Below are 144,179 nucleotides of genomic sequence, written 5' to 3'. Positions count from 1 at the left end.
TTAATTTAAGAATAAGTCAAATACAAGAAAAAAAAGTGCAAAGAAATTCCTCCTAGCAGAAAAAAAATCTGAGTACTTTACAAAAGAGGAGGATTTTCCTTGAAGTATGGGAAGATGGAAAGGAATTTAGTAAGTGGAAATGTAGGGGCCCAAATATCCCAGATGAAAGATTGTGGGTTTAAAAGCATGGAAAAGTAGAAGACTTGTTTAGGGTATGGTAATTTTACCTGGAATAGTAGAAAGTAAAACTTTGATGGTAGATGGATGCAAACCACGCAGGACTTTGCCTGTTTGGCTAAAAAAAATAGGATTTGGGGTAACATTGAGCAAGATGCATTGAACTCTTTTTTAAAGATAATATTTTTTAAGTTAAAGAAAGTAGGATTTGCTTTGCAGGCAAAAATTAAATGGTGAAGCTTTCTAAGCAAGGTAACAACATCCACATTGCTGTGTATTAACAACATGGGGCAGGAAAGACTGGGGAAAACAGTAATTTAAGAAGAACTGAGTTGAGAAAGATGAGGGGAACAATAGAAGGGATGATGATCAAAATGCATTGTACTCATAATCTGACTTGCTGAATGAACATCTCTTTGTACAACTACTTACACATAATAATATCAAAAGAACTGAGATGCAATTGCAAAAGCTCTGAGTCAGATGGTCTTGGGCTTCATCCAGGGCAGAGCATGGAGATGAAAGGAAGGGGTGATGGGTACTGGTGGGCACATAATCCATGTGGGGAATGACAACTTCTTGTGAAGATCTGAATGAATCAAGACTGACTCCGCCTTTAACCAACAATGCCTATGAGACCTCTAGCCTTTTCTCCCTTGAGATTTTCCACTATGAGTTGCTGATAACATCAACAGAAACTGGAAAAAATAAGGTTCATCCAACCACATAAAATATTTGCTACTCACTGTTGTAAAGGTGTCCTAAATCCACAACAATTGTAGCAGTCCCAAAATAAAGCCAATTCTTTTGGATTAAAGGGATTAATGGATGGGTTTTTTTTGTTTTGTTTTGTTTGTTTGTTTGTTTGTTTTGGCCCTTGTAGAAGGCCCTAGCCTTCTTACTGTTGATTACTTCAACTTCCTTATTAAGGAAATTTCTCCTTTTCAAAGTTGAAAGTAAAAGGCTATCATAGACTAAAGTGAGAATCAAAGCAGGATCTTTCCATACCTAAGATATCAACAACACACTCTGGCAACCAGAATACACATGTGATACTCCACATCAATACAGCACACTGTCAGAATCAGCTGATTTCCTCTGTCTCAACAGATCCTGGATTCTTGGTGTTTAAAATCTACTAAGTCAGAATTCCCACTAAGGAAATGAACAGGTCTGTCCTGTCCACTTGCCAAATTCTCACCACCTACCACATGCAGGTGTACAATTATTGAATGGGTAAGTGAGCTACAGTCTCCAATGGAGTGGATGCCCACAGTTAGTTTGTAGTTCATTCCCCTGCCATGAAGATGTCATAGAGTTAATTCAGTCAGACCTCACCAACAATGAAAGAAAAATGTCCCATTAACCCTAGCAAAATTTTCTTGGGGTAGGGGGCTGAGAGGAAAGGGAGAGAAAGTATACATTGAAATGTGTATGTATATATATTTTTAAATTCCAGACTTATGTCCTACATATTGACTTCTTTCTAGCACATTCTTATTTTCCTTAAAGTGCTTTTCATATATGGCATGCTAAAGCAGAAAGGTGTCATATTAATGCATCACCATTGGTCTGGATTCTCGTCTATAGGTGACAAAAATTCTGTTCAAACTCTCATATGATAGAAAAGCACAGGTCTGGACTACAGTCAAGCAGGTTTACATTCTCACAAACAATGCCAGCAGAAGGAGAATGGTCTCTCTCAATCTCTTGGCAGTCATTTATTGCCTTAGCTATGTTTTCAGCTGGACTTTGCTTGAGAGACAAAAGAAACATGAAGTCAAAAGCTTGAATGCTCACCATTCTGAAAACTGACATGTAAAGACGAAAACTGATCTTTCCTAATAGAACTACTCGAGGTCCTAAAGTTGTCTTCTTATTAGTCAAGCCTGGATCACATGCCCATCCTAGAACCAATCATTTGACTAGTCTTAGCCTTGGAGCAAGAGAAATGAGACCAGCCTTACTTGACCCACAAAGAATATAGGAAGAGGACAGGGAGAGGATTTCAGTCCCAAAATAAAATCAGATGCAACTAGTAAAAATGGTAAGTAAATGCTGGTAATTCTGGCACAGCAGATGCCATTATCTCCAGCTGTCTAAAGTAAGAGTGAATAGGGACACATCTGATAGGCTGTCAGGAATTGATTAAGCCTTTTGCCACTATTGATGCTACATATGTCAACGATAACAGATGTGACCCAGTGCCAGTGAACAGCTGCAGGGAAAGCACCAGCAGAGCCTCAATCCATCTTAGAGCCTAAGGGTTCCCTCAAATCAGTTTTGCTACACAAGATGATGGAACTGACTCAGGCACTTTTCAAGTGACAAAAGTTGCTCTCAGATTCAGCAGATACATTTGAAACTGTTTTATGGCCAAAGAAATTAAGGGAGAAAATCAAGGATACTGCTTTGTGCATAAAACTCAGCCATACAATTAACAGAGCCAACATTATTCACACATGTTAGGCCTCACTGGTTTGATAGTTGTTCGTCGGCAAAAATAAACTGATCTTGATAGGCAAAGAGGGTTGATGCCCGGATAGCTGAAAGACTTAAATATAGGATTCCTATCATTAATTAATGAAGCAATCACTCTCTTTGTGATATTTGTGTAATATTTGGTAATTGTTTTTTTTTAACATTTCTCTCTTCTTACCTTTAATTCTTTATCATACCCCGTATTTCTTTATGTAGGTGTTTCAGTGGAAGATGCAATGTATTTTAATAATGACAATAAGCCCTTATACTGTAGATTATTTTGTACATTATAAAATGGCTCAGTAGTCTTCTAGCAGCCTTTGGAGATAAGTGGGACAACTATTCTCTCAAGTAACTGCTGAGGTGCTTGGTGCAAGTCAACCTCTAACAGAACATGATTGTCTTGCAAGGGAAGTAAAATTGCTTCACATTGTGATGGTAGAGCATGAAGAGTTCTTGCTCCAGAATATGGCACAGGTAAGTGGAAGGACCTAGTCAGAACAGAAGTACCCTTGGTTTTCTGAGTCCCTAAGATCATAAATCAGTCCTATTTGACTGCAAAGACATTAAATATACCTGAGCTTAAAAGGAAATCCTCCAGGCTTATGAACAATGATCTATGGAAAGAGAAGAAAAGCAATAACATAGAAAACCCAAACAGATGGATTTCATAAGATAATAGCATTTTAATAATGCCTCACATTTGTATTGTGATTTAGAATTCTTCATCTCTCCTTGAAATGTATTAACCCACCTAGTCCTGAGTTTCTATGAGACCACTACACCAGCAACTCTATGATTTTGAGAAATGTTATGGAAAACAAGTAAGATATTCGCAGCATTATTCACCATATCTAAGGTATGGAACCAACCCAGATGCCCCTCAATAGATGAATGGATCAAGAAAATGTGATACACACACACACACACACACACACACAAATTGAATTTTATGCCTCCATCAGAAAGAATGATACCACCCCATGTGTTAGAAAATGGACAGATTAGGGCTGGGAAGGTGGCTCAGTGGTAGAGTGCTTGCATTGCATGCATGAGGCCCTGGGTTCGATTCCTCAGCACCACATAAGCAAAAAGAAAAAAGCTGGAAGTGGCGCTGTGGATCAAGTGGTAGAGCACTAGCCTTGAGCTTAAGAGCTGAGGGACAGTGCCCAAGCCCAGAGTTCAGGCCCCACGACCGGATCCAAAAAAAGAAAAAAAAAAGAAAATGGACAGATTGGAAAAAAATCAAATTAAGTGAAGTAAACCAGGCCTAAAGAAACATAGGTCCCATGTTTCCCTTATTTGCAATAACTGATCTACATCTAGGATAATCTTACCAGACAAGCAGAAAAGGTCAAAAACTATGTACATATGACCATATAAGATGATGCTAAGCACAATGAACCCCAAGATAAGGACACAAGAGGTTTTATCTTTGTTGCTGCTGTTTTTAATGTACTTATCATGTACTATGTGATTTTTTTTGTTTCTTTTGTATGTCCTTCCCCCATGGTATAACCCCTGGTATCACTGTATTTTATTCTGGTGCCCTGCATCTTGTATATACATTTTTCTAATGTGGGGAGGAGAAGAAAAATAACAAAATGCTGAAATAAGGATACAGGATGACCCATTGTAACAATGAGATGTACAAACTTTACAACTTCAGGGAGGGGAGGAGAAGTTGGGGAGGTGAGGAGAGAAGGGATGGTAGGAGAAAAACAAAGGAGGGGGTAACAATGTTCAATAGGAAATGTACTCATTGCCTTACTCATGTAACTGTAACACCTTTGTACAGTATCTGTACAATAAACAATATATATTTGAAAAAGAGGGCAGAGAATGGAATAGATGTACAAAAAACAGAGGGAATTATAGAATTAATCAACTACAAGAATGTCAAAATGATCCAACACTATACTGCTTACAACAAACTTTCTGTAAATATAGGTTAAAAGTAAAAGAACTGAATAAAGATGTCCATGCAAGCACAAATCAATGAGAAATTAAAAATGATTTGCTTGTTAAAAAAAAGAAGTAAGATATCATATTGCTAGAAGACCTCCTGTACCTTTCCCATGATTTTAGCTCTTCCTCAAAGCTGAAAATATATTAAATAGATTTGGGAAGTGATTATATGTTATAGTTATAAGAATATTGGTTCATTGAATTAATGCTAATTGGGTTTCTGCATGACTCTGAGGTCTACTCTTAGAACTATAATCCTTAAAGATGACAGAAGTATACAGATGAAGGCACCTGAATTCACTCTGAATCACTCTCTTATTCATTTTACAAAAACCCTTTCAGGAACATATTGCCAAGTTCTACAGTGAGATGGAAGACAGAAAGTTACAGCCCTGAATCCTTCAATGTGATGGACAAGACATGCAAGACAGGCATTATAGCAATAGCAGCAATTCTAAAAATAATAGCAAATATATTTGAGCATGTGCCAATGTGCTCTCCTTGTATTATTCCTTATAATTCTTGCCATAATCCCAAGGTAAGTGATTGTGGCAACATAAGGACATTTATAAACAAATAAACTGAGGATAAAAGTGTGCAAGCCACTTGTTCAAATTCACATGGCCAGTTAGAGGTGCACTGGGAACCCAAGTTATACTCATTCATACCACGAACATAAAAAGTCATGGCAAGGGACAAGTCAGTGACAATGTCACCAATGGGCTGCCTAGTGTTCTTTACTCAGATAAAAATCATAAGCATCCAAGAAGTAGCTCTTCTATCATTTGCAGTTCTGATACCTTGAGTGTCAAAAGGCTTATGGACTAAACTGACACCCTCAGAGACTTATAGCTCCAAGCCCTGGCAACTCGCGCTGTCTGGCTCCTTACTTTAGGAGTTGGAGCTCTGGGTGCCCAAATCTGAGGTTTATTGCTCTGGGCTGTGATTCCAATGGCCCAGTATTCAGCAGCTGGTGAGATCCTCAACTTCAGCAGCAGCTCATGGCAGCAGCAGTATGCAGCAGTGGGCTCTTACTAGTGGTACAGAGCCTAAGCCATGGATGGGGAAACCCTGGGCCTTTAATGTTTGTCAGTTCCCTATAACTCTTCTAGCAACAGTATCACATCTTTGGTTCATTATAGACTTCCGCCATCTTTGCTGACTCTGTTTCTCTATTTCTGCCCTTGCCATTCTCTGGAATTCACCATTGATGCTGCTGCCATTTTGCTGCTTCTCTGTGTGTTACCAGCACATTCCATTTATAATAAAAAGTAAGTAAGACATTTCAAGAGAAACCTCCTATTTAGACTTAATGCCACAAAACCAAATGCAGCACAGGACAGTATCTCCCTGATGAATCACAAAGTGAGCTGCAGAGCCTTGTTATAGAGCCAGAAGAGTATGTGAGAGCATGGGGGTAGCAGGCAAATAAAGTATTATATTTGTACCCATCAGAGTACCACTTCCAGTTCTACTAATCACAGGCCTCAGATCGAACCAATTATAAGCTTCCTATTGAGTCGTGGGAGAGTAGGGTCATTCTCCTGGCCTGAATGAGAATAGCTGCAGGTTGAGCAGAATTACTCTGAATTCAGCCAGGCTTGTCTTAGAGTAAAGTTTCCCAAGGCTGCTGCTATAGGTTGTCTATATCACGTATGATTAGAGTGAGGCCTCCTGAAACTGGAGGGTTTATTATTTGAGTGATTTCCTTGCAGTTGCTAGAGTGTTCTCAGTGTGGTCAGCAAAGTGTACAAACAGTTGGGCTTACATGAGAACAATCTGGCCTATTGCCAGAGATGGATCTACTGACAGTTTTCTGCTCAAAGCTGCCAGACATAAGGGGAGTATATATCTGTTGCCATTCAAAGCCTGAAACACCCACTCAACTGGTTATGCTCATTCACAGAAAAAAAATCATAGGGTACTTAGGATAACGACTTAAAGAAAGCTCAATGCAAAACTAACAGTTTCAGCAGCATTTAATGCTGGATTAAATAATGCAGCATTTTAAATGCTTAGCAGCATTTAATAATGCTTCTAACAGTGGTTAACCTCTGTTTCTGTGCCCTCTGATCTGTCTCACCAGAACAAGAAAAGAAAAGGGAGGGAGAAAGGGAGGGACAGAGAGAGAGAGCACATGAGTTAAGACCCAATGGATTGGGAGCATGTTTCATGACTTAGCTGGAAAGGGTGTCCTGAGCAAAGGTATCAGAACAGGTTTAATCACAGCATAGGTTTAAGCTTCATGAGAAAGCTGTGGATCCTGTGATATTTATTAAGTCAGAATGGCCTTGGGCACTGAGTGAGGGTGGCTGAAGAATAGAAGATAAGACTAGCGAAAGAAGACAAATACCATGTCTTAATTATATAAGCTATCTAAGTAATTATCTTGAATTATGAAACAAATCTGTAATTTAATTTTATAATTTTGTCTTACAATTAATAGCTCTCTTTACCTGAATAATGTCAGCATAAACTTGAAAACTTGACTTTAGTTAGCCAGTACCTACTTTCCTTGTTGAACTGCCTAATTTGACTGCTACTGCTGTTATGTCAAAGGTTTCTTACACAAAGACTTCAATGCCATCTGTGTTTTGGTCCTGTTTTCAATGCTGGGGGAGATTTAAAATAAATTATCAGGCTGGGAAGGTGGCTCAGTGATAGAGTGCTTGCCTTGTATGCATGAGGCCCTGGGTTAATTTCTCAGCACTACATAAGCAGAAAAAAATGGAAGTGGAGCTGTGGCTCAAGTGGTAGAGCGCTAGCCTTGAGCTGAAGAGGTCAGGAACAGTACCCAGGCCCAGAGTTCAAGCTCCATGACTGACAAAAAAAATTATCTATGAAACCTAAGTTAATCAGTTTATTCATGAATTTGGATCTGCCAAAATGTATCTTTATTCTACATATTCTACATAATTATCATCAATTTTAAAAGACTAGATGAAAGTACACCAATTTTTTTCTTTTTTTGTGGATCATGGGACTTGAACTCTGGGCCTGGGCACTGTCCCTAAGTTCCTCAGCTCAAGGATAGCACTCTACCACTTAAGCCACAGTGCCATTTCCAGTTTTCTGGTGGTTAATTGAAGACAGAAGTTTCATGGACTTTCCTGCGCAGGCTGGCTTTGATGCACAATCCTCAGATCTCAGCCTCCTGAGTAGCTAGGATTACAAATGCTAGCCACTGGCACCCAGCAGTGTACTAATATTTTAATTTATTTTTATTTTTATTTGTTTCAGTGCCAGGCATCAAAACCAAGGCTTTGCACATGCTTAGCCTTGATGTTCTAGAAAATGTTCTGGGTTTCATTTATGTTTTCGCTTTTTTTTCAAAATTTCCATAATGAGACTGTATCAACTAATAATTCAGGAAAACAATTTAGATTGAAGACCAGACATTCAATTCAAAGTAATGAATGTAACTAGTTCAAAAGTCAAATTTTACCAAAACCTATGTTTCCCCTATTGTTTACCTTTGAAATTTTAAGTTAAAAGCATCCACTATGACTTCTTATTTTCATCTCTCTTATCCTAGTGGTTCTGAAGAGAACATTGGTGTTCTAGATTTGCTTTTAGCTCTCCAGCTCCTATCTTCAGCATTCTGATCTTACAGCATTCAAGTTGGTAACATTTACATTTGGTTCTGTCATTGTAATAAAATCTTCATGCTTTATTAATTCACTCTAGAATCTAAAAGCTAATGACAGCATTTATATAGTTGTGTCTTTATAAATATGATTCACGGCAAAGCCAAGAATTAGCCTGTCATTTCCTTCTAGCACATGCTCTTGTTTCTCCTGATTGTAACCGAATTTAGGAAATCCACTTTCCCCTCCACAGCTCTGTCCCCCTCCCCCTTCCACTTTCCATCTTCTTGCTTCCACCTCGATTGTTTGTTCTGTAGGGTAGTAGAGTGTCTCAAAATCCATTCTGCCATAGATGTACAGACTGAAAGGAGAGTTACATTCTCAGTGAAGCGTTTCTTGATTTCCTTCCCTAACATTCTGCCTCCATGATTCTGCCCATCCACAATATACTACCTGATTTCCCTATAATGCAAATAATATTTTCTTAGCCCCTGAATGCCTTAAATGTTTTGATTTCTTCTCTTAAACTTCTCTGACAAGTTGGGTAGATATGGGCTTCTAGGTTGAACACCAGTGTTGTAGAAATTTGAAGGCATCCAACTGCCTTTTACCATCTACTGTTCCTGATGAGATATTTGGGTTTTATTCTGGGAAATAATATAGCCATATTTTAGAAAATTAAATAAATAAATAATTATGTATAATATATATGTACACAGGATATCTGAGTATCTTTTCATTTCAGATAAACAATTAAATATTTGGGACATTCTAAAAATAATTACCCATGGTCTTGGTGTATCAAATTTAACATTTTATCCCCTAAGCCTATAGGTGAAGTTTTTAGTATATTCTTGATGTATATATCCTTGAGGTTTTAAAATTTGACAGTATTTCTAGTCCTAAGTTTTCTGTGTTAAAAAATGGTACTCCCAATATCAGTGCTGACTGAACTTTGAGAAATAGAGTCTGATTCTTGTTGGCAGGTTTAACTAGCAAATCACCATTTCCTGACAAAGGTCCCAGCCCTCTGTCAAGTTAGGTTTGAAGAAGTAGAGCCAGAGAAAAGAAGTATAACATTGCATCAGCCTTTAGAGTCTGAAGGTAATTATCAGAGCAGAGGCATGAGAAGACCAGTCTACTCCAAATAGGGCTTTTATACCCTAGTTGAATTAGCTGATTTTAAACCTGCTACCTAACTGGCATCTTACATCAATAAACAACCACAGAAAAGGGTCAAAAGTTCATACTGAAAGAGCGTTGCTTTGTAAGAGTGGATATGCTGTACACATCCTGAACTTGCCATGTGATGATTGACTCTTTTGTGACCAAGCAGAGATATGATTTTCTTGTGAAATATATATGTCTGGAGGTTATTTTCAAGTGAAGTAACCAAAAAGTCAGTGAAGAGGCAAAGAGATAAGAAGGAACAGTGGTAAAATCAGACAAGGTAGAAATAAGCCTAAGAAATTAGGAGAGATATAGTCAGGAAATTTTTTTAAAAGATGACTTTAGAATCATTAAGTTAAACATAGCCTTAGAAATATCCTATTTGAGGATTAGGGGTATAACTCAGTGCTAGAGCACTTACCAAGCATATGCAAGGCCCTAGATTCCATCCCCAGCACTGAAAATAAGAGAGAACAAAAGAAAGGGAGGAAAGAGTAAAGGGGGAAAGGCGGGAGAGAAGAAGAGAAGGAGGAAAGAAAGGAAAGAAGAAAATGAAGGAAAAATGAAGAAAGGAAGTCATCTAGTCTTCACATACACACACACACACACACACACACATACACACAGAGTTCTGATGGTGACAAGATGAAGAAAGAAACTTGCCCAGAGCCATGCAACCCAACCAAACTAGCTCTCCCGATTCCCAGATAAAGACCTTTTGCACAACTCTATTTATTTATATTGACCTGTGATCATGAAAAACCATGTCTTTGATTATCTGACCATCAGCTCATAGGAACAACTTTATCAAATGCCCCACTAAAAGGTAGTGTAACCCCAGGAGGAAGTTTCAGAAGACCTGGAAAAGGTTCCTCTAACCAAAATCATTGCCTGTATCTACCTGCCTATATGCCTGAAAGTATACTTGAAAATATCTGTTAAAATGTAAATGCTTGTCTTTAGCATTTTGCTTGGCTCTTTGTAGAAGCTCCTTAACAAAGAAAAGGTTGATGGTACATAACACAAGACAAATGCATTTTGATTGGCTAGGGGTTGGCTGATTAGACAATGACCTGAAATGTATTAGGACCCATCAGGTACAAATGGCAGCAGGTGCACACTCTCCCACCATCATTTCATATAAGAACAAAGCAACAGATTACTTTATGCCCTAATCATTCTCTTGTCATCAGATTTCACTTTTGGTGCCTGATGTCACAGTAAGATATTTTAGTAGACCCAGTTTCCCTGATTACTTGAATAATTCACATTTTGTGTCTGAATATGGGATGTTTTCAACCGAACAAAGTCCCTTTAAATGACAATTTTGATTCAGCATCAAGAATTGCTATGACTGGACTCAAACTTGAAAGTGAGACTTACCATCTGTGAAGGTCATTTGCCTTTGCTTCTTCTGTGGCCAAAAGTTAAGGAAATAAAGTCTAAAAAGTGTTCAAGGTATGTACATAGGACAATATAATATAATGCTAAGCAAAATGAACTCCAAGACATGAAGTTTTTCTTTGTTGTTGTTTTTAATGTACTATGTGATTGGGGGGGGGGAAGGGATATATGTTCTTCCTCCTATGGTATATCCTCTGTGGTTACTGTATTTGATTTTGGTCCCCTGGTATTGTATATACATTTATTTGAATTAGGGAAGGGAGGGGGAACAACAGAATGGTGAGACAAGGGACAAGGCGGGCAGGGAATCAATGCAACAGCGAAACACAAAACAATATGTTGGAAACCATCTGTTCAACTTGGGGGGGCGGTTGGGGGAAGGAGAAATTGAGGGAAGAGGTAACAAGGTTGACAAGAAATATACTCATTACCTTAGTTATATAACTGAAACCCCTCTGTACATCACCTTGACAAAAATAAATGAATAGAAAAAATAAATGCATTAAATAAATAAATAAAAGTGCTCAAGGGGTGTGTATGTGTGTGTCTGTGTGTGTGTGTATGTGTCTGTGTGTCTGTGTGTGTGTCTGTGTCTGTGTATTTCCAATGAAGAGCTCACTTTTAACCACAGCTGTCATGGAGTGCTAGAGATCAGGAATAGATTGCTCTGTCTTAGTAAGACATGAACACAGGTAAATGTGGTGGAAATTAATGCACATAGCTTTTAAAGCCCTTAACTGTGTCCTTATTAAATGTTTGGTTGGAAAATTAGTTGGTTGGTTAGTTGGCTTTAAAGGTGAAAGGAACTTGAGAATTTCCATATGTATGGCAGACTGAATTAAAAACCCAGGATGTTTAGCTACTTTAAGGTGTTTCTAATGTTACTGTCAACAAAGACTCTGCCCAAGGTTACCTAGGAAAATCAAAGCCTGACCCACCAGATTACACCATCTCATGGGAATGGATAGTATAGATTTAATATCAGTAATTTTTAAAATATCATAATCCAATTCTCAAGGACTGTCATATTAATAATATTAATAATTTCATTTTCAGAATAGTCATGTGAAAAAGTAAGACAGAGAACACCATCTAGGTGTTATGGGGGATATTGAACCATTTTTTTGTCTCTCTCTCTTCTTCTCTCCCTCTCTCTCTCTCCCCCTCTGCTGTTTTACACACACACACACACACACACACACACATACCATTAGAGGAACTACCAGAGCTGAGGCCAGCTTAGTGACCACATTCTCTGCATGAGGCTTAAGGAAAGAGATTCAATCCTCCATTATTTTTAGCAAGTAGCACCTGGTGTCCATGGAAAGAAAATAAACCCACTTCATCAAAACGCCAAAACACAGGCCTTCAAGCTGCTTTATCAGAGACTTAGGTGACAGGATTCATAAGTAATAACCAAGGAAACCATTTCCAACTGGAACAAATTCTTTAAAAAGTAGGTCTTGACCACTACTAAACATCTTCCCTCTTCAAAAAGCCCTATAGTGAGTCTCTTGAAATCTGTTAAATAAAAACTACAGGAGGTTATTATTTCAGATTAAGCTTCCACACTAGGCTTCAATAAACTACACTAAAAATATCAAAATGGAGTCACTCATGCTAAATTTCATGGGACCAAGACAAAATTATACTGACTAGCTGACCTTCCAAGAACTAAAGATTAGAGTGATAACAGTCTAATTTGCCAAGCTGGGTGGTTTTAATTGATATGGAAATGAAAATGCCTGTTTTGATCTTGATACACAAAGAAAAAAGGCAACCAGACTTTAAGTAATCATTATTTCCCTGTACTTTTGTCTCTCTGTTCTCAATTTAAATGGAAAGTGACTTTGAAATAATATCCAATTTTCTTTTGGTTTTGTGCATGTGTGCGCGCGCGTGCACGCGCACATACTTTCTTTAAGGCTTCTTTTTTTTTTTACTATAAACCCCAAATCTTCAACTTAGTTCATCAGAACATTCATTCTACTTTATGGAGTAAAAAGATTTCTTAATTTTAAAGTCAAAAACAAAGCCAATTAAGATCTTTAAGTTGTTATAACTTTATCCTTTGACAAATCTTAGGATTGTTTGGTTTGATGGGTGACTTGACTCAGGAATTAAAGAATAAACAAACGTAGATCCCACACCCTCTTAATGCATTAACAGACTAATTTTATAAGGAAATATTCATCAGTGAAGGAAAAGAACTAATAGTTTGAATAAGAAAGTCATCCCAACTAATAGTCCATGTCTGGGTCTTCATTAGATACTCTGACAACAGTGTGTTGTTGGTTTTTTGTCCTGTTGATCTTATCTGTACTCATCATCATTACCTAAAAATTAATTTTAAGATGTATTTCCATTCGTCACTTTTATAGACTATGCTTTTATGTGCTCAATTTTTCCTGGTGGATAGAGAAGGCTATCCTCTTAAAGTCTCATTTCGAAATATCAGGGAAAGGTTTATTTAAGTCTGAACATAACAAAAGAATATGCCTTTTTAAAAAAAAGTTGTCCTAGGTATGATTTTACTTACAATTTCATGGCAAGAACTGTGTCTTATTTATCATGGTACCCCTAATGGCTGACACATAGTAAGTGCCTAATAAATCCTGTTTGCAGATTGATTAACATTATCCAGATTCACTTTGTCTACCACCTGTGCTCCATGATATGCTTACAAAATCTATTTAATTAGAGGAATAATTGAAATCACACTATACAACCAGTCCTGAATTCCCCAGGGAATTACCTCAACTTTTACATTTTTAAGCCTTTAACACATTTTATAGGTTTTCTGAAACTATTCATTGTAACAATGAGATGTACAAGACACTATGTTGAAAATGAACTTTATAGCTTGGGGGGGGAGAAGTTGGGGAGTTGGGGAGGGAAGGGATGGTAGGGGAAAAACAAAGGAGAGGGTAACAATGCTCGATAGGAAGTATATTCATTACCTTACTCATGTAATTGTAACCCCTTTGTACAGTATCTTTACAATAAAAATATATATTAAATAAAAAAGAAACTATTCTGTTGTTGACATCTAATTCTCTAGGCCAATCTATGAAATCATGTATCCTAATGTAGAAGAACAGCATCCAGGATCGTTATAAGACCATCTTCTTGTTGTAGTCAGTCATATCTAATTGTCTTCTCTGCTACAGTTCCAGCCTCAGATTCAGGAACTCCTTCTTAAACTTCGTTCCACTCTATCTTCTATTTTGTATCTCCAACCCGCCCTGCTCTGCAAATAATACCTGCCTCTCTACTCATGTTTCCTAATGCTCAGTCAATGGTTAGTACATCTATCCTGTTGTGCAAGCTCACTCACCATGAATATGGCCCTTCTCTCCCATACCACATATGCTGCAAATAGGATATTCCAGACAAATGATTCTTCTTTGGTTAGTACTTTCACTGAAGACATTATTTTTCTGGATTATTGTGAAGAGTTTCAGAGCAGGGAGGAAAGCTATAAGTGCAGTCAGTTTTCCCCTTCCGTGCATGTAAAATCTCCTTGAAGTCATATGCTACTAAGTATACTCAGGTGAATACAACATTGAGATAACTGATGAAACCGGAAGGGGAGAACTTCTCCCAGGAGAGACAATTATGTTCAGGACCTTGGAGAGAGCCAGAAGCACGAAAACCAGCCAAGTACTGTGTCCTGATGAACCGCTGTAAACATTGCCTAAGGCTGGACAGAAGTCATGGTGAGTGTTCCAGTAATGTAAGTTTACTCCCTGACCCATGAACACACCCAGCCAATTACTACCTCAAGGCTGTTGACCTAGGCCTTTCTCCTGACTGGGGCCTTCTATTCTCAGATGTTGTAACTTTTGTCTGTTTCTCCCTGTTCAAATCTCCACTGCAATGCCTCTGCAGAAAAAAAAAAAATCCTCCACTTAATTATTATCCCATTTCTCTATTTCACCTTCCTCATCAGGTAATTTTCTTTACTGACTTTTGTCTTCCTCTCTTCCATAGGACGTAAGCTTTGTGAAAGAATAGACCCTGTCTCTGTGATTCACTGCAATGTGGTTAGTATTTAAAACCATATCTGACACCTAGAATGAACTCTATAAATATTTGACAATTAAGCAAATGAAATAAGACAAGCAATAAGAACAGGAAATTAGACAAAGTTTAGGAGACTATTAAAAACCTGGCACTGAATAGCTTCAGTTACTATTAGACTCTTTTTGTTAGCTATAAAGAAATACAATTTCTTCATGATTCAAGATGTCAAGATGTAATGTCACCATGTAGAATTAAGTAGCTAACATACTCATTATATTGCACAACAATACTATATTTTAATTTCTAGAATAATTTAAACATTTTATTTTTTGATTTATGTGTTTATGAAATGGTTTTCATCTTTGTTTTCTTGAGATGAAGTTTTATTATGTAAGCCTAGGCTAGCCTCAAACTCTTGACCCTCCTCCTTTCAGCTTCCTGAGTGCTGAGATTGCATGCATGCACAACTACACCCAACAACTGATATGTACTTTAACCAATGCCAACTGGGAAACTGCCATCAATACTCCATTCGGATCTCCGCAAAAGCAGCTGCTATTTCTTCTAACAAGGAACTTTGATTTTTCTCAACAGTATCAGAATCAGACTGACCAATCAAATAATTAGGTGGCCGTTTAAAAACTCTAAAGAAGTTAGTGGAAGAGAACTACTGCACCTGAGTCCCTCACCCGCATAATTATTAGAAAACACGATTGTTCCTTGGGAGGGGAATTTGGAAATATCCATCTTGAACATGGAGAAGGGACAAACTAAGTGATAAAGTAAATTATCTTCCCAGAGTCAAATTCATTTAGCATGTTTGGGCCTATGCAGTAGTTATAGGGTTTTTAATTAGTCACCAACACTTTAAAAATCAGGATATTTCACATAAAATTCTTGAAAATTCAGAAGGTCTAGAATTATTGACCTTAGAATTTCAACACAACCACAACCTGACACAGAGTAGAAATGCTCCTTTTAAATAAGATTTATGAGGCCAAGTGTGGTAGTTCATGCCTTTAGTTCCACTACTGAGGAGGCAGAGATAGAAGGATTGCCCTTTGAGCTGGTCTAGTTAAAAATCATGCTCCTATTTAAAAACAAAATGAAACAAAAAGGGCTTGGAGCATAGTCCAAGCAGTCAAGCACTTGCTAAACAAACATGAGGCCCCAAGTCCAAGTGATAAATACTTTCAAAAATTAAGTAAATGAATGAGTAGGATTTGTGCCATAGACCCTGGCATTCCACCTATATAATCCTCAGCAAGCTTCACTTAAATACAGTTGAGTTTGAGAACTTCTCTATGAAATATAATAATGAGATGCCTCTTAAGAATTGTAGATATGAAAATGATTGTAAAGAATTGTAAAGATTGTAAAGAATCTATTAAAAATATGTTCTATATAGTGCTTCTCTAACTCAAGGCCTGAGTTCAGTCATCAGTACCATAGACAGACAGATACACACACACACACACACACACACACACACAATTACAGTATCCATTTTCCCAATAAAGCAGTGAATGTGTGGCACATTGCAATGCTCATGAAACAAAATTGCATGTATTATAAAGATATTCATTAGGTTATAACATGTTTCTAGGGAAAATGTATGTTGTATTTGTGTGCATGCATGTATATGTGTATACATAGTAGGTGCTCAGTAAATATTTATTAAATAAAGTAACAGGAAATGTAAGTTTAAGAAACCAAAATCTTAAACCCTCAAAACATTATGACTTATAATAGCACAGCTTGCTGCTTTTGAATTGTACTTTTTATTGTCTTCCTATTTTTCTCTAGCTGTAGCCCAAGACTGAGAAGAGAACAGAAACCTAATTAAATCTCATTAACAGGTATAAATAAGAGTTGATTAAAATTAATCTTCAGTTGGTCAGTTTGTATTTAGTGGGCTGTGGTTGAAGAGGGCATACATTACATTAGTGAATTCAGGACTTATTGTTTTGGAGATTCGGGTCTGATCTTGTCTCTGCTACTGACTATCTGTGATCCTTTGAGCAAATCACCAAGTTCTCTGGTCCAAAGTGTGCTCATCTGTAAAACTATCTGATCTCCATGGCCCATTTCTGCTTTATGGTCTCTGTCTCTACAAAAAAAAAAAAAACAACAACAACAGATTTGTCCCCTTCCTTTTCAGCCATGCCTCTTCACTATGCATGGCGGGGGCAGCAGTTCAGTAAATAAACTTCTTTTCCTGCCCGAATGGTGTGTGGTGTTCTCTTTATCTGCTACCTAATGATACCTACCTATTTAATATACCTTACATATGGTGCCATGACATGGATGGGGTTTCTGAGTTGGAAATGTTAGAATTTCCCAATCATCCCTTTTCCGTGAACCAAACTGCCTTAAAACACCACATGAGACTTTTCACCAATACCACTGCTGGCCTTCATATCCATGTCCACACCACTTCTCTACGCTGCTCCTCTCTGCCTCATGAGACTTCCTCCAGACTTCATCCAAGAGACTTGCCTCTTCCAGACTTCATCTAAAGACTCACGCCTACCAAGTGACAGCTTCTACCTGCTCCCAGAGGGGACAACATCTCAGCCTTTTACCCCTACTGTGGATGCCCCTTGCCAGCAGGAAGTAGCCAGAGAGACTCTTCACCCTCTTTCATAATTATCAAAAAGCTGGAATGTAAGGTCTGCACAGGGACACCTCCCTACCTCTTGGCTAAGTTTCCACCCAGTATCTGTTACCTAGGTAACTGACAGACCTGGAAGCGGTCACCTTCCCCTCCTGCTAGGTCACATCCTGGGCCACCTCTGGTCACATGCCTCCCATCTGACCTTAGGAGGGTCCCAGACCCTGAGGTCACATCCTGATCCAGTGTGGCCAAACCTTTCCCCCACATGGCCATACCTCTTCCTGTCCCTGGCCTAGATAAGTCCTGGTCCAGGAGCGGGTCGCCCCCCCCCTTTCTTTTTCAGCCATGCCTCTCCACCACGCACAGTGGAGGCAGCAGATTGGTAAATAAACTTTTTTTCTTGCCTGAAAAAAAAAAACAGATTTGTATTTGAATTTCAACCCAATCTCACTTGACTACAGAGATAAAGAAACACATTGTAAATGCTTAGAAAATATTTATTGAATTGAATTGTTTTCTTGCGTGTTCCTTACTTTTTAAAACCTCTAACTTGAAGAAATCAAAAAGTATGACAAATCTCAGAGTAACTGGTTTTTTCTTAACAAAAGGACTTATTGAAAATATATTTTAAGCAGAAATCTTCTGCCTTTAAAATGTAGAATTAAAATAATTTGATTTGTAGAATGGAGATTTTTCACTAATGGGTATAAACAAGATAGAATTCACAGTCTATACTATATGTATTCACTTGGCCTAGCATAGAATTGGGTACAGATATGCAGTTAAGGACTTTTCCATAGTCAATCTACTGGCACATGGAAAACCAGCTCACTCTATGACTTAAAACAACAACCACTTTCTTCTACTTACAGCTCCATAGGCTGACTGATCCCTGTGAAGTTCTTCTGGTGATCTTACTTGGATTCTCTCATGTGCTAACCATCAGATAAAAACTTAGCATGGAATTATCTGGAAGCTAAATTATGATGACTTAGTCTCTCACACTCCCCATGTGTTTTCTATTCTTTCCCTCCAGGGAGGGTAGCCAGATTTCTTACACGGTAGCTTAGGTAACCCAAAAGTACAAAATCAGAAACCAATAGGTATTCTTAAAACTTTGGACCAGAGCTGGCACAGTATCATTTCTGCCATTTCCCATTGGTCACAGCAGGTCACAGGGCAACACAAAATTCAGTGACTAAGTCAGCTATAGAAGGATATGAACCCCAGGAGACATGGTTAATCAAGGCATTTTTGTAGACTTACCATCACAGCCTGCCTTGCCTGAGGAGCCTTAGCTTCCCAGAAGGCAGGAAGCCGGCTTAGAGTCATACCAAAAGACACGAGTCATTCTTACAACACAGGAAGAATGACTCAGAGACACAGCACAGGACCAAGAGGGTAAAATTGGGAGCTGAAGAGATCTATTCCAGATAATAAAAGAGATCTCTAATCTCCTTAATCATGGCCTATCCCTTGGCTCAAGTCAGAAAAATTGAGGCATGTATCAAGGTATACTTCAGGACTGCTGTGTATCAGTGACTAACTGACTTCTTCCTTTTTCTCTTTTAAACAGAAATCTCAACTGTACTTTTCCTGATTCTTTTTTAAACCACTATATATTAGTAAGTGAGACCCAGAAAACTTATCTTTTTGCTTCTTGGTCTTTGCACTTGAGGAAGTGTACATCAAGGACTTCATCAAAGGAATCCTGGCCACATTGAGATGTAACTTAGTAGACAACTTCCTGGACTTCCAGCTGATTATATCTAAAAATGAGATTTGTAGGGGTCAGTGTATTTTTCATATGGGAAGGACAGAATCATTGAATTAGTCTTTGGAGATGGTTCCCAGTGAGTCCCATCTCTCAAATTCACATCTTTATGTCAATCAATCCCTTCTTCACTTCCCTGAGACTAGATTTCATTAACAGAATATGGTAGAATCGACACTGCCAGTTGGTAGAAGTAAGCTCTGTAAGTCTGGAAGCTTCTACTTTTTTCATTTTTGGAGATACTGAGCCCCATGTAAAAGTTCTAGCTGCCTTTCTGGAAAAAAGACAATGAGAGAGGACATGTAAAGGCCACATGGAGAAAAAGGGGCCAGAGACAACATGAAGAGAAAAGAAGACCCAGCTGTTCCAACTTCCTAGCCAAGTCTCCGTCTGATGACCACTGCCGGAGAGAGCCCTGGAGAGACCAGCAAAAGAACTGCCCAGCAAAACCAGACAATTCACAGAAAGACAATAAAATGATTGCTTTCTACAAGTGCAGCTACCGATTAAAAAACCAGAAGCACTGAGTGAAGAATGATATTGGGGGGCTCAAAAGGTGGCTCAGTGGTAGAGTGCTTGTCTTGCATGCATGAGGCCCTGGGTTCGATTCCTCAGCACCACATAAGCAGAAAAAGCCAGAAGTGGCGCTGTGGCTCAAGTGGTAGAGCACTAGCCTTGAGCTGAAGAGCTGAAGGACAGTACCCAGGCCCAGAGTTCAGGCCGCATGATCAACAACAACAAAAGAATGATATTGGTAGAATTCTCTTTTCACATACTATCCAAAACTTTTTCTATTTGTGAAATATTTATCAAGCCCCTCAATTGGCCATTTTATTCCTCTCACATATGAAGGAAAAATGGTGGATTTTCTGCCCTACTTGCCCCATCTTCTACACTAGAGGATCAAGCTGAGACTTAGATTTAAAAAGAAAATCTTAGGCATTCTGGTGCAAACCTTGGATGCCAAATCTGTGAGAAGCAGTCAAGGGCCAGCCTGAACAATAACTGAAAAATAACTAAAGCACACAAGGGTTGGGGTATGACTCAAATTGTAGAGAACCAAGAAGATAATCCCAGTTCAAAATTGGGAGTTCTCATATCATTGGCTCCAGCTTAGATAAAGTGGTTCGTTTTTATTATTTTTAATATATATTTTTATTGTAAAGTTACTGTACAAAGGTGTTACAGTTGCATGAGTAAGGTAATGAGTACATTTCTTATTTAGCATTGTTACCCTCCCTCCTTTGTTTTTCCCCTACCATCCCTTCCCTTCTAACCCCCTCAACTTCTCCCTCCCCTGCCTCCCCCAAGACATAGTAAAGTTCATTTTCAACATAGTGTCCTGTACATCTCATCGTCTCCTAGTTCACAGGAGAAAAGTGACATGATAAAAATGAACTAGGAAATGCCTTTCATAAGAGTACATTTGGGTTGTAGAGAATAGATACTAGCTTATCTGAAGCCAAACTAGGGTACTGGGTACATGGATTAAGGTTCTACAGAGAAACAGAACAAATGGGAATTGCAGGTGGGAAGATACATCCAGAGTTAAACATATACATATGCATACACACATATATGTGCATACATATAAACATATTTATAAGCATACATAAAATATATGCCTTGGGGCTGGGAAGGTGGCTCAGCAGTAGAGCACTTGCCTTGCATCCATGAGGCCCTGGGTTTGATTCCTCAGCACCACATAAACAAAAAGAAAAAAAGCCAGAAGTGGCACTGTGGCTCAAGTGGTAGAGCGCTAGCCTTGAGCTGAAGAACTGAGGGACAGTGCCCAGGCCCAGAGTTCAGGCCCCACGACCAGACCCAAAAAAGAATAAATAAATAAATAAACCTAAATAACATATACATGGAGATAACAGATTTATTATATTACCTCACAATCATAGAAACTGAGGAATCTCAGAATCTGTTGTTGACAAGCTAGACACACAAGAAAGGTAGTGATGCAATTCAAGGCTGAAGAGCCAGAGTCAAAGGCATCAAATTGATGTTCCAGCTCAAGGCTTCCTGTGATAAGCCAGCAAATCCTCCCTTTCTCTACCGTTTTGTTCTATTTGAGTCATCAATGGATTGGATGAGATCCTCCCACACTGGGGAGGATGATCTTCTTATTCAGCCTATCAGTTCAAATACTGACCTCTTCAGGAAATGCTCTCACAGAAACACGTATAATCAGCTATCTGGGCACCCTATGGACCAGTCAAGTTTACAGATAAAATTAATCATCCCAATTCCTGAATCTCCTTATGCTCATAGTAAGTGTGATGAAACTCTAGCTAGTCATTTGGAGGCTGAGGAACTGTATGGGACAGACCCAGCCATTCCAAATGAGCTGCTTAGGCTAGTTGGCCCTCAGCATACTCTGCCACTGATCACAGATGTATGAGACACCAAAAATATTAAACAGATTGTGATACAGAAGGGCAATACACCTTCATTATGCTAAATCATTGAGAGTTTTATGTTGTTTATTGCAGCTCTTATCCCATCCTGACATGGTAGCATGATCTAGAGTCACTTTACTCCAGTCTGTGTTCCCAAAATGCAAAGAACAAGGCTGATGATAAAGCCCACTTTCTAGCCAAGATCACTAGCCTGGCTGTCTAGAAAACTGACTCAATGTGCATGATCTATCTCATCAGCAGCACTAGACTCTAGAAAAACCCTCAGAAAAGTGTGTTAGTAAGCTTTACTAACACCATCTCAAACTAAGTGATTTCTCTCTCTCTCTTTCCCTCTCTCTGTATATACATGTATGTATATGCACACACATACATATATGTAGATGTAGATTCAGATATAGTTATAGCTATAGATATAGATATACATCACCAATTATATTCTGCAGCTATTGCTGAGTTCAGCTGGACAATTCTGTCAGCCTGGGCTAGACTGCCCTAAGACCAGCTGGGTTCACTGAAACATCTATGATCAGTTGGAGAGTTGGCTGTGGACTGAATAATCCCAGATGTGTAGCTGAGATGGCTTGTCTCTGTGCATATGATATCTCTTCATCCAGCATACTAGCTGGTCTTCATCACTTAGTAACAGTGGCAGAAGCTGCAAGAGCCAATAGCAGTACAAACCCTAACCCACATATACATTTAATGCTACTCCCTTGAGCAAAGCAAGACAACACTAAGATGAAGTGTGGGAGGGTGTGATAAATGTACAGATACAAGAAGCATGAAACAAACGGGGTCTTCACGAGAATCAGCCTGTTCCAATATCCTAGAATCACTGGGTAGGGACCAGAGACACAAACAAATATGTCCCCAAAGTCATTTCCTCTAGTTTTGAACTCCAAATGCCTAGGAATCCAATGGCAACAGAATCAATTGCACATGCATTGGTTTTCAAATTTACTTATTTTTTTTAGCATATTAGGAACCATACTTGAGAAGAAATGACCGATTCATTGCTCTTGTGGCTGGTTTGGCAGGACCCTGGAGGCAGACAGCTGTCTCCATCTGACAGAAGCTAGCTTTCACAGGATGTGAGAAATCTTCCTGCAAAAAGTGAATCATAAGAACAGAGCGCCAGGCTTCCCTTGTACTCCTCAACGTGGCAAGGAGGATGTGACCAAAACCCACTGAATATATTCCCTTTCCTAAAAGAAGAGGGGAAAAAAAGAAGATGGCAGGAAAAGGAAATCTATTACTGGAGCTGTTGCCCAACTTGCAACCCAATCTGCTCTCTACGAAAGTTTCCCTTTTGCCTTATTTTCTATATCCAAGAGCTTTTCTTTGTGGCTTGCTGTCGTTTCTATAAAAATACCTTTCATGTGGCAACATCTTATCCAGGAAAAGCAAAATAGCTAGCAAGAAAGTCAACAACAAAAAAATAAGACTGTCATTTCAATGATAAGAGTAGAGTTATAATGTGTTTTTATGGCTTGAATTCTCCCAAACCAATGTGCCTTGGAATGTGACCTTACTGAGAAACAGGCCGGTCCATCATGGATATAGTTAGTTAAGATGGGGTTGTACCAGATATGTTTTCAGAGACTGCACATGACAATGAAGTCAGAGATGGGAATGACATAACAGAAACAAAGATTCACCAAAGATTGGCAAAGAGAAGCCCCCAGATGCTAGGAAACAGGCATGAAATAGTTGCTGTCATGTGGGCCTTAGACATGTGCCTCTTGAACTGTAAGACCATCCATTTCTGTTGCTTACATCATCCAGTCTGGTGTAGTAAACAATTACACAAGTAACAACCACCTATGTATTGGACATTTCACATCATTCTCTCTTTTTGCTTCTTACCTCAAGATTATTGGCTCCAGTTCCAGAAGAGAACTCACACTTTTTCATACTCAACCAGCATGGCCAAAAGTCAGGCTCAATGCCAGGTCTTCTGATCCTGCCTATGCATTTTCCTTTGTACAGTGTAGCTATGTGAAGATTGCTGACAAAAATTGATAGCAAAGCAAAGGCTAGAGGTGCAAATTCTAAAGGTAAAGAACTACATCCCTGTTGTGCAATAGACTTGTTTCTGAAAGAATTGGTTCTTAATCGATTTCTTATCAACTCAATGGTATTTTAAGTGTTCCCAAAGCATTTCCTATTTAAAAGAGCCCTGTGGGAGAACCTTTTGAATAGCAAAGGGTCTCTTTGGATTGTGAATGATCACCTGCTTCCTTCTACATTCCTTTGTTTTATGCATAATTTCTTTTCTTGTGAGAGGTTTTTGCAAAAGTAGGCCTGATTTCAGTTCTGCACCTCTGCCTCTGCTGGTGGCTGGCAGGGGGATTGGCAGATATTTCCTTCTGCCAACATGGTTAATGATCACAATGGAAGATGCCCACAAATAGCATTGTCTTGTAAATATACATGGGGTCTGGAATTATTTCCTCCCATTTCAAGCCATTTTGAACATCCTCAACTTAAGTCATTGCTTGGATAGAAAACAAGGAAGAAAACAAAAACAACATCATTTTGTTAGATGCCAACATTGAACTTTTAGTTACTCACTGTAGTGAGTTCTGTGTTAGTAACTATTCCAGATACTTAGGTGTTCCTAAGTGATCAAGTGCTTCATTTTCTAGGTTGTCTTCTGGCTGCCTATGTAGAAAGAGATACTTCTGGGTGTAGAGGGGGACACGTGACCCAATAGAAGGAGATAGCCACAGCTATATACTTAGGAATAAGGGTTATCGGTGTTTTTCATTCATTTCAAGATTCTCTTGTGCAATTAGTTTTATTAATTTATTCATTTCAAAAGCATCAATGGAGACCTTCAGTGTCAGTCACTGTCTTCAGCCCTGAAGGTACGGAGGTGAAGAGGACTCCAGCACTCTCTTCACATACTCACAGCCTGACAGGAAGATTCACGTGTAATCCACAGCCATATCAATATGCAAAGTGCTATATTAGAAAGGTAAAGAAAGAAGCACCACGCTTTGCTGGAAATGGCAGACGCAATTTCCCAAAGTTGGTGACATTCTCACAAAATGAGAGTAGGAGTATGCCAAATACATGACGTAATAAAGGACCTTTCATCTAGTGCACTGGAGATGCAGCAACATGATCAAGGTATTAAGAGGCTGGTGGGTAGCTGGACACAAAAAATAATGAGGAAAGAACAGGAAGTAAGTTTAACACAGTTGCCAAGGGCCAGATAACAAAGGATCTCAGGGACTTGTGTTCACTACTGGAGGATGTCAACCTGGGTGAAAAAGGGACCTGATGAAACTTGACAGTATGGAAGATGGCTTGATGGTGCTGGGGGGCAGGATGCAGAACTGGGAGATGATGGGAGAAGATCTAAGCTACAGAAGCACTCATGGAGATGGAGAAGAGGGCAATGATTTAAACACTAGTGACAACATCCAATTCTAGAAGTTTGTGTCTTCAGGGTGAGAGAGGGAAAGATCTTCAGACATCTTGGAGCCCATTTCTGGCTTGGGCCTATAGGCATGCTTACCAAGAATGGCTGATGCAGGCAGAGGAGCAAGGTAATGTGATTCATTTTCAACATAGAATACTGGCACCTGGCGGGGGCATGGTTTAGAGGGTCAGAGATCCACTTACTCCTGCAGGCAGGTTTGTAATTTCCTTGCTCATTCTGACACAGCAACTTTTAGGAAGTCTTCCCTTCTATCACAGAACAAATTAGCTCAATTTGCATTCATATAAACAGGAAGCACTGGCCCTTAATAACCAACAATTGACAGGTGCATATGTCAGGTTCTCAATTATACATCGCAGGAGAGTCTTCTGGATTCCTTAAGCTGAAAAAAAGAACTTATTAAAATATTATTATATAATAATATATTATTGAATATATTAACATTGATATTAGTTAATATTTGATCATTATTGATATGTTATTAATATATATATAAAGTAGCTTATAAAATCACCAGGAGGACCACAGGCCAGGGTTTGCAGTGATATGATCAAGGACAATACATACTTGGGCTACATAAAGGATGGCTCCAGAAGCCCACATTTCTGCCTCTGATGCCCCATAGTCACTCTCATCAGAAAAATGGTCCACACCTCTCATTTATTTCCTCTAATCCTTTTCTATCAAAGATCCCCATAAGTAAATCTGATTGGTAGAACCTGGGTCATTATATATATGTGTGTGTGTGTGTGTGTGTGTGTGTGTGTGTGTGTGTGTGTATATATATATATATAAATATATCCCTAGTTATGAGAAAGATGGGAAACTAAGTACCTAGCTTTCTTCATGGGAAGTGAGATTCACAACTGCGGAAAACACCCCTAAACAAAAGAAGGGTTTGGGATAGGCTGACTAGAAAATAACCACTGGTTAAGGATGAAGCTGGAATTCAGTGACCTCTACCTCCTTGGGCTTGTGAGCCAGAGCCATTGTAGACACTGCAACTTTTTGTTTTGTACTACAGTTCTTCCTCCACACTAGAAAACTCCTGGTGATTGATAACATGTTGCTGTTAAAGCTGTCCTGTTGGTGCCACGCAACCAGCATGAACTCAATAAGTGTGGTCCAGCAACACATCTAGCAAGGTGATTATGGAACTCTCGGTTCTTTCAGTAAGCATTTACTGTACACTTGTTATATATTCTTACCTATGGTTCTGGTGTTGTGGCCAATTAAGCATAAGTATTAGACACATCTGAATTCATGCCACTCAAATATCTGTCATCATCATCATAATCTATCATCATTATAGAAGCAATAACAGCTTTCCCTGACAGAGACCTTTGTGATCCTCAGGGAGGTGAGAACTTCTCCATGGCAGGTGCAGCAGGACCATCCTGGCTACACCTCCTTAGTTCCGACCAACTCTGCCTCAGTAAGAGGAACCATAAGAGAAATGACGTTGAGTCCTAGGGGGATACAAGAAAGGAATCTTCTAGGCCGATAGTCAAACTCTTGAAATGAGGGGTCTGGGCCTAGAAGACAGGTTTCATTTCCTGCTACCTATTTCAGCTTCTTTTCCCAGTGGGAAGACATCAGAGACAATCAGCAGGCTTCCGGTCCCCTTGCAGTACAAGGATCTGCCAGACTCTTATTTTTTCATCTCCAGAGTCCTTCCAGAAAAATCTGAATTCCTGTAAAGAAAGTCATTTAACATCTCCGCTGCTACAGTGATGATTCCAAGAGCCAAAATGAAGCCTTAGCTAGATGGCTTTATATCTCAGTCTTTAATTTAATGTTAAGGTATAAGGAAACCTCATGGGTCTCTGGCCTTTTTCCCTGAAAACAATGGAGCCAACTAACCATGGTCAGAAACCTCTAAAACCCTAAGTCATAAGTTCTTTATCTGTGATGTTTTGTTAGTTTAACAGCAAGCTAATACAGTAGATGTATGGATAGAAAGAGCTACAGAGATCTGCAGAAGAGTCTCCTTGGGTATCTTAATTTCTAAGATCTATTTATTATTCTCTGACTGTTCCCTTTTAAGAGTAAGCTCTTATTTTTTTCCAGTGTGTAACTTCTCTTATCTCTGAAAACAGTAAGAGCAGTTCTACATTAAGTAAATGTTTTCTCTCCTAACATTTTAATTCCTTAAATGATCAACACAATTCCTTAAATGATAAACACAAAACCCACAGAGGATTGGTTCCAGCACACCCCATATACACTAAAGTTTAAAGATGCTAAAGACACTAAAGATGTTCAAGTTCCTTACTTAAGTAGCAGAGAATGTGTGTAAGCTATATGCACCCATGTGTATAAATCATGTCTGGGTTATTTCTAATACCCATTGCAGTGTAAATGCTATGTGACTAGCTATTATACTGTCTTGTTGAAAAAATGATGACAAGAAAAAGGCAAAGGTCTACCCATGTTTAGTATAGACTCAATTTTTAAAAAAACAAACAACTATTTTCCATTCAAGGTTGAATGAATCTACAATCTGGCACTGAAGGACACAGAGGGCCACCTGTGCCAATTAGTGCTTATAAGAGATACAACTACCTATGGCAGGAGAAAGACCCCTGAGAGAAGAGCTGAAGAAACAATTGCTAAAGCTCACACAGGTTGGGAAGAGTTTACACTCCCAGAAATTACAGCAAAGAAACTTGCAATGTATATCGTACCAGGAAGAGCATTCAAGGGAACATTGCAAATTAGTCTGATTTAAAAGTTGTCTCATCTCATCTAACAAAGTTTAAAAACAAACCTCAAAAAGATCACACTAGTTGATCCTCAGATTAAAACACAAATATACTTAAAGGAGTATAATATTCAGTATCCAAAGTATAAAATGTTTGGCACCCAGTAGAAAATTGCCAAACAGAAAAATAAAAGCTGTAAGGGAAAAAATTTTCAATAAAAATAGATCCAGAAACAGCACAGGTAAGATTATTAAGCAAGAACATTAAACAACTATTATAAATATGTTACATAGTCTCAAGAAGATACAAGAAATCATGAGCATGATAAAGGTAGATAGGAGAGGGGCTGGGAAGTTGGCTCAGTGGTAGAACGCTTGCCTTGCATGCCTGAGGCCCTGGGTTCGATTCCTCAGCACCACATAAGCAAAAAGAAAAAAGCCGGAAGTGGCACTGTGGCTCAAGTAATAGAGCACTAGCCTTGAGCTGAAGAGATGAGGGACAGTGCCCAAGCCCAGAGTTCAGACCCCACGACCGGACCAAAAAAAAAAAAAAAGGTAGATAGGAGAGATAGTTTAAAAATGTGGTCAGGCATGATGGTACACACTTGTAATCCCAGCTATTCAGGAAGCAGAGGCAGAAAGATAGAAAGATTAAGGCCAACTTGAGCAATTTAGTGAGACTTTGTCTCAAAATAATGTGAACGAGGGCGCCAGTGGCTCATGTCTGTAATCCTAACTACTCAGAAGACTGAGATCTGAGGATCATAGTTCAAAGCCAGACCAGGCAGGAAGGTCTGTGAGACTCTTCCCTCCAATAAACAACCAGAAAGCCAGAAGTGGCACTGTGCTCAAGTGGTAGAGCACTTGCCTCAAGCTGAAAAGCTCAGGGACAGCACCGAAGCCCAGAGTTCAAGCCCCATGACCAACAAAAAGAAAAAAACAAATAAATAAATAAAGTGAAAAAGACCTAGGGATGTTAGCTCAAATGTAGAGTGCTTACCAAGCATGAGCTGGGCCCTTTGTTCAGTGCCCCATACAGAAAGTGAAAGAGAGAGAGAAAGAGAGAGGGAGAGAAAGAAAGGAAGGAAGGGAACAAAGAAATTTAACTTTTATACATAAAAAAGAAAATTAAAAGAATGCAGTGGGAGACGTTAAACAGACCAGACATTATAAAAGGAAGATTAGTAATAAAAATATTTAAAATACAACAGAAAAAGTATTGACAGAAATGAACAGACCATGAGGAGTGAGTAATGGAGCAACTTCAAGACACCTAAGGGAAGTATAATTTGTGAATTTCTTTTTTTTTAATTGTGAAAATACTGTACAGAGGGGTTACAATTACATGGGCAAGATAATGAGTACATTTCTTATCAAGCATTGTAGCCTCCTCCTTTGTTTCCCCTTCCCATCCCTTCCCATACTCCCCCCAGCCCCCGACCCAATACATCCCCCCAATTTGTGAATTTCAAAGAGACAAAAAGAAAAATCACAAGAGGACAGAGAGAAATTTTCAGAAAATGATGAAAGTTTCAACCAGACTTGAGAAATTTAAGAGAAAGCATATTATAAAAAGTATACCAAGGGACTTCATAATCAAATGGTTAAATTCCAAGGCACAGTAAAAAGTATTTTTAAGCCAGGTTTTAGGGGGGAAATACATCATATACAAAGGAGCAAATATAAAGGAAACATCTCTAGAAATAGTGTGAGAAAAATGGTTTAATATGTTTAAAATAACAAAAAAGTATCAACCAAGATTCACCATATATTTAGAAATTAACAACATAGCAATTTTTTAAAAATGCTGAATTAAAAAAGTTATTAGTAAAAATAATGCTCAAAAGACAGTTGATAGCCCTAGAAAAGAAACAAAGTCTCAGATGAATGGTGGAAGCAAAATTTGATTCTTCAACGGATTCATACACTTCTACACAGATTAACCATAAATAAAAAAGAATGAGGAATAACACAAACAACTTTATCAGTACTGAGAGAGTAGAGATCACAATAGATCCCATATAATTAAAAAGTAACGTGGGAAAATTATGAAGAACTAGCTCAGGCTAGTTTCAAACTTGTACCACCTTGCCTGACTTATTTTTGTCCTTTTAAGCCAATAAATCAGCTTCAATTTTTCACAAGTAACAGTAGCAAATGAATACACGGAGTAAATACTTCCAAGTTGCTCTATGAGGCCAGGGTAATCTTTACTCCAAAAACAGACAATAACATTATAATAAAGAAACCTGCAGAATATAAGCACAAAGAATCATTCAATTCAATCTAACGACATATAAAGAGCATAGTCATCATGACCAAGTGGGATTTACCCGCAGAAAAGCTATTACATGGTCAAACTCATTGCTTTACTATTATGCCCCAAATTCCTTTGGATTTAGCCTCCAGCCACACTGCCTGTGTCATCTTCCTTTAGCATGAGTCTTATCAGCCATCCTCATATTTCCTAACTTTGTAAAGAATTTCCACATGCTCATGCTTTTCTCATGATATTTCCCTGAAAAAATTTCAGACTTTAGTGTCTAAAGTATTTTCATGTCGAAAGACTTCTCTCATTCTCTCTTTAAGCAATTCTTAAGAGTTTATCATACCCTAGAGAAAACATAACTTGATTCTCAGAGAAACTTTGCACTTCCTCTTCAGGCTACTCTGCTGCATCCCTTCTGTCTTTCCACAGCATTCTCCTAGGACTTCCACTTCAGAACTTCACTTTCTAATTATCTTTTTCTTCCTAGAGATTGAATTACGTCCAATATACATTTGAGTCTCAAATGCCTAGCACAGTGTCTGGTATGTGACCGACCTTTCTAAAATTATTGACCAATAAACAATTTATTAGAGAAACAATCCATGGTCTGGGAGATAGAGGGAACTAATACAGAAGGAGAGGAATGGAAAGTTTCCAAAAACATATTATCTTTCGACTCAAAGTTGCATCATATAATTTACATGTGTACATCAGCTTCACCATGTCAAAACATAGGTATGATCATCTATTTGGGACACTAGGTAGAATGCAGTTAATCCTATTTTTCCAATAAAGAAACTGAAGTTTGTGAAAGATCTTACTTCCCCTAGGCTATGATGTGAAATAGTAACTTAGCACAGGATTAATTTCTAGCCCGGCTTACTCTCCAGTGCCTAACTCTGTCTATTCTTTTAAAGATATGTCATAGTTCCCTACAGAGAGGGAACAGAAATGAAAACTGCCTTGACACTGGACTCTATACTCATCTATTCTCTGAATCATCTGCCCTTGGGATGAATTTCATGGCAGATAAAGTGCTAGAAATCTCCCATACCTATAGAAAAACTGGCTGTCTTTCTGACCCTTAGACCTGGACATTATTTTACCTCCAGCCACACCCTCCATCTCCTTTCCTTCTCTCCCTAAATGCTAGTACAAGTAGAAAAGAGGATAGGTAAGTTTGAATTAAATTTGATAGGTATAGAGAAATAGGCTAAGAATCCAGTGAGTGTTTCTCACTACATCTTAGCAACCATCTTATCTCCAAGATTCAGCCCTTCAGTTCCACCAAGATTATTGGTGGAATGATCAGTCTAATGTGCCTAAAAGTGGCCCATTTATTCTTTTTTTTGGGGGGGGGCGGGGGGAGGTCCGGTTGTGGAGCCTGAACTCTGGGCCTGGGCACTGTCTGTCCCTCAGCTCTTCAGCTCAAGGCTAGCACTCTACCACTTGAGCCACAGCGCCACTTCTGGCTTTTTTCTTTTTGCTTATGTGGTGCTGAGGAATAGAACCCAAGGCCTCATGCATGCAAGGCAAGCATTCTACCACTGAGCCACCTTCCCAGCCCCCATTTATTCTTATTTGACATGATGTTAGTCATTCTATGAATTTCTACATCTTATTCTACTAATTTCCCAGTCTATCCTTTGGCCTTTACTACTTTTGCTCAGTAGTTGTTACATATCTGTTCAATTTTTTCCATCTTGTTAAACATGGGCAATGTAGAAAATGTCCCTTTTGTTTTTGCCTTTACTTATCTTGAAAATTGCCTTTAGATTCTCCCTGCCCAGATCCCTCACACTATCACCTGAATTTCCTTTTGTTGATTGCTCTCTTTTTCATTTGTCTGATGTCATATTTTAATTTCTTTCTTTTCAAGCAGGGAATTGCTCAGTCTCTTAAGATCTCTGTCAAATTTCTTACCTTTGTGTTCATTTTGCCTATTACCACAGCATTTTCAGAAAGAAGCTATCCTATTAGATAGCCCATGACCTACAACAACCAAGAACAAAGAATCACCTTTATGGAAAGTTTCCCAGATCAGAAACAATCAGAGTTACAATGTCTGGTAATACAAGCATGCAGAGCCCTTAAAAGAGTAATAACAGCCCAGTGCCAGTGGCTCACATCTGTAATCCTAGTTACTCAGAGGCTGAGATCTGAGAACCATGGCTCAAAGCCAGCCCAGAGATGAAAGTCTGTGAGACTCATCTCCAATTAACTACCAAAAAGCTGAAAGCAGAGCTGTGGCTCAAGTGGTAGAGCACTAGCCTTAAGCAAAATAGTGTCAAAGCTCTGAGTTTAAACCCCAGAACCATTAGCAGGTCGCCGGTGGCTCACGCCTGTAATCTACTCAGGAGGCTGAGATCTGAGGATCGTGGTTCAAAGCCAGCCCAGGCAGGAAAGTCCATACTCTTTATCTCCAATAAACCACTAGAAAACAGGAAGTGGCACTGTGACTCAAGCGGTAGAGTGCTTGCCTTGAGCTGAAGCGTGCAGGGACAATGCCCAGGTCCAGAGTTCAAGCCCAAGACAGACCAAAAAAAACCAGCACAAAAAAAATAGTAATAAAAATATTGGACATCTTAGGATAACCTAAGTCATCCAATAGGGAAGTTTCTAGCAGTAATAAAACTTATTCACATCTTCAGTGCACACAAAGATTTCTGCTCTTGTACTTATTTCCCCTATTTTATGTGTGACTTGGACATAATCAGGTCCTCTTAGCCTTAAGAAAAAAAATTGGATTGATTCAAATGATTCTAGAGATAGAGATAAAGAGAGATTATATGTAAAGAACACTTTTCTAATTTGGAGACACAGAATAGTAGCTCTTTTATACAAAAGAATAATGTAAGCCTCTGAAAACACTGAACAACAGATCTTCCCTGTAATGAGTAGATCTCCTTACTCATTTTGGTAACAGCTATGGTTTGGATCAACAGGGTCATCCAAAGGCCAATGTATTGGTCCACTAGTATTTGCTCCACCAGAGCTCCTGTCATGATAAGCTTCTCTGACACAAGAAAACGCCAACAGAATGAATCATGAGGCTAAACCTCCAAAACTGTGAGCTAAAGTAAACCTTTTCTCATAGTAACTTGATGCTTTCAAGTGTTATAAGAAATGGAAAGCTGATTAACCCAGGAAGCCACTCACTTTTCTTTTGTTCTTCTTTTTTATTTTTTTGCCAGTCCTGGGGCTGGAACTAAAGGCCTGAGCTTCTTCTGTTCAAGGCTAGTGCTCCACCACTTGAGCCACAGGACCACTTCTGGCTTTTTCTGTTTATGCGGTAGTGAGAAATTGAACCCAGGGCTTCACGCGGGCTAGGCAAGCACTCTACCACTAAGCCACATTCCCAGCCAAGCCACCCACTTTCTGCTTTCCCTTATTTTGTCCTCTTTTTCCTCTGTTCTCTAGAGAGAGAATAGAGCCCCCCAAATTCATATTCATTTCCATGGGAGAACCAACTAACATCATTTTATCAGGTCTCTCAAATCTCTCATGATCCAATGTTCATCTTCAAGTACTTCAAGTACTATCAAAGTATTTCCCAGAACAAACACAGGAGGAAACCTGAGGACATGAAAATAGTCTTTTTGAATTACAAATACAAATGAAGAAACTGAGGCTCAATGAATTTCTGTGACCTAAGACCAAAAGTGCTAATATCATTACCAACTCTTTCACTGAAGACACAAAACCTCAGAGACACAACTCTTCAAAAAAAGCTCCCAGTAGCAGGCTTTGGGACTATTTTAAGACATAATCAATTGTGTTTGAACATTTTAGGGAAACAGCATGGCTTTTTCCATCTAGCTCCACGGGGGGCTGGGGGGGTGTAGAATGGAATTGTGATGTGTGACCTGCTCTATGCTTGTCTCACGTTGGTACAGGAGTCTGGGTGTGTCTTCAATTGCCTCAGGAAGTGTAAACACCAATGTTATTTTACTTCCACTGTGTGTGATACTTATTGAGTGATTCAGATAAAATTAGTTTCTATTCCAGTAAATACAATACTTGATTTAAATGGATTTTCAGGTTTTCTTCTTCTTTTTTATATTATTTTCTTCTTATACTGCTCATTTCCTCTACTATAATGTTATTTGGACTTCCTTTCTATTCATAAATCAATACTTTCTCAGTGGTAATAAAAAATAATTACTTATTCCAATGGTAAATGCTCCCAAAGATTTCTGCCTTTGTGGTGTATATCTTTAGCCTGTACTAAAGCCCACGCTGGATTTTCTAAGTTAATATAACACACTCAAACAGTTCCTAAAAACGCCCTCACCAGTGTCTCATATCCACACGTGGAGGCACTTGTCTCCAACACAATTTGAGTGAGGCCAGATTGTGGTGGCCAGCACCTGGAAGTAACATGAGGACCTCAAAGCTAGGTGCTAGAAGACATGTATCTTAGCCCATATGTTCAACTTATTGTCCAGAGGAATAACACAATGTTGAGAAGTCCTCACCTTAGCACAAGATCCTCCAAGACAGAGTGATTGATGTATATGTCCTGGAAGGGATCAGAAGAAGGACAAATTCAGTAGCAGTGAGAAGATAGACAGTATCTAGCAAGGAGAACCGTAAGTAGCAGGGTCCAGTCACCAAGGTAGATGAAGTTCAAGGATCTTTTGCCCACAAAGGGGAAGAGAAAGTATCAAGTGTGAGATAGAGCAACATCTCTAGAAAGAATAATATACAGGAAGGGTTACCAAATTCATTCCTTTAATAAAGAAATCATTTTTTAAAACTAGTATATGCAAGTTTCATTTTGGGGGCTGGAAACCATAATTGTTAAAGATAAACACAGTACAGCTCTTATCCCCATAGAGTTTATAATCTAGTCAAGAAGACAATCATAGAGATGACTAATTACTCATGATAGATGGCATGAGGAAGAGGTACAGGGGGCTTTAGCAACACCAAATAGTGAGCTCTCATTTAAACTGAAGCTTGGCTTTTGGGTTAAGCTTAATGGATGAGTTAGCTCTGTGAAAGAGCAGAGGTAGATGTCAGAAGTTGGAAGTCAGCAAAAAAGAAGAACAATCCCTTCAGAAGAAGGAGCTTGCACAAAGGCCTTGAGATAGAAAGAAGCTTCACATATTAATGAAGGAAAGTGTTCAGGTGAAAGAGCTGAGCTAGAATCGGGTGCCTGATGAGGCAGGAAAGCTAGGAGCCAGATCATGAAGTAGCTTGGCACAGTCATGGCTTCAGTTAGAGGGACAATGGGGTCCCAGAGAATTGGAAAACCACTGAAATGTCTTTTCCAGAATAAGTGACATGATCTTTTGTAATTTCAAAAGGGTTATTATCAACTGTGTATGAGAGACTAGTTTGGGGGCAGGGAAGAAAGGAAAATGTGAAGAAATCAGATAAGAGGCTCTTGAGAATTGGAAAGAAACTCATTCTTCCTTTTTATTAGTTGTTGGTCATGTACTGGGTGGTAGGTGTGCTGAGGAGTGTTCCTAGAGAACACTGTAGTTGACTCTGGGACCAGGAACCAAGTGAACACTTTTGCAATCATTATTTTGCAATAACCCTATATCCAAATGAGCTTACATTTTAAGGTACTCAAAATTTGGACTTGAACATATCTCTCTGGGGACACAACTCAACAGAATAACAAGAATGTTACATGAGATGAAGACCACCACGCCAGACATATCTCTTCACACTACAACATATCCTCTCTGTGAGCAAGATCTCTAAGACTATTTGTTTTGATGAGAACTTAGCTTCCACTATTCCTCTTCTTTCTATTCTGTTCTTTCTGAACAGTTTATTGACCAGCACCATGAGATTTATTGACAAATTTATTAACAATTTATTGACAAGCACCAGGAGATAAAAATGAAATATATATATATATATATATATATATATATATATATATATATCGTGACCACCCCTGAAGGAGCATACACACAGATGGGAGGCACTAGCATCTAAATCAACAATTCCAAGATCATTGCTGACATGGGAAAATATACAGAGCAGTGAGAAAGGGAAAAATCTCAGTACACAAGAGTTTGATGGTAGTGGTTGCCTTAAAGTCTTCACGGAGGAAGTAACAATTAAAGAGGAGATAAATGTTCTCCATAGAGAAAAGAGCTTGAAGAAGGGGAATTAGCATGTGCAGGGCATTCAATATTTATTAAGTGCCTACTGCATGGTAGATACTATACTGAACTGTTAGGATAAGTTAGTAAACAACAAGGCAAAGGCCCCTGCCCTTGGGGAGCTCTCGTGCTTAAAGGTTTGAAAAATAAAATGTACATGGAGTAAGAATGTTAGGACAATGGTAAGATCCTCAATGTGGCTAAAGGTAAGTCAGGAGGGACAGAAGTCTAGACTCTTGTGTAAGGAAGAGGCCAGATGACAATGTCTTTTTCCTTACCCAGAAGATCATGAGGTCACAAGAAGCCCACATATCTGAATTTGCAAGGACACTGGCAGTATTTCATCTAGCTCTGTCTTTCTAGCACTTAACATAATGCCTGATACATGGCAGCTACTCATAGCAGCAAGAGAATGAGTGATTGAATGAATGGCTTTAGACAGGCCACTGAACACTAAGAAGAATTATCTTTAAGAAAGATAATTGTGAGCATAAATGTGAAAGAAAAGATTGAGAAAAGAGGACCATCTACAAAGCATTGGCAATTGTCTAGCTCAGTGTTTGTCATTCAGTTTTGCTTGTTTATTTGTAATATATGTCAATACCACAACACTGATATATTCATTAACAAAACATGCCTAGAAATTTTAATTGAAAATAATGGAAAAATTGAAATTCTGTTATTTTCCTTCCTCTGCTTCTGTAAAGACCACAAGGCCTAAGAGGTGGGAGCAACAAAGGAGATGTAGACCAGAGGGGTGGCTCTGCCTTCCATATAACAGCACTTAAGATCAGCTGGCCCTGCTGCTGAGCAATGCCTGCAGAGGGGTGTCTGTGCTGAACTGCTACTCCGGTACTGAGCTGGACAAATCCTAAATCTAAATCCATTATCTGATCTATAAGGAAGATTTGTGGTGAAACACACATTGTTCAAGATTAGTTGGTGCTTGGCAGGAAAGCCCAAGGGTACGTAAGAGGAGAAATGCAAATCTAGAGAAAGGAACGAATTTCTGTGAGACACTTATAAACCTGGTACTGCAAGTCATAATTGCACCCAGGGCCCTGAACTATGCTATCAATTTACAACCTACACCCTTAAGCCATGAAAACAAAATATAAATGGAGGAACTATAGCTAAGAGGCCCATCCACTCTGATGATTTGACCACTCTGGAAACTCCTACATGCAGGGATTATTGCCTGAAGGAGTTTCCATTTACCCAGATTTTACATTGTCCATCTGTAGTAATGGTACCAAGGTGTGCAGATTTGACATTGTTCATCAGAGGTAATGGTATAATTCTCAGTACCACCTATTGAGTACCTACCAGGTACCAAATATTATACCAGATGTACATTTAGATAATGCTCACAGCAACTTCATAAAGTAGATATTGTGTGTTCTCCTTATTCTCATTTTTATAACAAAACGAGGCCTAAAGCTGTTCAGAATACACAGATAGTACTTGTCCAAATCAAAATTAGGACCCATGGATGTCTGACTCTAGATTTCCATTGTACTTCTCTCTACCTTATATAGACACTGGAATCTGCAGGTTTTTGTCTTATCTTCCCTTGTTAGCCTATCTCTCCATTCCTGCACCTCACGCACTACTCCCTACTCCCTAATATCCCATCTGTCTATCATGCCTCTCAAATTCAAATATCAATGTTGCTGGTCCTCAGAGCACATAAGAACTGCTGGCTCTCAGGTCCCACTGGAGACCCATTGAGTCAGAATCTGCATTTTAACAATATCCCTGGATAATTTGTTTATGTATTTTAAATTTGAACCTTTTCCCTTACTCTTACTAGGCCTCCTTTTTGTTTGTTGGTCATGGGGCTTTAACTCAGGGCCTGGGCACTGTCCCTGAGCAGTTGTGATCAAGGTTAACACTTTACCCCTTTAAACCACAGCTTCACTTCTGGTTTTTCAGTGGCTAATTGGCGATAAGAGTCTCTTAGGGACTTTTCTGCCTGGGCTGGCTTTGAACTGTAATCCTCAGATCTCAGCCTCCTGAGTAGCTAGGATTACAGGTGTGAGCCATTAGTGCCCAGCTAGGTCATCTTTTCTTCGCTATCACTTTATATGTACAAGATGCTAGGCATTGTTCTTGTAATTTAGAATACAAATCAAATAAATATGACACAAAAATCTCAAGACAATGATAATATATTCACAAGAGAGACATAAAGAAGTTATATTTTTAAATGAGAATGCTGAGCCCAGCACTCAGGAAACTGAAGCAAAAGAACATAGCAAGACCCTGACTTGGAAAAAAAACAGAGAGAGAGGGAAAAAATGTGAAGAACAGGATTTTGTATCTTATATGCCTCAAAATCTTCAAACATTATCACAATACCAGGCACCATTAAAAGGCTGAGTGGTATTTCTGGAATAGAATAAGGAAGGAAAGTGATAGAGAAAAAAGGAAGGAGGAATAACAGGAAGGAATTTCATTGAGCTGTTGTTCAATCTGACAATGCAAACAACATGTGTTCATTATGGCTTCTCCAGAGCAGCTTTCCTTGAACACTTCAATATCAAAGACCAAAATCACTGTGGCCCCAAACCACCAAATTCATCTCTCCCCCTGCAATTAACCTTACCAATTGTGTTACCATTCTTTAAACTCTTGGTCTAGAAATCCTGGATTTATCCTTGATTGTCCTTCTCCTTTGATTTTTCTATAAAGCTATCATAAAATCTCATTAGTCTGTTCATTCATATTTCAGTTACTCAGTGTCTAGTCTGTGTTCTGAGCAGGGCTTCAGGGATGGAAAAGATCATCTATAACTGAAGTACTCACAGAATTTGTCATGGGAGTCAGAAAGTGATTGTTGTGTGCTTACATACAGTCTGGGTTTGGGCCCAGCCCCTTGCCACCTGTGACATTGGGGAAATCCTTTGCTCTCTCTGCCACTGTGCAAAGAAATTACCTACAAAAGAAGATAATGAGCCAGTGCCAATGCCTCACACCTATAATGCAAACTGCTCATAAGATTGTAATCCGGAGTAATGCAGTCTGAAACCAGACTAAATAGAAACTCTGTGGCATTCTATCTCCAAAATCACTAGAAATAAAGCAGAGCTGGATGCATGGAGCAATTGATAGAGCACCAGCCAAGCAAGCAAACTGAGCAAGCATAAGGCCCTGAATTCAAACCGAAAGAAAGAATAAAAGAATGAACAAAAGAATGAAAGAAAGAGAAAGAGGGAGGGAGAAAGTAAGAAATGAAACACACACCAATGGAATAAGGTGGGATATGAGCATATAGTGAGAGAACATGGCTTAACCAAAATAGAGAAGCCTTATGATGGAAAAATGAATTATGTGATTGGGTCAAGGCCCAGGGTGAGTGAGAAGCAATGGAAAGAAGGCTAGAAAAGCAGGTTGGTTAGGTCCCCTCTTGAAGAACTAGAAACCAATCTGAGGGCTCTAAGGTGAATTTGATGGTAATGATTGAACTTTGAAGGTTTCTATAGTATCAAGAAAAAATGATCAAAATTTTCTCTGTGTTAGATTAGAGTGACAAAGGAGAGAGAGGACACAAGGTTGGTTGGTTTCCAGACTCAGAAAACACTTGAGCCATCAGCCAGAAACAAAGCATCCGAAAGGAGATGCTAGATGGTAGGAAGTGTCAAGGAGAGGATGATCATGCATATAAAATGGGAAAATTTTGAGCAAGCACATGGGTATACTGGCCTCCTTTAGAGAAGACATGCTAGGCTGTCAGAGAAGCTTAGAGGAAAGACTTCCATGAAAAAAAAAAGTTTAAAAAATCAGTACTTGGTCAATGCAGTGAGGGGCTATAAGGAGGAGAGGGCAAGCCTTAGTAAATGCTACCTTATGATATGGAGACAGCAGGAGTCACCAGAGAAGCTAGGAGGAAAATAAGGGTATGAAGGGTCATAGGATTAAGGGGAAGAAAGAGCATCTAATCCTACTGACCGGATTCGAATGTGGCAGAGGCAGGCACAGGATAGCTGAGGCAGCAAGGCATTCTTTTGTGTAGCATCCAGCACCTAACATAATACAAACTAGTAAATGTTGGTTATTTGAAGCAGCTATAGATCTTGGGCTCTGAGCCTATTGGTTTTGCCCAGTCTATGCTGAGTTTTGCCTATTCTGGAAGAGAAATTAGTTACTCTAACTCTGAATTTGTGGCCAACGGAGCTCCCAACCAAAAAGAATTGCACCTTTCATTTCACATTCTTGGAACTTGAGGATTCATTTAACCTCTTGCCTATGTGTAGATCATCTGAGTTAGATGGAAATGCATCTGTAATTGTAATGATGTCAGAGGGAACTCGTCAACTTTTGCTAGTCTGTTCTGAAGTTTCTGACAATCCTTGCCAAGGTCAACAAGAAAATAGGCCCTTCTGACCCAGACTTTCTAAAAAGCACACTTGACAAATTGAGTAATGAGTCAATCAGTAGGAAAAATAAAGTCAGAGATGACCCTCTTCTGAGAGGACAGAGTGCAGGGTCATGGCAGCTGAGGGAACAGATTGTAATGGAGGCATGGAGGCCAGTCTCCTAGCGAATGTGCTGGAGGGCGGATGCTTGGAGAACTGAGGAGCTCTGTCCCACTCAAGAACATCAAAAGCACAAAGTATAAAGGAGCATTTGTGCTGTGCCCCAAGAATAAACTCCAATGAAGCTATTCCAAAGGAATGACTATCGTCAAGGTCTCGCCATTGGAGGTTTTCCAATTCTTGGTGCCTAGAACTGATGATCCTTGAGGTCGTACACAGTGCTCCAAGATACAGGACACCCCATACCATCAGGAAGACACACTGAGAAAAACAGGGCAATAGATGCAGTGCAGAATGGGTAAAGCAACTTGTAAGGCTCATAGGAAAGGCAAGGGAAATAAGGTTTTAAAAGATTTCCAATACTTTTTAATCTGTCAAATGTTCACTGAACAGTAACTCCATGCCAAGTACTAAACTGGGCAACAGGACATGATGGCACATTCTCTCAAGGAAGGAACAGCCTACTGGGGTCCACCTCACCCAACACCTGGCATTTGTGTCCCAGTACATCTTAGCTCTTCTCATGGACATCAACATAGTATTCTCATGTTATAGTTAATTCTTTTTCTTTGCAGACTCATTTTCAGGGGAAAATGAAATTAATAATGTAAATGTATAAGGGAATGAAATAAGTTTATTTTAATGGTAAATTTATTTAACCACTTTTATAAATTACCTTGGTCCCATATTTGTAGATCTATTAAAAGTCAAAAGAAGGTTTCCCTTACTTTTCATTTTCCAATTACACTTCACTGAATTTTATAGTGGAACTTATATGTCATGGTGATATTTATGGTTTTGAAGATTCACCAAGAGTCAAGAGTCAAGAGTCCAAGTCTGGATAATATGAGAATTATGTTTTATTGATACTCTACTATATATATAACAAGGTCTATTTTAAGTTTGAAAAATAAGATTTATTCTCCTTTACATAATTTTCCTATAACTTGGAGGGAATATCATTCCTTTTCCATTTATGAAGGCTTACCATATGCTACCAGAAGACAAAGGAGGTATTTATCCACAAACTACTGCCTGAAAAGTAACTCAAATTAGAGGATAACCTAATTACCCCGCTGAATGATTTTCTTTTGGTCTCTTTCCTGGAATCTAATAGGCATTGAAACTCAAACGCTGACCCTTGTACCAAATACCCTTCAGGAACCTCAAACTTAACATGATTTGCCCAAACCTCAACTCATTTCTTTTGTCTCCTTTTGTCCATACATCTATATTTTTTTGATCAATGAAAATTGGACCAGATCTTCCTTGGATATCCAGTCACCAAGCAAATCAAATTTACCTCCTAAAAGCTCACAAATACAGCTAGGCATCTGCAGCCCCACTGCACTACCATATTTAAGACAAAAATCATCTGTCATCACAAGATTCTGAAATCTTGCCTTTCCTATTCTCCACATTGCTTCCATTGTAACATGTATAGTATAGTATTGCTTCCACTGGCATTCTGTGAAGAGCAAGCTCTATTCTTATCAATAACTGGTTCTTGCACAGTGATTTGATACCTCTGGTCCACACATAGCATAGTATATGTAGCACACGCACACAGATGTATGCATATGTTGCAGCTACTAGGCTTGAACTCTGAGCCTGAGTTCTTGGCTTTTTTGCTCAAAACTTGCTCTCTACCACTTGAGCCACATCTCCACTTCCATTTGCTAATTAATCAGAGATAAAATTGTCTCACTGATTTTTCTGCTGGCGGGCGGGGAGACATTGAACTGCAGTTCTCAATTCTCAGCTGATTAGCTAGGGTTACAGGGGTGAACCATCAGTGCCCTACTCCACAGAGAAATATTTTGAGAAGTGTTTTGCCTATGAATTGCTCTGCCTCTGAGTATCCTGAATTCTTTGGTACCTCAATGCATTTTTGTACTTGCCAAACTCTCATATTATCTCACACTTTCACCATTGTTTTCTTGGCAAGACTCTAACAGTACTTCAGGACCCATATATAACTCTCAGTGGCTCTCCTGCCTAGTCTTCCATGACAGTAGATTGGATACCCATCGCTACTAAAGCCTGTGTCACCAGTGATTGTAACAATTTGTTAACAGATTCATCTTCTCAGGTGGTCCATGTGCTTTTCTTTAACTTTGAAACCCTGCTACTTAGCAGTCAGGAAGGAAAGGACCTGGTCTGTGGCTACTTGATAAAATGAGAGACATGTCATCAAAGAGGAAATTTGCCTTTTTTGCTAATTATAAAGTGAACTGAGGTGTCAGAAAAGTTAAAACAAGGATGAAGAGTGATTTTAGACTGCAACCAATTTCTAAATTACTCATCACATCTCTTCTAGCTAAAGACTAACTCTAGTAGCCTCCTGGAGAAGAGTATTTCACACTTGGGTACCAGGTAGATCCAGCAAATATTCAACGATCATGGAAGGCATAGCTAAAACACAGCTGCTGACTTTGAACTATAAATGCAAGACAATGCCCCAGTAAAAGCATCTGCTAAATATTCTTTCTGTTTGGAACATTCAGCCACAATTACCGACACCTGTCAGTAGCCTTACTGTATATACACAGCATCCAATCAATATATATGGCAGCAGTTCCCACTGGACAACAGTACCAGGCTGCTCTTCCTTCCATCATTCATTCATTCATTCAGTGACAACTGCTGGGCGTCACTATGTACCAGTCACTCTGCAACACTCTGGATAAGATAAAAATGGATCCCTGAGAGACCAGGCTTTCTAGATGAGTTACTACAGATGGATTTGGCAACTTTGTCTGATTAAGCAGTTACTATCTAATCCTGCTGGGTTCCAAAACGTTCTCAAGTTCCCTCTTGTATCTAGCAGGCTTTGGATAACCTCCAGAGAGTAGCTAAACATTCTAATCCAGCTGAATGGCTACACACTAGGCCTGTGTCAAGATGCAAAGATATTCAGACTACAGGGTTTTTAAAAGAAGGCCAAGTTTATTGCTGCTTTCCAATGTGTGTTTTTCTAATAAGAGCTCTTTCCAAAGATTGGGGGGGAAAAAATGAAGGCAGGTAATGAGTAAAGGCTAAGATCGTGCCTCCCCCAGCAACCTGGCATTTCGGTGATTTTCTTGTTAGGGTATGGAGGGGTTCCTTAGGTGTTCTCACTATACACGGTGAGGGAAAGAAATGCTCCCAGTGCAGAGCCATTTAAGGAAAGAGGTAAATTCACTGCCTGTTAGGACCCTTGCTGGAGTCTGCACTTCAGCCTTCCGGAATGCAGGTTGCACCTAATTCTACCCTACCAAGCTCTACTGTGAGAGCGACCCATCTAAGGCAAACACACACTATTATTGTAACCCCTGCTGGACTGCTCTTCCCACCCGACTCTGGACAGAGCCGCGCCCTCGTGGCCCCCACTCCCCACCTCCCACCCCCACCAGCCCAGGCCACCCCCGAACATCCCCCACCACCCACCCCGACCCCACGTGCAGGGTCCCACCCGGGCGCTGGCGGCCCTTTAAACACCGCCACCCTTACGCACCAACCCCCCACCCCCACCCCGCCGGCCCGGACGGCAGCCGGAGAGGGACAAAACTCGTGGCGTACAGCCAGTGTCTTCCGCGGAGCCCGTCCGGGGCAACCCCAGTCCGTGGGGTTCTCCACCCCGGGGGTGGCAGCCCCCTGGCGCCCCTGCCAGGCCCGGGCGGCCTGGCCGTGGAGTGTCAGCGCGGTCCGGCTACGGGGCCGGGAGCCGGCCGCCGCCGCCGCCGCTGCCGCTGCCTCCGCCTGCCGCTCGGGCCGCCCGCTCGCCCGCCGCTGGGTGCGCTGCGCGCGGAGAGCAGCCGCGGTGCAGAGGTTCATGCAGCGGCGGCGGCGGCGGCGGCTGCTACTGCTGCCGCCGCGGAGGCAGACAGACCGGGCGCTGCCGCCGCCGCCCTCCCCCGGCTCCATGCCGCCGCCGCCGCCTCCTCTTCCTCCTCCTCTCCGGCGAGGGGCGGGGGGCTCCGGCCCGGGCTGGGCACCGCTCCTGGCAGCGCCGCTCCCCTCCCTGCCCTCAGCCCGGGCGCCGGAGCCGGCGAGGGCACCCGCTGCCTCCTAGGAGCGCACGCTCGTCCGCGCGCCCTGCCGGAGCGAGGGGGCGGGCGTGGGCGGGCGGCGGGGCAGCCACGACCCGGCGCGGCTACAAGAGGAGGGGTCTTCCCTGGAGGATGCCCGGCGGCGGCGGCCGCTCCTCACTCCTAAGCGCGAGCTGAGGCGGACCGGGAGCGAGCAGCGCGTCGCCATGCCAGCGTGACGGGCGCCCCCCGGCTGCCCGCGCGGGCCCCCGCGCTGCCCCACGCCGCGCCGCGCCGGCGCCGGGGAGCAGGATGGGCTGTATCCAAAGCATCACCTGCAAGGCGCGGATCCGGCGCGAGAATATCGTGGTGTACGATGTGTGCGCCACCATCGACCAGTGCCCCACGCGCATCGAGGAGACCTCGCCCATCGTCCTGCGCTACAAGACCCCCTACTTCAAAGCCTCTGCCCGCGTGGTCATGCCCCCCATCCCCCGCCACGAGACCTGGGTGGTGGGCTGGATCCAGGCGTGCAACCAGATGGAGTTCTTCAACACCTACAGCGACCTGGGCATGTAAGCGACCCGGCGCGCGGCGCCAGAGCGGGGTCCTGGCCCCCGGCTCTACACTCCACCCGACCCCCTCCCCAGCCCCTTCTTGCCGCTGCCCTTAGCTTCTTTCCAATCCTTCCTCCCGCCTCCCCACCCACCTCCCTCCTCCCTGCGCTTTTGTTTCAGTGACAGGGCGGGTGACGGGAGGCTCCTCGCGAAGGCATTTTCTCGTGGTTTGCTTCTGACTCCCCAGAAACGGGAGGAGAACCGTGCGGGGCGGGCACGGAGGGTGTGAGGGGTAAAGGGCATAGGGATGTGTGAGGGGGTGCTGGCAAGTGGCTTTGGAGTTGCTGGGCATCTGTGTTTGTGGGGTTTGTGGGAAGAGTTTGGAGGAAACGGTAGAGAGAGAATGGATGGAGTCCCGGGGGCGCATGGGCTGTGCCGCGCGCGTCCTTTGGAGAAAACCAAGCCGGCTTAGAAGAGAAGGTCCGAGGTGGCCAAGCAAGGAATTAGTGGAGCTGCCTTGACCCCTTTCCGACTGAGGAATCTGAGCCTTTGTGCCCCGAGCTAGGGAGGCCGTGGCATTTCCTTCTGGACCAGTAGTTGCTGCAGAGCCACCTCTGGCTCCGCGCGCCCGGTGCATGAGTTCTGGGGCGGTGGAAAGCTGGAAAGCACTTGGGCGCGTCCTGGCCAAGCGGGGGGCTGGTGGCCCTGTGGTTGCAGAGGGCTGGTGTGGCACGGGGTGTTTCTTATGCTTAAGAAAACGAGGAGTCTCTTAATCTGACTTGTAGGGTCTTTACTTTTCAAAACTTTCCTAACTGCTAGAAGGGATTCCCCAGCGCCCACCGCCGAATCCTGGCGTCGGGCTGGGAGCTCTCCAACTTCTTTCAGCAGCGCTGGTTGGTGCGCGCTCGTTTGGCGGCTGAGGTGGAGATCTGGGATCGCTGTGGCTCCGCCGCCACCAGGGGCCGACAGCCTGCCCAGGAACAGCAAGCTTCGTGTCAGGTCCAAGGCTTTTTTATTTACTAAATTTTTATAACTCCTCGCTTTCTTTAAAAACTAGACTCAGAGCAGCTAACAACTAAGATATCCGGAAGCTTTGGGGCCTGGATTCGACTTGGTGTGACAATGTAGGTCTACAACATCCTAATTAGCCTCTGGCCTATAGGGAAACGCTTTTTCTGGAAACACAACCTCATTTCATTCCTTCATCTAAAACTCTAGAGCTCCCAATTTTTACCTATTTAATATGGATATTGGGTGGGGGAGTTCTCGTTTTAAAAGGTCAAACCATCTTTAGCAGCAGTTTGCAGGCTTTTTCTTTGCACTCTGAGAGCATGTAAGTTAACACTAGTCATAGGCGCTAAAAGAAATTTTGACAGATCGTTTCGTTTTCTCTAGAGTTTGCACTTTTCTCTTTAAGCATGAAAGCTCAGTGATGGGGAAAGCTCATTCCTAGTGAAGAACTGTGGATCTCAGTTTGCAGTATGTCTTTGCACATTGTGTTCTTGTCTTTCTGGAAGACAATTCGTTGTGAGAAATGGGGTGCATAACTGTTTGGGGTGAATCATACAATTTAAAAAGACACACCCTCAAAAGAATGCATCTATCTTAACACATGTGTCTGGAAACCACTTGTTTTTGTTTCTCTTTCTTGAAACTCATTATTTCCAGCACAGTCAGAGAAAGCCACAGACAGGGCAGGGGCCTGCATCAATCTCTTCCCCTTGGTGGTAGTGGGTAACCATGCTGGGGGAGAGTAACCACTTTCCCTGGCAGCCAGGAGCCCAAGGTAGAGAAGCCAGGAAGGATTGACCAGAAGCAGCCTCATTTTTGAAAGACTGCACAAGTGAGGCTGTGTGTGGCTTCAGATCTCTTGAACTATCCTTTTCATGAACTATAAAATACTTTGTGCTTCAGGAGAAGTCAAGTGAAGATAGAAACAGTCATGAAGAGTAGGACTTCTTGAATCTGGAAGAAGAGGATATATCCGTATTAGAAGTTTCAATCCCATAAATCCCCTACAACATATTCCCTGACCTCTCACTGATTTCTTGCATTGGGGCTTTGGAAAGAGAGTTTTTATTTCTTTTTAACTGCTACTCTTGATATTTCAAGATGTTGGGTATTTGTGTTTTTAGTGCAGGAGAGCAAAAATAGGCCCTAGGAAATCATAAAATGTATTATTATAGATCTGTGTCCAAAATCTACCTGTCTCTTCATGGTTATAATAATTTCTGTGTGTTTAAGGCCACTTTGGAAGCCAGATTTTATTGAACCAATTTCCACAAAATGTTTACACTCTGAAAACTTTGCCAACATAAACTTTTTCATGGGTAGTCCTCCTGCATGAAAGTCACTGCAGTCTGTTAGTCATGTCCACTTTAGCCAGTACTTGAGTGGAAAAAAACACTGCAGGCTGAATTTTCACTCCTGGTCAAGCTTCTGTTATGTGACGTATGATGGGATGAAGGAGGTTGGGTTAGAAAGGTGACTTTTCAACCTTCTTTTAAAAGCACGGTGCCAGAGGAAATCCACAGCTTAAAAAGGCACGAAACCTCTATTTACAGTGTTAAAAGAAAACATGAGGTTTTTGTGGTTTAAATGTTGCATATTTCCAAGAAGATCTGAAATAGCTGATGGCATGATGGCTTCATTTGAACTGGAGCTCCGGTGACTTGGCATTTCCTCAAAGGACTCCAGAAGCCAGGCTGGTGAATACTTGTAGCACTTATTTATTTATTTGGGCCTGGTGGATCCTGTTAATACAGCCATCAAACAGACTTCTATAAGACTTCATCCTTTGGGGAAGAAGGGCCTCTGTTTTTTCTCAGTCAGCCTGCAATAAACAAATGTTTACCAAATGACTCTGGTGCCCAAGCACTGCAAAGCAAACAATGAAATATGCAGGTAGCCTCACTGTGCTCATTTTCTCTTCCTCTCTCATTCTCTCCTCTCTTCTCTTTGTGTGTGTGTGTGAGAGAGAGAAAGAGAGAGAGAGAGGGAAACAGCACTCTCCAATAATGTAGAAGAAATGCCTAAGAGAGGAGGGGGACCATCCAGGGTTTTGTAGAAAGGAAAAGACTCAAGCTGGACTCCAAGGGATAGAGAACATCCAGCTAGGTAAAAAAGAGGGATTAAATTCAATGGAGAAAAACAGAAGATGTTAGGAAAATACAAGGTATATTAGGAGACATGCACAGGCTGCTGTGGAATGTTTAAGGAGAACAATGGGTGAAGTTTGAAGGGTAGAACGTGTTGTTGAAGAGGGCCTAGAATAATAACCTGGAAAAGAGAAAGTCAGATGATCTTGACCAGACACAGTACCAAGAGACTCTGTGTGCCTTCTTCATGTTTCCTGAATAGCAGGAACTTCCCACTAGAGGCAGAAGACTTATGTTGAGCACTTCTGAATGCTGAAAGACAGCACCCAAGAAGTTTCCTGTGTGGTGTTTGGACAAGGAATGGGGCCCTCTTGTCAGGGCTGAATGAGGTGAAGCTGAGGTCTGGGGAAACCTGTAGTAGGTAAAAGACCTCTTTGCATTGTCTGCTACTGCTAGAAGGAAATCTTCTGGGTCCGCTGATGGCAGGTAGTATATAAACTATCTCAGATGATCGTTTGAATAACACATCTTTTAGCTTCTATGCTATTTTTCTAGGTGTTCTTTATCTTCCTTTAAAATCTAATATGTCGGAATGTTTCTCTTCTCCTCTTATCCTGTCTCTCGATAATTTTCCCCATTCCAGTGGCAAGAGATGCTCTCTGCAGTATGCAGCCATTTCTAGTCCACATATGTGTGCCAATGTAAAATTTCCATGTGATTATTAGAGGTGTAACAACCAAATGGAAATTTTAAGATGTAGGTCCCACCCAAATGCTGCACCTCCCCCATCCTTCCCCATCTTAATAAATAACAATCCCATTCTGTGAATTACTCAAAGCAACTGCCTGTCACCCCAGATATTCCCCACATACCCAATCCATCACCAAACCAACTGATTCCTTCTCTGTAACATACACTTGTAACTCAGCCCCCACTCTTTATTGTCACTGATGCATTCTTTAAGACATGTCACTATTAGCTACCATCAACTAGTTAGTTCCTGCATGAGCTTTTTCACTGAACATGCCACTTCTGTTCTTGTCCTCTCTCCAGTCTGTTTCCCTACAGCAGGAAGAGTGGTGGAGTAAAAACATTGATGTTATAGCTTCCCTGATTCAAAATTTTAGTGACTTTCAATCACAATAGAGTTCAAAAAACCACCAGGCGCCGGTGGCCCACGCCTGTAATCCTAGCTACTCAGGAGGCTGAGATCTGAGGATGGCGGTTTAAAGCCAGCCCACGCAGGAAAGTCTGTGAGACTCTTATCTCCAATAAACCACTAGAAAACCGGAAGTGGTGCTGTGGCTCAGTTGGTAGAGCGCTCGCCTTGAGCTGAAGAGCGCAGAGACAGCGCCCAAGCCCAGAGTTCAAACCCCATGACCGACTGAAAAACAAAAAACAAAAACACCTCTTCTCACTCTGAATATCTGTTCTAAAGCTATACCAACTTTCTCCAGTTCTTCAAAGGAACTAGCTTTACCCCAACTTGGTCTTCCATGTGCTTTCAGTCTGAAATGCCTTTCCTACTTACCCTGACCTCACTGATTCTTGTTCCTCATCATGTCTCAGCCACCCTCAGAGAGACCACCCCTGATTTCACAGCTTCCGTCAAGGTCCTCTAGTTCTTCTACCTCATAATACCTTGTTACTGCTGGTGAGAATATAATGAGTTATTTAACTTCTGACTTACTGCTAGAAAATAAGTGCCATAAAGTAGATAATGTATTTGTTTTGTTTTCTATAGACAGTGCCCAGACCATAGCATATGTTCAATAAATATGTGACACAACTAAATAAACGAGCCATTTTTATAACCCAAATAGTCAGTATCCTTTTCAACAAATCTTGCAAAATTAACTTGGCCTCTCAACCCTAAGCCTACCCCACAAAGCTCTTGAGCATGTGATACTCCAGAGCTAGCATACTGTTGCTTAGCACTAACATACAGTTGAACTCTCCACTGGCCTTTCATGTCCATTTTGCTCTGTATCACCTCGTTGTAGCATCTGCTTCTCAGTATGGAGTGTGCATCTGTCACATGCTCCATCTCCTTGTTGTGTTCTGTAATCCAGGAGTGGTAATGAGCAAACACTGAAGCCCCTCTCATATCACCTACCCACTCAGTGTACATTTAGTATCTGCCCAAGGAAACACAATGTAGAAACTTCTATTTCACCCACATCATTAATTCTGTGACTCTCAGAATTTGTAAAAATTTCTTAAAGGCCTTTTCTGCTTGAGTCATGCTCTCCTAAGCTAGAGCTTGTGTATTGCTGCATGTCCAGCATGGCTTAGAGAGTAGCCTTCACTGATCATAAAAATCCTCCCTTGGGCATTTTGCTGTTGAAGTCCAAATCAGCCCATCTGTCCAGGAAGTCTCTAGATCTCTTGAGCAACACCCATGTCTCCATTCCCATTACATTCTAGTCAGGAGGCTCATCACCTACAACTTACCAGAAACACAGGAGACCCTGATCAAGAGCAGCAGGTGGAAATACAGGATGCAATTCCCTGATGCATGTCCTGAGTGCCCTTGAGGGGAAGATGGCCTAACCCTTTTGCCTGTAATCTCCTCCATCTCTATAAAAGAGGAGCAGCAGAGGATTAACTGGTTTTATCAGCAAAGCATTAAGCTCACTGGAGATAAAGCACAACTCCAGAGTTGAGGGGTGGGGGGAAGCTGAAAGGATAGGGAAGGAGAGAAATGGTTAGGAAAAAGGTAGAAGGAAAGAAAATGTGGCTTGTGTAGCCTGGAATGCCAGTCTGCAGCTTCATGGGCACTGGGTAGATTAGGGAAAGCAAGGAGAAGAGATAAGCCTCAAAGGCATCAGCAACCTTCTTCAGGGGAGCAGGGGGAAATGCTGTCTTTGGAGCTAGGTCTGCTGGGGCATTAAGTTCCAGATTAATAATGAAGCTAGCAATTGATTAAGGAAATTAAAATTGTGGTGTGACCTGCAATGTCCCAAATATCTCCTTTACCTCTTTCTTGTATGCTCTCTGAGCCTTTCCAGCCATTCTGGGTATAGTTATTAGCATCATCTTTGGTACTGAATCGTACAGCTATGAAGTAAGTTTCCTGAGACCAGATATCTAGTCAGTGGCAGAGCTGGGATAGTAAGCCATGTCTTCTGGCCCAGTGTCCTACCACTGTATACATAGACACAGAGTGACCTGTAATGAGGATGAGTTGTCCCTCCATTCATAGAAAACCTAGTACATGTTGAGAATCCTTTATCCAAAATGCTTGGCATCAGAAGTGCTTCAGCTTGGAGATTTTTTTTTAAATTTTGGAATATGTGCATATACATAACAAGATATCTTGTAAATGAGACTCAAGTCTGAACACAAAATTAACTTATGCCTGATGGTAATGTTGTACAGTATTTTTAGTGTGCCTGTGTTTTGACTACAACCCATAGGATGAGATCAGGTGTAGAGTTTTCATTTGTGGCACCATGTTAGAGCTCAAAAAGTTTTAGATTTTGGAGCATTTTAGATTTTAGTTTTTCTGTTGGGGTTTCTCAGCTATAGTTACTACTGCTATATCATTGTCCTACCTCATTAATGCAGCACTGCTTGTGGGAAAGTCAGCATTGCTCAAAGGCCTCAAATAAATGGTTATATATAACTCCCTTTTATTCCCCACACCGTTTTACAATACTGGGACTTGACAATACAAGGCCTCATGCTTGCTCTATCCTTTGCACTATGTTCCCTGTAGCTTTCTTCTTATCAGACTCCTTTCTTTGTCTATCGTGGTCCACTGAGAAAAAAAAGTTATTATGGATAGCAGAGGCCACTATTCTGGTTAGGTTAACACTAAATAGGAAGTGGCTAGAGTTTAGAAGTCGGTTATTATGGAATCCCTTGAGAAGAGAAGTAACTGGAAATTAGCAGTAATGGAGCATTCTGGAGAACACTTATAAATAGACAGAGGCTTTGTGGTGCACAAAGTCCCCGGGCGGGTCTAGAGCCTGCATTCCACCCCCAGAAATGCCCTCAATGTGGGGTTGTTCCCCACATAAACAACCTGAAGCAAGTTGCCTCTTGTTCTCATCAGTCCAAATCAATGAGGTATTTAAGGGTTGTTCTGGAGTTGTCATTGATTTTAGTAAAGAGAGAGTAAGTGTGTATATATGTGTGTATATATGTGTGTATATATTGGACAGTTGTCCGCATTAAGGGATGCCTGGGGAATCTAGGAGATGCTGTTTGAGAAGGGAAAGGAAGGGGAAGACAACACACAAGTAAAGGTGTGTGTGTTTGCCAGGATGCTGATATCCTTCATACATGGCTTCACGGAAAACTTACCCAGTGAAGGGGGTTTTCTTATTGCCAGGTTTAGGGAGGCTTGATAATCCTCTAAAGCCTCACAGCCAGCAAGCACACAGACGAGCAGACAAACCCACATCCTCTGACTGCTCTATTTCTAGTGGACTGCCTTGCCTCACAGGAAAGAGGCTCTGTAAAGTTGTTCTTCAAGATAAAAATATTGAATTTAGCCTTATTGTTTTTATCTGACATGTGCCTTTCCTCACTCCTTTGAAACCGAGCTTTGGGATCATGAATGCAGACCTCTGAATTCCCCGTAGAAGTGATGAATACTAAGTGATGAATACTAAGAGTTTATGGAAGGATAAGAAAAAAGACAGCAGGAGCTTCTCCTCTATACTGAGGAGCTCACTGCCTGGGAGCTAGAGACTACCATCCTCTGTTCTCAGGTCCCATACTGGCCACGCTGAACTATACATTCTATCTATGTGCCAACACTTCCAGAACTTCTCTGTGGTCACACATCAACCTTGAAAGGTATCCCTGGGTCCCAGTAGACAGTAGTTCACACCACTAAGGGTCTGGATTTTGGAGCTCAATTCTGTTCTCAAACTCTGGGTGGGTGACTATAAGGAAAAAGAAGAATCCATTCTGGTGGTGGAAGATAATTCTCACTTTTCCATAGCTCTTTAGATAATCTGAATCCTCAGAATTCTTCTAACATTCCTTTTATCAAGCCTTATGAAGGCCTCTCTGCCTGCCATATCAGCTGTATGGACTCTACTTCCTGGTCAGGTTCTGGAATACATATCAATTGAAATGATTCACTGTGCCAGTTGGAAATCTAACTGCAGGCTCCCCAGCACAGGGGCTCAAGCCAGAAGATCACAGTTTAAATGCCTGCTTTGTGACCTTCACAGGTTCCTTAACAATTCCATGTCTAATTTGTCTGAACATAGATGGGCATCCTGTCTCTTATACAATAGATTAGAAATCAGGTGAGATTAAAAAGTCAATGTTCTCCAAACAATAACATGCTATATACATGTATGTATATATGTATGTATTTCTTTTGTTGGTTGTGGGGCTTGAACTCAGAGCACTATACCTGAGCCTCTCTGTGTTCAAGGCTAATACTCTACCACTTGAGCCACACCACTTCTGGTTTTTGAGTGGTTAACTGGAGATAAGAATTTCATGGGGAGGGAGGGGAAGCTGGAAAGGTGGCTCAGTGGTAGAGTGCTTGTCTTGTATGCATGAGGCCCTGGGTTCGGTTCCTCAGCACCACATAAGGAGAAAAAGCCAGAAGTGGTGCTGTGGCTCTAGTGGTAGAGCGACATGTATGGACATATCATTGTGATGCTGCTGTACAGTTAAAATACACTAATTTTTAAAGTTAAAAGAATGACAGAAAAAAAGAAACCTAAAAGAAAAAAAAAAGAATGAGATAGGTAGAGGTACAAAAAAGTGGCATTATGGGGTAAATGTGGAAAACTCTCCACAAATATTAAGTTAAATACAAAATATACAAGATAATACATTAAAGGAAAAAAGTGAACAGCCAGGTTCTGGTTGTGTCCTATGACCTCCAGGCAGACAAGGCCTTAGAGGATGGAGGCTGTCAGCTCTCCTCAGCCCCACTCAGAGCAGAAGGGAGGAGAAGGCTTTCTTTCTAACTGTGAACCAGGGCTGTTGTTTTCTACTGATGCTCAGGAGTCACTCCTCCGGGATTCCATCCAAAAGTCACCCTTCAGTTCTGTTCCAGGTAATATCTAGGAACTTAGCTTCCCTGAATGATATCTGAGGCCTAGTAGAATCTTCATGGGGACAGCCTGTACCACCACAGTCCTTCTTTGGTGATAGTATCAGTTGAGCTTGAGTAAGAAGCTACAGTGTACCCAAGGCAAGGACTTGGGCCACACTACAGCCTGAAAGTCACATTATTCATGCCCAGGAAAGTTGTGGATTTACAACATTAGAGGAGACAGATGAGGCCAACACCCAACATCTATGTATGTTCAAAGCTAGTTTTTGTTGTTGTTGGTCTTGGGGCTTGAACTCAGGGCCTGGATGCTGTTCCTGAGCTCTTTTGCTCAAGGTTAGCACTCTACCACTTTGAGCTATAGGGTCACTTAATTGGAGATAAGACTCTCAAGGACATTCCTGCCGGGGTTGGCTTTGAATCATGATCCTCAGATCTCAGCCTCCTGAGTAGCTAGGATCACGGGCATGCAGCCAAAACACCTGCTCAAAAGCTATTTTTAATATTGCTTGTTCTTTCTTTCATAATTTTGTCTTTCTGTTCGGGTTTTTTTAACTGTATTTTTTTTGTCTTTTCTTTTTTGGTACTGGGGATAGAACCCAGGACATTGCACTTGCTACACAAGCGCTTTGCCACTGAGCTACTTCCCAGCCCATAATTTTGTCTTTCTGTAAGAGGACCTCATGATAATCATGAGACATTTTTAAGGGCAATAGATATTCTCTGTGTTCCATAGGCAAGGTGAGGCCCAAAATGATTAAATAATGTGTTCAAGGTCATCCTGGCAAGCACTGATAGAAGTGGGCCTGATGCCGAGCCTCCTGCCCCAGTGTCCTTTCCCATGCCATAGTCAGCCAACCAGGATGGAGATTGGAGACAGGTCATCTTGAGATATGTTCAAGCCTCTGGGTCAGCCAGCATGTGGGTATCTTTAAGGATGTCATTTATGGCCTCTGCATACCAACAGGAGGACAGGAACTAAATGCATTGCACAAACACAAAAGAAAAAATTTTTTAGGCTGTCAGATTAGAAAAAAAGTAATTAAGGCCATGTGCCACGGATGGTCCATCAGTAGGGCGATTGTGTCAGTTCTGTCTCCAAAACCTCCACTGGTTCATGCTCCCAGAGTCTGACCTTTCCCCAGCTGGCTCATGGGCCTTTGTCAGGCTGATGCACTCAGAGGCTGTCAGAGGTCTGGCTAATGGGAAGCACTAAATCGACATCCTCAGTAAGCAGCCTGTGCAGCATCCTGGTGGGGCAGACGGGCCAGGGCTGCCAGGGATAAGTGGTAGCAGAGACAGGCTTTGGCAAGGCTAAAAGCTGCCAGAAACAGGCAAATTAGATGTTGCTTTGCCCTTCTCCTGGTGTGATGGGGAGTCAGGAGATGGGAGGGAGCATCTGAAGGGAATCTGAGATGCTGCTTCAATGAGAGTAGGATCTTATCTGCTCATTCCTCTTTTTTCCTGATAGCCATTTCAAAATGACATCCTCCTTCCACATCAGAGCTGAGGAAATCATCTCAATAATGACTCAACTATGAGTATTTGTTTCAAACTTCCTTAATCCATTTTCACATTCTTTAGAAAGGGTGAGAGATTTGCACCACCAAACTAAACCCCACAATATAAACCCAATTGAAAATATTTTTTTGACCTTTAGAACTAAGAAAGTTGCCTTTTGTTAGGCAGCATATTACTTACTATGTCTCCCTATGAAACAATAGCCCACTTACTCAATGATAATAAAACTATTTATTGGACATTTTGCTAGTAATAGATGCTTCATATGCTTTGTCTATAAAGCAGTTACCACCATTATTTCCCTTGGATTAAGATACTGAAACTGAGGCTTAGAGAGGTTGGGTGGCATGCCCACCATTACCCAACTAATTAGTTGCAGACAGACATAAAAACTAGATTAAGCTAATTCTAATGACTGTGATGGTTTCTTGCCTTATAAGAGTTGAATGGGGGGGGGAAGTGAGAGGATGAGTAAATGATGTATAAATCTGTAAATAGGGAGCTGAAGACATTGCTTTTACCCTTGCTGAGGAGCTCTGGGAAACAAAGAATTTAAATCAAATCAGAAATATCTAGCATACTTACCTCTCCAGCTGCCTGGCTCACTCAAAGGATCATCTGAGCACCCGAGTCAGTCCTCTTTGCCCTTCCAGCCTACATTGCCAGTGATTGCTAACAGCTTCAGTCACACTTTCTACCCTTCAAATTGAAGAGTAGAAAAGTAGCTAGGAAAATGCAAATGGTGGGTCAGAAGAGTCCTTCTGAACTCATAGAATTTTAGCATAGACTATCATCTTTCAGCCCTCCTCTTTTCAGATGGCTGCTAAAACACAGGGAATGGCAATGTGAGAATGTGAGGGTTCACTACCAGGATTCAGACCCCAATTTGTCCAACCCAGTAGCCAGTGGTTTTCATATCTGGGTCTTTACCACTGTCTTTACCCCATGGATTGTAGCTAAAGTCACCCCTAGTCCCCCAGTCTGAAAACCAGTCATCAGCACCTCCTAATTTTTTTAATCACTCCTCCTTCCCTGTTTGCTGAGGGTCTAGGTCTTCAGGTACAGATGGCCACCTGCCCAAAAGAGAAAGCAGATGCCATCCCTTGGCAGTACAAAGAGGAACTCAAATCAGCCCAAGGGATATCTCTGCACTTGCCAGGAGCAGTGAGACCAGCCTACTCCCAGCATCCATACACAATTATTAACAAGTTAGAGAGGAGAGGGTCTCCCCAGAGACATTCTTCACAGATGGCAGGAAATTGGAGGGCCTGTCAATCAAGGAAAGAAGGATGTATGGAGAAATTGAGATTCAGCTGGGATGCCCCAAAACCCTGACCCCTGTTACTCCCACTCCTACCAGCTCAGTTGCCAGTAGCAGGCAGGCATTGACTTTCCTGTGGGTAGGCTCCTCCTACCCACAGACAGGCAAGGTATCCTCCTGGCCCCTGGCAGCTCCAGAAGAAACAAGATCCAAGTAGTGTCAAAGATGACAGATTGTGAGGGGGCAAGAGGCCCTCCCCTGACAGCAGGGCTAAGCTGGGAGGGCCTGGAAAGAAGAACAGATGGAGGGATATCCTAGCAGCCTGGGAACTGTCTCTGTTGTGGCTTTTTAGTTGGGTTTCAGTCAATTTTTTCATTTCTTTTCGGGGGAAGATTAGTTGGTTGATTTTGTTTAAATGGCATTTTAGTATAGGGACATGATCTAATGTGCTGTGTCTGCTTACTCTGAAAGAGGCAGGATGGGAAAGAACAAAAAATGAATAAATCCAGCTTACTACCTTTTGCTTTACCCTGGTTAGGATTTAAGGTGGATATAGAGGAAGGTCTTCAGAGGAGACAGGTATAGACTTCCCAGCAGTCCATCACCACTCTGAGTTGAATGACTCCAAAGCTGTCCCCTGCAGCAGTCCAGGCTGCCTCTCATGAGGAGGACTTTAAAAATCCAGGGTGGTATCAGGGGATTCACCTCTCCTTACCTCATCCTGTTTCAATCTTGCCATGCTCTTAAAACCTCTTCTAGAGCCTAGTTTCTGACTTGTAGGACAAGGCATCCCCAGGTCTTCTAGCCAATATGGATCCCCCTACTGTGTATCTCCCTGCCTGGTATGACCTTTGTAAGCCCTGTTCACTTTCAGAGCTCCTGGATGCCTGTTTAATCAGTCCTGCTGCCTGATTCCTTCATATTTGTTGTCAGGCTCATGGCTGCCTTTGTCAAGATCTACTGCTTGTCATTTCTTTATGCCCATCCTAACATCTACCTGTCCAGTCTCTGACACTGTACTCAAGTTGGCCAGCATTTCAGGCCACTAGACCTAACTGTACTGCCATCTCCAGGTCCCCTGTCCTCTTGGATCCTCTGACTTCTAATTAGTTCTCTGTCTCTGCCTCATGCATTCCCTTTGAGGCTGGAGAGACAAAAACAGAGACATACACAATTGAATGCTATCTTTCCCCTTTCTCCTCAGGGCTCAAAAACCATTCTGATCTCTACCTTCTCTCCAAGCGTAGCTGGGCTTTGTTGTTTTAGCTCATGAGTAATCTAAAGGGCAAGCTAGACTGTAGTTCTAGATGTCTGATGAGGAAGTTGAAACTTAGTTCAGATCAGAGCATTGAGGACTCAGCAGGTTGAGTTTGGAATTCAGGGAAGAGGAGGGTTAAACTAGCAGGCACTAAGGACCAGCTCATTCCCACAACAAAGAGAGTGGGTAAGAAATAATTTATAGACCATAGTTTTCTATCATTGTCTTTTTGATAACTATCAGGAAGACATGGACATCAAGAGCATACTCTAAGATGTGAAAAAGAAGATAATTTAGAGTTCAGAGAGGGCCAAGCTGGGTGTGGTGGCTCACGCCTATAATCCTAGCTTCTCAAGAGACTGAAATCTGAGGTTCTCTGTTCAAAGTCAGCCAGGATAGGAAAAGCTGTGAGATTCTTATCTCCAATAAACCACTAGAAAAGTGGTTCTGTGGCTCAAGTGGTAAAGCACTAGCCTTGAGCTGAAGAGCTGAGGGATAGCACCCAGGCCCAGAGTTCAAGCCCCACAACCAACAAAAAGAGAGACAGACAGACAGAGACAGACAGACAGAGACAGAGAGAGAAAGAGAGGGCCAACAGAAGTCACAGTGGGCCTAGTCCCTGCCTGGCAAGGCCAAATTCTCAACCTTTTGTCATACTCTATGCCACCAGGTGTGAAGCAAAGCCCAAGCTAAGTTAGTAGCTGCTCTCATTCCTCTCTGCCTGGTACCCAAGAATAACAACACACCATGTCATCCCCTCCTACAAAGTTCCCCAAGCAATCCATCTCTAGCTGAGTTGGTGGAACTAGTAGCTAGCTGAGAGGGAAGGGAAGGTAATAGCCAGAACACTGAAGTGGGTTTCCTATAGCCATGATAGTCCACTCACTGCACTACCTAGTGCCTGGGCTTCTGGAACTCTCAAGTGTCTCTGAGAGAGGCTGTCTTCAGAAACTGAATCCTAAGTGAATCTAGACCATCTGTATACCTGAAGGCTGGCTTCATCACAATCCAAAAAAACTTTCAAAGGTTGATGTGCTACATAATTAGACTGAGAACTGGACTGGAAGGTTGACTTTTCAAAAAGAATCATGGTATAGACAATGTCAAAGAATCCCTTTCTCCCACAGGAGCTAGCAGGCCCTTGAAATTGAGTGGAAGGAGAGAAGTAAGTCTGTCTACATAATAAAGTTTTTATAGAAATTCTGTCTGTTGACCTTAGGGTCTATGCATTTTTTTTTTCGTGAACTAACCAATTCTCTGGTGCTAAGTTATTCAGAGTTGAGTAGATCCAGCACTTGAAGCACAGTTTTTTAGAAACATCTCTACTGGAACTGTTTTTGAATGCCCAGAACCTTGATACATTCTTCTCCACTCATTCAGCCTTTTATATCAATGTTTCAGACTCTAGAAGTTGATTGACATGTAGACCAGGTTATCAGCACTTAGTCAAGAAGAACAGGAACACACAGGAATGTCTTAGTCTTCATTATGAGAGGGAAAGCCATGTGCATGCTTGGGAGGTTTTTGTTGTGGTGGTGGTTGTTGTTGTTGTTGTTTACAAATTTACTTTCAGCATCTGGTACTTCTTGAAGTATTTGGTCATCCAGAGTCATGTCTAGAATTAGACTGTAGAAGCTTTGCTTTCCAATTCCCCCCGCCCCACACACAAAAAAAATTCTGATGTTTTCATGCCACCCCTCAAGTGAAAAAGGCATTGAAAAACATTTTGTCAGAAATGTCTTTAGTGGGATGAGAGAGTAAACCACAGGGATGAATTTGATCAAAATACAGTATACATGTATGGGAATAGCAAAATGAAATTCGTTTGTATAATTTATCTATGCTAATACAGAAAGACTGGGGAAGATGAGAGAAATGCCCCTGGTTAAGCTAAAGTAGAATAACCAGAGAGAGGGAAATGGGTGGGAAATCAGGAATATATCCAAAGTTCAAATCACAAAGCAGTTTATAGGGTAGTACTGTATTCTGAGCAAGTCTACACACAGTCATTTTCAGCCTCAAGTTTTCTGCTGCTTCTCTGATGCTGTGTGACCAAAGCATGATACAGAATGAGCTCCCTGGCCTGCAGCCTCTTAGAACAAAAATCTCAATTCTGAGTCATTCCATCCAACTTCTACATGTTTCTGATTTGCTTCTATGTATGATTAAAAAAAATCTGTAGTTCTCATGTGTAAGTTCAAGCTTATTGATTGTGTTGAGCAGATGTTCTACATTATTCTGTTCTATAATTTATTCTAAATGATTCTTGATAATTTTGTCAGCTTGATCTATCAGTTATTGGGATCTGCTGCAATTTTTCTCTGTGTGTTCATGATTCTTGAAGTTTTTGAATTTTGCTTTATACCTTTTGAGGTTGAATCTGTTTACCTCTTAAGTTTTTTATTTTTCTTTTTATGCATCCTAAGAAGAAATTTGTAATGAACATATTTTCCAACATAGTTTATAATGATTTGCTTACAAGATTCTTCAGTCCCTCTATTATAGACAAAAATAAACTTTTAGTGGCTACATTTTCTAGTTTGGGTGAATGTCACTTTTTTTAAAAAGCTGTGTAGGTAAAACTCTTTGATTTAATAGAACACATTTTGTAGCAATCTGCTATTAAGGATTGAGATAGGAGCCAAGGCACCATAAGAGCCATAGGTCTAAGGCCAAGGACAAGGGAGCTCAGCAAGTCACAACACAGTGCATTGGGCATAACCAACTGGGGCAAACTGCAGATCCAAGTTCTCCAAGGTGTTGTAAGGCATTCTGCTGAGTGACTATGGCCTTTGTCACCCACCTGTCCACATTCTAGGTAGTGGTGACTCTGTCCTGATAAGCCTAAAGTTTCTTCCAGAATGAAATCTATATTCCGAGGATGTTTCAAGGCTCTCCTGAAATGTAGCCATCCTCAGTGTCTCCCTGCAGCATCAGTCACAAATAACTGGCTCCAGAATCCCCTACACCTGTTTCCTGGCCTTACCCCTAGAGCTCATTTTGCACTGGCATTTGGCTTCTGGCTGGCAGGAGCTTGTCTGCTTCCTTTTCTTCCAGATGGTTCTGAGAAAGATCAACAGAGGGTAGGGAGATTTGGGGGGCAGGGGCGGCGATGGGGCAAGGAGGTTAAATGTCTGCATTTGGAAGGTGTTTCCTTTGAGAAAGGTGTGCATGCCTAATCTCACTCTGACAATCAGCAGACTGACTTTCTCTGTCTTTTCATCCAGCCCTCTCCAGGCAGAATCAGCCAGTTCCTGAAAGTGTTCTTGTAGGTTCTCACTTGGTCATTCTTTGTACTCTGTTTTCAGAGATCTGGCTTGACCTGTTTGCAGTCAGGAGAGGATTCTCCTTGTCCTCTTGCTCACTGATCACACCTAGGAATTACTATTATCCCATCCATAACCTTGCTTTTTTATCTTTTACACTATAATATACAAGTAAGGAAGGCCAGCTCTTACCCTTGACCACCTTTAGGATTTTCTGGCCTTATTCAGTTACCAAATACCAGCCTTTCCTATTCTGGCGTTGAACAGGTTTCCCTTCTCTGTGATCCTCTTCATTCCCACCTCTCCTAGAGTGAGATTCTTTCTGTCATCTCCTCCTGGACCTGAACTCCAGCCCAGCAAGCACTAGATCTGAAACTCAAAGTCTCAGAATTAGGTTATGAGGAATCCTAATGACTTTTATGTGTGTGATGGATGGCATGTTACCTACGGAGCATGCCTATAAGAAATTGCAGGTCATTATCAAAGTGGTAAACTGAGCCTGAGCACTAAATACAGAGGGAGGTGGAGATCTTAAGATACCTAAAGGGGAAACTTTGGAAACTCCTACTGATCTATATGAAGCAAATGCTAATGTTTGAGAAGCAGTTTCTATATGTTTAGAGCTTGACTGAGATGTCTTCCTAAGATTCATTTTCCATGATGCCTTCTGGGTTTTAGCATAATGCACACTCCTGGCCCATCGTGTGGCCTCATCCTCCTTTTTCTGGATCATCTAGGTCTGTTTATAGAAAGCTTCCCACCAGTTAGATGATTTCATAAATTTTATATCTTTGCTATTGGCAGAGTAGAACTATGTCTTTGGAGTGTTTGCAGCTCAGTTCCAGGTTAGAGAATCTTCTCCCAACACTGGGAAGAAAGGACAGTCTTTTTCTCCTTATCCCAGGGGACTATATCATCCTAACTAGCCCATCAATGGGTCTTTACTCATTATTTTATCAAACATTTTTAAACATCAGTTTTACATCAACCATTGTTCTAGGTACTGGAAGGCCAGGAAAAATAGTAAATTTAGTAAGTGGTAAAACATAATGGCTTGTATCCCAAGTATCAAAAACCCTAAATGAAAAATAAAAAAATTCTTGTAAAGTCAAAACCCTTTGTAAAAAATTGATGGTGGCAGTAAACTCTGAGACATCAGTCCATCAAACTAAAGACCTAAAAGTACCTCTCTGAATTGTCTTCAGGGAAGATTCTGGACCTCCTGGTAGTAGATGCATACAGAGTACTCTCATTCGCATAGTTTCTGTTCTGCGGTAGCTGTGAAAAGAAGGCAGAGGAGGCATCATCTTTCTTTTGCATATGAAGTAATGACTGAGTCTCAAAAAAATTATATGACATGTTCAAGGCCAAAGGGAACAAAAAATAATAATAAATACTCACTTGTGACTCACTGTCTACTTTTTCTCCAGGTCCCTGTCCTAGTGGCCTTCAGGTTTTGAATTGGAGCACCAGTTTAATATGCAGCCAACAACAAAAAGCATTAGTCACCTTTCATTTGGAAAGCTTGCATGAATGAGCTCTATTTGGTGCCAGAATTGTGTCTGGATTGAGCTTGTCTTTGATAAGGTACAAATCCAAGACCAGACATTTTGCTGACTTTTGCTAACATAATGTTTTGTGGCCTATCTTAGAGTCATAAAGCAGCTGGACGGGAATGTGGGGAAACATGTGACTCATCTCTTCCTTCCTTCCACCCAGCTCAGAAGCAGATGAAAATCCTCCTCCTTGCAGGTTCTTCCATGGTCCTATTGCCCACTAAGAAATCTTCTTTCCTCTTGGAAGCCTGGGAAAATTACCAATGCTTGTTGGCTTTGGGCACAAGTCTGCAGGATGCCCAGGAAGGCAAAATGCCAGGTGTATAATGGAAGGCTGGGGGTGGAGGGTGAGGTGGGCAAAGCATTCTCAATGTGCAATGCCTTGGTACCATATTTATGGGGCCCCTCCAACTTGCAAAGATGAATGTATTGGAAGAAACACTGATAGAGAAGAGGGAGTCTGAGGATGAGCTGTGGTTCCTGCAACTTTTGGCTTCCTAAGTCTGTGTATATCAGAGAAGGGTTCAGATAGATTGTCCCAGCACCGTCCAGGTGCACCATGCCATAATTAGAACAAACTCCTTCCAATTTGAGACCGTTATCTCCATGTTACCACTTGTCTTCTTTGGCATAGCTTGAGACTCTAATAGGCTTGAGTCATAGCTTGAGTCTAATAGGTTGTACTAAGCTCCTACTTTACCTCTGAATTTTTTTCAAAGAAACCCAGAACTTCATTTCATGAATAAGGGGCAAGAGGAAGGGATTGTCTTTTTTCTGCAAAGATGAATGTGTTTGCAGACAAGCCTTTGGGTGAGGTCTGGAGATGAAGAACATAGAGTTTCTCCTGGGAGGCAATGTCAGGTCTCTCCTCTCATGTGGGCTCTATAGCTTTGATGTGGTTCCCCTCCCCTAGTCCACTACAGCTGAAGAAAGTTAGTTTACACACTGTTACTGAAGAAAATAGCTGAGGTTTAAAAGATAAACAGCCACCCACTCCCTGTCTGTCAGAAGCCAGCACAGTTTAAGATGAATGGGGACCTCTGTCTGCTCCCCACTCCACCCACCCCATTACTCCCTGATCCTTTCTGCTCAATCCAGAGGACAGCTAGTTTCCTCCTCCCTGGCCCTCTCTCCCACCTGTGGAGGGAGACAAATCAGAATTGAGGTAATCCATTAAGAAATGTTGAATGTTCATATGCCTTCCTTGCATAAAAGCAGTTTAAGGGTTCCTGTGATTTTAGATTTAACTCTGTCTCTTTCATTTCCTACAAATTTATTGCCATCTGTTGATTTCATTCCTGTGACACCCACATTAAGATCATTCATAAGGAAGATCCAACCCATTCCTAGACCCCCTCCTTTACTCACAGCTCTCTTCTGTCCTAATGCCTGAACTTGGATCTGTGAAAACGCTTACACACACAGAGAGAAAGAGAGAGGGGAGGAAGGGAGGGAGGGAGATTATCAAGCAATTCTGCATTTTGGTATATGGTTCCTAAATAATTCCCTTGAGAAACCTGGTTCCTGGAACTATTCCTTGGAGCTCAGGATTTCTTTGGTATTTTTTGTCAGCTATTCTCATTGTCCCTTTACTTGTTCCTTTTTCACTTTTATGGAAAGTGAGTTTTCATCTGTCCTTTCATCTGTCTAATGATAGCCATTCCCTCCCACTCCTACCCCTCCTCTACCCGCCCCCCCACTGAGTTTGGGCAAGAACTATATGAGATGTCCCACAAACACTTGTGTATGGCACAAGGCACGGCATATGGTGAAGGGCTTAATAGGTATTGTTGCTTCTGGTGAAATTTTAGTATATGCTATGTTTGTTGGCTAACCTGATTTTCATCAGACCTGTAGTCTATACTCCACAGGTCTCACCATCTCTCATAGTCATTACTACCTGCCTGCCTCCCAACTCTCCTGTCTTCCCCTCCACCACCTGTCTCCCATTCCACACCACAGCAGAGCAGGCAGGTCCAAATATAAATATGTATGTGTGTGTGCGCGCGCGCACACACACACACACACACACACACACACACATGGAAAAACCTCCTAAGTTTCTGTTTCCTTTTAAAAATAAATCCAAACTTATCAAGTCATTCATCAAGCATTTGGTGATCTGATGCTTTCTTATGAGGAAATCAGGATATCTCTAACCTGTCTTATCTTCTTGTTTCTCCATGGCACCTATGCCAGAGTCAGACCTTACCATATGTAGCTCCTAGCCATGATGTCTCTAGGCTTTGGCTTTTGCTGTTCCCCTGTGGAGGTTGCTAGCCCTTCCACTACAGACATCTGTACAATTTCTCCAGAGAACCTCCATGGCACCCTTCCCAAGCCTGTATTAGATACTCCTCACTTCTATATTCCAGCCTTTGCTGTATACTAACAACTAATATGTGTACCCAAACAGCTCATATACCTTAACTCATTTAGTCTTCACAACAATCCTTTGCTAGGTACTAGACCCAAATGACTGGATTCTAGAGTCTACACGTGAAATTACTTGGTTTTGTGGCCTCTTGTGCTGTTACACAACCCACTAAAGCTCAGCTGTCTCCACAATGAGCTCCTGAACTAGGAAACTATGTGCTATCTAAGTCTGAATGTGGTCTGCTTCACTGCCTGGCTCAGAAAAGAGGCATAGTTCCTTTTTCTTTTTAAGATATAGTCAGTTAACTGAGAGCCAGCGAGGGAAGGGATGACTACAAAAAGAATTGTACTCTTTATTTGACTTATGTAATTGTAACCCCTTTGTACATCACCTTTATAATAGCAATAAAATTTTTTTAAGATAGAGTCAGCCTGGCCTTGAACTCACAATCTTTTTGCCTGACCTTCTGAATGTAAGGATTATGAATGTGAACCACCATGCCCAGTTTACAGCTTCTTTTTGGTCAAACCTTCAGTTCTTGCATCTTCTCATAACTTGGTACTCAGTAGATATTAAGACTAACCTACCATTTGAACAAATTATCCACATGTAGGTCCATAAACAGTTGTTTACATTCTGTCTGCCATAATGGAGGATCAGAAGTCTAGAGGACTAGACTCTACAATAATAGAGCTTATCATTTGGTTAAGGAAATATAAAAAATGTATAGACACCTAAAGTAATGATTTCTCAAATCACAAACAGAATAAGGGAGTTTTTTGTTTAGTTTTGTTTTCTGGTCAATCCTCATAATAAAGTGTCCTGTATAATAAGGATAGATATCTACTCTTGAAGCTCTTGCATTTATTAGTTTGATGAATATTTGTTAAGCCCTGTTATAGACCCAACTCCCAGCATGTAGCAAACAATTGCAATAGCTTTAAGAAAATGTTTTGCAGTTCCAAAACTATAAAATACACAGGAATTTCACTGTGAATATTCTGTTCTCTTCTTTCAGTTGTTTGATAATCTGTGTGGCTAGGTTGTATGCAGAGAAGAATATCTTACTCTATAACTGGAGTAAAACTCACTGAGATTTTCATGTCCCCAAACCTCCAGCATGCTTAGCATCAGCACTTGCCCATGGACCATTTGTCTCACTGAGACATAATCGCGTGATGACTTGTTTGTTTATCTCCCAATAGAGATCATAGAGGCAGAAATTGGATCTGTATGCCTTGCCCTCCATTGCCTCCAGTGTCTAGCAAAGCCCTTTTTCCATAGTTGGCTTTTCATACGTCATGGAGGTATGCCTTTTCTGAGTGTTCTGTTGGCCTTCGGTATTGGGGGTTGGGATGGGGGGAGAACGGCTATGCCTGACACATTAAAAGGGCACACATTCTATAAACCTTCAATGCCTCTCTGGGTCTGATACTTTTGCTTATAGAAGCCTTATTGTCTAAAGATAAGATTGAGGTCAAGGTGTTCTGTTGATCTGATCTGTGAAATCTGAGCAACTTGCCTGGTTTCTCCAAGCTATAGTTTCTGCATCTAAAAAAGGGATTCATTTTAATAATACCAGACTTGAAGGGTTGCTTTTGAGAGTGAACAGAGTAATGAGAAGCCATAATTCTCCAAGGCACTTCCTCTCTATATGACAGACAAGTGAGAAACTAGTGACCAGGCTTGATACCAAGCATGCCCCCAAGACAGGCTTGTTTGTTGTGTTTTATCATTAAGTATTTTGTTAGAAAATCTCAAACAAGCCACAGTGTGTTTCCTGTATTCAGTCACATCCCACCACTTTAAAGAAAGGAAACTGAGGCAAACAATGACAAGTTAATCAGCATCAGTAAAGTAGAAATGAGTCCTCCTGCAGATTAGTCTCATCGTCCTGTGTAGATGATGGCTCCTCTGTCCTTCCTCTGGCTTAGTTAAGAAATTAAGTTTCAGATTTATTAGTGGCCCTAATTATTGTTTCCCGAAGGCCTGAAACTCCATGAAGCTGCCATCCGGCTTCCCAACTTATAGTCACTGTTTCTAGCCCCAACAATGTCTGAAGTTTGAATTGCATGTTCACTTTCACTGTCCAACCCACATCCTCCCAGGTAGCTGGCATGTCAGAGCTGATCCTCTGCTCACTGCTTCCTACAAGTCAGCCTTCTTTCTCCAAGGCAATGCCAACACATTGGAACCACTACTTAGCAGTGGATTGGCTGTGGGAATAAATGTCACATGTGACCTGCATATTGGAAGACTTGCAGATGTAGAGAGAAATGCTACTTCCAGGGGGAAGTTCAAGCCACAACTAGAAATCTTCTCTTATAATTTAGAAGATGTTAACCCTGCTGGGGGGCGTCAGAAGCAAGTGTGCTCTAAACTTTTTTCCCTGCTTACTGAAAAGAGTCATCTTCAGGTATCTGCAGAAACCCATCTATCTTCTCCCTTATCCTACATGTCCTTCTAAGGGGCCAGTAGAAGTGGTAATAAGGGTACTTGCACCAAGTTTCACACACAGGAGATTGCAGCCTCTTATCTCGACCCTCAAGCAGAACAACCCAACCTGACCTTCCATGAGGAAGTGGCAAAACAGGGCATCCAAGTAAAACTCTTTAACTCTCTGTTTAGAAGACCATACTGTGCTGCTCCTAGAGCAACAGTGGTGATAGTGTACACAGGAAGAGAAGCCTTTGGGATTCATCCATTTGGCTAGGGCCAGTGGGCAGCCTCCTGTGCCATCGTTCAAGTTCTAGCTAGTAGCAAACCCAACCCAAGCCAGTGTAGTCTTTTGGGTGCTCAAATACTGTTAGAAGACTTGTCTTCTCCCTGAGACTATAGGAACTTGGGACTCCTGATCCTTCTCTGAAAGCTTTAATTAATGTGCTTTTATCACTAGAACTGCTTTGTGAAATTTTGTCTATTTGGCTGTCTTCACTAACTATGTCAAATGTGTAGTGACTTTTCTTTTAAAACTGTATTTTTCTAAAACTAGTGCAGTAAATGACATATATTCTCACTGCTTGTATATGAATAAAGAATATGATGGCAGGTTGCAGGTAGAGATCAATGGTAGAACATTAGTAAGCATGTACAGGTCCGTAGGTTCAATCTGCGGTGGGAAAAAACTGAAAGGGAAGAGGAGTGGTAGGGAAGAGATGGGATATAAAGGAAGGAGGAGCAGAGTAAAAGAAGGAGAGAATGATCCTGATTGCATATAAAACTCGTGGCTTAGTTTTGACTGTACTTGTTTTAAAATTCTAGCACTTACATGGGTAACATCAAGCAAATGGGAAGTACATTGATCTGGAATTTTTTACCTAGGAAGTCTCTGCATCATAGAGGTTATCTCAACTCCTGCTGACATTGGCCTCTCTTCTGAATAAAATCATCAACCCAGGTGTCTCTTTCTAACAAAGCCACTGTACCTTTATGGACTTCCATTTTCTTATCTATAAAATGATAGTGCAGGCTAACTAGAAAAAATGTCTCATGCTATGTGATTCTGGAGAAAATTGAAAGAATACCCCCAAGAAGGCAAAGGGTTTGGACATTCTTCATATAATGTTCACAGAACTATAAATGTTTTGTCAGAGAGAGAGACAACTCAGGGAACTTGACAGCTGTCTTGAATTATTTCAGGGGCTGTCATGTAAAAGACAAAAAAAGATTAGATTCTTTTCAAAAGGCCCCAAGGACTATAAACAAGACAAATTATTAATTCATTCAACAATTTTTGTTTTGAGTGGCTGCCATATGGTAGGCACTGTTCTAGGCAATAGCAAGGCAGTAATGATAACCAGTGCCCCAAACCCTTATCCTTATGGAGCTTACATTCTTGTGAACAGAGATCATCCAAACTTATATCTCATAGATAGGAACTTCTGAGAGCCTCTCTATGAGTTAGCTGTGAACTCCTGAGATCTCTAGGTTAATGTCAGTCAGCGTTCCATTGCTGTGGTGAATTACCTGAGAAAAATCAACTTAAAGGAAGATTCTTTTTGGCTTATATTTCAAACTCAGCTGGCAGTACTGCTTTGGGCCTGAGGCAGTGGCAGTATCATGGAGGTGGGAGCATGTGCTGGAGGAAGCTGTTCATCTCACTGCAGCTGAGAAACAGAGATGAAGAGACAAAATAGAACCTTCAAAGTAGGCCCAGTGGTCTACTCCCTCTAACTAGGCCCCATCTCCTAGTGGCCCATTCAACTAAATCACTGATGAGATTAGGACCCCCAAGATACATTCTCCACCTCCTGAACCGAGCTGCAATGGGAATCAAGCTTCAATACATGAGGTTTTGTGAGACACTTCATACGTCCATCTCATAATCAAAATGCATTTAGTTTGTCTCCAGTAGTCTCCAAATCTAAACAGTTGTCCAAGTCCAAATTCTCTTCAGGCCAGCTCTTAGCTGTGAGCCCTGTTGAAATAAATAACGTGAAACAAAATTAAAATTGCCATTCTTCTAACAATACTGGGACAGGTACAGGGTGAAATATGTCCACTCCAAAAGGAAGGAATAGGAAAATAGCAGAGAAGAATTAGACCAAAGCAAGACCAAAATCCAGCAGGAGAGCAGAAAGAGAGGAGATGAGCAGAGAGGAGACCCAGAGAAGAGCGTAGAGAGAGGAGAGGAGAGAGAAGTCCAAGAGGACCAAGGTTCTGCCCTGTCAGGAGTTTTTACCTCCATCCCCATACTCTGAAGCAAACCTGGGACCTGCTGCCTCCTGTGCTCTTCTTTTGCTGTTAGCTTTGATTTCCTCCTAGTCTCCTGCGCATAGAGAGGCAGCATGGAAGCCTCAGATGTGGAGCGGATGCAACTAAAGCAGAATCCAGGGGCCTAGACTGCTACAGCTAGTAACGTTCTCAATCTTGTAAAACTGTGCTTTTCAGTGTGTTTACATCTATTGATTACATCTTGGTACAGTAACAAAGATACAGGTTTGGGAGTCAAAAGTTCTGGGATTCTGATGTTTCATTTGGTTGTCAACAATTCTGTAAGAGATAAAATGAGAAATATTCCTTCCAGTCTCAAGTGAGGAAAGTCACAAAGTGCTCATTTCCCATAACTACAGAGCTGTAACTAGTATTAGCACCAGGATAGTATGTCATAGTAGAGGAAAAAAATTCTGAATTTGCCATCCAGAGCATGGATTCAAAGTCCAACTCCACTGACCTCTAGATGTATATCCATATATTTTCTGATACATTATTATCTATAAAGTAGATTGGGCTAGAAAAAGGATATATGAAAGATAGATGACATCTATGGTGTGTGTGTCCATCTTTTCCATGCCTGTGGCAGCATGGGTAATTGGTCATCACATGTTGTCCCATTGAGCCAGAAGCCAGTCCCAGGGTGCTCAGTACAGAGTTCCCTTGAGCCAACAGCCCCTCCTGAAAGTCAGAGTTAGTTATCAAGTGAACTGAAGATGCTAGCTAGCTAGCTAACTAGCTAGTTGGTTCTCCAACTTCTTTTCCAGTCTGACACTCTAGGCATAAAACATGATTCCCAGTTTCTCCCCTCCCTTTCAGCCTCACACTCTTTCCTATCTACTTTTCTGTAGATCACAAAAAGTAGGACCAGCTGAGAATGAGAAGATCGGGGTCAGGCTCCACTTTTGCCATTAAAAGTTTAGTTTCCTCATGTTTAAATAGAGGCTGTTTTGAGAAGTAAGGAGATAAGGTAAGCAATTAATTTTCTTTTTTTAACTTTTTTTTTGTCGATTGTGGGGCCTGAACTCTGGGCCTGGGCACTGTTCTTCAGCTCTTCAGTTCAAGGTTAGCACTCTACCACTTGAGCCACAGTGCCACTTCCAGCTTTTTCTGCTTATGTGGTGCTGAGGAATTGAACCCAGGACCTCATGCATGCAAGGCAAGCACCCTACCACTAAGCCACCTTCCAAGCAGTCACTTTTCTAAGCTGTAACATGTAGTCCAAGGGCACTCACTTGGCAGACCTCACTATGCCCACTCTGTGCTAGGCATTAACACACAGGAACTTGAACTCTCCACCAGGCATCCAGACCCTCTTCCCTCTCAGGGACTGCAGAAACCTAGAGTATGAACCATCCGAGAATGTGTTGCCAGAACTATTCTTCATCAGATACACAGCCCATCAGAGGCTGGGTCATCCGAGGCCTCAGAGCAGAATTTTGTCACATGATGTTACCTTCCATGAGCTCACTGCTTTTTAATTTCGGCAGATCTTCCCGTTCCCCTTTACTTGCTTATCTGTTCTTGGGCTCCTTTAATCTTTGCTATGCTTATCAATAAAGTGCTGAGAAAAGAAAAGGTGAGAGAAAGTGTGTGTGTGTGTGTGTGTGTGTGTGTGTGTGTGTGTGTGTGTGTGTGTGTGTGTGTGTCTGGTTCATAACAAAACTGGGAATGAGAATTTGCAGGAATGACAGCAGCTGAGAGGGCAGAGGGACAAGGCATCTGGAGACAGCTGTCTTGTTACACACGTCACTGATCCACTCATGGGAGCCAGGACACAGCTAGGAGTCAACTTCCCCAACCCTTACCCTGTCCCTGTAGGCTCAGGCTTTCCATTACCAGGTTCTGTAAAGATTAATGTGTCATCTTTAAAGCACTTGGTACTTCTTAGAAAAGCCACGCTGTGAATTCAGGCATGACTAAAAGATTGAACTCTTATTAAGTCTCTGACACTCTGTGTGCATCAGAATTCTTAGAGCCTTTGCTATTACCTCCGCAGCATCCCATGCTAGCTCTTGGCTAGTCCTGTAGACAAGCAAATTACTGGCAACATTTGGTTAGGTATTTAGCTCAATGTGAATACTGGTGAGTGATAAGTCCCCTCTAAAAGATATTTGGTAAGAGGCTTCCTATGTTCCTGCATTTCTTCTCTTCCATCTCCTTTATTTAGGGTTTGGGAGAAAATGTATTAATTTTGCAAGGCAAAATAAGGACTAGTGTCTGAATAAAATAGTACAATCCTAGTTAGTCTCTGAAGTAAAGGATGTTTTTTTAATTACAAAATCCCAGCAGAATGAGTTTCCAGATATAAGTATTGACACGACTTCAGGCCAGATGATAGCTTTGGGTCTGCTGACTCTGTGTGTGTGTGTGTGTGTGTGTGTGTGTGTGTGCGCGCGCGCGCGCGCGCGTGCATGTACCAGTACTGGGGCTTGAACTCAGGGCCTCCTGTTCTTGCTTGGCTGTTTCACTTACAGCTGGTACTCTATCACTTGAGCAATGGCTCCGGTCTGGTTTTTGGCTGGTTACTTTAAGATAAGGATCTCAGATTTTTCTTTACCAGTCTGGCTTCTAACCTCAATCCTTACATCTCAGTCTCTTGAGTAACTGGAATTATAGCTAGAAGTCACAGGCACCCAGCTGCTTTGCTTCTTGAGAATGTTGAGAGCCCCTGGAGAATTTCCTAGAGCTTAGGAGACTAGATCTCTCCTTACTATGAAAAACCAACTGTGGAAACTTCGATCTATACCAATTCTAAAACACCTCAGGTTGATAACCTTTGCACTCTATTTGTAGCATACCCTTAATATGACTGTTTCGGGGAGAATAAATTTACCTGGGCCTTAGCTTCTCCTCTCCACTTGACAAAGTCATGATATGGAATTCCCTCCACTGCTCCTGCCTATATTGGGCGGGTAAGAAAACCAGAGCCCCATGACCTTGGTGGACATTATTCCATTGAAATTCTCTCTAGCTTGATTTCTCCTCCAATCCTTTTCCTCCCCTGGCAGCAAAAGGAGAATTGAGAGCATCATCAGTCATTTTTTCATCTCCAAAGAGATAGTCTTCACCCAACATGTCCCATCCCTGCTTTTGTAGTAAACAAAAACAAAAATCCTGAAATTTAAATTACTTAATGTTAATTGAGTGAAACACACAAGGTACAGTACAGTAGAAATCCTTATCAAGAAGAATTCAGATAATGGAACATAACTCTGTCCATCAGGATAGCAATAGATGCTAGTTCATCTGCCTACTTTAGTTACTAGCATTGGTAGCCATTTATAATGTACCTCTTGGCCAGAGGGAAATTGTTTTCCAAGTATTGGACTTTGAAAACAAAACGAACATATTTTTCAAGTTGTCACTGCTTTTGTATTTTATATTTTATGTATTTCTGCCCTTGAGTTGCATATTCTTTTCATTTTTCTTCTGAGTCAGATATAAACCATTCCCAGATAGGTGTCTAAAGAAAAAAAATCCCTACTGAAATTGGTTCCGATGAAGTCAACTAGAGAAGTCAAGCCCTTGTAAATGGACTGAACTTTTTCAGAGAACTTGCTGGAACCTCAAAATTGGCCTAATTAATGTGTTTGCATAGTATTATGCCTGTTTTCATTGTAGACTTAATTAGCATCTTTAAAAATAATTCTTCAGGTGAAAGATGTTAATGGCTTCTCATCCTGCCCTGCTGAGCAGAGCGAGAGGACCCAGTTGTTTTAGGCCAAATAGAAGGAAGTAGTACTTTTCGCTGTAGGTAGTAAATACGTGAAAATCATTACTCTCAGAAACAGTATGGGCTGAAATTATAAATAGATTCTAGAATTGAACTTTGAGAAAGTCACAGATGACAGGTATAAACCAGGTTATTAAAGGGCAGCCAGGGGACATTTCCTAAATTCTTGAAGTTAACACTATGGGTGGGTTACCCATGTCCTCCCATGCCCACTTGTGATGTGTTGCCAACTGCAGGGACAGAATGTAAGGTAATGACAGCTGGTCTACTCAGTTGTTCTAAAATACTCATGCTCCACTCTTTTAAAACAAGTTTAGCCACTTTACCCTCCTTTTTCGCCCTTCTTCTTTAAAAAAAAATGTTCTAATCTCTCCAAAGGATATGTCTTCAGGACTCTGAACTGATTCAGACTACTTGATCCAACAATAAAATGGGAAACCATGTCTCTACCACTAACTAGTCATTTGACTAGTACTCATTTTCCCAACTAGGGAGCACTACAATCTCCCACCTGCTTTTTTCTTCTACTATAAAGACATGGAGCTGTATTAAATGTCCCCCCAAGGGTCTTCGAGTTCTTAAAATCTATGAATCAATCAATAAATGTTATATGCACACTTATTCAGAATGCCTCTAGAATAAAAGAACAAGGAAATGTGGAAGACATTTCTTTGTCTGCAAAAGAATAAAATAGCCACTTCTGCCTTCTGACAAAAGAGAATGAACACTGTACAAACAGTGTAAAGAGACACCTGACAGCCTGGAGAAACTCTCCAGACCCTTTTCTGAGAGCCTGAGGGAAGTTATGGTGGGGAGAGCAAGGGTATGGGAGTCAGGAAAATCTGGGTTCAGATGTGGCTTGGTCATCAGCTGAATCTTTCTCCTACTGGTCAAATGGTGAGCGATAAAAATATATAACTTATCTGTTAAGATGAGCCTAAAAGCACATTGCCTAATTCCTGGTGTGAGGCAAATGTTCAGTAAATAATAATGTTTAGAGCCAAGGGAAGTAGCAGTTAAAAGCAGAGTAATTGCAATGGTAAGCTGGTGATCAGGATAAGAAGAAGCTAGTATAGGTGAAAGAGACACCAGAAAAGGTCCCAGCCTGCCAACAAAAGCTGTGCAGACCGTTATAATTAAATTGGCCTTGGATTCATGTTGAAATACATTCCTAACCTCTAAAATCAATGTGTTATATTATATCATAGTCCATTTTTTCTTAAGGTTTCTTAACAGATTAACATTGTTTGAATGCTGCATATAGTATACTAAATCATTGGAAATGGACATTTGTGGAATTTAAGGCAGATCCTTACATGAAACAAAGGTTATCTTGAAATTCGATTATATATTATTGGCACCTGCTGGTGGAGTGTTCAAATTGCATGTTCTTTTGAAGAAATTGTACCTCTAAGGTGCATCTTTGGATAGTTTAACTATAACCTGAAGCTCTACAATGACAAGTGTTCTCTATCCTAACACATCTGAAGGAAGACCAGAGGAGGCTTTACTAGGCAGTTCAGCCCTGCCATGAGCCTACAACTGGATGGAGCTCAGCTCTTGCACCCACCCAGGAAGCCAAGAAAAGAAATAAATCCTACCCATATCAGAAATCTTGCCCTCAAAGAGAAAATGGGAATGACTGTCATCCCCAAAGTCAGCAGTCTCCAAGTTACTGCCATTTCAATAAACAACACCATACCTCCCCTCATTGGAAACTCCAGTTCCTCAATGAATTCTCTCTGCTTCTCATGACTTAAGCCTGGTCTCAGAAATAGTTGCCCCCATCACAGAAGATATAAACAAGATAGTCAAAACCTTCCACACTGCCCTTATCACTGTCATTGCAGTTGGTCTTGGGGAGCCCACAGATATGTGAAACCCGCAGATAGTGTGAAGCAAGTCCTTCTTGATATTGAGCTGCTGTTTTAGCTAGAGTCACATCTATCTAACAGTAATCTGGGGCAGGAAGCAACAAAGCTGACCTTACTGATCCACACAAGTTTATATAGTCTAATTACAGTGTGGAGAATAGAACACACAGGACTTGACTGATCATTGCAGTGATCTTGTCACAGAAAACTAAAGACAAGTGGCATCTGTACTTTGTGACTTCAGGTAAATGTGAGAATCTGACTAAACCAATAAAGTGATGTAACTAGAAAGAGAGTCATCCACATGGTGCCACAATGGGAAAACCTTTTGTCATAATAGTGGACTTATTTTCATTTTAAGCCCTTCAAAAACATCTCATTTAATCCTCATAGTTATCCCACAGAGTAAGTAGTAGCATGGACCCCCAATGTATAGATGAGGAAACTGTAACATAAAAATTAAATGAGGGGCTGGGAAGGTGGCTCAGTGGTAGAGCGCTTGCCTTACATGCATGAGGCCCTGGGTTCAATTCCTCAGCACCACATAATCAAAAAGAAAAAGCCGGAAGTGGCGCTGTAGCTCAAGTGGTAGAGCCTTGAGCTGAAGAGCTGAGGGACAGTGCCCAGGCCCAGAGTTCAAGCCCCATGACCGACAAAAAAAAATTAAATGACCAGCTGGACACCAATGGCTGGACACCAATAATCCTAGCTACTTAGGAGGCTGAAATCTGAGGATCAACGTTGAAAACTTGCCTGGGCAGGAAGTCCATGAGACTCTTATCTCCAATAATATACCACTATTAGTGGTGCTAGTGGTAGGGCACTAACCTTGAGCACAAAGAAGCTCAGGGACAGTGCTCAGGCCCTGAGTTCAAGTCCCTGAACTTGTAAGGAAAAAAAAGAAAGAAGAAAAATTAAATGACCTTGAGCCAGGTTTAGTGATTTACACATGTAAATTTCTGGGAGACAGAAATCAGGAGGATTGTTGTTTGAGTCTAGCCAGGCAAAAAACATGAGACCCTATCTGAAAAATAACTAAAGTGGAAAAAGGTTAAGGATATAGCATGACTCAGGTGGTAGAAATAAATACCTTGTCCAAGACCACATTGTTAACTTTCAGCACCAGATTTTTAACTTGGACAATGTCAGAAAAGACCAGTTGTCCTGTTCTGCACATTGTAAGTGTTGAGGAGAAGGAGAAAATTTAGAATCCCCTCTGAGTAACAGGGAACAGAATTTTCAAAATGCTTTTTCAGTTATTTATGGGATTGGCTTCATCCCCAGGTTGTAAGATGGTTATGATAAGGTGTCACCAAATAGGTCATATTCATTTTATAGTAAGTCTTCTTTCATGATGACAACTAATACGTGTGCAGGCTTTGTTACCTGTTGCTCTTACTGCAGAGCCATCTACTGACAAATGGATATATTGGAGAAAACTGCTTTGGTGAGCTCTTTATGCCCTTCTTGGCTTTGGCCCTCAGATCAAAGCAGAAGTCTGGCCCTGCTGAAGTCCACAGCTCTCACCAAGTGAAAAAAATGCCTGTGTGACACTTGACTGCCATTTAAATCTGCCGCTTCATTCACCAGAATGCCTCTTGCCACATGGTGGGGGGGAGAAAGGGGGGAGGGAGAGGCGGGGGGGGGTTGCACAAGTCACACCTGATACCATAGAGAGGCTTGCTGCTAGGGGCTTCAGCTGGGTCCCTGCGGTCCACCCATAACCTTGCCTTTGCCTTCATAAACGATACTAGAAACTTAGAAGTTTATAATTAGGAAATTCCCCATTGTCCCAAAGAGGTCATCTAGCTTGCCCCAAATTCCAATGACACGGAATTTTATGCTATTTTAGGAATTCTTCCTCATATTGAACCCACATCTGTCATGAATTCCAGCCCTGTCCACCAAAGCCCCTGAAGACAAATCTGCTATAGAACCCGTGTGCATCTGTAGATATTTTGGAAAAGTATTAATGCCTTCCAGTTTCTTCCTCTCCACCACAGTCCTCCCAGCTCTCCTCCAACCCTCTGCCATCCTGCAGATGAGAGGTTGCAGGATTAGGGACCTATATGGTCTCTTTGTCAGTCAAGCCCATCCTCCTTGATGACAGCAAGCTCCTCTCTACTTCCCTGAGTCAATTCAATACCCAGATTGGTGTATGATTTCCCAGTATGGCGTTCCCATCACAAGGATATCTTCTGTCTTTGGGCAGCTTCCCAGACTCCATCACAGCGCTCTGAGCAAGGAGAACTGACATTGCTATTGTTTCGTGTCAGCAAAGTCACCTCTGCCAAGGCTCAGTTACCCATTGTTAGGGGGTATTTTCCTCCTCCTCCCCCAGCATGAACCATTTGGGACTTGCCCAGAGTACTGGAGGGGACGGGGGCGCTGCCTTGCCTTTTATCTGGGCTCTGGCATTGTCTAGTACTGTCTTGTTTAATTTGGAGAAGGTATAGAAAGCACAGAAGAGGAGTTCATAGACTATGTTATCCTGCCTGTACACATAGCCTTGTGTCACTCTGACATCTACCAAACTTAATAATGACAGTAGTCTTTGTCAGCTTTCTGCCACAATGTCTGACTACACAGCTGGACACCTGATCTAAGAGGAAAAAACACAGGTCTGAGAATCAAGCTACTGAGGTTCAGACCTATTTCTGTCACTCAGAAACTGTTCTCTTGGGAAAGACAATGTAACTTCTTTGTGCCTTTGCATCTTCAACTTGATCATGAAGTTAATAATGCCTATTATACATTAATTCAAGGTTTCTGAACAGCAGTATTATTGACACTTGGGCCTGGATGAGTTCTTTGTTGTGGCAGCTGTCCTTGATGTTTTCAGATGTGTAGCCGCATTCTTGGCCTCTCCTGATAGAGCCAAGTAGCACCCTTTAGATGTGACAACCAACAGTATCTCTAGACTCAGCCTCATGTCCCCTGGGGGTGCAGTTGCCCTCAGAAGACTGCATTAACTCCAGATTATCAGGACACTTTAAGTGACTGAGGTTGGGGGTGGGGAGGAGATACAGGGTATGTGGTTGTCTTCCTCCTTCTCCCCAGGATTTTAGTCTTATGTGTTTGTACTGATGTAGAACCAGAAGGAAGAAACAGCATTTTTTAAAATTCCATGCCCCTCTACAGTCCAACAAGTAACTTGATGTCCATGCAGTTCAAAGAAGCATCTCCCTTTTAATGTATGTATGATCTATTGTGTGTGAGGCGTCACAGAGGTGAGCAGTGATGCCTATTTTCATGGATGATAAATTCTCACAGGAGGAATATTGAAGCACAGAAATGACGAGATTCAGTGTATATGTACCCAACACCAGAAAGACCAGATCTCATAGAAAAAAAGATTCCATGGAGAAGGTGATGTTTGGAATAGGTCCTGAGGGTTAAATAGGGTTTCAGAAGGCAGAGATAGCACAGCATAGCCTTAATGTGGTCAAGGCAGAGGGAGCAACCTGGTCTGTGGCAGAGAGCACATAGGATTGGACAAAAGGGCAACAGGAAGTAAGACTTTGTGGCCAGTGCATGAAGAGTCTGAACGCCAGATCTGAACATGGTGCTTAACTTAGTGAGCAGTGGAAGGAGAGGAAGCTGGTGGAGGGGTGAGTACTGGAGTAGCAGTACTTGTGGGAGTTGAAGGAAAGGGAGAAGGCAGAAAGGAATAAAAATTCAAGTTTCAAATAGGGATCCCTGAGAAAATAGAGCAGACGAAGACAAGAAGAGGAGCCAGGAGTCAGGAACTTGGAGCACTGGAGAAGGGCCAGGGAAAAGCATTAAAACTGATGATTTCCCACATTTTTCCACAGCCATGCCTGGAAAGGTCTCACCCACTTCCTGTGGGAAAGGCAGATGAGTGTTTGTTCAGAGGTTCACTTTTTTCCTGTGGAGATGAACTTCTCCACTCCATTTATAATTTTTAGGGACTATTTATGGGACCCTCAAAAATAATAGTCAATGGGGGAAAAACAGACAAGAAAGGAAAGCAGCTCACCCTGGGGCTTTAGTCTCTGTGAAAATCACCTTTTTATAAGCAGGGAGAATTAAGACTTTGAATTTAACTTAGTTAACAGCAGGAACAGAATTGCATGCAGAACATATGCCATATGCTGTTTTTTCCTAATATTCTAACATCGGGATGCTCTGAATCTATATACACAGGAATGTGCCCTCAGTAGGGTTTCTGCACTGAATTGGTACAGCTGGGCTTCCTGCCATGTTCACAGAGCCAGATAGGAAGACATGGCCTGGACTTGGGAAAGTGAGCAGGATCTCATGTTTGGATTCTGGCAAAAGTTTCCCACCCTTTCCTAGGACTCCTCAGTCTCATTCCCATTTTTTCTTCTACTGGTGGCTTGACTTCAGTCCAATTTTCTATTCTCCTCCCCCAATCCTTTTTATTATTTCATTCCAAAACTCTATACAATTACAATGTTGCAATCCTGAAATGCATCTAAGGAGGGACCATCAAAGTGATGGCTCCCAGGACACCCATCCATCATCCACCCTACATGCATATATACTCATTAATGTTTATCTGCTAAGCAGCTGAAGGGAAGCTCCATGCTTCCAGGCATTTACCACAGGGAAGAAGGGCATTCTGCCTCTGCCACTCTTGCTCACTGGCCCATACCATGTGTGGTTTTTCATACCAAGGTAGGCCTTTTCGCCACTATGTATCAATTCTGTTGTCACAGTGGAAACTGACACAGATATTAACCCCTTACTTCATAGGAAATAGCGGTACAAAGAGAATGTCAGTGACAGACCTGAGTTATCTGACTGCCGGTCCTGGAGCTGCCCACTTGAACTGCTGCCTCCATCTTTGCTTCCTTCATTCTCTTCCACAGGTTCCTTCCTCCCTGTTTCACTGCTCCTTGTGGCCTAAGATGAAGTAAAGAATAAAGGAACAAATTGAATGAATAAGACTAGTGAAGGATGAATGAGTAAAATTAAAATGAGGAATACCTAAATGAATGAATGAATAAAAAGAGGAATAATAGGAGGAGATAGGCAAAGAAAAGTTTAGTTCCTGTTAGTAGGTCTAAATATGATACCAAAATTACATTTGTGCCATTAGCTCTCCTACTACTTTCTCCATTTCCACATTAATCTCAGTTTCCTGTGTCCTAGGCATTAATTTCTCCTGAGTTTTCCAGTACTCCTACAATAAAGTTCATATGACTGATGCCAGCTTCCCAGATGGCTTTGTATCAAATAGTAGACAGTGGTGTGTGATCCAGTGGCTCTGTGTTTTGTACTAATTATTTCTAGAGTAATCATTGTTGAATGCCAAGCAAATGTGTGTGAATCCATTTGCTGCCTGATGGCCAGAGTTGTTGCAGGTGAGGTCTGATCTAAGAACTGCCCTCTGCCTTTAGGCTGTACTCTGCATGCTTAGTGGCATCTTCACTCTCTCCCATGGTAGTCAGACAATGTTGTAAACTCATCTTCCTCTTTCAATCACCAAGGTATCTTTTACTAACAGCCATTCAAACCAGTATGTTTGGTGGCAACAATTCCCCTTTCTATTATTAGTCTTAATAGCAGCAATAATAACAATTTATTGAGTACCTAAATGTATCTAACACTTTAGACAGAGCTGTGAGTGCAGACAGCAAGTCCTGGCTAGTTGGAAGGAGGGGGAGGGATTTGGAGCTTTAAGTCTAGGAGTATCAGATCCTGAGTCCCTTGGGAGAAAGTTAGATTGACCACTGTGAGGACTGGAAGGGATGTGGTACCCCCAGTCCCAGGTAAAGCCCTGTTCCCAGGACCAAGCTTCCCACTAATTGGTGGTGATTTGGGATAAAGCCTTTCAGTCCATTCCATCTCTGTCTGGAGTACAACTGAACTTGGATTGTCAGTGACTGCAGCTGCAAGAAGCTGGAGAAAGAGATCGGAAATGAAAGAGTAACTATCATCAGTTTTCAGACTCCTTGCACCTGCATCATTTTGTTTAATTTTCTCAGTCCTGTAAGGTCAGGGTGTTCATGTCTATTATAGATTGAGAACACTAGTATTCAAAAAGTTGATGCCATTGGTCATAGGAAGACCCAAGCTTGAGCCTCAACATCAGGTCCAGATCTCAATACTTCCATGACATTCAAATTTTTTTTGAGTCTTGAGTAGTACTAGGGCTTACTTGGTTAACACAGGGGGAATCACAGAACCCCCTGGTTTCCATGTCATGAGAGGGTTTGTGGCATTAGGATGTGCACATGAACTCCAGGCTTGGACCACACAGATTTATTTCCAGCTCCAATACCTACAAACCACATCACCTTGGATGAGACATTTAAGCTCTCTGTCCCCAGCCTCCACTCTATAAAAAATGAAGTTCATTGTGATACTTGAATTATGTAAGTATCTTACATTATGTAAGGTAGCAGTGGTAAATTTCATGACCTTGCATGGCATGGCCCCTGATTGTACCTTACCCTCATCATCTCCACTCTTGTTCTGTCCAGCTGAACCTGCCCCTCAACATTCCCTGAGTGCCTCAAGCATGCTCCCACCTCCTGCCTTACCAAGAATCCTCCTTCCCCCGACTTCCACATGGCCACTCAGGCCTGTTATTAGAGTCAGCCTTATTCTGCAACTGGAGAAACTGAGCCAGCACCTTTGAAAACTTATTGAAAGAAAGGCAGTGAGTCGGAGCCTTGCTTGCCTGCTTGTGGTCCAGCAACTGGAGGATAGTAATGTTAATTTAAGAGACATCACAGCAGTATATAAAAGCCACCCTAACTCGTGCACGCCCCAACACAGGATGTACCAAATTATAATCTTAAAGAGTTTCAATGATGAGAGAGCTCCATTTCAGTCTGTTAGGCAAGCCTCAGTTAACCACAGAAGCCAACTTTTCTTCAAGAAGGTTGAGACCAGTCAGAATGTCAAGTGTGGTTAGTTAGGAAGAAACATTTTATATTTCTCTAGCTGACTTGTTTAGTGTCTTGTCGCCCCTACCATGCCATGTCTCCCACGCAAGCCGGTTTGGGACTTAACCCCTCTACCCACACAGCCCTTCAAAATCCAACTTCCAGGGGCCCATGTAGCCTTTCCTCCTTCTCTCTTTTTTCTGCTCCTACTCAATGAGAATTCTGTTGTTCACTTCTGTCAGAATGTTGTGAGTAACTCAGTTGGCCCCAGGAATGTTAGGCTGGCTGTCATAGGCCCTTCATTATCACTTAGACGAGTAGACTGAGGCCTGTAAAGTCACTTTACGGAACACAGACTTAGAGCTGTGATTGCTCTGCTACTTATGAGTGCTGTAATCCTAGGCAAGTTACACAAGCCATCTAGCCTCACTTTCCTTATTCATATAGTGGGGCTAATCATAGCACATACTGTTGTGAGGAGCTAGTGAGTTAAAATATATAAGTGCCAGCCAGGCATCAGTGGCTCATACATGTAATCCTAGCTACTCAGGAAGCTGAGATCTAAGGATCGCAGTTCAAAGCCAGCTTTAGCAGGAAAATCTGTGAGATTCTTAGCTCCAATAAACTCATAAAAAGCCTGAAGTGACACTGTGACTCAAGTGGTAGAGCCCTAGGCTCAGGAACAGCACCGAGGCCCTGAGTTCAAGCCCCAGGGACAGAAAAAAATGTGTAAGTGCCTAAAATTGTGTCTGACATACAGTAAGTGTTACATGAGTTTTTAAAATTATCATTGTCATTGTTATTAATATTCTGTAGTAATTACAATAAAGACATAAGTGTGCTATGAGCACAAAAAAGACATAGTCTAAGAACTCTGGGAAAGATTCTTTTGTTATTATTTTTGTTATTATAAAAGTAATGTACAGAGGGGTTACAATTACATATGTTGGGTAGAGAGTACATTTCTTTCTGGACAATGTCATCCCTTCCCTTGCTCTTTCCCAGTTTGAGAAGGAGATTCTTGGAAGATGTGATGGTGAACTGAATCTCAGAAGATGATTAGGCATTATCCTAGTAAAGAAGGTGCAATGAGTGGTCCAGGAGATGGATGTCGAAAACCAGGAGTACCATGGGAAGGCAATAGGCAGTCTGATGTGTGCCAGAAACAGGACAACAGTAGCATAGCTGTGGTGTAATACAATTAAAAGTAGCATTACTTTGTGTCAGGCTTTTGTCTTTGTCAGCTGATCATTCATCTATTGACTTATTTAGGCCAGATCTCATTCCTCTCTCCACTTGAAGTTGGCCTAGTCATGAAACAGACCTGTTACATTGGCCACAATACTGAGCAATGGATATGTGACTCAAGCTGGCCAATCATGATGCTCTCCTGGAATATCTGCAGTAATGGGGAGGAAAAATGCAGCGTGCCCCTGAAACTAAAGTGGGTGGTTCTGGGCCATAGAAGGTCTCTTCCTTGCCCCTGGAGAAATCTTAGCCTCTGAGTTCCCGGGAGCTTCCAAGTGATCTTCCCTTCCAGGAAGGTCTTCATGACCTTCTCTGCTGTGAACTTTTGTTTTCTACCAAAAACTCTTTTTCAAAAACCTAAAAGTTTCTCTGAAGAGCTCAGGGACACCAACACCCAGACCCAGAGTTCCAGCCCCACAACCAATAACAACAACAACAAAAACCCTAAGTTTCTCCAAGTCATATTCAAATAAAAAGACCTGACTAATAGACTAAGGCACTTGGATTTCATCCTCTGAGTAGTGACAAGCTACCGAAGGGAGTTAAATTAAGTGAGCTGTGCATTTTAGACAGCCATATGGAGGAAAAACTAGAGAAGTTAGAAGCCATTATCCATTGTCCAGGAGAGAAGAGGTGATGCCTGATCTGAGATGACTAGGGAACATCAAGGCAGCTACCTGAAGACAGGAGCCAACTGGGCAGAACTGAGACCAACTGTCAGCTGTATCTTCATCCTTGAAACCAAGGGCCCAGTTGCATGTGGTCCAGTGTAGGAGGCCTAGCTTAGCTTGAAGGTCAAGACCCAGCAGGCAGCCAGAGATGTCTATTCTCTCCTTGCAGATGAAGCTTACACCACACTCTCACTTTGCTGTGTTGGGGCCCAGGTCCCACTTTCACTATCTGTGCCACTGTAGAATTTCTTTTAAATACGTCTTATCTAATTATGTCTTTCTCAGAACAGTCCTTGATCAAAGTAGGCAATCCCTTTGCAGTTTGTGTACCTTCCTTCTAAGACTCTCAGCCTGATAGCGTTCTTCATTCAAAAGAGGGCTGCCTGCCAGTAGCTGTGAACAACCCACTCTTAAGAGTTCCTGGAGATAACCTGGGGCAGGGGCTCCCAGGGAGGAGGAACTAAGAAGGGAGAAAATAACATTTCAAATGCACATTTGTATGCCAGAGACTTTACATACATTATTTTATTTAATTCTTGCAATGATCCTGTTAGATACTCCTGTTTTCATTTTGCAAGTAAACACCGTGAGATCAAATGACACATACACAACACTACATGGTTGCTAGGGAGGATGGCAGGAGATTTGGGTTCAAATCCGTTGGTAACCATGTGAGTGGGTTACACCAAATCTCTATTCTGAAGGCTACTGAGATATGTTGTGGTATTATGGATGCTAAACTTACAGATGTGTTCAATATCAACAGAGGGTTTTCCTTGGTAATCACTACCTGAATCAGGTAGATGGATTTGGCTTCCTAGAGGACTAAAATTAGACACAGTGGCTATTTGTTCATTGGTTTTACTTTTCCCCAATTCCAGGGCCATTCTCATCACTGGTTACTAGAAGTCCTGCTCAGGTGGGGTTCTCCTGCTTCAGGAAGACCAGAGCCCTAAGCAAAACCGCCTTCTCCAGTCAGCTATGGCATCCAACTACCTCAGATCACTCTCATCTCCTCTCCCTAGGGAGTCCTTTTCTTGTCTTGGATGAGGCAAGGGAAGTAGTACATCTCCTAACTTACCTCCAACTCTCCAAATTGATGCTTCAACAAATCCAATGCACAGATCTAGAAATTAACCCATGATTTAGCAAACAACCAGAGATATAAGGATATAACAAAGAGTTACTCAAAAATTCATATCATCAGCCACAAGTATAAAATATTCTTTTTTCTTTATTATTAAGTAATTGTAAGAAGAAGTTACAATTCCATAAGTACAGTAGACTTTCAATAGTGCCTGGCTAGAATCTATCTCTACATTGCTGCCATAGAAACCAAGTATGTGTCCTGGAGATGAACTCTGCCATGCATCCAGGGAACGTGGGATTAGTCACTAGGAGTGAGGTCATGCAGTCAAAAGTCCTGACTCCCTCACCAAGACTCCTGGGCAATTGCTTACCCACTGAGTCTCAGCTCCTCATCTAGAAATTACACTAATAAGGGTTCCTGCCTCATAGAGTTGTATTAGAAGTAAACAATTTAACACTTTAAAATTGTAACACTAGGACAACTGTTAATTACCAGTAGTATTAGCACATGTTTCTCAGTGAATATTAACAAAGATCATTACCATTCTTTGATCCTATCCTGCCCTCCCCTCCCTTCCCCAATGCTTTTAGAGAGCCCTGCTCTTTCCTTCTCTGGTGACTTTGGGTACAGAGTTCTGAAGAGCCAAGAAAACAAACATATATTCCTTCTAAACCATTCTTTAGGAGCAGCCAGGATTATTGAATTCCTTACTTAAAGGGCTTTGAGCTCCCAGGATCCATGTGGACCTTTTTACTAAGTTGCCTTCAAGAGTGCGCTCTTTTACCTGGTAAACTCTTGGGGCCAAAGGGCAACTGACAACGAGAATGTGTGAGGAGCCTGCTCCAGTGTACTCCTGTGTTCTCACCATGAGTGTGTAGCCCTTCATAAACTGTGGTGTCTACACATTCATTCAGAGCCCTTTGTGGACTCTGAGAATTCTAAATTTGAACCTGATCTTCCAGATACAAAGATATACTTATAGAGGCTGAATAATATCACATTTTATTTAAGTTCATAATTTTATACATGTGTAATAATTTGTATAACTTTTATAATTTAGGCAAAATGTTATAAATTTTATAGATTTTAATTTTTATAAATTTAGGCTAAATTTTATAATTTTATATAGCCATAGAGTAGGTGGGCTTTTTTTAATTCTTTCTCTGGACACTATGAACTTTAAGGATGGTGAAAAGGAAATTTTTAAATTAAAAAAAAAATTACTCTGAGCTGACACCGTGAGAACCAGTGCTAAGAAATAACTATTTCACTCTTATTGACTTGTGTTTTCACTTCTTCCATGTGGATAGAAGGGAAAGGATTGAAACAGGTATAAAGAATAACCCAAAGGTTATTTGCCAATATTGCCAGGCTTAAGAAGGCACACCTGCTTAGAGCACCCACCCATTCACTGGTTCAGTGTGGTCTACATTGGAGATCCTCACTCACTACCCCCCACACCCCTGCTCTTGGAAGCTAGCTCTTCTTCTCATCTATCCACCTCACTGCAGATACTGCTGGACTTTTATGCCTTTGTTACCATTGGCTTTCATTGCAACGGTCCATGGGGCCACCTCTTCAGGATACAGGTGAGCATAATTTTCTTTATACCCGGCATTATCATCAGCCATGATCAATCACACAAATTCACACCACACAATCTTCTGCCTCATCTCTGATGATGATCTCCAGTTTCAGCATGCACTCAGTCCAACACAATGTACAGCAATGACTGCATCTGTGCCTCCAAGCATGACCCTGCAGCTGCCAGCCCCCTGCTGAGTGTGCACAGCACAGCCATCCAGCAACCCCAGTGAAATAAAACCTCCAGGGAGAAGTAGCTTTCTCTTTTTGATATCTGTCTCTTTCACCGCTCAAATTTAGCTGCAACCTCCAATGCTACAAAATTCAAGGTAGTTAATTTATATAGAAATATTCCATTAATCCTGTACTCCCAGCTTAGAATTATCAGATAACTTTTCCTTGATTTTATTTAATGTTGATAATATTCAAATGAAACTTAGCAAAAGGAAAAAGAAAGTCTCCAGACTTGAGAGGTGATTCCATAGGATAGAATGTACCACCCCGATAAGAAATGTACTCATTATCTTGCCCATGTAATTGTAACCCTCTGTACAGTATTTTCACAATAAAAAATAAATAAAAATTAAAAAAAAAGAATGTACCGCCCCATCACTGTTACTTGTTTGATTGTGATTGCTGCTTGTATTAAACTGACCTTGTGGCTGTGTAAGGATTTAAAGAAACAATATATATGGGCTGGGAATGTGACTGAGTGGTAGAGTGCTTGCCAAACATCTGTGAAGCTCTGGGTTCAATTCCTCAGTACCACATAAACAGAAAAGGCCCGAAGTGGTGCTGTGGCTCAAGTGGTAGAGCGCTAGCCTTGAGCACAGAGAGGCTCAAGGACAGCGCCCAGGCCCTGCGTTCAAACTCTAGGACTGGCAAAAAAGCAAAAGGAAAAAAAAAAGAAAAGAAAAAGAAACAATATATGTAAAGTTTTTGGCACAGTACTAGGCACAGGTAGATAAATTCTCAATAATGTAAAGGCAAGGACCTTATTTGTCTTTGATTCCCCAGCACCACACACAGTGCTAGAACAATACAGATTAGTTTTCATTGCCTTTGAGCTGAGAGGAGCCAGCAATGGGGAGGGGTGAGCTTAACTCAGAGGCTCAAGTTACTGAATGAACCCCCCAGCAGAGCTGCTTTTGTGGCATCCTCTCTCTCTCTCTCTCTCTCTCTCTCTCTCTCTCTCTCCTCCCTCCATCTCTCCCTCTCTCTGCTCTAGCCTCTGTTGTCTAGAAAATGTCATCCTTCAGATGCATTTGTCATCTTGTGTCTGAACTTGGCATGAGCTCTGTGGTCCAGGGAGCCACTCACATGCCCAGGCTTCAGGGAGTCTCATGTGGCTGATTCCAACATGTATCCTTTCTTGTCTTAGCCACATATGTTCTGTTTGTATTACTGATGTGTTTTGAGTTCTTGCATCTATCTGTCCTTGAGAGATGGGTAACAGAAGTAGAAATGCAGAAATGTAAAGGTTTATAACTAACTGGCAAGGGGGAAGAAAACAGCTCACTTAGGGGGGCAGCTGAAGAAGGGCTCAAGTAGGGGGTTGGCTTTCAATTTATGTTCTCCTGGACAAATGTAGATCATTGTGAAGTTCTGATTGATTCTTATCACTCTGGGAAATCTCCCACTCATAAAACAGAAGCTTGACCAGGGCCTCAGATTGGCTGCTTTTTCCTTTAAAATATGATTGTGAGTAGATAGAGCTGCTTGTTTTTTCCCTTTTCATCACCTCCTTTGGATTCTTTTATTTTAAAAGAAGGTAAATATCGGGCACTCATATGTTTTGCTGTTTGCCACTGAAGGAGTTGATGGCAGCTAGGTGTGCTAAAATCATTTTAACCCATCAGGGCTGCTTGGAGTAATTTCCCTGGAAACCTGTGAAAAGGGTTTTCAAGTTGAACTCAAGACAGTTGTAAATGTGTCCTTTTGTTGGATAACAGAAGGTGAATGCTAATGCTGAGAGGGATTTGGGGAGCCGTGTTCTTGTCTGCAAAGCTCATAGAAGTGCTCTCTGCTTTTCAAGACCTCAGTTCCATGGACTAGCAATTTGGAGCTGGATCTTGGTGATCAGAACTTGCATGTATGAAGCATGTCTTATAGCAGGTAGGCAGCCAAGGTAAGCCTGAGCCAGTCTATATACTTCTGCTTGGGTCTGTGGCTTGATGTGAAGAGGTACTGATCAACAGAGCAGCTGTGGGTGGGATACCATGAGTAAACACAGAGACACATAGGCCTGCCTGTTAGATCTCATGGTTCTGGTCCAGACACAGCCACCAACCAACTCACCTGAAGTGCATCATTTAACTCCTATCAGCCTTGGTGTTCTTTCCTGTAAAATAATGAATCTAATTATATCAAAAGGTGGAAAGCAGCTGGGAGCCAGTGGCTTATGCCTATAATTCTAGCTACTTAGGAGGTAGAGAGCAGAAGGGTCACAGTTAGAAGCCAGCCTGGGTAGAAAAGTTCAGGACAACCTATCTCAAAAATAACCAACAAAAAGCAGGGCTGAAGGTGTGGCTCAACTGGTAGAGTGCTAGACTAGCAAGAATGAGGCTGTGATTCAACCCACAATACCGAAGGAAAGGAGAGGGGGAAGGGAAGGGAGAAGATTTTTTTTTTCTAAAGGGCCAGATGTTAAACAGGCTTTCATGGGCCATATGATTTCTGTTGTAACTATTCTATTCTGTCATTATCTTATAGAAAGACTAGGCAGTATCTAAACAAGTGGGCATGGTTTATTTATAAAAAAAAACAGACTTGATTTATAAAAAATAGTCAGAAAGTCATAGTTTACCAGCTCTTGAATTATGTGATCAGTAAGGTTCTTTCTAACAGTGACGTTAGTATGTTTCTTCTTGGGAAGTTATAAAGTCTATCATCATATGAGATTATCTGTTCTTTTATTTGCCATATGATTCTCTAAAAGTATACATTAGATAGGTATCTTGTATTTCAGATTCTCTAAGCTCCAGGTGACCGCAGAGATCCTATAGTTCCACTGTCCTCTCCATGCTTGAAGCTCCTCAACAAGTTCTTAATTCCTGGTTACCTCTATTTGGCAAGGAACTTGTCATTTCTGGAGACAGCCCATTCCATCCAAGGCTCTCTGTCTGTCAGCAGGCTCTAACAAGGACAGACTCTGCTTCCTTGTAACTTTTCCCAAAGGCCCTCTTTGAGCCTGCTCCTGCATCATACCTCTGGTCTCCCATGAATAGGAGCTGCCATTCTCCGTTGAATCCATGTCACCTTAAAGGACCTCAACTCCCTCTAAGCCTAACCTAGTGTTCCTGGGACCAGCACCCTCCCCAAATTGCCTTGTGCCAGGTTTATTCAACCTTGCCCAGCCATATGTGGGGAACAATACTCTGGGACTATTTGCTTGGCTTCTTGTTCCAACCTCTGTACTCTTCCTAGATATTTAGAAGCTCTGCCTGTCCAACTCCAGGCCCCATTTCATCCAGAAGGAAGGTTTAGGACACATAACAACCAGTTAGGTATCTAAAGTCTACTCTTTATCAGGCCAGTCAGTCTTCCAGTGCCTCCCAACTGCCCATATACTGACAATTAAATCATCCTGCAGAAGTAAAACAACTAACTGCCTTCTCAACAGAAATCTGAGCTAATGAAAGCAAGCAGCCATAGAAAAAATAAATACTATTAAGACTGGAATGAAATGGAGGCCCTAGGAACTGTACTTCTCAGATAGAAGTAAATGGATACTTACTGTTATTAGCGTATCAGAGAAACAGCAGCTTGTGCTGATGAGGAAACATGATACGGGGGTGCCAAGATTTTAATGGCTGATTGTCTAAATGAAAAAAGGAAAATGCGCTATTTGGGAGCCTATTAATCTGCTGTGGTATTTATTGAGCACCAACAGAAAATTTTGTGCTCCACAAAATGCAAAATGAGACAAAAATCCTACCCAGGAATTTATGAGTTTCCCAAACTACAGAGACCACAACCACAGAAAGCAAAAGTCAAGTCAAAGTCAAGGGATGCAGTGACCACTTCCTTGCTAGAAACACAGAGTCTGCCAGATGTGAAGGATCATGACTATAATCCTAGCTACTTAAGAGGTGGAGATAGGGAGGAATATGGTTTAAGGACATCCCAAGCAAAAAGTTAACAAAATCCTACCTGTCATCCCAGCTCTTCAGGAAATATAAATAGGAGGATCATAATCCAAGCTGGCTCGTGGGGGGGGGGAGGGGGGAAATAACTAAAGCAAAAGGGCTGGAGCATGCTTCAAGTGGTAGAACACCTGCTTAGCAAGCACAAAGCACTGGATTCAAACCCTGCTGAAGGAAAGGAAAGGAGAGGAGAGGTGGGAAGGGGAGGGAAGGAAGGAAGGAAGAAAGGAGGGAGGGAGGGAGGGAGGGAGGGAGAGGGAGGGAAAGAACCAGATGGGAAAGAAGGGAGGGGGTCATAAAATACTAGGAGGTTAGCCAGGTGCCGGTGGCTCACACCTGTAATCCTAGCTACTCAGGAGGATGAGATCTGAAGATCGTAGTTCAAAGCCAGCCCAAGCAGGAAAGTCCGTGAGACTTCCAGTTAACCACCAGAAAACTGCAAGTGGCACTGTGGCTCAAGTGGTAGAGCACTCACCTTGAGCTAAAGAGCTCAGAGATAGTGCCCAGGCCCAGAGTTCAAGCCCCACAACCTACCCCCCCAAAAAAATAATACTAGGAAGTTGTAACTGGAAGAAATCTAGTCCCTTTTGCAGATAGTCATTGAGGTCCACAGAACACTAGAGTTCTTGAACCAAGCCAATGTTTTCCCATAAACTGAGAGTGACATTTCAGCTAAGGAGATGACTTACTGCAGGAAAATTCTGGAGAAAATATACGGGGAGGCTAGATAAGCCTTGGCATTGGGGAAATGAGGCCGTTCTTCCTGAAGGGACCCTGGGGAAGGGCATGTGGCTTGCATTTTATTCTAATTTCAGTGTTGAGAGTTGGTTGATTGGTTTTAAACTATGATGTGGCCAGTCTGCCTGTGAAATTTTGCTTCCCCAAATTCATCTTTTTGTGGAGAGGGCAGACTCTTCTCTTTCTCTGACTGAGCACCTCTTGCTATGGAGAAAAATGTAACTCTGGGAAGAATGAAGTCTGGCTTATGTGAAAATAGCATCCCCCTCCCAAATGCAGACAGATGGCAAAGGCAGGTGGCCAAGCACCTGGAGCTCTATAGCTTCCTGTTGTCTGGTTCTAGAGAGTAATGACTAGGTCCCATCTCCCAGTTCTGTTTGGGAAGTTGGCAATTCCAATTAACTATTGGTACAGAAGTCTCAAAAAGAGTGTCTCAGCAGCCTCACTAAGAGCCTCATATACATGGCGGCGATAGGAAGCCACCAGATCCCAGACCCAGAACCAGGAATGCTTATAGGCTGAATGTTCCAATCTGATGGATGGACCAATGCAAGAAGCTCACAAACCCCACCCACCTGTGTGCATGCTCACAGTCACAGGTGTGTAAGAAGAGAAAGCGGTGCAGTGAAATCATAACAGTACTGTACATCTGCCTAGTACTTTACAGTCTTCAAAGCATTCACACCTTGACCTTGTTTTCTCTTTAGAGTAAATATCTTTTTATTCTCATTTTTGTACAAGGAAATTAGAGTTCAGAAATAGCTAAGGATTTGACCAAGAAGAAAGAGAGCAAAGCTGAGTGCAGGACATAGCTTACCTATGGTAGGCATGTCTCACACTGTTGCTTCCAGTTTTCACGTCATCTTCTCTGGGAATTCTTTCCTGGGTCTCAGCTCCCCCTTCATCTTTCCCACTGCTGCCCCTCTCACACTTATCATGGAGTCCTGGGCTTTTCTTGTCTGTAATCCCTTTGTAGAACAAAAGATGCATGAAGGCAGAGGCATAACTTGGTCATCTTTGTGTCCCCAGGGACCAGGACATGGTTGACACATGGAAACCCTTTCAAAACAGCTTCCAGAGTCATATGCTATTAAAAAAGAAAAAGAAAAAAGAACCACAGCTTCCAGGGTCTGTGGATTGACACTACTGCTATGCCCAGTACCTCTTAGACCACACCTCTACCTATCTTCTCCAGGCTGACTTCAAATATATGAAATGCTTTCCCACCTCAGGACCTTTGCTCTTCTTGTCTCATACATCCAATATGACATCTTTCTCAAAGAAACCAGGCCTAACACTGTATACTAGAGGCAGTCTCCCATTTCCAATCATCTTAATTTGTTTCTTGTCTGTTCCTCCTAAGTAGATAAGCTCTCTGACAGTGGGGACTTTGTGTTTTTCACTGCCATGATCCTACACTTAAGATAGTCTGTAGCCAGGTACCGGTGGCTCATACCTGTAATCCTAGATACTCACAAGGCTGAGATCTGAGGATCACGGTTCAAAGCCAGCCTGGGCAGGAAACTCCATGGCACTCTTATCGCCAATAAACCACTATGGCCCTATGACGCAAGTGGTAGAGTGCTTGCCTTGAGCTGAAGAGCTTAGGGAGATCTCCCAGACCCAGAGTTCAAACATCACAACCAAAAAAAAAAAAAAAAAAAAGATAGTCTCTGGCACTTTCACAAGATGAATTTATAAGCCCTGCTGTTCCCTGTTCTGTGGGACATGCAAGGCACCAGCAACAGCTTCCTCTCACATTTAGAGAGGGCAGTAGAACCAAATGTCCCTCCTAAATGTCTCACTTTTTATTTTCCCTGTGCTCCAGACATCTGAGAATCACCACCTCTATGTCATCAAATGAAGAATGTTGCAGGGAACTTGTTCTGCAAGACCAGACTGCATCCCTGGAAGTTAAGAGCCCCATAAGAGATAGGTGTGGCCTACCTCTGCTAAGATCCTGGCTGGGATAGTCATGCTTTCTGAGTTTTTGTAGAAAAAAAAATAAGAATCTAAACTGTGTAATTGGGATTCAGTGGTATCATTGTCTGTTTTGCAATAGAGAATTCACATTGTTAGACGGTCATTAACAGGCTCCACCTCTTCCCCTTCTGTGTCCTCTCAGGTAATTAGCATAGGTAGGCATACACAAAGGCCACTTCTACCCTATTCCCACTGTTAGAAAGCAGGGTGGACCACATTTTTTTTTAAGTTTGGCTAGAAATGTCCTTGCTGGAAACCTTCCCAGACACCGAATTTTCTTACTTGAAATGCATGTTCTTCTTTTCTCCTTGAAAATGAGTGCAAGAGAATTTGTCTCTATTGTACCTGATCCTTGTGAGAGGTGTAGTATGTTCAAAACTCACACAGAACTTTATAAATGCCAATCAGCCTTTGTTAAAAGTTGACAGATCAGCAGATGCCAGTGGCTCACACCTGTAATCCTAGCTACCCAGGAGGCTCAGATCTGAGGATCATGGTTCAAAGCCAGCCCAAGCAGGAAAGTCAATGAGACTCTTAGCTTCAATTAACTACCAGAAAACCAGAAATGGCATAATGAATTAAGTGGTAGAGTGCTCACTTTGAGCTGAAAAGATAAGGGACAGCACCCAGGCCTAGAGTTCAAGCCTCATGGTCAACAAAAAAAGAAAAAAAGAGAGAAAAAAGTTGACAGATCTTTACCAAAAGCATTAAAATCTATTCTGGGGGGAAAAAATGATCCAATCTTGACCATGATAGAATAGGATGCACAGTGTTGGGAGCCATTCACTACCTTTATGCTAAAAGACAACTAGACAGAACAGATAAACCTGATTTATAACAATATTTCTGCATTTTGTTTTGATGTTTGAGATAGGAGCTCACTGTGTAGTCCAGCTTGGTCTCAAATTCTATCAGTCTCTTGACTGACTGAGATTACAGGTGTGTACAACTAAGCCAATTTAACAATGTACTTTCTTTTTGGTGCTTGAACTCAAAGCCTCATGCTCTCACAGAAAAATCAGAGTCTAATGGCTCAGTATCCTAGCAAGAAAATCATTAGTGGCATGACTTTGGCTAAATTGTACCACCTCTCTGGGCCTTAGTTTTCCCATCTGGAAAAATGCCTCTATTCCTAGTATGTACCTCAGAAGAGTATGGCAAGGGTGAAATGAGGTAACTATTATATAGGGAAGTACTTAGCACAGGGCCAGGAATGTAGAAAATTCTTGTAGAGAGGCTGGGAAGGTGGCTCAGTGGTAGAGCGCTTGCTTTGCATGCATGAGGCCCTGGGTTCGATTCCTCAGCACCACATAAGCAAAAAGAAAAAAGCCAGAAGTGGCGCTGTGGCTCAAGTGGTAGAGCGTTCGCCTTGAGCTGAAGAGCTGAGGGACAGCGCCCGGGCCCAGAGTTCAAGCCCCACAACTGACAAAAAAAAAAAAAATTGTAGAATCCTGGGTGGTCCAGGTCTTTGCTGCCATAACACCAACTACTGTTGTCTTGAGGCAAAAAAAAGTCTGGACAACACCTGCCCTTTGGAATGGCAGACCACCAGCACATTATAGCCACTCCTTGCATAGTAGAGAAGGGAGCAGCTGCTGGTATGGGAAAGTAGTGTGTGTTCTGTTTGTAATCAGTGGAGTCCACAATTAACATCTTCATGGAAGGCCTTTCTGCAGCCAAGGAGAGCCCGTAGTTTGGTCCCGAGGTGCTGAGAGACAGAATCTAAGGGAAAGGAGTGTCCTTCTGTTCTGTTCTGGCTTCTCTCCTTTGCTAATGCAGATTGATTGTTGACCTGAAAAACCTGCTTGGAACATTTTAATAAATGGGGTGAAGATCAGAAGCAAAGAAGGAAGCTGGACATCTTGGACCATGCTTTAGGCTCACTCTTTATTTCCCTTCCACTTTAGTCTGTTTTGTGTCTGTCTATCGAGAGACCAGGGTTGTGAGCACAATTATAATAGAAATGTGATAAATGACTAAGAACACTAATCCCTAGTAAATCTGCTCTCTGAAAGAGAATTGCAGAGCCAGTGAAGAGATTCACCCCAAGAATTTATACAGAGGCAGTGATGCCAGAGAGGCCTGGCTGCCTTGGGGGATGAAATTGCAGAATTATAGCCAGGGAGGCCATAGCACTGAGTAATGTCTCCTGATGTTAATAAAGTCCTTGAGAGCCTGGATCATGCAACTTTCTGAACTTAATTTATATGCTCTTAGGCAAAAATCAGCATGACCTGGATAGAAATTTAGCCAGAGAATAATAAAACATGAGAAGCTACAGGTGATAAAGTAACCTCTGAGAAACTAAGAGACCTGGTCTATGGCTCATTCTATTTTAAATGTTATAGGAAAATTGAATAATATTAGGCATTTGTTAAGGGCATATTACATGTCAGGAATTTCTCTGTGAACTTTAATGACCTGCATTCATCAGATCCTCTCAAAAGCCCTGTGTAGCCAACATCCAGTCCACTAACCACTTGACAGTTTGCTGCTGTTACAAAGATAGTCTTTGACCTTGGAAGTTTGACTTTTCTGTCACATCAGGTGGCCAGAAAGAAGTGATCTTCCCAATTTTCTATAGCAAGAGACTTATTACATTTCCAAAACAGACCAGAGGCACAGCAGGGATATTACATGGAATGCAGTCAATGTCATTGCTACAGACAACTATTCTAGCCTCTGTAGCAAGTTTCTCTCTCTGTCATACTCTGTGTGTGTGTGTGTGTGTGTGTGTGTGTGTGTATACATAAGTCTAGGGTCTCCTTAATGCAGGAAGCAGCAGATATACTAATCCTGGGACAAAGTCTAGCCACATGGACATCATGGTTGCTTAACCCAGGGGAGATAAAAAAAGAAAGGTCAGGTCTGGGCCAGTGTTTCTGGATGGTTGGGAAAGCCATGGACTACAGTAGCTCACCAGCTAGTCTTTCTCCCACATAAGCCTTACACCTTACCCCCTTCTGAATTTGATGTCATGGTGCTCACCTATAATCCCAGCACTTGGGAGCCAGAGACAAGAGGATCTCCAGTGCAAGGACAGCATGGGCTACATGGGAGACCCTGTCGCAAAAACAATCACAAAAAGATTCATGATCCATACTGGTCATTTTATTCATTATGTCTCCTGGATTCTTTGTATTGGCCCAGCAAGAACCTTAGAGGTTTCTGATTCTTGTGCACATATATGGGGCACAAAGCCTTCCAAAGTTTAATGTGCTGTCTTAGAGCTTCTTAATTCACAGCCTGTCCTAAGACCATTTAAACCCATTATACCTTTTACCTAACAGATACAGATATGCTCAGCTTTCCCAGAGCTCTGTCAGATGCAGTGTCAGACCTGAGTCTATAAAAGCTGGGGGTTCATGAGGTCATCTCTCCAAACTTAGGGGCTCCATGTTTCTCTCTGGCTCAGTTCTACGTTTTACAGCATGAAGAATCACCATTGCCAGCCTAGCTACCATCCAGTGTATACATGACAGCACTGTTTCAGAAGTAGGTAGGCAAAAAAGTACTGGCAAAGTCAGCCCCTCTCTGGGCTCTGAGCAACATGCATGAGAAGAAAAGCCATGATTTCTTTCCACTTCCATTGGCCTTAGCCACAGGGGGAAAAACGATAATGAGTAATGTTCAAAACGTCAGAAGTAAAAGAGCAGTTGCAATGTCTTACTGCTTGACTCTTCAGAGATGCCCAGTTGTGCAGAGCAAAGATCTGAAGTTGGGATTTCATGATACTTAGAGAACAGCAGGGTCAGGGCTGGTGATAAATCCCTGCTCTTCTTTTGAAGACAACTCATCTTCTCTAAATTCTAAGTCACCACACTGTTTTCCCATGACTTCCTAAGTTAAAAGTCATGGTGGGAGGGGCAGCCCGCCCAATGGGGAAGCAAGCCTACCTGCCATTGGTGGGTATTCAGGGAGGAAGACCAGCTCATGAGGACAGGGGTTAACGGGAATGGGGAGAGAAGGACTTTTGAAATTTTTGAGGTCAGAGACACTTTTGCCCAGCTTTTCTGATGAGGAAACTGAGATAGAAGATGCTAAGTCACTTGACCTTTGGCACACTGCTTAGACACTATTAGAACCAGGAGTCTGATCTATCGTAGACTTTTCCTTCTTTTTAAAAAAGATAAATTTATTGTTATTAAGGTGTCATATGGAGGGGTTACTGTTGACTTTCCCTTCTTAACAAAGAAAATGGTTACTGCTGGCTAGCCACAGAAGTTGTGCACTTAAAGTTGTTTTCTTGGAAACGAAATAGGTGTGGTAGATAATGGGGCTATGGCTGGCCTGCCCGTTAGCGATGTAAGCAGACTGAGCTCACAGTCCCTAGTGGAGAAGCCGGGCTGTGTGCTGACTGGTGACTAACCTGCTCCCAGCAGTGGCTCCTGAGTACAATAGAGAATCCAAGACTCACAGGAGAGCTGAATTCCAAATATGTTTGTCCCACCAGCCAGAGTAACTTAGGATGGAAATTTGCTGAGAGCAGCAGCGGCTCCTGGGACGATTGGCAATTTGAGTTTCTCAGAGACAGACAATATGTTGGTACCAGATGCCTTTCTAAGCTAAAAACCTATGGTTATGTTGCTTAGATGATCTTTTTTATTTACTCTAACCCATAATCCCAAAGCCATTCTAGATTGAATGTGGGCCATTGAGCATTCCTGGGAGAACCACAGCTCGTATTTTTAGGTGTTGCCATTTCCAGCTGGGGAGTCACATTTCTGTCTTCAGCTTCCTGCATTTAGTATTTAATTATCTGTGTTTATTCTGTCACTGGCCCTTAGGAACTGGCACCTTACTCCTCTGTACCAGCGGAGCCTCACCCCCCACAATAGTTTGCTCATCTACTCTAGGTACAGAGGCCTCTTAGGAGACAATGGGTGCTGTCTCTATCATTTGGATAATGTCCTACCCTTTTCTTCCTATTCCCTTCTTGGCAGGGCTGAGGAGAGGGCACTCTGGGAAGATCTGGAGCCTCTGTGGAGTCACAGAATTGTGGGAGTGACCAGAAGAGCGCATTCTGTACCAGGGCATTACCTTTCCAGTGTGTGACAGAGATGACAGCTATAATGTTCTTGTAGAATACCATGCTGGTGCTTCTCCCCATCAAGTCCCTGAGCTCCCCTTTCCTAAGGCTTTGGGCAGCCCATTCCCCCAGAATTAGGCTGCTATAAAGAATACCTACATCCCCATTTGCACTTGAACCTCAGGCTGGCACCAGACCTGGCTGACCTACCTGTATTTTCTGATTGCTTACCCTCTGTCACTATTGTGTCAGCCTGTCTTTGTTCCTGACCCACCAGTATACTGACTGCTTCCACCTTCCTTTCACCTGTTCAGACTGCTCTGTGCACCCTTGGTGTCACCTGGATGCCTGTGTGCTCTTCCACCATCTAAGTCCTCTTGGGACTGATATACTCCCATCCCAGCAGCTCTGGTCTGTGGCCAGAATAGCAGGAGCTGCTTCTGAATGGAGTTGGCCATGCTGGAAGGAAAGGAAATCACCCCCATACAAGGTATTTGGAAATAATAAAGGGTAGCACCCCAAGGGCATGAAACCTGGGCACACAGTTGCTGTGGGCCAGTAGACTGCCCCAATGGGGCCCTACACTTCATTGTCAGCCGTCAGTTGATGGTGGCTGTGATGAGGTAGAAGCATCCTGTTGGCACAGAGACCTTCCACTTCAGCCACCAGTTGCTTGACCACCTTGAATAAGTCACTTCAAGCTCCTTGAGCTGGTTTTCTTGTAGTGATGTTCTTCAACCTATAATCCCAACAGCACTTGGGGAACTGAGACAGAAGAACTGTGAGTTCAAGGCTAGACTGGGGTACAAAGCAAGACCTTGACTTTAAAATCAAAACATAAAATTATGTAAATAAAATATCATCAGTCTGAGATGCATTTAATAGACCTGATCTACTCGCTACCACAGCCTAGCAGCACCGCATACTGAAGAGGGTGGGTCATTTCCCCTGGTGATGGTGGGGCTGGCTATGAGTCTTGGCACATTTCCCAGCCCAGCATCATGAAAGTGTTACACAGCATGTCACCAGCCAAAGAAAAGATTAAAATCCCAAAGTGTACTTTCTATGGAATGCTAATCACATTTGTCAGTCATAAAGTTAGAAAAAGAATAAATCAAGACTTCTGTCTGTACCTGAAACGACTAACATGCTATGCACAGTGCAAGAAGGACCTTCTGAGGATTGAGTGAAGAGCCCTATGTAAAATGTTCTATATTCTCCGGCATTAATAAAGAGTACAAAAGGGGGACTGTCCAGGAGAGTATCAGAGGGAAGAGGAAAAAGGAAAAGAGAGAATACTGAGGTAGATCAAAAGATGTATGTACATGTAATGTATAATCATTTATATACATATATTCATATACACATATTCATATACATATATATTCACATGCATCTATTTTCTAATATAGCATAAGAAAACACACCAAACACTGTTTAAAAAAGAAGCCAGGGAAGGAATGGGAAGATGGCAGGGGAGGCAAAATTGTTCAAAGTACACTGTGTACATGTATGGAAACATCACAATGAAACCCTCTCGTAAGTGTATGCTAATTCAAAATTCATTTTTAATGGAGCTACAAACAACAGGAACTGCCACTGTGACCATCATTATGCAAGAAAGAGCATGACTCAGCCTCACGCATCCCTGTCCACCCTCCTACCCTCTCAGCCTCCCTCTAGAATATAAGACCATCGACCATTCTGATTCACAAGGTCAAAAGATTCACTGCAGACAAAAAGTATGGCACATTCTGTCCCCTCATTTATAGAGCACTCATTCACTATCAGTTTTCCAAGAAAAGTGCAGATTGTTTAAAGCCAAGGGAAATCTGCCCTGACAGAACATGACAGCCTGCATTCACAGACTCATCTAAGCGCAGTGCAGCATGGCCAAGGGCAGCTCCAGGTCCACCTTGATTGGAAAATGCCCACTGCAGCTCTCTGCCAGAGTGCAGGGGTCAGCATCGCTCACATCCTTCCTGGCAGAAAGCCCTGCCACTGCATTGAGCACAGAACACAGCTTCCTCGTGCCTGTTCCCATCACAAGGTGCTGGCCTTCTGCTTCTGTCTCCTCTGCTGGACTGCAGCCTCCCTCTCCATTGGAGCCTAGTTGACTCTTATCCCTACCTCCCCTACTCCTGCCCCTTACTCACCACCATTTTTCTCTTGACTGTGGTGATAGAGATGTTCTTAAGTACAGTTCCCCATGCAAGCCTTCTACCCCAGGGCTCTGTTCAGTACCCGATGTTAAAACTGTCCTGCATCCCTACCTCCTGCATCCCTAGACCTGTGACTCCAGAAAGTATAAACTCAACACTTCACACACATGCACACATGCATTATTCCTATTCACATGCCTTGGTGCCTTCTCCTGGTTAACCATCCCCCTCTGTGCACACAATTGATTCTGGAATGGAATTCCCTCCATAGCATGCCTATCCTGGACCAACCCTGCATATCAGGACACATTGAAGAGCAATTCAAAAATTTCCCAGGGGGGGAAAAATCAGTGCCTGCCTTACTTCTAGTGCCCAGTCTATACCTGCTAATCTTGCTGCCCTCTTTAAAACTATAATAAAAGGTGCATCCCATGTGACCCGCTAGTCTGCCATTTATAGGCCCCTGAGAAATCTCTGCTGAGCAGGATTTTTTCATTCTTCCAAGAATGCACTGACATACCTTTTTTCTTATGGGTTTGTCCTCCATTAATTTGGCACAAGTTCCAAATTAGAGCCTTGGCCATACATGGGATGGAATAGAATTGTATACTAAAGAAGGCCTTAAGATGGGGATCTGTGATTTCTGGACCCCAGATACATTAGGGTTTTCTCACTGCCTTTGTTAGAGAGACCAACATGCTAACAGACCCTTGTATCTTGGTGGGGGTAATGGGAAAGGAAGTGATTTGGGTCCAAAGGGCAGCTAGTAGCACCAGGGAGGGCTGAATGTCCAGAATCACATCAAACAAGCCAGGCAAGGAGGCCTCACCATATGAGGGACACGTTTCCAGTGCTTTTTATTCTTCACATCAGTGCTTGCCTCCATTCGCAACAGATAATTAGCATTGATGGTTGCTCATTAGCTAATTATTTCTGGCTCATGTTTACCAAGTGCATTACAGGCAGTTTGGATAGATCTTCTCCCCAAGACAAGTTCTGAGAAAAATTCTTCAGAAAAATATACTTTTGACACATAAAGTACCCATATTTTGTTTTGGATAAAAATGATGGCTCAACTAGACAGGCAACAGAGCCTTCAGGTTCCCTTGATGTCTTGCCTCAATGAGAAGGGCCAAGTGGTCCAACACATAACAGAATGTGGGCATGTGTTCAAGCCCAGTCTCCATCACTTACAAACTGTTGGACCTTGGAAAAATCATGTAGCCTTTCTGAGCTTTGGTTTATTAGATGGAGGACATGATGTCCACTTTGTGAGATTATCATGAAGATTAAATGAGGAATGTTTTGTGAAATGTACCAGTCTGTATCAGATTATAGATCATTCAGTCACCAACGATGGGAAGCATCTCCATGTGGTGGGAAGTGGTGATCTCAGAGCTTGGGATTCCACTTCCTGGTACACTCTGGCCAGTTGTCAAGACCACCACCTCCCTCACCAGTCTGATTCTTTTTCTATGCTTCCTGCCTTTGCTCTACTGTCAGGCTATTGTTCATGCTGCCTGCTCTCTTTATTCATCCAGGCATCTACCCAGGAACCAGCCAGCCTGTGTTCAACTCTTTCAGTGCCTTAGGTTAGTTGCTTCCTCTCCCCAAATCTCAGTCCCCACCCCAGCATTGTGGTTTAAAATGGGGATATGACCTCCCAGGGTCATTGTGAAGGTTAATCAGTGAAGGCCTTAGGGATCCAGGAACAAAGACTGCAAACAGAAAGTCCTCAGTTAGCATTGGTTGTCCTTACTGCTGCCACCATCCTGTTCGTTCTAGCCATCTAGGCTTTGTTGTTGTGTTTCTGGTACCTGGGCTTGACCTCAAAGTCAGGGCTCTGTCCCTTAGCTTTGTAGCTCAAGGCTGAAGCTCTACCCTTGAGTCATCTTCACTTCCAGGTTATATGATTCTTACAGACCTTTCTTTCTGGGATGAACTTGAACCAATATCCTCAGATCACAGCCTCCTGAGTAGCTGGAGTTACAGTCATGAGCCGCCAGCGCCAAGCCAGCTGGGCCTTTTGCAGCTGCTTCAGAATGACGTTCCCACCCTCAGACATTCTACATTGTATGGGTATGATCTGACTCTAGGTCTTCCTTTCTAAATAGTAGAGATTCTCCCTCAGAACAGGGATACTATCATGTGAGTCATAGTATTCAAGTACACCATAAGTGGTTAAGTAATCATTGAGCCACATGAACCCTATCTCTTGAGTGGCTTTCCTTGTTACTGATTTTGAATGCTACTGCATTACCTTCAACAGGATTCATCATAGCCAAAGAAGGGTAGGTTCATAATCTGTAATCTCAGATAGTTCTTAGTACACTGTCATTGGAGAAGTAGCTCCTTTGGCCTATGACACCTGCTTCCCTGCTCCCTTTCAGCCTAGTCCTCTGGCTGAGTAAGGGTTCCTTTTTAAGAGTGAGGCATTGCTCTGCCTGTCCAGGGCTGGGTGGACAGATGATCACAATGTCCTTGGTCTTGAAAGTGTAACCAAACCTGTGACTGTGTACATAGGAGCCTTGAAAAGTGGTGCATATAGGGTAAGACTTCTAAATTTCCGGTTTTCACATCAGCATCTTCCAACCTACACCATAGCTCAAGGTCAGCAAGTGGACACTGGGAGGGAGAATTGCAGGCTGTGGGAGGGACAGCGTTGTATAACTGACCTGGGCACGAACCCTTATTTTCAAAGAGCTGCTTCTGCACAAGGCAATTACCAGCTTCCTGTTTGGCTCTCCAGCCTTCCATGCCTCTGCTGTTCAACTTTGTAATTGCTGCCAGGAGGACGAAGGCTTCAAGGTAACTCAGAGACAGTGGGAGCTGAGCCTTGGGATATCCTTACAGTCTTACCAGTCAGGGGTCCCAGACAACTGAGGAAAACTGTAATTTAAACTACACTATGGTGTTAGAAGAAGCTCCTGTTCTCAGATCCTCTGCTCTGGTGACTAAGAAAGGGCTGCTGTGTCACTTAGGAACATAGACAATATTGGGTCCCTCTACAGGGCCATCTTCTACTTCCTGGCCTTTTTCTCCACTCCCAGGGTACTTTGGATGGTCAGCCACACCAGAGTCCATCAGAAGAGCACATCAGCCTCACAACGTATTGGCCTTTGTGGCTGCTCCTCTGAAATTCTTAGTCAAATATTTTACCAGACCACTCTTGGATCTTTCTTCTGGGCCTGAGCTGTCATCTTGCAGACTCTCTGCCTCTTCTTCCCTGCATTTCTGGACTTCCACCCTTGCTTTCCCCCTAGTCTCCACCTCAGCCTTTCACTGCTACCTCCAATAGAATGTTCACTATGCACCCACCTTATGAGATGCCATAATCTGCCTGACAGACAGAACTAGGTCTGTAGTAATCAGAATTAACATGTTCAAGCCTTCATCAAGAGACAGACCCTAAGCTTTTAGTAAATATGCAGATAAGTTATTACAAATGCCAAGATGTAATTTCCAATGGCAGTAAGTTAAATGAATCAGGAAAAGACAAGGTTCTGAAGAAAACTCTAAGTCAGTTTCAGCATGGGAAGATGGAGGTGTGTAGATTAAGGCAGGCATCCCAAAGGATGAGTGGTACTTGCGGTTAGACCTGGAGATTATTTATAGTTAGCTACGTAAATGGTAGGAAAGAGTACTTTCCACCCAGCATGTGTCAAAGCCCTAAGGCAGACTCTGGCACATTTGAGATCTGTAAAAGCTGATGGAGATGGAGATGAAGTTGTAGGAACAGTCAGAGGCCAGATTATACAGGACCTAAGGAGCAAGTCAGGGGTTTGGGTCGTATTCTGTAATAGGAAGCCTTTCAGAATTTGTACCCTGGCTGGGCCAACAACATAACACAAGTACCAGATTAACCCAGTGTCTGCCTTCTCCACCCCTACACAAAGCAGCCAAGTGGGATAAAGCACATAGTCCTCTTGAAATCAGGCAGTCTGGAAGTTAGGAAGCCTGCCATCGCAGGCTAGCGCTCAATGAAGCCTTAGATACTGTGACATCTAAAACCCAACACTTCACAAACCTTGTATGACCCTTATGGCAACACTGTAAGCAGTCATTGAGTCCCCAGTGTACAGCTCAGGAGACTCAGGTTCCATGGAGCCATGTCACTGGCAAAGCCTGAATTTGAGTAACACAGCAGAATGTAGACCTGGTTCTTCTGACTTCAAGGTCAGTGCTGTTTACAACCCATCCAGCAGGGTCTACAGGGGAGAGGAAATTCCCCTGGATGGATGGATCCTGGTGGAACAGTGTGTTATGCAGGTGTGGCACCAGTGCTTCCTCCAGTCCCTGGAAGCTTCCTCAGCTTGATTGGCTCCCTGCTGAAAGAAGAGTTGCAAAGCTCCCAATTTCACTGTCACATCTAAAGACAGGGAGGTTGCAGAGGCCTCTTTTGCAGGCCAGCTCCCCTGCTGGCTCTCAGGCTGATGCCAAAATCATCAGAGCAGAGATGATCCATGCAAGCACAAAAGCCAGTGCTCAGAGTATTTGAAGGAGATGACCGACAGCCTGAGCAAAATTAGTTCAGAGAAACTTAAGGCTGGCTCCATGCTGGGAAAAGCTGGCCTCCACTGATCCCCATCCCATGATACAGAGAGCTGGCAACAGGTGCCAGTGCTCTCTGCCTCTGTACCTAGCATGCCAGAACCTTCTCTAACCTCACCAGCCATCTCCTTCCTATGCCTGGCTGGCATATGCCACCCAAAAGACAGTTAATAGGCATTCCCCCCCCCATATTGCATAGGACTTGAAAATTACTTCTTAAATGAATGTCAATCAACAAGCAAAGTCAATGAGAATGGGGGATGCAGACAAATGACATAACTCTTCGAAATTGAAAGCAGAGCACATGCATTGGTTGCATTCCTAGCTCTGACATTTGTAAGCTGAATGAAGGCAGACAAGTTATTCAACCTCCATATGAGTGACCACATTCCTAAGACAAAACTAACGATGCTTCTTTCACCAACACTGCAGGGTGTCAAATAAGGAATTAGTTCGCAAGGCACCTGAAGGACAGCAGTGACCGAGGATAATTGTTTCCTTCTTGGCAGCTTCAATGAAGCTGGGGAGATGACTGCTCTGGTGAGCACCCTGCTTCCATGACTGACTCCAGCTATTCTGTGGGGCAGCTTACCAGCTCTCTGTACCTGTTTCCTCCTATGCAAAATGGGGCTGATGCTCCAGCAGCCACCTAGTGTATTGTTGCAGATTAACGTGTGCAGACCATTCGCAACTATGACAGCTAACAGGGCAGCCCATCTGGATATACCGAATTGACCATGTTTAGGCCGCCCTAAACATTTTGCTACCTCTCTGCCCCTCTAGCTATGAGAATTCTGTCCATCTGTGTGTCGCTGTGGCCCTGCCCCCTCTGCACACTGAAGAAAGCCACTCCTGTATATTATTGAGACATTTCCCCTGATCTGCCACCAGGGCACACTCAAATGCCAGCCCCCTCATAGCTTCTGCCGTTCATCCCTCACATCTGCTCAGCATGTAGTGAAATGTGGCACACCACACTGAGAACACCAAGCGGAAACTTAATGAAAACCATAAACTCTGATTTTAAGATCTCTGCCACTAGACTATTCTACCTCCGTCCTTCTGTTTTCTTGTGCCTGCCTCTTCCTTTTGCTCAGTTTTCAGGAACTGGCCTCCTCTCCTCCTTGGTATTTTTTTAGGAGCTGGGAAGCTCCTTCCATCTTCTCACCCTCAGTGCCAGCATAAAAGAAAAGATTCTTCCCAGCCTGGAGTGTGGGTTAAAGCATTGGAAGGCTGAGGCAGAAGGATGGTTGAGAGTTCCAGGCCATCCTGGAGTTTGAGTTTGAGACCAAACTAGGCATCACAGTGAGACCCTGTTTCCTGTCTCAGAAAGAGAATGAGGGAGAAAGGAAGAGAGGAAAGGAGAAGGAAGGCAGGAAGGCAGGAAAGAAGGAAGGGAGGGAGGGAGGAAGGAAGGAAGGAAGGAAGGAAGGAAGGAAGGAAGGAAGGAAGGAAATAACTGCTCTCAGCAGGTGGCAGCAGCTGTCTGCCACCCTACCTCCCCTGAGAGCAGGCCTCAACTCTAGTGCCATCAGTGCTCTAGAGATTCTGGGGACAGGAGAAGACTGAAGTCAGTGCTGGCTGGGATATCCTTTGGTTCTGAGGAGTAGCCACAGGGGCTGCTGAGTCAATATAAGGTCTCTCCTAGATCTACTGTGAATTTTTTTCCCTTATGCAAAAAAAGTAGGAGCAACAACATGCTGCCTTTTGAGGTTGCTTTAGGAAATATTTAGTAGAATGCATGGCACATTGTAGCCTCCAGTAAATAAATATGGGTAGTGCCATTATTAATAATACCTTACTTTGGAGTTTCCCACCTTTGCCTTGATGAACCCAACCTGTTGCCACAAATATTTTGCTCTGTGGCTCCCTTGGCCTTGGTCTGGCTCCATTAAACAGAGGTCTGACTTTGACTTCATTTTCTGGTTTCCAGACTTCAGCCCTTTCTAGATTACTGAAGTTAAGGATCTGGTTCCTCTACCCCTCACCCCTGCCCCGCTCCATACACACATACCAGCCTGTCCTAATCCCCAGGATTTCAGACCCCTTTCACTTCTGAATCTTACCCTTGGCCTAGATCCAGGGTCTATTATCCTTTACCCTAGTCTCTCAGTCTTTCTACTTGTCCCCTCCTCAACTCTAGTCTCCTCCACCACCTTCCCACCACCAAGAACATAGTACCCCTTAGTACTGTACCCTTTGGTACAGCCTGAGTCCTGTGTACCTTTCGATGTGGCTAGTTAAGGATGGAGTCAAGAGTGGAAAGGTCACATCCACTCTAACCCATGCTATATGTCACCGAGGGATCAGTGAGCCCCACACAGCTGTGGTCACAGGAGATGGATTTAAACATGATGTCAGTAGACACGTACTGGTCTTGGTCCCTTACCACTAGGTCACTGATGCTTTAATAACCAGTGAGGCAGATAAAGGGTGAAAATGATGTCTTATACCAACAGACAGGTGGAGCCTTGCCCATATGTGGGCCCCTGACACATTCCCTCATTCATTCCCCCTGATTAATACTTGATGGCACCCAGCTCTTCTTGAAGAGGACTTGGAAATCATGCCCAGGCTTTATCTCGTTGGCCTTGAAGACTCATTCCTATTAGTGATTCCAAAATCAGATGGGAAGAAATCACAGTAATTGTCATCTGGGCCAACAGATCTAAAGAGAGCTTGAGTTCTGATCACAGCTCCCAAAGCCAACATAATGACTTTAGGTCCAGACACCACGGGATAGCAGAGTGGCCCTCCTTAATTACTTCTAGGATGCCTAGGGTCTCCAGCCCAGCCATTCTCACTATTCTTTGTCTCCATTAGATACATATGGTCCCATTCAGTTCAGCCACGTGGAACTCATCATGGTTTTATAAATAGTTACAACTGCAGTGCTTTGCACTAAAGCCACCCATGAGACTGCAGAGCCAGACTGTGTCAGCAAACCACCATAGGGCATATAAGGAAACCCAAGATGCCCATTTCTTTCTTTTTTAAATGTGTGCTAGTACTGAGACTTGAACTCTGTGAGTTGAACTCTTGCTTGGCTTTTTTGTTCAAGACTGGAGCTCTACCACTTGAGCTACACCTTCTGCCTTTTGCTGATTAATTAGAGATAAGAATCTCATAGACTTTTCTGCCTGGGCTGGCTTCAAACCACAATCCCCATCTTAGCCTCCTGAGTAGCAAGCTTTACAGACATGAACCACCAGTGTCCACCCAAGATGCCCTTTTCTCAATGAACCACTAGGTCTTGTGCTCCATACTTGGATGACACAAAAGCTTATTTGCTTTTAGCCATATCACCTACCTATTTGAGACAAGACACAAATGGGAAACAATGGAAAGAAAGGAGTAAATCTCCATGGTGTCAGAGTCTTTCACAGTCACAGGAGCTGTGGGAGTCTAGACTCTGGTAAGGATTCTAGGAAATCCTGGCTTTGGGGTTCACATAAGGTAGTATACAGACAGAAGTGTTGCCTCCTTTTACCCCCTGGTACATAACATGAAAACCTGACAGCTAGCAAATCTGAGATGCTGGTCAGAGCTCAGAACAGTGCAGGAGATTCAATCAGAAAGAGCTGAGAGCCTGGAGAGAAGAGTAGATGAGGAGCCAGGACCAGGGGTCCTTCCCTGAGTCCCCTGTGACCTTAGAACCTAGGTGTGCACCATCTGTGTGGGGTTCTGTGTTCTGGGAGCAACTCATCCATGGGAAGTAGCCACTGCCTTTCTTCTTTCTGCAACTATAATTTCTTCTTCCCTTTGTAAAAGAAAACCCCACTCGCTATCAGCAAAAGGACAAAAGGTCTTGGGTCAAAGGAACTGACCTCACCTTATCCATGAAGTTGTTTATTGTGCCATCTTGGTTGTATAGATGAGAAAACTGAAGATATAATATTTTGGGTTTGGAAAAAGTAGCTAGCCCAAAAGACTCTGAGAAGAGCTTGAACAGCAGCCTCTGAACAGGCTGGTAGCTTCCAAAGCAGGTGCTTTGTAGGTTTTTTCTTATAGAACTTTATGAAATGTGTGTTTGTATGTCTTTTGGGTCTTTTGTGTTATCCACAGAGTCTAAGTTTTCTCAATGTAGAGCTCAGAAAAACCTTTCTAGCACCTACATACCATGACTGGATCATTTCTCTCCCTATTTCAGTGTCCCTACTAAGGAAATGATTGTGACCATCTGCCCTTCTGTTACTTCGTCAGAATAAAAAAGAAATAGCTCTTGTGTGCATACAGGGAGGAAAGTCCCCTTTGAAGAAACTCAGGTATCAGCTATTTGGCATTAGTTTCAAAAGTACAACACTAATAGTTTCCGTCCCACCCCACACGTGGACGTGAACAGTGCTTTGCTCCTGTGGGAGGGCTTGATACCCTCAGAGGAGCTAGAAGCTGCTAGAGATGCGGAGGGGAACTCTGCTTGGCACTAGGCCCTGTGCATGCTAAGGGTCAAAAGGCCTTGCTACTAGACCAGTGGTCACGACCCTTGTAAGGGTCAGAGCCTAGGTCTGCACAATGCCCTGGAGATGAGAGTAAGCACACTTGGATGAGTAAGGCTGGCCAACGTTGGCAATCTCTCTAGGAGAGGAAGGACACTTTGCTCCAAAAAATTCAGAATTTGATTCAGAAGCAAACCATCCTCAGGCACAATCCAGAAAACTGGCCACCAAGCAGAGCCCTCAAATAGAAACAAGTTAGCAGAGACCCTCAAGATAGCAGCCAGGCCCTCTGTCTTCCATAGTGATGGGTACATACATTGTAAGAAAGCATCTTCAGTGCTAGAGAAACAGTCCAAACAACATGAGGGTGGAGAATGAGAGAAGCCTCCCCTTAAATACGCAGCCCCTCCCAGTGCTGATGACTCTTAGAAAACACTAGAAATTGTCTTTTCCTGCGAGAGGAAAAGATGCTTTCCTGTGTGCCAGAGAGAAAAGGATGTGGTCAGAAAGGAAGGCAGCGGAAGGGGAGGTGGGAGGAGAGTATTTACAGGCTTCTTGGAGTCTGACATAAACAGTGCAGAATGAGAAGAATCCTAATTTTAAAACTCTGTAATCATGGTACAAACCATCTTGAGAATTGGGATATACGCCAGGGCCAGAGCTGGGAATTGGTGTCTGAGGGGCTGAGCAGCTGCCCAGAGGCAGTGGGGTTCAGGCCTCCTCAGATGACACATAATTTTGGCTTAGGTCCCCTCTAACTTCCTCCACCTGCCATCAAGCCCTCTCCCCAGCCCCCCACCTGCTCAGTGCCACTTCTTCCCTTTGCCTTCCTTCAAAGATTGTTGCCAGTTCCTTGCAGGAAGGAATTTGGAGGGAGAAGATGTCACAGAATTGGAAATGACAGCATGAGGTTACCCTCAGCACTAAATGGAGAAAAGCCTGAATTCTCACAGAAAGTAGTGTTCCCTTTAACTAAACTTCCCTCATCCCTGAATGGTAATTCCTTAGGTTCCAGCCATGAAGGTTAAGAGGGAAGACAGCAGTGTCCTTCCCTCCCTCTGAGCACAGCACAGTTAACTCAGCAGCTGGCGTGCCTTTAAAGAGCAGGCTCGATACAGTGGTTAGACCACAAACTCTCTGAACAGTACTGGCACTCAGGAAGTTACAAATCAGCTCTGATGCTGGGGTGATGAGACCAGAACTGATTGATTCTCAACCTCAGAACTAGAGCAGGGTCTTGGAGTCCTCTGCTGTACCTGCATTAACTCTGTAATTGGTGGATTTTGAAATGGTGGAGATGGGGTAGAACCTGGATAGTTAGGGAAAAGGGAAAAACTAGTCAGTAATTCCAAAACATTTCAGTATTTTAATAACTGGATGAGTCACAGTAGAGCATATTCAGCTAATATCATCCACAACTATTATCACTGTTTCTTAGAGCTTTGGGACCATTTGGTACCATGCAGGCATCATGAGCCAGAATGTGATTTAGAATCAGGTCTTGGGTTTGCCACAGAGATCTGCCTCTTACTTTCTGTGTAACCTTTTGTTGTTGTTGGTGGTGGTGGTGGTGGTTGTCATGGAGCTTGAACTCTGGGCCTAGGCACTGTCCCTCAGCTCTTCAGCTCAAGGCTAGCGCTCTACCACTTGAGCCACATCACTTCCAGTTTTCTGATGGTTTATTGGAGATAAGAGTCTCATGGGCTGGCTTTGAACAACAATCCTCAGATCTCAGCCTCCTGAGTAGTTAAGATTACAGGTGTGAGCCACCAGTGCCCAGCTCCTTTTCTAAAGAAAAGCAGAATGATACTAGCCTTATGTAATTGATGTACAAAGTGAAGCTGATGCTGTTTGTGAGAATATTTTGTAAATGTGAATACAAAGCAGGTAGGAATAAAAAAAAAACATATAACAAAAGAAAACATTCTGGATAGGAACGAACTGGGGTTCCAGAGCTGGGCATCAGCTGTCCTATCATTGTTCCTAACATTTGTAGGCTTCAGGCTAAGAATTCAGTGGCCATATTTCTAAATAGCTGTTTTAAGTCAAACTAATAGAAGGCTAAGTCAAACAAGTCTTACCAAGACAACATACCTTTACCACAACTATAAGATAAGATTGGACCTTAAAATCTTAGACTCAAACTTATGTGTCACAATGTGGTAGCAGAATGTAGGGGTTCCTCAGCCCTACCCTGTGTCCTATTAAAAAATAAGCACCATCAAGCATGTGAGCAAACTCTTCTCAGAATCCTGGCCAACAGCCACCTTCTGACTATCCCGTAGGCTCAAATCTAAGCACACACAATAGACCGACACTGGGGAGCTAGACTGGAAATGGTCTGCGTGGCCCCTAAAGGCATGTTTAGAGTTATTTGGCCTAGGAATAGTGAAATCCCAGGTGCCCAAAAAATACTCTAGGAATTGCCTTCAGCTCTCCAAACTCCTTGTCCAATGAGGAAGAAGATACCCAAATGATTCCTTGAAAGTGTAAGGCCAGGTCAGGGCTCCTCTTCCCTGGGTCAGCACCCACCTGGGTTCCAAGCCCACATAAAATCATCCATATTCCTTGTGTGGTTTCCTGCCTCCCATCCCACACTGTGTGAGGGGACATTAGTATCGGTAAAGCCCCTGTGCACCTGTCCATGCCCTGACTCCAAGCATACTGAAGCCAGCCCCTGTCCTCTCCAGGTATCTCAATGACTGCAAGGACTGCAGAGCTTCTCAGAGAGGTTGCTCTGGCCAGCATGTGCACTTGGATGGGTCTAGGTGAATTCTGTACCTTAACTTTGGCACCATTTATTTGAATGAAATGTTTAACCTGAACTTCTATGACTGAAATTTGCCTCTTTCTTCTAAAACCGAGATGCAGAAAGCACAAAGGTTACAATAATCAATGTTTTCATTACTAGGCCCATTGGTGTATCCATTAGCTGTGAGCTTTGGGTCAATGGCTAATTGTCTAAACTGAAAACACTGTTTATCACAGCAAGGAGAAGGGTTGTGAGATAAGGCAGGGAATAAGATAATAACTAATATCCCAGTGTGTTATGGTTTACAAAATGTTGGCTCACACACCATCACTTGCTCCTTGTATTCATTGTGAGAGGTAAGGAAGCCTGGCATTGTTTTTCTTTCCATTTTATACGTGAGGAGCCTGAGGCTTAGAGGAAGAACTTGCCTGAAGTCAGCCAGCTCTTAACTTGAGAAAACACCCACATCTTCTGAGAGAAACTTTGGTACGTTCTCTGATCCTGCACTAGAGACTTCAAGGAAGAGTTATGATGAAGAGCTCAAAGAAGCTCTTCCACAAGGGTGGTGCTGTAATAAAAGGAAGGAGTTGACATCAGAGAGACTTGGGTTAAACCCTACCTCAGTCCTATTCATCTCTATGACTTAGGATGATAAATCTGAGCTTCTTTTTCCTTTGTGTATGAAGTGTAATTCCAGCCTCTTGTAGTTAGCATCAAATGTTTGACGCTAGGGGTTCCAGGTTAGTTTCCTTCTTCTCCTAGCCATATCGCCATCTCTTGCTTATTACTATCTATGTCATTTGCTTTGTGCTACACATTGCTAAGTCCTTCCCTTTCATTATGTTAATTTTCACGCCAAGTACATCAAGTAAGATCTATTAGCATCCTTGTGCTATGGATGAGAAACTGGTACTGAAAGGGCAAAGGTATTGTCCAGATATGCACAGCCAGAAAGTAGCCACACGAAGTTTACAAGCCAAGGGAATCCAGCTCCAGAACTCATTTTGAGGCCATTACTGACAATCAGCTCTCCACCTCATATCCTCTTTCCTTTAATCACCTAAGCTCTTAAAGCATTGATTCTTTCTTGTGCTTGCTCATTTCTTCCATAAGCCCTTACTGAATGGCCCACACTAGTCCACCTTTACTGTTGTCTTGATCATTAACAAGTCCAGTGGCCTTTACTGAATCCCACTCTGATTTCTGTAGCTTCTGAAAGTGCCAGCTCCCTGAAATTCTCTTGGCTTGGGATACTAGTTATTCCTGTCACTGGTTACTTCTCTGCTTTACACATTCCTTTTCCCCATTTAAACAAGCCTCTGGATATTCCTCTCTTTCTCAAAGAGCTCACCCAGTATATTCCCACCAATAATCCTTTCCAGCAGATGATTGACAGATGTACATCTCTAGCTCTGATCAATGTTACCCCTTTCAACCCATCTCTTCTTACTCATTCCTTCCCTCCATCTTCTTAATTTTGTAGGATATACACTAGATTCTTGACTACCCCTTTTCTAACTCTGACTTTCTCTTGAATTTTAAGCCAAAGTTTCCAATGCCCTCACAGCCAGTATCCACCTGACCAGTCAACTCCACAAAAAGTAGCAGTGTCCATACTGAAACCACGATCTCCTCATATCTTTCACTTCAGATCAGTTCAGTCCTTACTTATTTGGTAATTTTTTTCCTCTCTTACTGTATTCTAGGTGCTAGAGATATAACAATGAATGAATTATATGAAATTTCTGCCTGTCTAGGAGTTGTAATTTGGAAGTGGGATGAGGGGAGACATACCATAATCATAATCATAAACATAATTTTAAATTGTATATTAATAATTTAAATAGTATATTAGTATAGCATAATAGTATATTGCTACATTAATAGTATATTGCTATATTAGTATACTAAATGATATATTAATAATTAAAATACTATAGTAAAAGGAGAGAGATAACAAAGGTAGATGAGAAGAAAAATGAAGCACCATTAGGAAATGGGGAGGACTGGGCAGAGGTTTTAATTTTAAACATGAACATCAGCAAAAGTTGTACTGATTGTAGGATATTTGAACCAAGGGTGATATAAACAAGGGAGCAAGTTTTTCAGGTAAAATGAAAAGTAAATGTAAATGCCCTGATATAGGAGCTTGTTTGGCATGTACAGTAAACAGCACAAAGGCCAGAATCTGCAAGAAACAAAGAGAAAGGACATGAGGTCTGAGAGGAAACAGAGAACCAGCTCGTACAAGGGCCACAAGGGTCATTCCAAGGACTTGAGCTTTTCCTGAGCAGTATAGAAGATTTGAGAACATTTTGAGCTGAAGAGTGATGTGATTTTACATGTGTTAAACTAGATGCCTACAGCTAGCAGATTTAAAAAAAAATAGAGGCATCAGAATTAGAAGTATTAGCAAAGAAATGTGTTAGAAGGCTGCTGTAGTAAATCCAGGAGAGACGGCTAGCATGGTGCAGTCCAGGAGCTGTGATCAATTGTTAGTGAAAAGAGTTGAATTCTACATATATTTGAGAGCATCAACAGGGTTGTCTAGTGGATTCTTTGAGAGGTATTAAGAGTAAATTTAACTAGGATAATTGAGGGGATTGGTGAGTTGGGAGGGAAATATGAAAGGAGTAACACTGATCAGGGTACATTGTACTCATAAGCTGATATGTTGCTTTGAAACCCTCCATACAAGTACTTAAAGTTTATTTAAGAGTGATTTCAACATTTTTGGCAAGTGGACAGCTGAGAGTATGGATTTGGAGGAAGTGTTCCAGCCGGGATATATAAAATTAAGTACAAATTAAAATCATGAGACCAGACAAGATCACCACTAAAGTATGAGTCAGTGGAAGATAAGAGGGCCAAAGGCTAATGCCTCCTATGTCAAAACATTGGAAGTTGAGGCAGAACCAGGAAAGGTCGCTGGGAAAGAGCTGATAGGATACAGGTAAAAGGAGCATGCTAGTATGTACTACATGTCTGGCACCATGTTTGAGGCTCCATCCCTGCTGTCCCACAGAGAAGCCAAGGAGGTTTGCAAGCTGAAACACTGCTGTGCGTCAAAGGATGCATACAGAATGTCAGAGACATGAGATCACACACTTGCTACTTCTGTGAATGATCTTATAAACACATACATACTCCAGGGATTCAATGGGATACCATTGAATCAGAGAGTCTAGCTTTATAGTATCTCTCTCTTTTTTAACGAAGAAAACAACCTCTTGTTTCCATTTCCTAGAGTTCATTTCCATAAATAGTATTTTGTATCATCAGACACACATAGGCATTGTGCCTTTGTGTTCCTCTCCTAAGAGTATCCTCCTTTGATATCACTGTGTGTGAATGCCTAGAGGTCAGTATGATTTAACATGTCCCCATGTATTTTAGGTCTAGCTTCCTCATATGAGAGAAAACATACACTGTTTGTCTCTCTGAGCTTGGCTTACCTCATTTAACATTGTCGTATCTCTTATACATGGTGCCTAAATCCCCTTCACCACTAACCTAAATGAAAGCCTTATTTAAGATTATTGTAAGAGCTCCTGAATATCCTCACTCCCTCTAGCTCTGGAATTCTCTTTTGTACATCTCTTTTCTTCCTAAGATATCATCTCCTGAGCACAGTCCACTACCTCCAAGATGAAGCCCAAGTGCTAAAGCCCATAATTCAAGGTGCTCCACAAGTGAATGTTTAGTCTCACTAGTTTACTGTCACTCTTCCCAGTACTTGCCACCCAACCCTTCTCTGTTTTCTACCTCTTCTCTGCTTCCCAGACATCACATCTTCATGTGTATTGTTATGCTTTGACCTATGATAGAAGCACCCATTTCCTCCCTGAAACTTTCCCACTGTTCTAGCCAGTGTGGATGTGTAAGTTACTGGGATTCCTATATCACTTGCAGTCTCTGCCACTTGTTGTTTGTTGGTATGTAATAATTATGAATCAACACTGAAGTACATTAATACTCTTTCATTTAGTTTTATTTAAGCATGTCTTGCCTCTCCTTTAAGGAAAAATAACTTTCATTGCAAGTCTTAGAGCTATCCTAATAATAGATTTTAAATGATAATAGAGGTTAGAGTTGTTTAAAGGTGAGAAAATACATAAAGTGTGAAGTTGTGATTTTTTTTAAAAAAAAGCCTTTGTTGTATGCAAGCTCTACCAAACTCCAGGAATATAGAATGAAATATTTAAATATTTATTAAGTTTGACTGTGTACCAGCAATGTGCTAGACAATAAAGATTCAAAAAATAAGTCACAGATTCAAGGAAATCTTAATTTAATGGGGAAAATAGACACATAAACAAAAAGTTATAAGCTGAACTCTGTAGATCTGAGCCTATTCATGGAGAAGTGGAAAGGAGGCTTCCTGGAGGAGCTGACTGGTGAGATGATTTTCAGAGGACAGTGAAATTTTATTAGGAAAAGACCTATGTAGGCACAGGACACGATATAAGAAGCAAATGGTGCCAAAGCGAGAAACAACATGATGCCTAGAAGAGAAAGACAGATCCTGGAAAGCCATGTCTGTCCTGTTAAAGAACTTGAATTTAGTCTATGGGGGATATCAGTGATTTCCATGTAGAGGAACCCTAGAAAGATTTTGTGTATGGAAAGCGCATGAGCAAAATTGCATTTCTCAGTACTTGTGCGGCCTAAGGGATGACCTGAAGAAGAATCAGAGTTAGATATAGAGAGATCTATTATTGATTATGTATTACAGTAGACTAGGTAAGAGAGACTTGAGGATAGATTAAATGAAAGTGGTAGTAAGGATTAGATAGAGGAAAGGAGATAAATGCAAGCATTACTTATGGGACAAAAATTCACAGGATGCAGTGATGTTGCCAGTAAAAGTCTAAGTAAGGGAATGAGAAGAGTTAAAGTTGGCCCTCATTTCTGGCCTGGAAGATTGAATGTAGCAGTAAGGGTCCTGGTTTATGTTAGGAATAAAAGTTCAGTGTGGGTGAAATGGAATCTGAAGTGCCTCTGGCACCCTATTCACAGCAGTTCTCTCATGTGGTCATTGGGGGACTCTCAGTTCTACCATTCTTGGAACTTTTCAGGACTTCTAAGAAACCACTATCAAAACCATTTTATCAACCACCTAAACCAGCCAGGCCTTTTCTTGAGCATAACTTCTTCTTTTTCTTTAGAAAATAAATCCACTGCCTTGGAATAAACACAACTATTTCCAGAAGAACTAAAAACATACTTCTCTGATAGGAAACCACTCCTGCCCAAGTCAAGTCATAATGAGTTTTGACTACTGTAGATCAAGCCTTAATGAGTTTTGACTACTGTAGATCAGGCCATCCCTTAACTGTATAGACTTTGAGTCCCACAGGCTGTGGAAGAGAATCTGCCTCAGGAGTGAAGTGATTCTAAAACAGCAGCCACAGAAGAGAGAGTAAATGTAGAAGAAAACAATGTGTCACCGCCCAAGGACTCTAGGCTTAAAATTTCCTTGACCAGAAGTCTTTGTTGCATTATGATAACTAAGAAGGTTACTAAAACACCAAGTACTGATGACTCATGCCTGTAATCCTAGCTACTCAAGAGGCTGAGCTCTAAAGATTGTGGTTCAAAGCCAGCCCAGCTGGAAAAATTTATGAGACTCTCATCTCCTGTAAATTACCAAAAAAGGCAGAAGTGGAGCCATGGCTCAAGTGGTAGAGTGCCTTGAGCAAAGAGAAGCTCAGGGACAGTACTTAGGCCCTAAGTTCAAGCCCCATGATTGGCCAAAAATAAAAGTTTAGATTGTCTATTCCTGAGACTCCACAAAGAAAAGGGTCTCTAACTTCTCTCCTGAGACAGAAATGATCATGTACCTTTGTTGTTGTTATCTCCATGTTTTTAAGAAAACATGAACCAAACCATTTTATTGACCTTCTAACCCAAGTCTCTGCTCATGGCTCTGGGTAGGAACAGTAAATTTTCTATAAAGTAATCGAATTGGCCAGAATAAATAGAATAAAAAGTACTTCCACTTAAAACCATATTCCCTAGGTTGGCACAGTCCTCACAGTTGGCACGGTGTGAAGGATGCCATGAATGCCTGCCCTCTAGTCACACAGAAGAACAAAGGCTGGGAGGGCTTGGTCCCTAACCAAAATTAAAAATGGCTTGGGAAACACAGAAAACAAATGTCTGATAACTGGTGAATGTCTTAGCCCTTTGGCTTGGGGCTCAATGACTCCAGTGTGGCCATTCTGTGAACCCTCTAAGCAAATTGGTTTCCACAATCTCTGATGTTTGTATGATAATTTCCATTCAAATAACATGGACTCCCCTTTGTTCAGTAAGAAGTGCTATAAAATGATCTGGAAGCTGCACGACCAACTAGCATATGCATCAAAATGAGCTCTCTGGCTCTGGAGCAGGCCAATTCCTGTTTCTTAGCTTTTTTTTTCAACCACCATCTACTATATTCCAGCAGTTATCAAGGGTATGAAGACAAGAGAAAAGGCTCTTGCAGCTGTGGACTCACTTCCTTCCCAGGCAGTCTAGCTCCCCATTCACTTATAATGAGATGGCTGGAATAGGAAGTGCCACAATAGGACAGCCACAAGCAAAGGCTGGTGCTTACCATGGGATGGTAAGCAAGGATGAAAGATGCTGATATGTTATCAACATCACCTTGACTATGTAACTCCCTTTTTGGCCATTTGGATAAAGCCTTGAAAGATCTTGTATCACTTCCTAGGAGAAAAAAAAATTCATACCAAATAGGCACTATCTCTCAGCTGATGAATGAAACAGTCACATTTCTTTCTTTAATTATTAAAATCGTAGACATTATTACCATGTATCAGTTCTGGTTCCAGAATTGGAAATATGGAGAATGTCCTTACTCGGTTCCAATCCAGCTCCCTGTGGCTACCCTAGTTGCTGTTAGCTAACTGAACAGCCTGAGTCTCCTACATGCTGGCTTCCTCCAATATCATCTAACGATTCATGGAAGCAGTGAGATATAGTAGTCAGAAGCATAGCATTTGTAGCCAACTCCCAGCTTTACCTCTTATAGTCTGTCAGATACTTGACTTATACTTTAAGATCTTTAAGTGGACATAGAAACCAATTATATTCTAAACTTGAATGGAGGCAATGAAGTACTTATCACAATGGTTTTGGATAGAGTAAGGACTCCACAAGTATCATCATCATCATTATACAACAGTCATGATGAGGGGAAAAGAAACACGGACTAAGAGTGGACTATATATCCTCCTCCTTCCTTCTTTTATATAAGGTTAGGGGAAATCCAAGAAGAGTGGGAAGGCTCCCAGAATACCAAGCGACTGTGCTTCCAGACTGGACTAAAAGCCACTGGGAGCTCAGTGTGTCAGCGGCCACATCTGCTGGTCTGTAGTGCAAAGTTCACAGGTTAGGAAGTAGCTTCTAGAAGTCTGCCCTTCTAGGCTCTTTCTCTATGTCTATGTTTTCTAGGTGCTGGATTGACTGATGAGTAGAATATAAAACACTTACTGAGCAGAAATTCTGCTACTGTGATTTTCTAAGAAATTAATATATATCCTTTGGTTTTTTCATCTCCTTTTGTGTTCATTTCCACCTGGTACCTCCTTCGAGTAGATTACATGTCAACCACCACTTCTTCCTAAAAAGCAGACCATACAAATACTCATACCACTGTTCCCCCCACCCCTACCAAACTGTGATTTCTGCAATGGATTGCCTCTCGTCTCTGGTTACCATCATCCCAACTGGCTGATGCCTCATTCTGATCTCACAACTGCCGCTCTGAGCATTCTGCTTTCAACTGGGTCAGCTATGGTTTTATTTAACTTGTTTTGGCATTGCTTTTTTATTTTTATTTCTGTTTGAATTGTTCTCATTTAATCCAGAAACATCACAGCATAGAACTTTTTGGCCTGAATTCCCCCTTCTGAACATCTCCTTTTGCCCAAGTTGTCTGTGTTAGTAAGTGGTGGGCACATCTCCAGCTTTTGAAAAATTCATTCAGCCTCTTCTTTTCTTGTGCATCTCTTCTGCTTTGCCAGGTCAAGCTGGGAACTGCCTGACTTGAGGGAAGGGAGAGTAAAAGCCATCAGTGACTCAGATGGGGTGAGCTACCCTTGGTATGGAAACACCACTGAAACTGTGACCCTGGTTGGCCCTACCAACAAGATCTCCAGGTTCTCCGTCAGCATGAATGACAACTTCTACCCCAGTGTGACATGGGCTGTACCAGTGAGTGACAGCAACGTACCACTGCTCACAAGAATCAAGAGGGACCAAAGTTTCACTACCTGGTTGGTAGCCATGAACACCACCACGAAGGAGAAGATTATTCTACAGACCATCAAGTGGAGGATGAGAGTAGACATTGAGGTGGACCCTCTTCAGTTATTGGGGCAACGGGCCCGGCTGGTGGGCAGGACTCAGCAGGAGCAGCCTCGGATTCTGAGCCGGATGGAGCCCATTCCCCCTAATGCACTAGTGAAACCCAATGCCAACGATGCCCAGGTCCTCATGTGGAGGCCCAAGCGAGGACCACCTCTGGTTGTGATACCTCCTAAGTAGAAGCAGACTGGCCAGCTGTGTGTGGAGCACATGCCACTGAGACATGCAGCGAGGGTGCCAGGGGTGGCAAGAGCCAAACTGAGTTTCTGAGCCAAAGCAGACCTCTTGGTTTGCCAGCCTTTGCAGCTACTTATGAAAAGTAGAGCTGCTCCTTGGGCGGTAGAACCATAATCCTTAGGAAAAGCCCCTTCCTTTTAGGAATAAAGAAATCACTGATTTGACAGACTTGCTGTGATGACCATGCAAGTAGCCATATTTTGGAGCTGACAAGGATAATTCTTTTATTTGAACTATTGACCATTTCTTTCCTGTGAGACCAGGGGATGGAAATGAAACTATACAGTGCCTGTGGCAAATGCTGCTTCCCAACCAATTGGAAGTGGGAGTGAAAACATCCATACCAGGTGTTCATAAGACAGTCCCTTGTCTAATTAGAGGGTGCTGGGAAAATGGGTAGAATGGAAGCCCAGAGATAAAAGATAATGGGTGATGGGGAGAGGAAAGATTCATCATCGGATTTTCAGCACACTTACAGGGATGAAAGGACCACTTAGAGAACAGGGGAGGGGGGCGGGGCGCAAGGGGAAGGAAACAAAAGCAAAACACACCTTTGGGGAGCTGTCCAAGGTTCTGATGTAACTGGTGGAGACTTCCTGGTTCCATTTACCCACTTCCCCCCCCCCAAAAAAAACAAACAAACAAAAAACCAATTGCTCATTCAGTGTACTCTTGGTCACAATATTTGGAGGTATAGTTCCTGTGTTCTATAGCTAGGATATTTGGATTTCTCAGAATGTTTTTTGTGACCAAATTGTGATTTTTTTTTATAGCTTCTTATCCTATTCCCATCACCAGTCCTAACTTTACAAATAAGATTTAAAAGCCATAAAATCATGTAAGGTTTCAGAATAACATTTCAACAGATAAAAACAATATTTTCATTATTTTTTGTCATTGAATAATTTGAAACAATAAATTTCACACTCCTGGGCATGCACATGCCTGCACGCACACGGCACACACACACACACCCATACACACACACACACCAGGATGGTATAATAACTAGCAGATTTGCCAACAGCGTAGCCTTTGTTCATTCAACACACATGAATCATATATTCCTATAGGTTAAGTTTAGCTCTGTTAAGTTTAGCTCTGTTTTATACAGGTTTGACTTTTAACTGTTGAGTATTATGAAGAAGTACTTCCTAAGGCTTAAGAATTTTTCCTCATGAACATCTGATATACAAGCCTATATATGGCTGAGATCTAACCAATAAAAATAGGGAGCTAAGCTAGATTTTCAGGCCAATATTAAGGAGTTCCCCATTTTTACAATGAAGAGTTTCTAGTCCACCCAGCTTAAATCACTCCTTCCCAACCCCTCCAGAAAGAGCTTTTCCCTTTTATTCTCAAGAGTGCCAGTTATTCTACAAAAACTCCCCAGAAAAACACTATAACATTCCCATGATGTCACCGTATATTTAATGATAGATATTACAAGCTTAATTTGAGAGTTGGTGAGAGTTCAAGTCCAGAGCAATTATGTCACAGTCCTATTGTTGGTTCTAAAGATCTGTCTTCTACCAGAGTTTGGAGATGGGGAATAATAAAAAACAGGAGGCCTTATTTATTTTTATTTAAAATGTAATTCAGTCTAATTTCTTTGAAGTTCTAGTCCCAGGGTATGGCACTTGTTTCCGTAAGAGTGTTCTCAGGTCAACATCAGATGTTGTTAACCTCACACCCCAACCATCAGCTCCTCTTTTATGGATTAGTAATCAATGGCTGGTTATTTACAGTAACACATTAATGACACATCAGTGACTCACAGACAATCTGGAGATATTTCACTTAGATACAATTCAGTTGTTACACTTGGATTTCTCTGTCCCTTCCTGAACTTCCTTTTTTATGGGAAAGGTAGCCAGCTTCCAAGCACTCCATGGCTGAAGTTACAAAGCGATGTATTTTCTGTACAGATCTCCAAAACAGCAATCTCTCCTCAGACCAAGTTAAATGCCATCTTTATGGCATATTGGAGAATGAATACCAATCCTGGAATCTAATCCATGTTGCTCCACTTTTTAAAAAACTTGATATTTAAAAACCTAAACTTATAACAACAGATCAATGAGAAAGGATTTGTATTACAAAATCCTATGCAAGGTGTCAGCCTACAAATTTCCCAAGCCTGTTAAAATAATATATGCCTTACACAATTATGTTTACACATAATATAGCTTTTTCAAGGACGTATCTGTACTTACAAAGCAAGGTGCTGCACACTTACTTAGACCTGTTCCTCCTAAAAAAAGAAAATTACACTTTTCAGAACTTGAAGGAAATTACTTCTAATCAGTTTTCTGGGAAATTATGTAATAAAACATGAGAAAATAGATGGAAAGATCTTATAAAAGTTAAAAACACTATGCAAATGTACATTATGGCTATTGTCATTTGGTACTATTGCAAACCTTACAGTTGGGTCTCTTAGTTCAAAATCAACCTGGCAGAAAGAACACTCAATTACCCTATAACCAATTATTTTAAGTTATCGTTGTTTTACAAGGAAATGACCCCTTTACTCCTTGTGAACTGTGGATCATTACTTTTTAGCTTAGTCAGGGTATTGCCAAATAGAAGGTATTCTTGCAAGAGAGAATTAACCTTGAAATCTCTGTTGGGGTTACCCGCATCCTGCTCTCAGCCCTCCTTCCTCTGATTGAGTCTGACTTACCAAGTACTATCATTTCAAAGGGACCCACACAGTGCCTTACATTTTAGTTGGGTAGTCTTAGGGCTGTATTTGAATTCCACACATATACGTGTATATGTGTGCATACACACGTGCACACACACTCCCACACACATACAGTTTCTTGTTGGCACAGCATCTTGAATTTCTATGTATTTTGCTTTGAATTCCTGAAAATTACATATGATCTTAAATCCTAAAGTGAGGTCCCTTTGAGATCTCAAAGGAAATTAAGATCCATTTAAATTAGGTTGTCTATTCAGGGGCACTTACCTAATCAGCAATAAGCCAAGAGAAGGCCCTGGATCTCCCAAATCCCATCTTGCAATATGGCCACATTACTTGAGATCTGTAGTCTCTCCTGGCTCCAGCCAAAACATTGTCATCATCCCTGAAGCATTCACCCACAAGCCAATTAGCCTAAAACATAAAGACAATTGGAACCATCCATTTAAAAAACAGGAGATAGGGCTGGGAAGGTGGCTCAGTAGTAGAGTGCTTGCCTTGCATACATGAGGCCCTGGGTTCGATTCCTCAGCACCACATAAGCAAAAAGAAAAAAAGCCTGAAGTGGTGCTGTGGCTCAAGTGGTAGAGCGCTAGCCTTGAGCTGAAGAACTGAGGGACAGCGCCCAGGCCCAGAGTTCAGGCCCCACGACCGGACCCAAAAATAAAAAATAAATAAAAAACAGGAGATAATCTCTTGTTTTCACATGTTAAAAATGAATGTTCTTGATTCTTTTTTACCTGGAAAAACTGTTTTGAAGTTGACTCCTTAATCTGGGCTCTCTGTTGCATGTATATTATGTTCTCAGGTCATTTCTGTGGCCCAGACACCAACTTGTTGGAAGTTTGAAGGCTAGCCCCTTTTCTGCCTCCTTTTGAGCCCTTGACCTCAGAGGCCAAATTAAGTTCTAAGTTGTAAAAGTAAGATTTATAGTATATTTTACAAAAATGCTTCCCAAGGCATTTTCCTCCTCCCCAAACAGTCTTAGAAAAAGTATAATACTGTCTTGTTATTATTCACATTTTACTGAGAGAAAATTGAGACCAGTGAAGTTAAGTGACATATCCATTGGCACACAAACAGAAAGTGTCAGAAGCTAGGATTTCAGCTCAAGATCCCTCACTGCTCTTATTCTTTATGTTGCTGATAGTTTGTTTCTCTCTAAAGAATATACACACATAAAAAGAAAAAACAAGTCACTTTCATCTACAGCATCTAGTCCTTACCTATGTATCAAGCATACATTAAAAATGAGAGTATGAACACTGTTATCTTATGCAAAGAACCTTGTCATCTGCAGGAAGGTTGGCTCTGTCAAGAGCTGCAGCATGGGGAGCTGGCTGTTACCCAGCAGCTCTTAGCCCAGGACTTGTAATTAGAGGAATAGCAAATCTGCTCTCCTGGTCTCAGAATCCCTTAAACACCACACATACAAAAACAGGGAGGAAGTATGCAGACTGCAACTGAGGTCCCAACTGAGCAAGGCCCTGCCACCATCCTTCAACCTGCACAGCGGGATCAGCCCAAGAGTTGGAAGCAGTAGAAACAATGGCTTTCCAAGCCCTGCTTGGCATATTGAACATGCTTGTTAGAACTGAGGGCACAATTAAACATTGCTAGAGCCAGCTCCCAACTGAGTTGTGAAGAAAGATGTAAACACACACACACACACACACACACACACACACACACACACACACAAAGGCCCACCACACTCACAAACTTTGCAAGCTGAAAGGAAAATTAATCAAAGCCCAATGAATGCCTGAACTCTATAATTAAGCCTAAATGATCCTTAGATAGAAAGCAAGCTGAGTGAGCAGGCTCAGTACACACAGATATTTTTACCCCAGAGCCTTATTGCCATTAATTTCTTTTGAAATTAAGCACATCTTAAGTACATCTGGTTCCCATTTCCCTGGTAGGACATCTGCCTTTAGCAGCCTTTCCAGAGAGTTGCCAGTTTGGTGGCCAGAGGACAGCCAAGGTTATTTGGCCATTCCCAGATGCTTTTATTGGAATGCACCTGGAAAGATGGAGTGCCACTGTTTCTCCCAAGGGAACCATGCACACTTTAATGATAGTCACAGTGGAATCATGTCTGAAAACACTCTAGAATATCTAAAGCATTGCCTGGTATTAGACATTTTACATCAGGAGAACCACAGGGCCTAAAGCTCACTTGGAAGCCCAGAACCATCTCAGAGAAACCCATTCCAATTGCCAAGTAAGGCCTGGTCTGTCCATGAAGGATGTGAGGCTCTGAGTTCTCCCAACCCCCAGCCACCTTGCTACAGAGACCTAGACCTTGGCAGCCCAGAGGAAGTAGCCCATGGAAGAATCTGTAGCTGCAACTCCAAGAGGCCTTCTGGAAAGGAAAGGAATCTGAGTGTCAGGTCTGGGGCAGACATGAAAGCCTAACATGATTCTCCAAGTTTAAGTAGTGAGAGAAGCAATCCAGGAACAGCTACAGTTGTTCTACCATGAGTTCAGGCAAGACATTCAGAGGGAAAAATGGAAGTATTTGTGTCTTAGATGAGTCTCTATTGGCTGGTCTAATCCTCCTGTTTTGGGTGAACTCAGAAATTGAGCATTATGGATTTTGTCATGTGAGTACAAATAAGATGAGAAAATAATTCTTCCCAGCACCCCACCCCCCAACACACACCAGTTTTGGTTATAGTCTGTCTCTGCATTTGCCTGCTGTGGTCCCATTCCCGGTGGACCTACCAGGAACAGCCATACAGTTTTCCTCAGGACTGGTCCTTGTCCCACATCCTGAATTGTGCCTCTCTCCAAACTGGGTGTGGCCCCAAGAGCACCTAAACAGCTCTTCTCACCAGTTCAAATATAAAACCAGTTCTGTGGGCAGCAGGCCATATGTTCAAGCATAGAACCTCCAGGCCCACATTTGTCCTTAGCTAACCCAGAAAACATGGGATGATCCTTAAAACATCTGGGTACTGGGTCAAAAATGCCCAGGAGAAGGGAAAATAGATGTCAGAATAGCAGCAATGAAAGCAAAAGAGCCAAGACACAGCATGATCCAGTACTATATGGAGCCCACTGGGGACCCTAAATACAGTGTTGTTAAGCTGTAAGTGGTGCCATCATTGGGGCTAGGGTTGATCTCAGGCTAGCGAAGAGCCACATTATAGGAGCAAGAAAAAGGTGGAAGTTGGAACAGGAAGCTGGGATTAGAGCAAGCCAAGTAAGACACCTAGGACACAGAAGTGAAGAAGGCACTCGCTGTCAGTTCTGCGCAAACAGCAACCATGCACTTGCATGCAACAGTGACAGCCAGCTTCCTTGGTATTTTCCCAGGAGCCTGGCCTATCCCCCTAGTTTCTACCCTGCTTCACACCCACCTCTGACTCACTGCTTTCTTCACAAGAAGAGCAGAGCCAAGAGGCTATCACAGGAAGCCTTTGAATTCCCATTCCATCAATGAAGTTTTATATTGTCCTCTGTGCCAAGCTCAACAGAGTCCCTGCCCTCAGGAACACAGTGTAGGAGCCACTCCTTTACCCTCGGTCCCACATGGCAGGCAAGTCTTTGCTAAACCTTGCAAAGTACCCTAGTCCTCTCTGTCCAGTGCATCAGCCAGTGAGCCTGGAAGGGAAGCTAACACATGAAGATGGGTAAGGTGACAGGGCACCTTACTCTCAAGCACTTTGCACTCACCCAAGACAAAGCACTGGGAAAACCTTCAGCCCTAGCACTTGGATTGGGAGAGATAGCTTGTTATCTCTCCATTCATACTGGTTCCTTCACCCCCACCCTTCAAACCAATTAGTATATTCCACACAGATAGGATCCAATGAGAAATGCTAATTGGAAAAAATACCAGGAAAGATAATACATACACTTCAGGCTAAGAACTATTTCATTAAACTGGGCTTTGAAAGCAAGACAACCAATTAAATTATTTTCCCTCTTCTTCATATACCAGAAAGTATGGAAAGCTATTACTTCTGATTAATTAGAAAAGAAAAAGACTTGTATGCATATGAGATGAGCAGAGATGGAGAGGCTACCCCATCTACCTCTTTGTGTTGTTCTCCTGTGCAATATGCTTGTGTGCACACATGCATCCTCTCTCTCCCCCTCTCTCTCACACACTCTCTCTCTCTCTTACACACACACACACACACACACACACACAGGACTCATTCACTTCTCACCTAAAGAATTTCATGGGTCTTCTAAAACATCAAGAAACATCTACCCTCAGGAGGCTGAGATCTGGCTTTTGTTGAAGGCAGCCTAGGCAGGAAAGTCCATGAAACTCTTATTGCAAAGTAACAACAAAAAAAACTGGAAATGGAGCTGTGGCTCAAGTGGTAGAGTACTAGCCTTAAGCAGGGACAGTATTCAGGGCCTGGCCCAATTCCTAGTACAGGCACCACAGATGAAAGAAAGAAGGAAAGAGAGGGAGGCGGGAAGAAAGGAAGGAAGAAAGAAAGAAAAGGAAGGAAGGAAGGAAAACCAGTTATCAAGAGCCACTCACAAAATCAGATTAAAATTCATCCTCGGACATGTTCACTAAAAGGAGAAAGGGACATTGTTGTAAAATAATATATAGCTTTACCCAGGCATTAGTGGCTAATGCCTGTAATCTTAGCTACCCTAGAGGCCAAAATCTGAAGATTGGGGTGCAAAGCCAGTCTGAGTAGGAAAGTCCATGAGATTCTTATCTCCAATTAATCCCCAAAAACCCAGAAGTGGAGCTGTGGCTCAAGTGGTAGAGACTAGCCTTAAGCAAAATAAGTTCAAGGACAGCACCCAGGCCTTGAGTTCAAGCCCCAGGATCAGCACCAAAATAATCATCACCATTAGCAGCAGCAGCAGCAGCAGCAGCAGCAGCTTTAAACTCAGTTGGAGTCTAAACCTTCAACAGATAAAATGATCTTGTCTTGTTTTTCCACGGTCAATAATTAGGGCATCTCCAGTTAATTTTCTATACCATGTAGATGCTTGCTGGCTCAAGATAGTCATATGACCAGGTCTTATATACATCACCTTGGGGAACTTTACTTTTCCATCTATGAAATGGGCAGGCATATCCTCAGTGCCATATTCATGGTCTCAAGTTGTTTAAGCTGTGAAAACACATAGAGAGGTCTGAATTTTTCCTTGTACCTTTTCTTAGGAAAATTAATAGACAAAATTCAGTTGTGCAGTTAAAATATTTCTTGTAAAAAAATTGTGATAACCCAAAGGCATCCTTATTGTATAATGCACATTATAGAATTAATATAATATATAGAATAAGGAAGTAATGATAGTATAAAGCAGTTGTACTGGTGGTGTAACTTTTGCACATAGACGTCTCTCTACATATACATACATCCCCCTACCATGTCTGCAGTTCTGTCCCATGCAAGGTATTGAAAGCTAGTAAAACATATAACACTCAGAAATACTAATATTTTTTTTGGTGGTCATGGGGCCTGAACTCTGGGCCTTGGTGCTGTCCCTCAGCTCTTCAGCTCAAGGCTAGCACTCTACCACTTGAGCCACAGTGCCACTTCTGGCTTTTTTGCTTATGTGGTGCTGAGGAATCGAACCCAGGGCCTCAGGCATGCAAGGCAAGCACTCTACCACTGAGCCACCTTCCCAGCCACAGAAAATACTAATTCAGATTAATCTCATTATTACAAGAAGGGGCACTGGCATTTAAGGACACCATGATTCCAGATTCCACTACACCAAGTGTACAGGGAACTATTTTTCACATAGCTCTTAGGCCAAGTCCCCATGTGTATGTAGAATGAGCTAATTTCAGGCAAGTGAAATAAGTTTATTTCATTTGACTGTCTACCTAAGAATTTGGGAATTTGGAAACTGAAATCATATATATATAATCTGAAAAGGCAATAGTGTTGCAAGTTCAAAGCCCTAAATTCAAACCACAGTACCCTCAAAAGTGGGGGAAGACAAAGGGTTCCTAGTACTTGACTTCACCTCAGAGCAACTCTCTTCATGCATTCAAAAACACTTTCTATTTCATTTTAGAAATTCAGCTCACCCACTTCTTTAGGGCCACAACTGTTATATAAAGCAATATACACAAGTGCTCACCAAAATAGCAGCAACATGTTTTCTTTTTAAAGAAAAATTGATTGGCTACTTCAAGATGAACAATATAGATGCACATTCAAGAAGGAAAATCTAGCCCAAGTGGTATGAGACCATGACAGAATCCTGATTGGACAACACAGCTCTGGTCAGTTAGGTTTCTGCAAATCCCGGTACCTGGGGATGCAAGGGACCAGGCCACAGGGGATCTGGAATTTGTAGCCATTTCTGTAGCTCTGGTGCATTGCTACTGGGTTGAACATACAGATGAATTAGAAGCCTAGACTATTATTTGAGCTTTTCATCTTTTTTAAGGAACCAGATGATAGTTACAGACCCTCTTGATGGAGAAATGCATGTAAAAATAAATACCAAAAATTCTGCGTAAGATTTTAGTGCTCTCCCCCCTGAAGTTTATTTGTGGAACCTAGATTATGATTATCTGCTTCTAAGAAATGGCATTTGTTTGGTCGCTGTCTCAATGCCCACTCTACTTACGTATCTCCATGTCCACATGCAGGTCTCCTAGTAGAACAAGGCAAGCCCACCAAGCAGAACCACATGGCAAAGACTAAGGAGGAAGAAGTGAGCAATGGCTGGGGGCTCCCGAAGCTGAAGCCTTGACAGCTGATTGCCCATTAAAATGTGTACCATCCTACCTGTCTCCTCGCTGCCCTCCATCCTGGGACCTGTATCTCCTACCAACCCCACCTTATGACTGACTGGGCTGGCTGGTTGGCTCATGGGGTGCTGTGCTGAAGTAGGAATTGTGCCTGCTGTATCTTTTTGTGTGTAGAAAGATTCGGTTCATCCAGACCTTGAGCCCAACCCTAACCTTCCAAATGAAGCCTCCCAAGGAAAAAAAACTGGTCAACATGGACCTCAGCGCCTCACATGATCCAGCCCTGGTTCCCAAACCCTGCTACACACACACACACACACACACACACACACACACACACACACACACACACACACCAGTGGGCAAAAGAGAGCATATGTATCTCCCTCTCCTCCTCCCTTCTTCCTGTGTGCGGTCAGTATTTCTGCTGAAGTTTCTCTAAGGTCTCCAGTCCTAGAGAGCAGACCTTTCCCCTCCCACAGCCAGGCTGATTGCTTTCAGGTGATTGAGTGCAATTTATGTCATAAGGATCAGTGGGATGAAGGGAAAACTACCCTAAGGGCAAAAGGGTGTGCATTGTTTTATTTATGGGTTTATTTATTAGCATACTTACTGATTTATTTATTTATGAAATATATATATTTATTTATCATAGAGCAGGAACTTCACTTCCATCTTTGAAGCATCAGCCCTCAAATTTGTGTCCTTGGTCCTGCAAAGCACAGGGAATGATTTTGTCTTCAAAGCCATGACAAAGAAAAGAGGGGAAAAAAATTCTCTCCCCATACCAAACAAAATACCTTCACTCCAGCCAGATTTTCAACCAGAAATGGAATTAGGAACCACCAGCTAGTGAGGCTATAAAGCCACACAAATCAGTAGAGGCTCGATCATCCAGAAAGACACTCTCCAGTTCTCTGGACACCCACCTTTTGCACCATTTCCTCCACTTCTCACAAACGTAAGTGGGTAATGGCTAGCTAGACTCCTAAACTCCTCATTCTATTCATAATTGACCCCAGATAAACACTGGGGCCATGTGAGGGGTTTTGAAAAACCCATGATCAGTTTCTATCCTGAAACAATTACAGCAATTTCCAAGGGTAGAGGTTGGTCATCAGATTTCCTTAAATTCCAGAAATTTCTAATCTGAAGCTAGTGTTGAGAAATACTGCTGGTGCATTTTTCTCTGATCCCCACCACCCAGATCCCTTCCTCCTTTAGTTCCCAGGTTCCCTCTAGAGACTTCTCATCCCCGCAGCCCATCCTCCTCACTGAACCTCCCCCTTCAGCTTCCTGGAGAGGCAGCAGGTCACAGGAGTCCTGAAATTGGTGCCTGCACCCAGCCTAGAGACTGCTTCTAGACAATGTTCGGCCTTTCTAGCAACAGAAACTTGTCCCCTACTCAGACTTTCTCTCCACCTGTACTTTCCAGAGTCTCCCAAATTCCAAGAGTTCAAAGGACAAATTGTTGGCAGTCCTGTCTTCAAATCCCAGGCCCATGTCAGACTTTATAATCCAAAGCTTGGCTATTTCTGCAGAGTCACCTGAAATAACAGAGGGTCTCCTGATGACAGAGGAAGGAGTCATATTCCCCTAAGTCAGTCCTTTGCCCACAACCTGGCAGCCGCTGCCAAGCAGCCAAATCCTAGATGGCTGAGAAGAGGTTTGCACATGCTTCACATTCACTATGGCCAAGCGTGAGTGAATATGTGTATGAGTGCATGTACCCATCTACTCATAAACCACCTGTATCTACAGAGATGCTAAATTTTAACTTTACAGTAACTGGTGACATTTTATATGAAAACAACTGAGTTGTCTTTCACTCAGTGGAGTTCCAGTTCCGTGTTCCCAATGGGCTGAAGCAAATTCCATACTGAGGTACAGAAGCAGAATGTTGTTATATATACAAACTATTAGAAAGGACACACATACACACACACACACACACACACACACACAGAGCAAACAATATAGCACAGGAAAGCCTATGATGTGGGAAGAGTGCATATTCCTTTCCCATCTTCCCTATCTAAGCAATTTCCCAGAACAAATATTTTTTCACAGCCCCCTGGGCTACCCAGCCAGTATGCCCCTGCATTCATGGAACCAAGCCTTCTTATTAGTCACAATCTCATGCCCAAGTCCCATCTCTCAGGATCATGCTCTCTGATAGTTGACAGTTCAGTCAGTGGGTGCTAAAGATTGAGTGTTACACTTCCTAGGTGACATTTACATTTTAATCGGGGCTTCAGATAATGCCTTAATCCAAATGCGTGGCTTTGATGGTGGAAATTTCAGGCACAGAAATAGGCCAGCATGGGAGATAATTTTTTTATCAAGAGGGCATTTTAGAGCCCACACACACATCATTTTACATATCTCAAAAATCAACCTTCAACCTTTCATAAGTGCATGAGCACAAACAAGCACACTTACTACATACACATTCCATAATGTTGAGATCCCTCCCTTTCATTGGCCATATCTTTAAAAACAGGAGTAAAAAAAAAGAACCAGCTAAATGAATTTAAACTTTATTGGGAAATGTAGCCTATTTTTTTCACCAGCCACTAGCCATCTGGTCTACCCCACCCTGTTCCAGTTCCTTCTTAACTTCTCTTTTCTGTTATTGCCACATCAGTTAATTTGTGTCTATGTGTCCCTCTTTGCTCTCTCCCTGCTCTCCCCAAATGTATTTCCTTCCTTCCCCATTTACCCCCCTCGGAAATGTGCTGGGTTTTGGTGTCGTCAAAGAGCAGGTTAAGAGCATGAGCATGTCTGTATCACTTTGAAGAAGAGAAACCAGGTATTCTGCTACAGTTTGAAGAAAACCCCAACGAAAGAAGAAAGAGACGAAAGCTGGCTCTGCAGAGTGCCTTAAAAATGACTTTAATTAGGAAAATCTGAGTTGTCAGTCTTTGGATGTTACATAAACTCAATCAGATGTTGCATTTCACTTCTCTGGGATTAAAAAAGTTAAATACAGTATGTATTCAACAACAACAAAGTATATCTTCTCTTTAATTGGATCCTTAAAAATCAGGTATATGAAAAAAATCGGGTATATGATTTTCCATAAAACCTGAGTAAAGCACTGGGTACATATATACACATTTCTGTAACATACAGAGGGCAAATGCAAGAGACCCTGACATACTAGAACAGTTGTGGCATTTAGGCAGAATGCCACAAAGAGATTTAGTCTAACAGGAAATTTTATGATGAGAAAAGAATCTTATTCCATGGTGAGTAAGGGAAAGAAAGGGACCCTTTCCTTTCTGCTGACGATACACCAGCTGTCTTGGTCTGCTGAGGCTGCAATAACAAAATACCACTAATAGGGTGGCTTATCATCAGCAGAGATTTGTTTCTCACAGTTCTGAAGAGTGGCATGTGGTTCATGGACAGATTTCTGTCTTCACTTGATAACCCTTGGGCTTCTATTATATGGGTACTAAGACAACCAAGAAGACCCTGCCCTCAAGATGTAATCACCCATTAAGGGCTCCACTTCCTAACACATCGCTTTGGGGGTTAGGATTTCAATATAGTATTTGGAGGAGGGACACAAACATTAGATACTAGTATTTCCCTAGCCTATGACTCAGTACTGTGAAATTGAAAAGAATGTTCTAGAAATGCAAAGGATAAACCTTGCCCTTACATCCTTTACCAGCTACCAGCTACCACTCCTTTGTGGAGCACCCTTGGCCAATTTCTCCTCTGTTTGCAATAATTTCCCTTCAGTATAACATTTGCCATCAACAATCCAACTAAACTGGTTATTTGAAAGAATCTGAACTCCTGAGGGCAGTTAGGTTTGTGAAATATCACCTTCTTTCTCTAAGAGTTACAGGGTTTTTATAATGGATGAGATCTCATTTCAGCAAGAATAGGGAGGGCAGGGTTGAGAGTAAGGTCCTGACACTTACTTGGATTCTGAGAACTCTGAGCAGGTGGAAAGGAACAGAAGCCTCCAGCTCAGTCAGATCCCCTTTCTACCTCTCCACACCTGCATCCTGGCCCTGCCTTGCCACTGTAGACACTACTGTCATCCAGCTAACAGCTATTCTCTCCGCTGGGACTTTTATTCAAATTAATCATAGCTATTTTCCCACAAAATATCATCACTTTTCTTACATTCTCTTATCACAGAGCACCTGAATCCCAAGTTTCTCCAACTCACTCACTGGGAATTCTGCAAAAGTGTTATAGCCTGCTCTCTGTCCTGAGGAAATCAAAACACCAAACCAAAAAAAAAAAAAACAGGGTCAGACTAACCTATTCCTACCTTTCTTCCCAGTTCCTGACGAAAAAGGAGAGTTCACTTCAGGACACAAGTCAAAATGTGTGTTGGGCATGATTCTATGCCCACTCTATTCTCAAAGCACAACAGTGCTGAGATTGCTGGGACTTCATTATACTAAGTCATCATGCTGAACCCCTCCCCTCCCTGATTGCAGTGAGCTCACCTGGGCTCCTAGCCCAGGTTTGGGTCCTCGTGGCAATTCCAGTGGACAGCCCAGCCTCAAGCTTTGACCAGATGAATTGAGCTATCATTGCTTATCTCACAGAAAGTCCCAAGTTCCCTCACAAATTAATCTGCTTCTTCAATGCCCCACATGCTCTTACTCTCCCTGGAACATTACATTTGCATAGCTAAAGGACACCACTGGAGTGATCTGCAGAAGCAGTATTTACTACAGAAACAGACAAGAATCCATCCCTCTAGGAACTTCCACTCCAGGAGGAGAAGAGGTAAACTAGGTCTATACAATGAGGAAATCAGATAGTGAGCAATGAGAAGCACTAGTCCAGTGGAACCAAGAAGGCTAGTAGAATTAGTTCCAGGTAATTTTTCCATGTGGGTTCTACCAAGAGACAGTTGTCTACTCTTAGTGCTCTAAATGTAATAATGGTGCTGGCATCCTCCATTCTCTCTGTATTCTCTGTGTTGATGGGAATCCTGTTCTATGGAAACCTTCAGGTATACATGTTATAGATTCCAAAGAAGAATCACATTCAAATGTACCTTTGCAGCAACCCATGGCTGCCATATTTACTGCAGCAGAGAAAGGTAAAGCGACTTTCCCAAGGCCACAGGGCTACTGTCAGTGAGGATCCCAATCCATCACAATTTTTCTCCAGAGTACAAGACACAAAGCCAGAATATCTAAAACTGAGATCCAGCACTGCTTTCAACTGGGTAGAAAAGATTTCAAAGTTTCCATGCAAACATAAGACTAGATGTGAAATTATATTATAAATTATAAAACTGAGAGGCTTTAGGGCAAGTCTTCAGGCTGTCTCAAAACTCCATTTATCTACTATCTGTGTGAGTCATTGAATAAATAAATATAATTAAAAGGAGATATTTTAATAACATATTACACACAACTCCCAAAGGAATTCTTACTCAAGATGGAAAAATTAAAACAGTATATATTTTCTGTCTATAAACTAATTATCTGATTCAAATGAATTCAAAGCAAGCTCACTCCTAAGGTGTTTCTAAAGCATCTGTATAATTATCCTCGATGTACTTAAGAAGCGCTGGTGTTTGGCCCTTGATATGAGCCAGAGCACTCCATGTGTAGCCCACAAGTGTGGCAGATCCCAGGGGTATAGAGATAACTATGAACAACCAGTCAGATTTCTTGTCCTTTTCCAGCCAGTCCTCTGCTTCCTGTTTGTTGTTCCAAGGAGTGGAAAGGTCTTGAGCTAAGCTGAAAGGCAAAGCTCATTAGCTTCAGCTAGTAAATAAGACAATTCAGCATCTGAGAGATCTTAGAAGAAGCAAACTCTAAAGGAGAGGCATACTGTATTCTCTGAAAAGGTCTTAAAATCTAGTTGCCTGAACTGCTGCAAAGAGAATGTTCTTGCCTTTAAAAAAAATCAATAAAAGTAAGAGCAAAACAAGCCTTGGTAGAGCTGCCCAAAGCTGGCTACTCTCTTTGTTCCATGGTCATTGAAGACTCTAGAACAAGGACAGACAAGGAACTACCTTACCACAGCCCCAGCTTGGGAAGAGAGAATAGTATTATTCTTTTTTAATATTTTTTTATTGTAAAGATTGGGCTAGGAAGGTGGCTCAATGGTAGAACGCTTGCCTTGCATGCCTGAGGCCCTGGGTTCGATTCCTCAGCACCACATAAGCAAAAAGAAAAAATCCGGAAGTGGCGCTGTGGCTCAAGTGGTAGAGCGCTAGCCTTGAGCTGAAGAGCTAAGGGACAGCGCCCAGGCCCAGAGTTCAGGCCCCATGACTGGACCCAAAAAAGAAAAAAGATACTGTAAAGAGGGGTTACAGTTACATGAGCAAAGTAATGAATCCATTTCCTATTGTTACCTCCCCTTTTGTTTTTCCCCTACCATCCCTTTCCTCCCCACCCCCAACTCCTCCCTCTCCCTCCAAAGTTGTAAAGTTCATTTTCAACATCGTGTCTTGTACATCTCATTGTTACAATGGGTCATCCTGTAACCTTATTTCAGCATTTTGTTATTTTCCTTCCCCTCCCCAAATTAGAAAAATGTATATACAAGATGCAGGACACCAGAATCAAATAGTGAAAATGGGTTATACCATACAAAGAAACATACACATGCAAAGAAACAAAAAAAATCACATAGTACATTATAAGCATATTAAAAATAACAACAAGAACAATAAAATCTCTTATGTCCCTATCTTGGGGTTCATTTCACTTAGCATCAGGTTATATGGTCATATGTATATAGCTTTTGACTTCTTCTGCTTGTCTTAGACATATACTAGTTATAGCAGATAAGGGAAACCATGGGACTTATGTTTCTTTGGGTCTGGGTTACTTCACTTAATATAATTTTTTCTAAATCCTTCCATTTCCTAACAAATGGGGCCACTTAATATAATTTTTTCCAAGTCCTTCCATTTCCTAACAAATGGGGCAGTGTCATTCTTTCTGATGGAGGCATAGAATTCCATTATATATGCATATACATGTATATATTATATATATCATATTTTCTTGATATGAAAATAGTACTCTTCTTATCTCTTAGGTTCCTTCCTATCAACAATCTAAGCAAAGTTGGACAACTCTACACAAAAGATGACACTGATGAGCCCAGTCTGAAAATGAGTCTCATTTTCAGCCAGAGGGAATTTTTTAAAGCATATGAGAGATGCTATGCGGATTTTAATATATATTGTAAAGGTGATGTACAGAAGAGGAATTACAGTTACATACATCAGGTAATGAGTACATATCCCTTCCCTCACTGCTAAGATCATTTTGATTAAAGTTTCTGATCAGGTCTGGGAATGTAGCTTAGTGGTAGAGTGCTTGCCTTGCATGCATAAAGCCCTAGGTTTGATTCCTCAGTACCACATAAACAGAAAAGCCAGAAGTGGTGCTGTGGCTCAAGTTGTACAGTGCTAGCCTAAGCACAGAGAGGCTTAGGGACAGAGCCCAGACTCTGAGTTTAAGCCCCAGGACGGGTAAAAAAAAAAAATCTGATCAAAAATTCAAGTTCTGAGCCTAAGGCACAAATAACAGGAATTAAACCAATCACCCAAATGCCCTAGTCTTTTTTGGTACCAGTCCTGAGACTTGAGCTCCGGGCCTACACACTGTCCCTGAGCTTTTGTGCTGAAGGCTAGCACTCTACTATTTGAGCCATAGCTTCACTTTTGGCTTTTTGATAGCTATTGGAGATAAGAGTCTCATGGACTTTCCTTGTCAGGCTAGCTTTGAACTATCATCCTCACATCTCAACCTCCCAAGTAGCTATGATAACAGACATGAGTCACTAGCACCCAGCAGCCAAGTCTATAATACAGTAATTGTTTATAAACTCTAGTGAGATTGTCCACATCAAAGATGATGAGAGCCAACTATTCTCTATAACTGTGTTTCTACAAAGAGAAAGTGGCTTCCAAATGAAGCCCATTTGGGGATGAGCTTTATTTTGAATCTCTTGTTAAGGTTCTGAGAGAGTTTTCTTGAAGAAAACTCAGAGTTTTCCCTCTTCTCCTTCTTTACCCTCTCCTTGGAAAGAGTGGTCCACATGGCAAAAGCAAACACAGCAGGATAGAGAATTTGTCCCTGAGGGGCTGGGAAGGTGGCTCAGTGGTAGAGCGCTTGCCTTGTATGGCTGAGGTCCTGGGTTCAATTCCTCAGCACCACATAAACAAAAAGAAAAAAGCCAGAAGTGGCGCTATGGCTCAAGTGGTAGAGCATTAGCCTTGAGCTGAAGAGCTGAAGGACAGCGACCAGGCCCAGAGTTCAGGCCCCACGACTGGACCCAAAAAAAAAAGGATTTGTCCCCGAGAAATTCTGAGTTGACAATTTTCTTTTCGAACATCCAATATATTTGATGACTGAAAGGACCCCCAAAATTACACTCCTAGGGAGCTCAGCCCCTGGAGGAGCAGAACTCGTCTGTGGAATGTAGGACAACTTAAGATGCCCATATCTAGGCCATAGTATAAGGATGACAAAAAGTGGTCCAAAATCTGATTCACTTGAATGTTTAACAAATATCTCCTCAATGTCAAATAAACAGTGAAGCTGCCATCCATTTGAGAGGCAAAAAAAAGCATTCCAAATCCCTGAAAATTAAAATCCCATACTCCTTATCTCTCATATTCCTCTTTCTCAGATTTAAAAATTCTTAAAAACTTTCCATTGCCCAAGATAGGGACATAAGAGATTTTATTGTTCTTATTGTTCTTTTTAATGTAGTTAAAATGTACTATGTGATTTTTTTTGTTTCTTTTGTATGTTCTTCCCCCATGGTATAACCCCTGTTTTCACTGTATTTGATTCTAGTGTCCTGCATCTTGTATATATATTTTTCTAATTTGGAGAGGGGAAGGGAAATAACAAATGGCTGAAATAAGGATACAGGATGACCCATTGTAACAATGAGATGTACAAGACAGTATGTTGAAAATGACCTTTACAACTTTCCAGGGAGAGGGGAGGAGTTGGGGAGATGGGGAGGAAAGGGATGATAGGGCAAAAACAAAGGAGGGGGTAACAATGCTCGCTAGGAAATGGATTGATTACCTTGCTCATGTAACTGTAACCCCTCTTTACAGTATCTTTAAAATAAATTTATATATATATATATATATAATTTTTTTTAAACTTCCCATTGTGGTTTGCAAAGTTCAATCACTTTGTTACAACAACAATCCTATGGGGTGATACCAGCCCTGATTTACAAATGAGGAAAACATTGAAAAGACAACTAATACAGCTCAGAGCCAATTTATTGGAATTTCAAACATTGTCCTATCCCCATGCACTTTGCATGGTGCCATCTTGGAAGTTTAAGTTGAGAAAGCTCACGTATCATACCATGTGGTTAGAAGCCTCCCTGTCACCATCATGGCACATTAAGAATAAAACAGTGAGATCCAAAACACAACCCCCTTAGCTTAGCCAGTGGGTTGCCCTGGGCTCAGCAGAGGGCGCTATCCTCCCCTTCAAGGACAGAGGGGCTGCCAACCCAAGGAAAAGACACTTGAGAGTTGACTCAGAATGGAGTCCGTCTCTAACCAGGCTGCTCCCTCTCTAGCACACAAGACAGGCAAAGAAGGCTCCAGCTCAGTTCCTGTAAGGTTTTGTGCCCTGCCTGTTCCGTTTTCAGTGAAGCCCCCTAGGTATTGTCATCCCCCATCACAAGAACCTGCAGAAGCCAGAGCTCTTGCTCCCAGGGCACGGGAAGGCCCCTGTCACCAATTTCATATGTGGTTTTGAGTCCAAGCCTACAGCTACCTTGGAGATGGAGCTATTTCAGGAAGAAATCTCCTCTTTTGGGGAATTTGAAGCTCTCATGTTTCTGCCTCCCCAAACATCATGGATATTCCTTCTGTTCATGTTAGAGTCAATTGATTCACCAAGATTCACAACCCACCCCTGTGCCTCCTTGAAGACTGGAACCCCCAGGCCACATCACAAGCTTCCAACGAAGCTTTCCTCTGCTGGTAGAAAGCAAATGCTGAGGTAGCGCTGTCAGGGGTCCTTCATATAGTACTCGATGTTCTGCCAGGGCCCCACAAAGGAGAACAGAAATCCTCAACCCTCCGCTATGAGCAAATGCTCCTCACCTTAGTCAATTTTAGAAGGCTGATTTTTAAGAAGATTATAGGCTGATTAATGCACTCCATAAGGGAATGCATTTTGGAAAAGGAGCTCAATCCCCAACCCAATCCTGCCTGTTCCCTATAGTATTCTTTCTCCCCAATCCTGCCCCTCATAGTTTTCTTCTGTGTCACCCTCTTACAGTGTAATCCCAACCTTCCCCCTAAAAGAAGTGTGGGGTGCCGGGATGTCTCAGGGTGGATGGAATAAAGACCAGTATCATTCTAAGGCAACAGGTTTTGTAAATGTGATGTTTACTCAGTAACCCCACAGCCCAGCTTCCAAGGGCACAGAGGGAAGCCATGACAAACACAGCAAGATAAAGAGCCCCGATGCTGAGACGTGTTCACCCACATCTCCTTCCCCTAACTGGACAGCCTTAGTGTGTGAGGGTTCATGTAGGCAGAAATGAAAGCTGTGGGCCTCTATTTAGCACCTGTGTAGCCAAGATATTCTAAGAAAACACAGCCAGGATGTTCTAGTAAGGTAGCCCTGAAAGAATGGTTAGAGTAAGGAGGGCAGTGCTCAATTCAAAAACATCCACGGGACCAGGCTCCAGTGGCTCACATCTGTAATCACAGCTACTCAGGAGGTTGAGATCTGAGGATTGCAATTTGAAGCCAGACTGGGCAGGAAACTCTGTGAGACTTATCTCCAATAAACTACACAAAGAAGCTAGAAGTGGTGCTATGGTTTAAGTGGTAGAACACTAACCTTGAACCAAAGAAGCTCAGGGACAGCACCCAGGCCCAGAGTTTAAGCCCTAGGACCAGAAAACACACACACACACACACACACACACACACACACACACACACACACACACACACATCCACAGGTCAGGACTATGCAGGAGAACAAAGGGAAACAACTCTTTCAGTTCGCGGAGTTCCTGGAGGAGTTTCTGACCTGCATCTAGTAAACAGATATGAAGCTCCTAGGAAAGAGACCATGGACCTCATTCAGTGCTTTCCTAGGACATCCCAGTTACAGTCCCTTGGTATCTGCATAAATATGGTTCCAAGAAGACTGCTTTTGAGGGAAAAAACAAACAAAACAAAACCCATAATGCTCAGGATGCATGGAGTTCAATACTGTGCTGCAGATGCTTGATTCATTTTTTTCCCATAATGCCACTCAGCTTCTGCTAAGACAAACTGTCTTGCAACAATCTAAAATTTTTACTTGGTCTTCAGTTAAGCACATTACATGCCCTTTTACGGCTCTGGAGAATTACAACTTTTCCCTTGCTTTTGGGGTACCAGGTGTTTGGGGATAGGGAAGCACCAAACTGATCACACAATTTGAACACATGTGGTGAGAGCACAGGACTGATGGAAAGTTTCTCCTCATCAACTGAGCTGCACAATAACCACTTGAGAATTTCACATTTTTAAAATCTCTTTGGTTTGGTTTTGTTCTCTCTTTTTGACTATGCTTGGTCAAAACCACATGAAGTAAATCTGCAAATAAAGAGGCTTATTTATTAGAAAACATGTAAAGCAAAACTACTATGTTCCATGCACTGTTCTAGGTGTCTGGAGCACAGGCATGAACAAAACAAACAAAACTCACTCTCTTCAGGAGCTCCCGTTCTAACTGGGAGCAGAGAAATGGAATATTAAAGAAAATTACTGGGCTGGGAAGGTGGCTCAGTGGTAGAGCGCTTGTCTTGCATGCCTGAGGCCCTGGGTTCGATTCCTCAGTACCACATAAGCAAAAAGAAAAAGCCGGAAGTGGCGCTGTGGCTATAGTGGTAGAGCGCTAGCCTTGAGCTGAAGAGCTGAGGGACAGCGCCCAGGCCCAGAGTTCAGGCCCCACGACTGGACCAAAAAAAAAAAAAAAGACAATTACTGTAGGCATGGTAGTAAGCTTAAGGCCCTGAGCCCAATCCCTAGTACTGCCCCTCCCCCCAAAATAATAACACCCCAAAATTGGTACTAATGGCTCATGTTGATAACCCTAGCCACTCAGAAAACTGAGATCTGAGGATCATGTTCCAAGGCCAAACCAGGCAGACAAGTCTGAAAGAGTCTTATCTCCATTTAAGCAGCAAAAGGCCAGAATTGGACAGTTGGCTCAAACAGTAGAGTGATAGCTATAAGCAAAGAAGCTCTTTGGAAGCCCTTAGTTAAATCCTAGTACAGGCAAGAAACAGGACAGGAAAACAGACTGCTGTCCAAACTCTTCAGGTGCTCAGAGCCTCTTCTTACCTTGAAATCCTACTCACTAAGAAAGCCTGGCTCACGCCTCTAATCCTAGCTACTCAGGAGGCTGAGATTTGAGGACTAAGGTTGAAACCAGGCCAAGAAATTAGTCATCAGAAAAAAGAAAAAAACCACACAGAAGTGGAGCTGTAGCTCAATTGATAAAGTGCTAGCTTTAATCAAAGAAGAAGGGGAAAAAAAGTAACGTTCAAGGCCAGCACCCAGGACCTGGGTTAGAGACCACAACTGACAGAAGAAGAAGAGGAAGAGGAAGAGGAAAAAGAAGAGGAAGGAGGAGGAGGAGGAGAAGAAAGAAGAAGAAGAGAAAGAGGAGGAGAAAGAGAGAAATAAGGAAGGAAGGAAAGAAGGAAGGAAGGGAGAAAGGAAGAAAAGAGAAGAGAGAAAAGAAAAGGAAAGGAAAGAAAAAAGAAAGCCTGTTACAACTTTGGTGGGGAGAGGGGGGTATGGGGGGACGAGATATGGGAAGGGATAGGAAAGGGAAACAAAGGAGGAGGCAACAATGCTTGATAAGAAATGTACTCATTATCTTGCCCATGTA

General features: G+C 42.1%; 1 protein-coding gene across 1 annotated transcript; it reads left to right on the top strand.

The window, feature by feature from the left end:
• The first annotated feature begins 44,549 nt into the window (after positions 1-44,549).
• Positions 44,550-122,485, top strand: Fam78b (family with sequence similarity 78, member B). The gene is made up of 2 exons (XM_013021779.1): positions 44,550-45,305; positions 121,285-122,485. The coding sequence occupies exons 1-2, from the start codon at positions 45,043-45,045 to the stop codon at positions 121,805-121,807; spliced, it is 786 nt and encodes a 261-aa protein (XP_012877233.1). The 5' UTR covers positions 44,550-45,042; the 3' UTR covers positions 121,808-122,485.
• The last annotated feature ends 21,694 nt before the right edge of the window (positions 122,486-144,179 follow it).

The sequence above is a fragment of the Dipodomys ordii genome, unplaced genomic scaffold (assembly GCF_000151885.1).
Source record: "Dipodomys ordii isolate 6190 unplaced genomic scaffold, Dord_2.0 Scaffold57, whole genome shotgun sequence".
Classification (NCBI taxonomy): Eukaryota; Metazoa; Chordata; class Mammalia; order Rodentia; family Heteromyidae; genus Dipodomys; species Dipodomys ordii.
The sequence above is the reverse complement of the archived record's forward strand: the minus strand, read 5'-3'. Positions and strand labels throughout refer to the sequence as shown.

Bases quoted from the DNA above. Each gene is read 5' to 3' on its own strand.
- Fam78b (XM_013021779.1), top strand. From the start codon at position 45,043: ATGGGCTGTATCCAAAGCATCACCTGCAAGGCGCGGATCCGGCGCGAG. The intron at 45,306-121,284 runs GTAAGCGACCCG...CTGCTTTGCCAG, and splicing joins ACCTACAGCGACCTGGGCAT to GTCAAGCTGGGAACTGCCTG.